Raw genomic sequence first — 138,155 nt, forward strand, 5'->3', positions numbered from 1 at the left:
GATTTACGATATACCCAAGAATGCTTAATTTGGATGTTCAAAAATGGTAGCTAGGAATGAGAAAGAATGGTCCCCTGCGTTTAAATCAACCCTGAGAAATTAATTAGAGTTGAAGCAAAAGTAGAAGATTAATTTGGTTTTACATGTCAATTTTGTCATGCAGAGGTGTAAACCCAGTGATCTTTTGTCCCTTTTATCCTCCTTTTTAGTTCCGTCTCAAATTTTGAAAACAAGGGTAAAAGAGACAAATCACACTAGCAAAAGTTTAATTGTAATTAGGACTCAAAATCATTAATTATAGAATGCTCAGGGTCAGGAATATATATCCCAAACATTTAGAGGTGGTCTAATTCAGAAGGAAGTTAGTGTTTTGGGATTTGAAAACCACCATGGATCGTTTATCGCCAAGCTTTCTTTGATGATCATACAATATTAAAACAGAGAGACAATTAGAAATAAGCTATCACAGATCGACATCGTTAACGTTAGGATTCGGGGGAGTTAATAATGTCGTGTTACCCACTTAATCAAGCAGTTGGCGACCTTCTCATCAAGACCTAATTATTCAGCCATTTTTCCCACTGAAACACACACACACACTCTCTCTCTGTGTTCTGAGGACCACAAGTTAATTTCTACATGGTGGTGGAGTCCATGCATGAAAGACGAAGCTTCAACGACGTCGACCTTATAAGTGGTAAATGAGCTTATAATTCGAATTAACAGCCAATCCAATTCTAGGAACAGATTCAGATTAATTTGACGCCTCGCACTAAGGTATGCAAGGTGACCATATCCTCATAATATTAATTTATTAATTAATTGTTAATTCAAATTCATCAAATGGATGATAAAGAGACTGTTTTAATGGAGACAGCGTCAGGTCATTTCATGAATTAGGTCATGGCACTAGCACTGACCTGCACACGCATACATATGTTAGTATATAGTAGACTAGATTTTGCCAATAAAAAAATTAAATCTACTGTTTTTTAAATAACATTTATTTATTATATTTTATTTTCAATTTTTAAAATAATTTTATTAATTAATTAAATATTTTATATCACAATGTAATTGTGATCAACTAAGGGAATTAATTGAAACTGGAAACAAAACGTAATAATATTATCCTCATCATAAACAAGCTATATTTGAGTTATATATTGATGACTCGGGATGTTTTATTTTTATTTTTATTTTTATTTAGACCAAAATAGTTTAGACTTACCCTGTGTAGTTTACTTTTAATTGAATTTTGGCCTCTATATATGTTTAATATTAAGCTGAAAAAAAACAAAAATTAATGAGCCATCTAATTAATAATAGCTCAACTTTCAAGCATCAATCCATGGATACATTATAAAATGGAGACTTTTAATTTCTGGAGACACAAATCAGTATCCCAGTGGAATGATATTTGACTGATGATATCCAAGTAATGATGTATGCAAATTAGGTCACAACAAGGAGTACTAGCTACTACTATATGTGTATATATGCAACTTTTTTGATATCACAGGATCATTATATATTCAAAGAATCATGATTGGAATGGGCACTAATATTTGGGAATGGCCAAACCCTAGCTGGAGCCAGATTTAAAAAAAAATGAAAAATGTGTTATGGATCCTATTCGTGGTGTGTTTCTAACTTGTGACCGCTTTCCCCGTCTCTCATCTTTTTCCCGGCAATAGCAAGTAGTGCCAGTTCCCAGTTGATCATAAATTGGCACCAAACATGGGAAAGAACTTGAAGTTTTGGCACAATTATTAATTAGGTTGCAGATGGAGTGAAGACACCAATAAGATTAATAAAGAAAGAAAGAAAGAAAATTGCAGTGAAAATCAGTATTCCTTCTCACTTGTCACCCTTATTGTCACAAATAACAAAACTAATATTTCTTAATGCAAAAGCAACCCCAACAAAACAAAAGCAATGAAATTAATGCATTAATTGTTTCTTGTAATTTAGTTAAAATATTTTTCGAAAATTACACATCAAGAATATGTCCCGTTGCCAACATGCCACGCCCACTTGATCTTCCACACAATGCCCCTCCCTGCATTGCACATCACCCTCCTCCATCGCCCGATGACATGCATGTTGATATATATTTTTGTGGGTGCAACTGTTTATTGCTATTTATATACTTATTTGATATGAATTGATTATTACGTATTATTATTCAAGAAGTATGATTGGCTCCTTCTCTTAGATGTCATATGAGAGTCAAATATTAGAGTCATAATAAATACTAATTCTTCTTAACTCACATCTGACGTGGGAATATTTTTCTTTTTCTCTTTCTTGAACTTATAAAAGTGCATAATTTTTAAGAAAATAATTTAATTTCATCAATAATAATATCATAGTAATTAACCGGATGAAAAACATCTTTAAGTTTAATTAGATGGAGTATGTTTTATCGAATATATTATTATGAAACATATATGTCTCAACAGAAAAATTCAATACTTGTCATAAGGGCAACTAGAATTAGCAAAACAATTAAAAGAAGAAACCCAACAATATTAGCCGAAACGATGAATGCTCTTTGTGTGTGTGTGTGTGTGTGTGTGCCCCTACCCAACTCTCCTTTATATATTCTCATCAAGCTGGTAGACATCGCAAGTGTAAGGTAACTGTCTAGCCATGGAACACAAATGTTGGAAGTTGGAACAATTGTATATATATTAGCCAAGTGTTTATTATTAATTGATCATGTTTCAGAGCTACCTTTCGTTATCCAGAAAATTGTTCGGAAAAATTAATGAACATCTCATCAAGACAGACTTTGAGTCACAACACACATACACACGAAAAAAACGTTGTTTTGTCCTTAGATCTGGATAGTTAAACAACTCGATTAAAAATAAAAATAAAAATTAAAAAACGAAACCAAATTACAGTTAAATTAGTCCTAAGTTGACTTTTTTTTAAAAATATTTTATTAAGTACAAAGTTAAGGGGGGGAAAAAAAGATAAATGCTGCTTTTGCGGCTGATTGTTTGCTAAATTTAGCACATTTGATAGATATTTCATGGGGTTAGACAAACATTAGCTCAAATATATGGGGAATTAAAATATGTCATAGATATTAGGCGAGGAGGAAAACCAAACTAAAAATTTAATACAGTTACTTAAAGCTAATTTTATTACTATACTTAAATTTTGTTTAAAATTTGAAAATAATTGCACTTCAACTGTTAAATACATTTTTTTACTTACAAATATATAACATAACATGCGCCACATCTCTACAAGTATATATAAAAAGAGGGATCAAAGATTGTATTATATATATATATATATAAAGAGGTTTTTCTAAATATTATTATTTCTGTGACTTTGTCTTGATTATACTGAAAAATTCCTTCCCAATGTGTGCTCCGCTTTCTTTGATTTGTCTTCTTGTTTCCTCTTCTTATCCTTTCAACTTGCCAATGGCAAGAATATATAATTTTAGGTTAAATCTATATTTTTGTTTATATATTTTTATGTGATTATTTGGATTTTTTATTATCTTGATTATATTTTTAGATCTGAATTTTTTAGTCAATTTAATCTTTATACTTTAACTTTTTTTTCATTATTTTGACTACTCTTGAACCTATATTTTTAAAATTAATTTAATTCTTGTAGTTTGATGGTAAACAAAGTGTGACGTGCATTTAGTAATCTTACGTTATTTTTTTTACATATAAAAGTACTGGATTAAATTGATTCGAAAATATAAGTACATGAGTATAATCGAAACAATAAAAAGTTTAGGTTGTCACACGAAAAAAAAAGTAATAAGAGTTACATTGACTCAAAAATTAAGTTCATAAGTATAATAAAAAAAATAAATAATTTAGATAGCACACAAAAAAGAAAAAAAAAATCAAATTACAGGAGACAAAAATATAGATTTGGCCTATAATTTTAGGTTGCTCAGTAGGGGGGAGGTTATTAGCATATTAGAATGTACCAAGATGTCTTAGCAACTTGAGGCAAAAAATTATTCAAAAGTAATCTGCATTATTTGCTCACAATTCAACATTCAAAATAAAGATAGATCTCTTTGGACAGTTTGTCCACCAATTGCAAAGACCAAACCTTCATAATTATGGAATCTAATGCTTAATTCTATATAATTATGGATGGAACATACCAAAATTCAAGCAAGGTGTGAAATGCAAGGCAAACCCACAGAAAAAATGGTTGAAATTATTATAAATATATTCCAAAAGATGGGTTCAATGTTCATGAATAGAATCACCTTCTTATTCTAAAATGACAATATACTTGGTTGATGCTGAATAAGATGTGTGTATATTTATACAGAATATAAGGAGTGTTACAAATCATATAATAAAGAAGAAAAAAGAAATAATGAAAGCAACTTATAACTGTGAAGTCGACCGCTATAGTGTAATAGGTTGGGATTTATGATATTAGCATAGAATTTTACTCTAAAATAATAGATGATCGGATGTTTAGATTAAGCTCTTATATTGATAAACATATAAATACATCACCATAAATAGTCGATATATCTACCATCTTAAATATACTATTAAAATTTCTTCCTCTTACTAGAATAAAGAAAAAGCTTACAACTGTGAAAGTGCATATTATTTTTTTTTTATAAATTTGTTATTTAGAAGAAACTGAACAAAAATAGGAAGAAATGAATTAAAATGGGGTAGTATTAATTAGATGATATTCACAAGTGTAGGAGGTGTGGTTGCCAAAGTGTCCAGTCGGTTTTGGAATCTATTCCAGAAACAAAAGGACCAAAAAATTCCTGGGAAACAAACAGAAAAAGATTAATTTCACATGTCAAACAAAAAAAAAAAAAACCTGGTGTGAGAGAGAGAGAGAGAGGGAGAGAGAGAGACGGAGACAGCAGTAGAGTGGATAAAATGAAGGGTTCCAAATTGAGCAACAGGCTCTATAAAGCCGCAGCAGTAGAGAGTGCATCTCCGCAGTCTAATTTCAATGGATTGTGGGTTGGTCATCTGTTCTGGGCCCATATCCTTTTCACCAAATTAAATCTCAGCCATCCATCTCGCCTTCTCAACCTCTTTATATGCCCCCCTCTCTTCTCCATTGTTTTATCCAACTTAATTGCAAACTCTCCCTCTCTCTCTCTCTCTCTCTCTCTCTGCGTCATCTTTGGTTTCTGCTTTCACCAGACTTGATCATCATCATCAACAGCAATGGCTTGTCTGGATGCCATTCACAAAGAGGTTAGTGATCATTTCCATTTTCTTCAATCCGTACTCACTCTCGTCACAAGCGCAGTACAGTACTGATCTTCATCACCAACAGTCACCTCTCTCTCTCTCTCGCTCTCTCGTTTCTGCTGCATACCCATAAACCCACGATAGCATTTTCGCAAGACACTTACATATAATTATAAATTTATATCGTGAACCAGTAATATATGAATGATCATACATCACTCTTTAATTTTACTGAAAAGATGACTCCATCTTTCTCTCCTCTCTCCATCTCCCTCAAGACTTTGATATCTTGAACCAGTTATCAAAATTATGATTTAACTATTTAATTCTGACTAATTTTCTCTGATACTTTCCTAATTAACTCCATCATTCACACAACACAGCGATATCTCGATCTGGTTATATATTTATATTTTATACATGTATATAAGAACGATGACAACTAATATTATACTATAATTAAAATCTTCTCTTATTAATAACTTAGTTTTCTGTTTGGGTGTATTTAATTAATTTTCCAGGGAAAGTTGAATGGGGAAGACGTAGGAGAAGAGATGACACTGGATGGAAGTGTGGATATGCATGGCCTCCCTGCAATCCGCAGAAGATCTGGACTTTGGGTCGCTGGAATCGTCATTCTCTGTATGTTAACCCCCCTCTTTTCATCGCCTTTCACTTCAGATTTCCCAATTAATTCCTTTTCCATCTTTGATACTTCCTCTTGCTTATCACTATTATATATGTATATATAAGATGCCATATCTATCCACGACATCACTAATTCCATGATGCATACAGTTTTCTGCTCATACTTTCCATATTAACCACAAAATTTATTTAACACGCCAAGTTCAGTACAGTTTTCTCTGTTCATTTATTCTCTCTCTCTTTCCATTAACCATAAACTTTTAACTGCAAAAATGGAAAAAGAAAGCTACAGAGATGAGTTTGATAATATCCGATTTCAGACCCCATAATTAAACTTGTATAATTATAACACATGACCGTCTACTGAATAATAAACTTGTATACTATTCTTAAAATAAAATTATTTTCAGCCTCGACTCGACTGTATTTGTTTTTTATATTTTAAATACTTTTAACAAAAAATATAAGAACAGTACAAGTAATTAAAATGAAAATATATAGACGTTTTCTTATGCTTATATATATCAATGTGCTTATATATACACACCTTCCCGTACTTATCGTAAAAACCCAGTTTCCGATGCTGCCATCTGATGACAATTCTGAAACAGAGAAACAATGAATTTCAGTGAATAAAAAGAAGAAGGTATCTGTGGGGGGGAGAAAAAAATGTAATTTTTCAGTCGGTCAATATGTACGGAAGCAAGAGCGACCCCAGAAACAACAAAATATATATGTATATACATGCACACGCACACACGCAACAGAGAGAGGGGGGGGGGGGGGGGGGGGGGGGACTTTCCTAGATGACGGGGGCGGAGAGACGTGGAGAAATTGGGAGAAAAGCAAGCATGCAAAGGCTGAGGTGACACATAATCGCTTGCATGACGTGGGTTTACGCCACGTGTCCTTCTCGACCGAACTTTTCGGGCTGGACACATGTTTTTAGGAAACAATTCAATCTTTTATTCAAATTGTCTTTTTGTTAGGATTTTACAATATTTTATTGATTGCCATAACAATGACGCGATGTTATTGACATTTTTCTAATTACAATTACAACCAGTTTAAGGCACGAAAATCCTATAAATAGTAACATTTATTTTTTATAATCTGAATTACAAAAAATAAGTACAATTTAGACTCTTTATATTGTAAGAAGGAAAGTGAATTTGGGGTATCAGACATACATATATATATATATATAAGAGTTTTTGTTGGTGGTGGTGGTGGTAGTAAATTAGTAATAATTTGGGGTGGTTGATGAATAATGGTATGCAACAGTGAATCAAGGTTTGGCAACGCTTGCATTCTTCGGGGTAGGCGTGAACTTGGTGTTGTTCCTAACAAGGGTTCTTCAACAAGACAATGCCGACGCCGCCAACAGCGTCAGCAAATGGACCGGAACCGTTTACATCTTCTCCCTCGTCGGCGCCTTCCTCAGCGATTCCTACTGGGGCCGATACAAAACCTGCGCCATCTTCCAAGCCATCTTTGTCATCGTAAGTTAAAAGGACATTCTTTATCTCGATCGAAACCCTGATTTCGCAAATTCTCCGTCGTAAGCTCACATTACTTTTCGGTGGATATTTGCAGGGCTTGGTACTGTTATCAATAGCGTCACACCTTTTATTGCTTAATCCGAGGGGTTGCGGCGATCAGAACACGAAATGTGGTTCTCATTCGAGCCTGGAAATAGGGATGTTCTATGTGTCGATTTACATGGTTGCCCTAGGGAACGGAGGTTATCAGCCTAATATCGCAACGTTTGGGGCTGATCAATTCGATGAAGAGCATCCCAAGGAGGGGCACTCGAAGGTGGCTTTCTTCAGCTACTTCTACCTGGCTTTGAACCTTGGCTCCCTCTTCTCCAACACCGTATTAGGTTACTATGAAAATGAAGGGATGTGGGCGCTTGGATTCTGGGCCTCTACGGCGTCTGCTTTTGCGGCGCTGGTCTTGTTTCTCGCCGGGACAGCCAGATACCGCCGCTTCAAGCCCACCGGCAACCCCCTTTCCAGGTTCTGCCAGGTGTTGGTTGCTGCAGGGAAGAAATGGAAGGTTGAGATGCCGCCGGGTGAAAAGGATCTGTATGAAGTGAACCAGAAAGAGAAGTGTTCAAGCGGGGCAAGGAAGATACTACATACCGACGGATTCAAGTAAGAAACAAGCGTAAATTAAGCAAGTACTTAGGGAAACCATATGTATATCTGGCGGCACTGATGTGAACTCATGCATGTGATGGTGATGCAGGTTCTTGGACAAAGCAGCATTTGTCACACCCAGGGATCTAGACTCCAAGCAACAGGGCTTGCACAATCCATGGCGGCTCTGCCCCATTGGACAGGTAGAAGAGGTGAAATGCATACTGAGATTACTGCCAATTTGGCTGTGCACAATCATATACTCGGTGGTCTTCACCCAAATGGCTTCCCTCTTCGTCGAGCAAGGTGCAGCCATGAACTGCAAAATTTCAAAGTTCCAAATCCCGCCTGCCAGCATGTCCAGCTTCGACATCGCCAGCGTGGCAGTCTTCATTTTCTTCTATCGTAGAGTGCTCGATCCACTGGTGAGCAGGATCAAGAAGAAAAATTCTGAGGGACTTACCGAGCTTCAGCGGATGGGAATTGGGCTCATCATAGCAATAACGGCAATGGTCTCTGCTGGAATTGTAGAGTGTTACAGGCTCAAGTATGCTAGGAAAGACTGCGCTCATTGTGATGGCTCGAGCTCCCTGAGCATTTTCTGGCAAATCCCTCAATATGCCCTTATTGGGGCCTCTGAAGTCTTCATGTACGTTGGCCAGTTGGAGTTCTTCAATGCACAGACACCGGATGGGCTGAAGAGCTTTGGAAGCGCGCTCTGCATGACATCGATTTCTCTAGGAAACTATGTGAGTAGTTTGCTCGTGACAATAGTTATGAAAGTATCAACCACAGACAACATGCCTGGTTGGATCCCCGGAAATCTCAACCGGGGTCATCTAGATAGGTTCTTCTTCCTCCTGGCGGCTCTGACGGCTGTAGATCTAGTTGTCTATATCGCATGCGCTAAGTGGTACAAGAGTATCAAACTCGAGGCTAAATTTATAGAGGAGGATGACCTTTCCGATGTATAAGATGAATTAGAAGTGTTTCTGTCAACGAATACATGCTGGAACTTGAAATAACTTGAGAAAATTTCAGTGCATCAGGAGGATGTTTGCTGTTGTGGATTGTGTTAGATTTATGGTCCTTTTGACACCTTCCCATATCCTCCTTCCTGTTTGTGGGTTAGCCGAGCCTTGGCCATAAAATAAGTAAAATAGACATTTGATGATACACATTCAGCACAAGGTCTCTCGAGATGATTACCTTAGGATTGACAGCTTTATCTCACCCACTTGGACAAATTAATCAATTTAATTTGAAGCAATTAGTCATGTCCAAAATAACACTATTGAACTGCAAGAGCCTGGCAGGAGATAATCAAAGCAACCAGAAAGAAAACTTAAAAGAGGACACTCCTCTCTGGCTTTTGCTCCCTTTGCAGCACATTTGCAATCGAGTTAACAGATTCCAGTTTGGCCAACCCATGATTGCCATTTTCAAAATGCAAAAGAGAAGAGGTCAAAACATAAAAGGTTACTCAAAATTGAATCACAGACAATCTCTGACGGCTAACATTCACTTCCTGCATATATGTTTCGTAACACCAAGCAAATGACAAAACGGAAAAAAAGAATGCCGCCAGCATACTGCAGGATTGAAATTCCCAACATATATATCCTTCAACTGCCATGGATAAAATTTCACAAGCCCTCAAACATACAGACCTAGCAGTCAGTCAACAGAGAAACATTATTTCCGTATGTGCACACTGTTGAGTCGCCCGGATGGAGATGGTGGTTAATGTTCCAAACAACGAGAGTTGTACGTAACAAGATGGGAGGTATCCCCGCTCATTGTTCCAATTCTCCCCTCTGAACTGAATCGAGGGGCTTACGAAACTTTCTTATAACTGTTGGCGTAATTAGTTAAAAGGCCGAATTTGACCATTTCAATAAATTTCTGCATAGCTGCAGCAATCATAGGGAATCTCTGCTATAATCAATAAGAATTAAAGTTCCCATGCAAAAACGATCTTTCTTTACATATCAACTCTAAAAAAATTTGACAGGAAAAGTTAGGCATGTCTTTGGGCAGTCAACAATGTCAAGTATAGCCAGACTTTAGGAACCATTGATGATTGGGGATGAATCCTTACAGGTGTACCCAAAAATAGAAACAAGACATAGCCAAAAGGAGTAAGAAGTGAAGGCATCCCCAGTGATGGTAATCAGTCCAAGGTAGTAGTATTAGCCATCGTCATATAGAACATTTCGAGCAAGGCAATGGTGTACAAGAATGGATGTGGGTTAGGAAAAAATCCTGAAATTTTCTCTTCTTCTTCCTTTTTGTTGAAAAGGAATGCTAAAGATCCTCAAGTTCAAAGACACACTGAAAGGCATCTCACTAAATGGCATAAACATGTAAAACATGATTCACACAAGAAACCAAAAATTGGGAAAATTCTTGGACAATGGTGTGAAGGCATTTGTAATGAAAAAAGCCAAATTAAAACATTACACATGGAAATATACAAAAAACTGGTTGGCAAAATTTGAGGAACAGCTATTTTGCTATGATATAAATTCTCAATGACGTTTCTCTGCAGACCACATCATTGCTAGAAATAAAATAGGAAATACTCGGCATATAAAAAAGATCAAGATCTCTTCAAAGCATTTCTAATCGGCTTGGACCTTACGAACTTGGATATGGTGAGTAGATTCCTTGCGCCAAATGGGTTGTGCACCACTTTGGACAATAGTGATGTACTCTCCCTCAGCCACCAGATTCTTACTCTAAACCATGAACAAAGTACAAAAATGTTTACCAGCTTAACTAGACAGAGTAATAATTTTAGAGTAATTTGGTGAGAAGACCAAACCTCTAGCAATTTTAGAGCACGAGAAAAGGTCTCCTCTGCATCATCTGAAAACTGCATATATATTGGCATCACACCATGATAAAGTGCTAGCCTCTGCTTAACCCTTTCTCTGCAATGCATAAACATGCACCATCAAAATGGCAAAACTAGAAAAAGTATAGAGCATTCTGGCCTCAATTATACAAGCAACACGAACAAGAAAAAGGAAAGTATAAAATGCATATAATATAAATTCTTTGTACTCATCAAAAGTAAAAATAAATAACAAAACCAAACATACTAATACACACAAGACAACAAAACCATTCAGGCACTAAATGGCAAGTGCATAGTATGAGATTGCAAGTGGACCAATCGTGGGGACAAGGATTCTGGTTTGAGGAGGACCGGTTATATATAATGCCTACCACCCATATGCTGCATCTCCAACAAAACACACCGGTGATATAAAAAAAAGTAATCTCCTTACTTGTACTACCGTCTAGGTCCTACTTGTCTCAATCTTTTTCTTCTTTGTGTTCTCATGGTCTCATTCTCTTCCAGGGATCTTTTATTATAAACAATAATCTAAGATTCAGTGAATTCAGCCTCAAAAGCTAACCTCAAACCTGCAGAAAAAAGACTTCTTTCACTTTTGTATACATATAACAAAGTTGCTCTGCCTGCTAAGCTAGCCAGTGGCTTCTACCACTGCAACCACTGCTGCCTGCCTAAATATGATCAACTCCAAACCATTCTGGGTTGGGATTGGAAAACAAAGCACAAAAGCCCTATTGCTAATACATTATGATAACCAGTGCAGAGAATTTGACAAAGAAAGAGGAATTGCTTCAAACATGACTAATACATGGAAGGAATTTGCATGCATGGACTCATGGTTTGAACCACGAGTTCAATTTGAACCAGTGGTTTGGAACTAAGGGCCCACCATTTGTTTTGGAAATTATTTTCCAAATCCACGGCCTTAGATGAACTTCTCATTGAGACCATGAGTTTGTCAAAGGCACAGGTTTTCAAAATATTTTGTAAACCCACTGCCTTTGATAGGAGTCTCATCCAGACTATTTTTGAGTTAAAAAAAAAAAAATAGATTCATATAAGCACCAGAAACAAATTTTAATATCACATGTCAAACAAATCAAACAGGTTCTCATGAAACGTTGATTTGCCAAGTGATTACAAGGCAGCAAGTAACAAAACCAGAATTAATCGAGTCCAACAGTTATCTTAGTTTTATTTCATGAAAGGTTCATTTGATTATAGACATATTCAGTGTCAGCATGTCACCCATTACAATACTACAGCATATGTCACCATGGCTGTAAAACACTGGCTATGAAAATCAAATAATTATTGATTTACTTAGAAAAAAGAAGAAAGAAAATCAAATAATTTATGAAAACCATTTCATTTCATAGTGCTACGTGGGCTCACCCATTTGTGAAGGCAAAGATTGTTGAGAAAGGCCGATAATGACTTAGAATTATAGCCATGGAACCGGTTCTTGTGAAGACAATGATGGGGGTTGCAAGGGTGTTTGCCATCGTGGTGGCATGAAAAGCAAACATTTCACCCATATGACTCTGTAATTCAAGAAAAAAATTCCATATTTAATCCTATTTGGGAAAGAGAATTGCAATTAATAAACCATAAATAGCACTGAGGACCCTTTGATAAAATTCTTGTTTTCAGTAACTATTTAGCCCAGAGAAATTAACAGCTAACACAACATATTCCATTAAATTTTAGCATGACCAGAATAACATGCAAGTATAATAGGCTAGAATAGACATGCATGCACAATGCACTTGATTGATCATTGCTTGGAAATAGACCTGGAGGAATGACAAAGCAAAAACAAAAATGAAAACACACACACACGGACGCACGCACAAGGACTAGATATAATGTGGAAAAAAGTAAAAGGGCTAAGTGTCAAATTGGTCACTAAACTTTAATATGGGCCAAATAAGCTAACGAACTTTCATAAATGGGGCCATATTAGCCAACCATCAACTTTCCATTTTAACGTTGCTAGACAAAATCAACGATTGGTTAAAATGACCCTGTTTATGAAAGTTCAGTGGCTTATTTGGCCTATTTTAAAGCTCAGCAGCCAATTTAGCCCCCAAGACAAAGTACAATGGCCAATTGGGCACTTCGCCCTTTTTTTCCAAAAAAGAAAAATTATTTTTAAAATCCCAAATCGTAATGATTGATTTGTGGAAACATACATGAAAATTTACAATTCCTTTGTTTTTACCCTTTTTCATACGAGGACATGGAGGATCAAAAGTGTCAATCCATGCCAATAAGAAAGTGGGAAGAAGATTCTTAGAAGGTGTAAAGAGAATCACTTTTATGCTTGAATAAATTCTTGTGTGAACTTATGCATCTTTTTACTCCAAAAGTTACTGTCTTGATGTTTTTCAAGTGCCCATTACTTATGAATTCTTGACTAGGGTTTTTTTTTTGGTCAAGTAAAAGTAACTCTTGACTTCACAAGAAGCTGAAGAAAAAGCAAAGCAAGGCAAGGACCAACCCTATTTATGAAAATTCAGTGGCCTGTTTGGCTCATTTTGAAGTTTAATGATCAATTTTTCCCTTGGCACAAAGTACAATGACTAATTTGGCAATTTTCCCTTTTAGAAATAATTCTTCTTTTTGAAAAAAAAAAAAAAAAAGGATCCAAATTAGCCACAATACTTTGGCCTAGGGTCCAAACTGGCCACTGAACTTTAAAATGTGTCAAATAAGGCACTAACCTTTCATAAATGAGGCCACCTTAGCCAACCATCAATTGTTGACGGCATTACTGTTGTCTAACGGTGTTAAAATGATAAGTTGATGGTTGTCTAACGTGGACCTATTTATGAAAGTTTAGTGGCTTGTGGCTTATTTGCCTATTTTAAAGTTCAGTGGCCAATTGGCATTTCGCCCAAAATAAAAATAGAAGATTTGAATTCACCATTCATATCTTTTATATGAAAATAAATGGCACAAACATACAAGTGATGCCAGAATGATTTGTCCAATAACTATACTGAAAGGAAACAAAAACCCTGATTAGCAATTCTATGTTCTATAGATACACACCTTATATGCAGTAGATGGACCTGGAGGATTTGTACTAATTTTTAGGCTTGTCTCTGTCCTCAATGCCACGGTATGCATTACTTTGACAGCTTTCAATGGATACCTTGAATCATTTCATAATGAGTAATAATTAACAAACAATACTTTAGGTCACTAATGAGGGAAAATCACAAAAAACCATTTCTAACAGAAGCAAAATTCTATCCAATTAGAATCAGAAGACATAGAACCTTAATTTGCTATCACAATTGTAAATATGAGAAATTAGAGAAATTGATGTCAATAGAGATAGCAAAAATTAAAAAGGAGAATACTACAACCCAATATGTGTTATTGCCTTATTCCAAGCATTGAAGACCCATAGAAAAATATAGGGAAAAGGCCAATTTAGCCCTTGGACTTTCCGATTTTGGTCAATTTAACTCTTGAATTTTTTTTGGGTTCAAATTCAACCCTGAACTTTTCAAAATGGTTCACTTTGTCCCTGAAAGGCTAGTTTTTTTTGGGCTCAAAGTCACTCCTGGATTAAACCATTTTGAAAAGTCCAGTAATAAATTTGAACCAAAAAGGTTCGGGAACTAAATTAACCAAAATTGAAAAGTTCAACGGCCAAATTGGCCTACTTTCCAAAAATATATTTTTCTGTGAAAATGTGTATATAAACATGGAAAACCCAGAGCAACAGAAAATTAATCAACCACAAAAAAAAAAAGGGCTGGCTTCTCCGAGGGAATTTGGTCCTACATCCAATTCACTGGAAAAATGGTTGTACTTTCTGATTTCAGGATCAATTAATACCACAGAACTTAAAAATTACAATCAGGTAAATTATATTTCACCAGATTTAAAATTTTCAATCAGATCTAAATCACAGTCCAATGCTTCTGACAAGTGACATTGTTGAAACATAGGCTGCCAACCCAATAATGAAGCTGGATTTTCTGAGAGGCTAATACAAAAGTGCTATTGGTAAAACCGGGGTTGCCTAACTTAATTGTCCCAGATTTGTCCATATAAACACTAAGCAGCCAAACTTACTTCAGAAGAAAGATGGCTCGATGTGTTGGTTTCTCCCTGAGGTTTGGAAAAGTGAGGTGGGAGTTATAAAAAACCTGGACCTACCCATTAACAAAAAGAATTATCATAAATGCATGTCTTTCTGCTCTCTAAACAATCCACGAGAAAAACAACCTGGTTGCAGGTAAAAAAGAAATATTTTTTCCTATGTGCATGTTCTAAAGCCCAAATCAACCTTATAATCAAGAATAAATGATCCAGCATCTCCTCATCATGTTCCCACACCCCCTGTCCCCACCAAACCACCCCCAAAAAAGAAGGAAAACAAATGAAGTATATAGCATATATTGAAACCTTGACATACATTGCCGGGCCCCATTCCAGATGGCCTGACCTTTTGAGAATAATGGTAAGATAAGATGGCATCAAATGTCTTAACTCCACTAAATCTTGAGTTCTAGTCTTGTTACATGCATTTGTTCCCCATTATTCATGTTTGTTTTGCACTCTTGCTCTATGCATGTTGTTTAGTCAGTCCATGTGAAGAAACATAACAAAAAATGATGGCAGATGACAGGAAGTTATTAGCTCCATTCCTATAGTTCAAACTTTTTGCAGTAGTGGTAACTTAACAAAATACATCTATTCTGTTCATGATATACCTAATTGATATCTTTCAGGGCAACTGCATTGAAGGGTTAATAAAAGCTTAGGGCCTGTTTGACAGAGCTTCCAGTTTTCTGTTTTCAGATTTCATTTCCAATTTTGTGTTAAATTTTGGTTTTTATTTAAAAAAAAAAATGAAAACTTAACATGTTTGACAGCATAGTGTTCATTTTCAGTTTTGTATTTTACCTATTGAGACAAAAGGAGAATATAGAAAAAATGCCTCATTTATCAAAATGAATCGAATAGCATGTTTAAATACACTACCCCTATTTATATGTCCTGTTCTAACATACTAGCTGTACACAAAATATAAACAAAATACATCAAAAATACACTCCATTACATTTAATACTCCCCCTCAAGATGGACTATGAATATCCAAAATAGCCATCTTGTCTAATAAAGGGAACAATCTAGCAGCTGGCAGAGGCTTAGTAAATGCATCAGCAAGCTGGTGTTGAGTACGAATAGGGAGAAGCTTGAGTATACCGGCAGTTAGCTTGTCTCGAACAAAATGACAATCTAGTTCAATATGCTTCGTACGCTCATGAAAAACAGGATTATTAGCAATGTGTACAGCAGCCTGGTTATCACAAAATAAAATAGCAGGAGCAGTAGAATCAACATGAAAATCAGACAAAAGTTGAGTTAACCAAACCAATTCATTGGCAATAGAGGCAAGAGCTCTATACTCACCCTCAGCAGATGACCTGGAAACAGTGTTTTGCTTCTTAGCCTTCCATGATATTAATGAATCCCCAAGAAATACACAAAAACCAGTTATAGACTTCCGAGTATCTAAGCAAGATCCCCAATCAGCATCAGAAAAAGCTCGAAGTTGAAGAGAAGAAGATGCTGAAAAGAACAATCCTTGACCTGGAGTAGATTTCAAATATTGGAGAAGATGGTAAACAGCATCAAGATGAGGCTGTCGTGGCTGAGAAACATATTGGCTGAGTTTGTGCATAGCAAAAGTGATATCAGGTCTTGAGACATTAAGATACAATAAGCAGCCAATAAGTCTTCTATATACAGTAGGATCTGGAAGCAAATCTCCCTCAAATGAACAAAGTTTAGAATTAGGAAGCATAGGGACAGAAGCAGGCTTAGATGCTAAAAATCCAGTATCTTAAAGAAGCTGTAGGGTATATTGTCGCTGAGAGAAGAAGATACCCTAATCAGATTTTGCTATTTCCAGCCCAAGAAAGTATCTCAAATGTCCAAGGTCCTAAAGCTTGAACTGAGTATGAAGAAATTCTTTAAGGGAATCAATGACAACAATATTTGAGCCTATTATGATGATATCATCAACATAAACTAGGAGAGCCACAAAAGAAGAACCAAGACCCTTAGTGAATAAAGAATAATCTGATTTGGACTGAGTAAAACCATGCTGAATAAGGACAGTGGAGAACTAGGAAAACCACTGCCTTGAGGCTTGTTTTAAGCCATAAATGGACTTGTGGAGTCGACACACTAATCTCTCCCCCTGAGAATGAACCGAATTCTCAAATTGATAGCCAAGTCGAATATCCATATAGACTTCCTCAAAAAGATCCCCATTCAAAAAAGCATTGTTAACATCTAGTTGTACAAGAGACCACTTGTTAATGGCAGCAAGAGCTAGGAGTACCTTGACAGTGACCAACTTAACTACGGGAGAAAAAGTGTCAAGAAAGTCTAGTCTCTCTTGTTGAGTATACCCTTTTGCAACTAACCGGGCTTTATATCTCTCTATAGTACCATCAGAATTATACTTGATCTTATATACCCAGCGACAACCAATAGAATGTTTGTCACAAGGAAGTGGAACAATAGACCATGTGCGATTTTCTTGCATAGCCTTCAATTCTGCAGCCATGGCATCCCTCCAATGAGGAAATTTTACAACCTGGTTATAATGTTGGGGCTCAAAAGAAGAGGATACGGTAAGAAGAAAAAATCTATGGGAAGGAGAAACACGAGTGTAAGAAAGATGATCTTGCAAAGGATACAAAGGTTGAATACAAGAATGAGGCCTCCTAGTCAAAAGATTACAATGGAAATCACGTAGATAAGAAGGAGGTTTGGAAGGTCTAGTAGACCTTTGAATAACATGATTAGGATCATAATGGGTAGGATGATCAGCATCTAGAACAGGGGAAGAAACCACTGTCCTAGCTGGTAAATCAGCATCTAGAACAGGAGAAGACAAATTAGTAGCTGGTAAAACAATGGCTGGTTTAGGTAAAACAAAATCAGGGAACAAATCCTGTACAGCATTAGAATGAGAGACAAAATGGAAAGGAAAGATGTGTTCATGAAAAACAACATCTCTAGAGACAGATAGTTTTAGTGGTGATGTCATATAGCTTGTAGCCTTTAATTCCAGGAGGATAACCGATGAATACACAGGCTGTAGCTCTAGGATGAAATTTTGTCCTACGAGAAGACAAAGTGGAAGCAAAACACAAGCTTCCAAATATTCTAAAAGATGTATATTCCATAGTGGCATTATACAAGAACTGATAAGGAGAGTTATTTTGCAAAAGAAAGACTGGTAGCCTATTAATCAAGAAAGCTGCAGTAAGGACACAATCTCCCCAAAAATAGATAGGGACCCGAGACTGGAAATATAAGGCCCTAGCCACGTTTAAAAGATGTTGATGTTTACGCTCCACAACTAAATTTTGCTCAGGTCTCTCAACACATGAAAATTGGTGGACTACCCTTTTGAGTCAAAGAAATCACTAAAAGACAGCTCAGGGGCATTATCAGATCTAAAACCCTTAATAACCTTATGGAATTGAGTTTCAATTAACAAAAAGAACTTGGGAATAATATGCTTTGCATTAGACTTGTGTTTCATAAGATATACCCAAGTGAACTGTGTGCAATCATCCACCAAAGTCAAGAAATAACGATGTCCATTATATGTAGGAACATGATAAGGACCCCATATGTCACAATGAATAAGATCAAAGGCACATTTAGACAAATGATTATGAGAAATAAAAGATAGACGTCTTTGCTTGGCCAAGGCACATTTAGACAAATGATCATGGGAAAAATGTAACACATCTTTCAACAGATTCAATCTCTTCATAGAAGGATGTCCTAACCTGCTGTGCCAAACATGGCTACTTATTACATTGACTGAACAAGGAATAAAAGAGGGAGTGCAAGTCTTATCTACATCTTGATTGTCAGGTCGTAGGAAATGTGCATCCAAAACATATAGCCCTTCAAGCAAATTACCCTTGCCAATCATCCTCAGGTGGCGTACATCCTGAATCATACATGCATGATTAAAGAAACTGATAGACACATCATTCTTCCTAGTCAATGCACTCACTGATATCAAATTGAACTTGAAATATGGCACATAAAGCACATCCTCTAGTATTAAGTGAGTGCTAATTTTCATTGTCCCAATAAAATGGACTGAAATCTGACTATGATTAGGGAGAGTGATAAAAGAATCCTTAATTGGTCACATGCATTCAAAAGAAGATCTAATACAACATATACGATTTGTAGCCCCCAAGTCAATTATCCAATTTCTAGGATATCTAAGCCCTGGATTTACCGAGATAGAATAACAAGTACCTGATGCTTGATCAGGAGAAGCATCAGCATTCATGCCAACCTTGGCATCTGAGAGGTGTGAGCTGAGCATTCCCATTAAATGTTGGCACTGAACAGGGCTCAACATCTCCATAAAACTCCGAAAATTCTCATGGCCTTTAGACTGGTTAGGAACCTCAGAAACTTGATTAACCGTGGTTAAATTCGCCTGACCATGTTTTTGTCTAAGCTTGTATCCCGGGGGATATCCATGTAATTTATAACACTTCTCAACTGTATGGCCACTATAACCACAATATGTACAAACTGAACGTTCCTTTTTATGATTCCTACTAGAAACATTTTTATTTCCATCATGCTTCACAGAAAAGGCTACTGAGTCATGTCCAACAGAGGTAACTATATTCCTTTGGTGCTCCTCTTGTGATATAAGAGCAAAAACTTTATTTATCGAGCAAATGGGATCCATGAGAAGCAGTTGACCTCTAACTTGGGCAAAAGACTCATTTAGTCCCATCAAAAAGGACATAACATATTCAATATGATAATGCTCTACCAGAGCCTTAGACCCCCCGCAAGTACACTTTCCACAAGAACACATAGGCCTATAATTGCTAAGTTCATCCCAAATGATTTTGAGTTTGGTAAAATAAGAGCTTACAGAAAGCTAACCTTGATTGAGATTCATTAACTCACGGCATAATTGGAAAATCCGAGGCCCGTTGCTTTGCTGGTAGCGTTCCATGAGGTCAATCCAGATTTCGTGTGTTGATTCTACGTAGATCACACTAGCTGAAATTTCTTTGGAAACAGAATTGAGTATCCAGGAAATGACCATATGATTATTACAAATCCAAGCGTTGAAATTTGGATCTCCAATCATCGATTGCCCAATCGTCCCATCGATAAACCCTAGTTTGTTCTTGACAGAGAGTGCAATTAACTGTCACGAACCTGCTACGACTACTTTTAAATTTTTGCTTTTAGCCTAGTTAATTTTCTGTTTCGTTGTAATTCCTTATTTCCGTTAGAATATTTCTGCTACAGCTAGCATTCGGTTAGATGTCAGGCCACGTCTAAGGCCTAAGGAAAAGACAAAGGAATTGGTTAGGGAATGGATTTGAGGTAATCGGTTGTAACCGCTTGCATGGGCGAGATTCTCCCCACCGAGCGAGTATATTAACTCCTCCACTGATGGAGAGAGGATATGAATGATTAAAAACTTTTTCTCCACTACTCTCTCTCTGTTCTCATATTCTTCTCCCTCATTCGCTCTTCTAATTCTTCTTCCCCTCTCTTACTTCCTCTGTCCATCCTTGTATCACACTGATTCAAGGATTCTCTCTTTGTCTATCGTGACATTAACATAGCATGACTCCAGGAAGGGTAATTATCCCCGGTGAGAGGTTGAGACACCAAGACTAAGCCTGGACTATTAGAGTGATGAAGGAAAAACGGACTCAATCCATCATCGACAGAAGAATTACTCATCGACGGTGAATACAGATCTGGAATCGATGTCGCCATAAGAACAATTTATGGACGAACAACAAGCTTTGAAAGGAAAAAAAGAAAAATGAAATCACAGCCTTCTAACGAAAAAAGGACGCAAGAGAAAAGGATCGATTTGCAGATCTCCAATCAAAAGAGATTGCGATCGCAAAAAATGAGAAACTCCAAACAATGGAGATTCACGACATCAATCGAAGAGAGAAAAGCTTACCTAAGGCTCGTCAGAGATTGTTGGAGACCAACAAAGAAGAAAACGAGATCGACGAAGACGGAATCGCAGAATCGCGAGTCTAGGGTTTTGAACGCGCTCTGATACCATATTGAGACAAAAGGAGAATATAGAAAAAATGCCTCATTTATCAAAATGAATCGAATAGCATATTTAAATACACTACCCCTATTTATATGTCCTGTTCTAACATACTAGTTGTACACAAAATATAAACAAAATACATCAAAAATACACTCTATTACATTTAATATTTTTTATTTTTATTTTTCTCCTACCCCTAACGTCACCAGTGGCTGGAGGAGACATCAGAGGTCACTGGTGACTCCTCCAACCTTCTACTTGGTTGCCAGCAACTCCCAGATCAGATTTGGGAGTCGCAACTCCCATATTTGATCTGGGAATCAAACTCCCGTTGGTGTCATGACTCCTTGATTGATCTAGGAGTCAGTGGATCTTGGAGTCAAACCTCAGCCTGTCTCCTTGAACAGCACAGGCTGGCATTGGTCTTCTCCCTTTCAATCTATTCTGATAGGCAGCAGGCAGCAGAGCTTCCTTATCCCCTTGCATCATCTTCAGCTCCAGCCTGGTTACACTGCTGGAGTTATCACAGCTTCTTATGTGAGAAAATGAACAATATTTATGTATATATATGCATTATAGTGTATACATATATGCATTACAGTATATTATTGCAGAAAATGGATCTTCATGGTCTCTGCAACTGCAGCTGCTGAACCTCGAAGCTCATCCAGGGTACCATGACAAGGTGGAAATTGAATTCCTGGGACAATGTTCAGAAGCTGTACAACTGCAGACGAATGTTTACATCAGAGGAAGCAGATAAGTTTCATCTAGGGTTCGATCCTCATAGGGAGTCTCAAGGATGTCCAGATTGATCTAGCCATGGGAGTAGCAAGACTCCTAGATCTTGCCCTGGAGTCACCAGCAAATGGCATGACAGCAGTAGGTTGCCAGCAGTCAAAAGCTAGCCTCCAATGACTTTCTGGCGGACATTGGGCTGCTGACAGTGAAGGGTGGAGAAGAGAGAAGAAAATGAAAATGTGAAAACTTATCAAAATTTTTGAAAATGAAAACAAGTAACCAAAAGCTATTTTTATGCTTTCATTATCAAAATGGTAAAAATGAAAACTGAAAACAAAAACTCCACCAAACAGGCCCTTAGCAATAACTTCAGAGATCACATAATCTTTTATTGTGAAACCAACTTCATGAATATTAACCAATGCCTCATAGTTGAACTTCATCAAAAATACATGACTTGCATCCCTCTGCAGAAGGAGCAAATCACCTGTCCTCCAACTAAACGTCTAAAAGTTTGTTGGCAGTAAGTGATGAACCACAGCAAGGAAAAGAATAGAGGAAAAGACAGAGCATATAAAAAGAAAATAAGAGGAAGGAGAAGTACAAAAGAAGGAAAGGAAGAACTGGGGAAGGAAAAGGGAGAGAAAAAACAATAACAATCTCTGCTTTCAATAATTAATAACTGAAATCTGAATAATGTCAACATTTGTGAAGTATTATTTATATACTCAACACCAAACTAGAAATTCTTAATCCTTAACAGACTAGGAATCTAAATTAAAGTAGAAAATAAGAACATAAAATTCCTAAGTAATAAAATTCTAAAAAAACTAGGAGTTTAGGACTATGAAATTCGAAAAATTATAAGAACATCTCATCCCCATTGTATAATATGCTGTTTTCCAATTATAAGTGATACATCTCTGGTAATCCATGTCCAAAGCTATCCTAAACTTTTCAAGAATTCCTTAAGTTCACCCCCAACCACTTTGGACTTTACCTCTGCCAAGAAAAGTTAAAGGCCATCCTTCTAGCCTTCCTAAACTTGCTCAAAAGCCTTCTTTGAAGCTTCTGATAGGATACCAGATAGCAAATTCAACAGCAATCAATATCAATGGTTTTCCAATAATTGGCAGCAAGGAAAATAAGAACAATAGGGCATTCGAGAGGCCCCCAACTCTCCAACAATCTTCTACAAAATTCCACACCCCTCTCTCACTCTCTTTCTCTTATTTATACCTCATCCTACTCAGCATAACTGCCTCTGGCAGCACATGGTGGTTTGTTACAACAAACCAGCTATTTCCCCTACTATCCTCCACCCATTTTACCTTCTAGCCCCTGCCCCTTGTGCCGCCTTTGGTAGGTCCAATGGACCGGGGGCCTATCACTTCCTTACCCAAAAACTCCCTTATACAAGGCCACAGTTTCACAGGCAATTTATCATCTCTGCAAAGTCCTTTAAACAATTTTATCATAGCTTGTGCACCATGAAACTAGCTGAGAAAAAAGCTCACTCTGTATTGCAAGGAACACTAACCTACTTTGAGATGGCAGACCATATAAAATTACTGTAACTGGCAAGGGGAATCAAAGAATTAGTTTTATTTAATTACCATTAGCTTTATGAAACAGATGCTTTAACTGCTCCAACAGGAAATGAAAATTATTATGGTGCAATAAGTGCCAACCAAGGTAACCTACTTTCCATGGGCAGTTTCTCCTGATAGCATGATGGCATCAGCACCTTCTCGTACCGAGATTGCAATGTCAGAGACTTCTGCCCTCGTTGGAGTTGGATGATTAATCATGCTCTCCAGCATATTTGTTGCCACAATTACTGGTTTCTGCATGCTGTGACACCTTCTAATGATGTCTTCCTGTTTAATAGAAACATGGCAAATATTTAATTGTCCAGCTAATTCTGTAGCCAGAGAAACTAGAAAATGGACAGCTTACATGATACCAGTAGAAATTTAATTAGTACAGTACAGAAAATTATGGTAACCATATAGATGTTATTAGCAGTTGGGCATGAGTAAAAGGAACTCGAAATCAATCAGTGATACATCCACCTCTAGAGATGGCAATTTCAGCCAACAAATTGAGGAGCCACCACTAGAAGGATATGTTGTGGAACATGAAAACATGGATGAGGCGAGATTGGGGAAACCAAACTAAATCTGCCCTGGGTTCAGGCCCAGGAATATTGATATTTCACCATGCCACCCCAGTTATCTGCTGATTGTATAAGCCCTGTGATTTCAACAAATAAGCAAGCATTGAGAGCTTGACTTCTCAATGTGGGAATGGAATGTCTATCATATAAAAATGGAGCTGAAGCATGCACAGTGTTTGTTTCAGATGGTAACTAGCTCAAAAGCACTTCCTTTTCTTACAGCTCAGAAATGCAAACCAGTCCAAATCATCTACTGATCCCAGAAAGTCTTGAAGCAACCATTAGAAGCTATTTCTTCCCATGCATAAATGGTGGTATTGAGTTAGGTGCTAATTTGGGGACCAGACCACCATATACATTACAACAAAATTTTTATTTTTCTTCATTTAACTTTGAACGTGGTGGGGTTCCAACACAATTATTACCATTGGTAAATATTAGATGAGTTGTTGATCATAAACTTAATTGGCATGAACATGAATAGCATTGAGGTGAGGTCAGGCCACTTGTCTCCCTGACAAGATTGGGGCTGCGCAGGGGCTCGACTGATCCCAAACCTGCCCCAATTAATTCACCCACCTTCATCACCTACAAACCCTTCTCAAGCTAATCATCCTTCTTTTTCTTAAGAAATTCTGACAATTCTTATTTCTAATATTACGTTATTAATGCAAATAATTTCAATTACTAATGTTACATTTTCTAATCATCTCTGATCCTTGGGAGCAGATTTAACATACCTCACTGTCATAAAGAATAAAACCAAAAACATAAAAAGCACAAATAGTATTGATGCAGGACAGCCAATAAAAGGATGTTCAGCAAATTTCTTATTTAAAATCAGCAACCTGAAATTCAGATTACATCTGAAACCTATTTATAGGATAAACTATAAGATACTAAATACTCTAATCATAATCAACCAAATAAATAAATAAAATCTCAAATCTAAATTCCAAAATTTAAAAAAAAAAAAAAAACCTTAAATCATAAGATATTAAAATTTAATAATTCCAACATCAAGTATCAATAAAACTCTCACTGTAAATCTTATGTCAGAGTTGAAAACATAACTCATCATTTAATGATTGGTTCAAATTTTCTTTTCAAAATAACGAATTGAAGTTTTTAGGCTCTCTATTTTGCTATAGAGAAATTCAACATTTTAATTGAGTAATTGGTTCAACAATCAAGTTATGAATCTAAAAGAAAATATAGTGATCTTCATGTCTGAAAGCAAAAATAACATATGCATCCATGTCCAGTGTTGAGTTTTTGCAGCCTAAACCTCCACTATGAGACTGCTAGGAACTACCACTCAAGCTAAGTGCTAATTAATTATTCAATGTAGGATGATTTGGGATGTTTTGGCTGAAGATGGACCCTCCCTGGAGCTTCAGTAGACACAGTTTTTATGTTTTATGTATTAGGGTATTTTGTCAATTCCACATAATGTCTCCTAGGATCTTTTGGTAACTCTACTTATGTGTTTAGGTTTTATTTATTGTCTTTCCTAGACTTATTATTAGCAGTTTCAGTTCCTAATTAGTTTTCTTAATAGGAAAAGGACTTTATTAACCCTAGTAAGGATAGCATTACTAGAGCTCAATAAATAGCATTTTAATCACATTTCTAGTAGTGAATGGAATAGTTAACTGCAGTTTTCTCTACACATGCATGTTATGCTTTCTTTGAGTTGTGGGATGCAACCCTCCCTCTCTTCCCTAAAGCTTCAATTTCAAAATTATTTTCATAACCCTACCTCAGACCTGTTTTCAGCCCCAAAACTCATTGTTTCTGCTTTATTTTGCCTATTGCCCCTGGCCCTAGCCTTTTCAACAATTTCCCCTAGCCCTCTAACCCTAAACAAGCCTCCAATCAGTTGGTATTCTCATAATATCAGATCCGTCCCACATCATATTCCTCTCAGAGCTTTTCTCTTTTCCATGTTAAATGCACTAAAACAACCTTCCCTCTAATATCAGCATGACTGAATGCATTTTACCCTTCTCAAACATCATAATATGTATAGAGCTACACTTCTCATGTTATATGCAAGATATGTTATACAGTTCATTTTCACATTTTCTTTGGGAGGCTCCATGGTGTTTGAAGAGAACTGTAACATTGTTCACTTCCCTCTGAGAGACGGGGAGTATGTTCTCCAAATTATTGATCAGATATGACCCAGTCAGAGGGTTGCTTTCTTGTCAAAGGGATCATTTACTTGGTTTAGTGATCAGGACACCATACACATACAAGATGACTGTTCTTTGAGTGTCAGCAGGTCCAAGAGGAGTATCATCTGAATATGGTTCAGACATGTATCAAACATATCTTTTACTGTCTGGTCATAGATTAAAAAGGTCAACTAGATTAAATGGGAGGTATCAGGGCCTTAAACTCTAGTAATTGAGGATGGAATACATGTTTGATGGTTTGAAATTAAGGCTCATTTTTATTTGAATGGCAGGGAAAAATATTACTGGAAACTGCAGCTAGCTAGAGCTACAATTTCAGGATCAGGTTTAGGGTTCTGAGGATAGACGTCTATTTTTCACCAGGGAACTACTATGGAGGCATTTATAGAAAGGCCAAATTTCAAGTTATTTACTGTGTCATCGGATGACCTGATAATATGTATCCCAATATTGAATGAGGATTGCTTCCAACAAACAACCAACCATCTATAGAAGAAAACACCAACGCACACAGAAAGAAAAATAAAAAAAAGGAAACAAGCAATGAAAAAAACACTGAAAAGAAATGCATTTGTCTTTGTCTCCTCAGTCCAGCAAAAAATTAAATAAAAGACCTGTAGAAATCCAGAAACAAAAACAAAAACAAAGGATAACTTATGAGGGAAAAACATCCTTGCCTCTCAAGAAACCTTTCTTCCTCAAAGTTGGTTTAAGAAAAACCTAATTTTGTTTCTTTGATAAGTAAGAAATGCACATCTACAACAATAGGGAAAAAGTTAACTGTGTTTTCTGCACGATCGGGGAGGTGTTAAAGATGCAAAAAAATTAGCATCAAAACTACCTGCAATAGAGGGACGTCCTCAATTGGAAGTTCAGCTCCAAGATCTCCACGAGCCACCATGGCCTATCAGCAATTACAATTGCAAAGCTTAAGCCGGGGCATTGCAACAATTAAATAATGTTTCACAAACTGAAGAAAATGACCGATTACAATATGAAATTCACGTATACAGAAAATAAACGTTTACACTATGAAGTGTGACCAAAAACCAACACACCAGTATCAGATAATAGCCAAAAGAAACACCATGATGTATGTAAAACTACTTCATTTGACACTAAGAGTAAGGAAAAACATAGCAACCGGTAACAAAGAAAGAAGAATTCCCCATGACAAGCAAGACATGGGTCTACAAGAAGCAACCAAATGATAAAGGGAAAGTGTATGTCTGTTTTTCTTACTACAAGGTCATACATATAGTCACATAAACATGCTACTACAGGTTATAGTTCGGATGAATGAAACGTAGCACTTTAATTAAGACAATGGGAATCTTACAGTCATACTTCCATTGTCATGAGTGTCATCTTCTAAGGTAACTGAGCTGTGGCATCCTATCTTAATCTTCTAGTTTCCTGTCTCCATCTTTCTCCTCTTTCTTATTTAAGGAGATGAAATCAAAGGCTTAATGTTGTAAGGCATAGTGGTCCTGCTACCAATGCTCTTGAATGCGGTGCAATAGATTCCGATAATCGGAAAGAAAATGCCCAACAATTTAAACAGAACACACAGAAGAAGAGCATGAATAGAAAATACTAGATAGCTCTAAGGGCAAAAAAGTAAAACAAGAATTCCTTTGGAAAATATAATCCATGCTTGAGACGATGAAAATGAGCCTCTCAAGGGATAAAATATCCTAAGAAGGATTTGCAGACCCAGAAGCCCACAAAGCAAAAACCTACCTATATCACTTTTCGCTCCACCAGTTTTGATGCATAATCTTTCAAACCAAAACGGTGTCTCTCATGCTAAGCCCTTTACAAGAGAAGTGAACTGTCCTCTTTTTTTTTTTTTGTTAGGTAAAAGCAGAAGTTAACTTTCCTTCTATTCCAGTGTTTGGTAGGAGACTTTGAGATATACCTCTTATTCAAAGAAAATACACCAAATGAATTCATATAGACATGCATAAAGGTGAAAATACAAAAAATTCAATTTTGTAAACTCATAGCCAATGTCTTAAAAACTGGACCGGACATCAAACTGAAAGGGGCAGAGGGTCAAGAATCAAGGGTCAATGGTCAAACCGTGGTTGAACAATGTTGAACTATGATGTATTTTTATCAAATAAATAAATATATAATACTTAAATTATCATATAAAATAAAAATTCATCACATAATTTTACAATAAACTTCAAAATTAAGGTGAACTCACATAAACACAGAAAATTCAAAAAACAAGTTCAAGTTTAAAAGCAAAAAAAATATTTGTCAATCTAAAAATGAGAACACATTATCAAAATACTGTTAGGGAAAATAACCTAAAAATATATAAAAACATATGAATTAAATATATATGTGTGTGTGTGGCAACTTGCATTAAACATAAATGTACAAATATATATAAAACCCTTCTTGGCTGGTGAGCGAAGTGATAAATCACTTCCCAGGAAATCTCTGAGTTGCCCAACACCATCATAGTAGAAGAATACTGTTATCTGGATATTATGTGGAAGATCCAAAGGTCATAGGGCAGAAATTTGAATGTTGGCATCTTCTTATCTTAAAATAAACATTTTAAGAATTTTTCTTGCATAGAACCAACTTTCTTAGTGAAGAAATGCTTAAAGGTCCCAAAAAGACTTTGTAGAACTTCTAATTTTTGCTAATAGAACCAACTTTCTTAGTGAAGAAATGCTTAAAGGTCCCAAAAAGACTTTGTAGAACTTCTAATTTTTGCTAATAGAACCAACTTTCTTAGTGAAGAAATGCTTAAAGGTCCCAAAAAGACTTTGTAGAACTTCTAATTTTTGCTATATAGGAGCTTCTTTCTTTTGGGTCTTGACCAGTCAGGCGTTTATCTCCTTTGTTTATATACAATTTTTTGCATTACAAAATTCCTCCTTTCATGTATTTTTCATTTTCTTATAAACCAATTCATCAGAAAAATACAGAACCTAAAGAATTGCACAAATATATCCAAGATAATAAATGTGAAAAGTTAGAGGTAAAACTTTCTACCTCTAACTTTTCACATGGGTATCAGAGCTAACTCTTGATTGTCGTGGTCATGGACTAGTACCCTGCCTGATCACCTGGGCATGTATCAGTTACTGGAGAAGTTTCGACATGGGGGGGAGTGTTGAGAATCCCACATCGCCTCCACAAGGGAGACCTGGGCTATATATAAGAAGGAGGATCCCTCCACCTGTTAAGCTGGCTTTTCAGGTTGTAGTTCTACCTCTAACTTCTCACATGGTATCAGAGCTAACTCTTGGCTGTCGTGGTCATGGACCAGTACCTTGCCCGATCACCTGGGCATGTATCAGTTATTAGAGAAGCTTCGACGTGGGGGGGAGTGTTGAGAATCCCACATCGCCTCCACAAGGGAGACCTGAGCTATATATAAGGAGGAGGATCCCTCCACCTGTTAAGCTGGCTTTTCAGGTTGGAGTTCTACCTCTAACTTTTCACAATAAACAAGAACTTCATTAATTCTTCTTTATTGTTAATGATGTATAACTAAAAAACGTACAGTACACCCCAGTGGCAACAGAATGAGAAGTTCACTACTGTCAGAAAACTCATATAAATGACAGAAAAAAAAAAAATGCATAAAAATCACAGAATGGCAAGCATAAAATAATTTATAAGAAACAGAGTAGGAATGGCAGATCAAACCCCATCAGATGCAGAAAGTATTGAATGAAGGTTTGGAATAGAGTCTGCACTTTCAATTTTCACAATCACATGAATATCAGCATTGGAGCCTGCAGAAGTTAGTAAAAGTTAAACAAGAGAAAGAAACATCCTCAGGTTGTATCCTGATAGACCTGTAAAAGTGGACCAGAAACTTTACTTCTGAGATAATCTTTCAACTCATGAACCACTTTAGCATCCTTCACAAATGAAACAGCATAAAAATCAACTTCGTTGTCCACCCCAAACTTGATGTCTTCCCAGTCTTTTTCTGTAGGCATGGCATTACAAGAGGCAAAACATTAGATATTGTTGAATTATTAACCACCCTCTCATCTAAAACCTTAAGTTATTAGACATAGGATTAACTTTATCTTTTATATTATGATTTTTACTCGAGCCAGACTTCACTATAACTTGTCCAACTACATGCAACTATTTAAATATTGGGTTAGCACTGAAGTTTGAACTCAAGACCTTTGTCTACTCTAATATCATGTAGAATTGCAACCACCATCTCATCCAAAAACTTAAGATGTTTGATAAAGGGCTAATTTACCTTTTATATTATGATTTTTACTCTCAACAAATACTATATGCTCTTTTACTATTATGATAGAATAAAACCAAAAAGAAACACTTTATATTAACAGTTGTATGATATCTGTCCCAAATTAATAAGAAATCAACAGTGGTATAACATAAAAACTAAATAAACCTGTTATTGAGGGCAGAGTTGCACTTTTGCCACGCACATTTAGATGTCGTCTTGATTTTAGTTCTCCACCATCAATTACTTTACATTTAACCAAGTTCTCTGTCTTTGATTTCACAGCTAATGACATCATCCCACCTGACACAGACAGACTCATTAGCACTTGCTAGCAAGTAAAGAAAACCCCTGAATGCCAGGATGAGCGTAGAGTAATATTTTTTAAGAAATGACAAAATTCTAAGCAGGATTTGCACATGCATAAGGCAACTTCTATCCAAGTTCATATACCATCAACCAGTAGTATGTCCCCGACTTCCACATCATTTACAAAGTCATCATAATTAACACTAACAGTATCTTCTGTGCTGACCCCCCTTTTGGTGGTGAAATTGAAATCTTGCCCCTCCTTCAGTAAAATAGGTTGAGGTACATCTCCACTTCTAACCTCAGGACCCTGCAGCAAGAAAATTACTATGTGATGAAGGCGTTTCCCTCATGGAAGCATATGTTATCAACATAGTATTAGAAGATGGGGAGTCATGGAACAGCATCTGAGAGACTTAATTTAATTTAAGGAAAATATGAAAATTCCCCTCTTTAATTGTATTCAACAATCAACCGAACACTAACTATTTTCAAAAGAAAATATAACAAAGAAAATAGAAAAAATGCGCTCAACACCCCTCAGTTTTTGCCTAAATGCCAGCAGTACCCTAAGGTTCTAAAATTAGCAATGACCTCCTTGATTTTCAGACCTTGTTGCACTAGACCCCATTAACACCAGTTAAATTTTTCAAAATGACTAAAATACCCTCACTCTTCTTTCTCATTTTTCTCTCCTCTCCTCCCTCCTTCGCTTTCCTCCCTCTCTCTCTCTGGTTCAATTAAGTCATGGTCAACCCCCCCCCCCCCCGGCGCTCTGGATGGAGAAATCATGGCGAGAAAATTACACTTTGTCATGTACCTACGGTTGCATGGGACTTGTACACTGTATGGTAATTATAGCTATAAGGGTTGTACCTAAGCAAGAGCTTAAGACAATTGTACTCTTTTGAAATTGGGAGGCCTATGGCACTTTTTCATGCTGTTGACCAGTTCAATTGAGGCATCGACTAATTCATTTGAGAACATTATGTTCTTCACCCCCCCCCCCCTTCTCTTTCTCTGCATTTTTCTCATTCCCCCTACATTTCCTATCCAATTCTCATCAATTTGGTTGAGAATTCCCTTGTCAAATTCGAGGATCTAACAAATTGGTATCAAAGCAAGGTCCTTGGTCGGCGATCTCACTTTTGATGGCAGACAGCACCGGGATGAAACAAATGGAATATCAATTGCAGCAAGTGATGGCAATGATGTCAAAGATGCAAATCCGGATTGGGACCATGATGATAGAGAAGAAGTTGGACAACGGAGTGGATCATTTGCGTGATGAGATGTGAGAACAAAACAATCAAATGCGCAATCAGATGCAGCAATTCATGGTGATGTTAGCGAGACAAAATTCAGTAAGACTCCCCTGAATTCCCTCCTAGAGAGAGGTTGGATACGATCTTACAAGGGAATGGGATGATCCAAAAAGCTGCCAAATCCTCTAAATTTGAGGTAGATTTGGCAGTAATTGGAGAGAATACTCCGAAAAAGAAGCAGGAAGTGCAAGGTACTCAGAATCAGCCCGGCTTCCTGATGCCAAAATTAGAGATACTCTTAGTTGATGGATAGAACCCGAGATGGTGGGTGAAACGGTGTGAAAGGATGTTTAGTCTATACAATGTGCTATATCAACAAGGGGTCACCATGGCCTTTGCTTGTTAGTAATAGTGCTCTAATACTAGATTTAGATGACGTATAGTATGTGCATCGGGCTTAATAATAATCTTGCATGTCATTAAATACTCATATCTTTATTCATAGCTCTCTCTAATTGTAATATGAATAAGTCCCCAGATATCCTAATGATCGTATTCTTAAGTTGTTAAGAATATGTGACAAAGATCTATAACACAGGATTTCTTAAAATGATTCCTAGTCGTAAGATTTCTTAGAAAAAAACTATGATTAATCAATTATAGACTAGCACATGAGCTACTACCTTTGACTAGTATGAGATATAATGATAAATGATGGTGAGTCACATGTCATATTGCATGAGATGCAAATAGTAGACATGTGAGTAGGTGTTGGTTGAACATCTACTGAATGTGACGTATGTCATAGATCATATGGCTGGGAGGATTAATAATCTGTTACTAATTTTTTGTTGTGTATCTAGTTCTCAGACTTAAGGCAACACAGTTGTCTTGTATGCTAGTGTCGGAGATTTGTCGTTAAGCGGAACCATCCAATGTGAGAAGTGAGAATGCTCTTTGTGTGGTCTCTATGCAGTGGTATATGGAGGCAAGTGATTGCTGATAGGATCCATTAACCTCCAGAGTAAAGTGAATATCCCATGTGATCTCAATTGGTTGGTGATTGTAAGAGTCCCTGGCCAACGCACGCACGATTAGAAAGGAGTTTCTAATGTTAGAAGGAGTTTTAATGTGTCATCTCAATCACCCCAAATTGGATCTTGGCATAGTTACCAAGTCCTGTGAGTTTGATCTCCCATCTCAATACGATCACACAAGGGCAAGTCACTAAAGTGAGCCCACGGTATTACGACCCCTTCCCTATCCTGGCCAAGTTTGGAAATGTAGCCTACAAGCTTCAATTACCAACAAATTCCCAAATCCATGTGGTCTTTCATGTATCTCTCTACTCAAGAAGTTGGTTGGGGGACATCAAGTGAGCCCTTCATTGCCCCAACTCACTAAGGAAGTTACCCTTACCATGGGGCTGAGTGTCATGGTGGACAAGAGGGTTATCTACAAGCATGGGGCCCCTACCACCCACGTGCTAGTGAAGTGGTCCAACCTCCACCCGAACAATAATACATGGGAATACCTACCCGACCTACTCAAACAATTCCCTCAAACTGCCAACCTTCTGATCATTTCTTGAGGACAAGAAATTTTTAAGAAAGGGGTATTTGTCATGTACCTATTGATTGTATAGACAGTACACATGAGGGTAGTTATAGCTGTTGGTTCCCGAAGGATTATCAAAATAAAGAATGGCTCATTATCTGTATACTGGTCAGAAGTTATGTTTTTTAGAAGTTTCTAAATCTAGAATATGATACTTTCTTAATTCAAACTTAGGAAACTTTCCTAAGATTGTATATATGTAATCTTTCCTTTTATGCATTGTAGTCTTTCTTATGTTGTATTTCTCTCCTTTATAAGTGGAGATGTACGTGTACATATGACTTAAGGAAGAGCTTATTCAGTTCTTTACATGGTATCAAAGCCTAACAATATCTTCTTGGTGCTTCTAAACCCTAGTGTGACTTCATTACACCCTTTTGTTCTTCCTTCTTGTCTATTTAGCCTTCATTGCTCCTTTCTTGTTCAGCCGATTGTTCCGGTGAACATGTCTGAGATTTCTAAGGTTGCTCCATCCATGACAACTAAATAAACAACTCCAGTTGATCAGCCAACCGGAGTCGAAGAGCTGCCTAGAATGCATCATTCCTACCGTTTGAACAATAGGAACAACTTACAATGGGCCCAGCTAGCGAGGACCTTTCTCAAAGGCCTGGGGAAGATGATCACTTAACTGCACTCACTCCAAAGATCTTTGATCCCACTTTCATAGCGTGGGATATTGAGGATTCCCTAATCATGTCGTGGTTATGAAGCGCTATGCAACTTAAGGTAAGCAAAAGTTATATGTTATTGTCTTCAGCAAAAGAGATTTGGGATATAGTTAAACGAACCTATTCTAAGGTTCAAGATGCCTCAGTAATCTTTGAAATTAAGACCAAGATCAGTAGCACTAGATAAGGATCTTTAACTATAATAGAATACTGTAACAAGATGAATGGATTATGGCTTGAACTTGATCGTTACCAAGACATCAAAATGGTGTGTAGTGAGGATGCTGCCACCCTTAATCATATCCTTGAGTGAGATAGAATTGTGGAGTTTTTAGCAAGCCTCAATGCAAAATATGATCAAGTTAGAGTCCAAATACTTGGCAGAGAGAAACTTCCTTCTCTTAATGAGGTGCTTGCAATAGTTTGAAATGAAGAGAATCGGAGGGTATGCTCAGTGAACCTAGTTCAGAGGGTTTAGCTATGGTGTCTAATAAAGGAGAGGGAGCAAGATTTAGAACAAGGATATTATAAGTGCAATCAAAAAATCAAAATTGTGAAGGGTTGTGGTGCACTTATTGTAAGAAACATAGGCACACTCAGGACACATGCTTTAAACTCCATGGAAAGGAGGCTGTTCTAGGCAAGATAAGAGGTTTCAAGAGTTTAGCCTCAAAGAACCAAGCCTATCTCTCGAACAAGGAGCAAGAGGAAGGAGGCTCCATTGATAAGACAAAATCCTCTACTAAATCTGATCTTAATCAATTGAATACAGATGAGATCAACAAGCTCAAGAATTTCCTAAGAAAAATTCAGGATGGAACTTGCTCTCTTGCTCAATAAGGTACTTGTCTACATTTTCTTTCCTTTTCTACCTCAAAAACTGATAGGAATAACATATGGATCCTAGATTCAAAACCCACTGATCATATGACCCGCGATCTGCATGTTTTTGAACAGTGTTCTAAAAAACGGCCTAGGTGGCCACTAAGGCATTAGGCGGCCCCTGGCCGTTACGAATAATTGCTAATCGGCACCCCTAGATGCTAGGCTGATTAATCGGCTCCTGGATCACCTAAACATGCGTGCGTGTATGCTAATATTGAGTTGTTTGGTATTTCCCCTTTCTCTCTCCTATCACGTGCTGCCTGGGCCATCTCTCGTGGACTCGCCGCTTTCTCTCTCTCGCTGCTTCCTAATTTCTCCATTGGTTTATACTCCACCACTATTTATAGGGACTTGGATGATAGTCTCCCACGTATGCTAGAAGCTCAATTTCGGCTGCACCTGGTGCTGCCATGGAGGTAAGAAGAACCAGTCCAACGGATTAAGCAAACGGACAGGAAAGAGGAAGAAGACAATTGGAGCACTGAGGCAGCGCTGAAGAAGCAGAATGCACACTCACGCATTCTAAAGGGTTTGGGGGACAGAAAAACAAACGCTGGAGAAGGCTCTTGCTGCTGCCTTTTATTCATCCTATTTTAATATCATATATTATACATATATATAGATATATATATTCAAGGGGCAACACATGGGAGAGAGAAAATGGCGGTGGAGGTGGAAGCCCTTTGTGCGTCCACTATGCTGGAAATTTCCACCAGCTGCTCTAATCTTCTCATTCTCCTACTATTATATGATATTAATATATCATGTTAGCAATATATATATTTATATATATATATGTTATTAATATAATAGTTGCTAACATTATATATATATATGAATCATGCTAGATGTACAACCATTTTGTACATCTTGAGATACATAAGGGAGTATTATGACTAAAATACCCTGCGTCTCACATGCGCCTCACGCACCTCTATGCGCCTCATAGGGGGGCTTTTTGTCATTGGTACACCTTTATGTAGCCCAAGGTGTACACAAAGGTGTACCAATAGCATTTTCCTATATATATTACATCTTAATATATATAAAAGTTAGCCACGACAGTCTCACCCAATTCCCAACTGCCTTTCATTTCCCCTTAACATTATTTTCTTTTTAATATAATACATGTTACCCAACACCTAACTGTCTTTCAGTGTTATAGAAAAAGATTTATATATATATAGCCTATATATAATCTGTTTATATATATAAATACTAACGTATACCCGTGCCTAAAGGCACGGTGTAAATAATATTAAGATTAAAATATAGTTATAATTTATACGTATTATGTTGTAATAATTTTGCTTGTATAAAACGCTCTACAAAACTCAAATAAGAAACAAACATATAAGATTTATAAGAGCAAGTAAAAAAAAAATTATAAATACAAAACAAAAAGCAGAAATTAAAGTTATTGTATATTTATTAATGTTTTATAATAAAAAGAAAAAAAATTACTAAATCTATATAATAAAGCACATCAGTAAGTGCTCTACAATCTGAACAAATTAAATTGAAAATTAAATATCAAACAATACATACCAATTGTCGTCAACCGCAGCCATCAACAGGGGGAACCCCGGTTCGGCGTCGGAGAACCTTGGGTTCCTGACCATGCATGGTTGGGAACTCTTTGATTTTTATATTATTTTAATTTAAAAAAGATTTTATTGTGCTTAAAATAGAATTAATAAAATAAAAATAGAATTAAAAAAATAAATAAATTCTTTTTGAATATTTGCATCTTTAAATAATTTAATATGATAGATTAACCAATTTCACATTTCTTTAAGTATTAAAGATTCAACACGTAAAGATAAAAATATTAAATTTCAAATTAAGCTTCCTATTTTGATATCATTATTTGAATAAAGTTTTACACTAAAAACAGCATTTGATCATCAATGATTTAAAAAAGAGATTTTATTTCTTTTAGAATTGAATCATCTATGTCAAATTCTTATACATTAAAACTTACATGATATTTCAAAACATACACTGTTGATATTTAGAATACTTAAAAACCAACTATTAAATGCTTTTAAAAATAGAATATTTAGAATGATACTCTTTAAAAAAATTAAAAAAAAAAAAGGTCTTAGTCTATGATCCTCTTTATTTTACCGTGGTTGAGTAGACACAAATTATAATTGTAATTTTATCTTATTAACAGGCATACGTAAATAGACACAAATTATAAGTGTAATGTTTCTAATTTTAAATATCGATTAAGATAATTTTATCTAAAAATATTTTTACTTTCTATTAATGTTTCTAACTTTAAATATTTTATTTAAAAATATTATTAGTGTAATATTTTTAATTTTACTTTAAACTTTAAATATCGATTAATGTTTCTAACTTTAAATATTTTATCTTAAAATATTTTTCTAGAATATTTTATCTAAAAGGGGATGACCCTCAAAACTCACCCATCAATTTCAAAACAACACCAATCAAGGGTTTAATCCAACAAACCAATACTTATTATACATTATCCCACATAATGTAAATAATTTAAAAATAATTATTTTTACATCAACCAATCTGGAGAAAAAACCCATCAAACGCTCACACCCGTGTCATCTCTTTGGCTACCTCCCTAGCACCAAAAATGCCATTTTGGGCCCCTAACACACTCCTCGAGCTTTAGAAAAATTTCTAAAAAAATTTCTTAATTTTCTGAAATTTTCTACACATTTCCCCCCATTTTCTTCTTTTTTATTCTTCATATTTTTTATTTTCTTTTCTTTCTTTATTTTCTTTTCTCCTTCCCATCTTCTTCTTCCTCCTGCTTCTCTTTCACGCACTACCAAGCCACCCTGCGCCAACTGCCTCCAGCCACCGATCTGGGCCCTCGCCGACCATCATCGCGGCCTTTCCCGCCACCGTCTGTCGCCCCCTAGCCACCATCGCGGCCAACACAGCCACTTACCGTCTCTTGCCGATGCTCGCCTCCGATCACCATCTCTAGCCGCCAAGCATCGCCGCATCTGGCCACCATCAGCTGGCCATCGCGACGTCAAGCCGCTATCGCGCCTCCGGCCACCACACCCAGTTGCTACATCAGCTCTCTACTGTGAGACCAGCTCGTCATCCGCCACCTCTGGCCGCTCCACTGTCGATCGCCGTTGCAATTGGCCCCACCAGCAAGCCCATGGCAGGCCACCATTCGGCCTTCACTGCTTGCTCTCCATATAGAGAGAGAGAGAAGGTCGACCATTATGGGTGGGTGGGTCTGTGAGAGAGAGAGAGGCAGTGAGGGAGGGAGTGGGTGGGTGGGTATGTGAGAGAGAGAAAGAGAGGTAAGACAAAGGGTAGTGAGAGTGGGCGGGAACTTAAAATTGAAATTCATCTCAGCCATTCATGCACACTGAGAATTCATCTCAGCCATAAGATGAAAATATATCAAGAGACATTTTCAAAAATTGTTCTGCTTTATTATATAGATGAATTTTATTTAAATTTTAAATAATTTTTCTAGGCACTGCCTAGGCGGCCTAAGTGTTAGGCCCCATTCTAGCGCCTAGCACACTTTAAAACACTGTTTTTGAAACCTAGAAGCCTCTGGAAACTTCTAAACAAATAACCATAGCCAATGGAACTTCGGTTCCTATCACAGGACAGGGCAGGGTCAATCTTAGGCCCCATTCTTCCTATCATACAAGTGCTTCATGTACCTAATTTATCTACCAACCTTGTTTCTATCCATCAGCTCACTAAAGACTTGAACTGCTGTGTTATTTTTTCTCTTCATATGTGTGAATTTCAGGCAATGGACATGGGGAAGATGATTGGAGTTGCTAAGGAACACAACGAGCTATATTACTTGAAGAAGGAGAGTGATTGTCCTACAGGGGGTCAACTAAGGGTTGCTTGCTCATCTCAATCTACTTCAGACATTGCCAACATTGGCTTCATCATTATCGACTTGGTTATCCACCTTTCACCTTGTTAAATACTATGTTCCCTACCTTATTTAGGACTCTAGATCTAAGTATTTTTCAGTGTGATGTGTGTAATTTCCAACCATCATCAAGTGTCCTATCCAATTAGCAATAAATTATCTTCTAAACCTTTTTCATTTATTCATTTTGATGTTTTGGGACCATCTAGGATACCTAATTGTTCTGGGCTAGATGGTTTATTTCTTTCATAGAGATGATTGTACTCAAATGACTTGGATCTTTCTATTGAAAGACAAGGCCACTATTAGTATTGTTCTACCCTACTTCTATAAAATGATTTCCACTCAATTTGGCTCTCCTATTCAAAAAAAATTGTACTGATAATGTAAGAGATTATTTCAATCATCACTTGCATCAATTTTTCCAACAAGAAGGAATTGTCCATGAGTCTTCCTGCATAGATACTCCATAACAAAATGGAGTACCTAAACAGAAGATGAGGCATCTCCTCAATGTTGCTAGAGCCCTTCTCCACCATCATCATGTTCCTAAACATTTTTGGGGAGAGACAGTCCTAACAGCAACCTACTTGATTAACTGAGTACCCTCTAAAATTTTAAACCATTAGAGTCATTTCCAATGCTTATCCTCCTACTTTCCAGACCTGAGTTAACATACTCCTCTTCCTCTTAAGGTGTTTGGTTGTGTGTCCTTTGTTCATATTCCCAAACATCACTGAGATAAACTTGACCCTAGAGCTCTTAGGTGTGTCTTCCTTGGTTACTCCCCTTCTCAAAAAGGATACAAATATTATCATCCTTCCACTAGAAAGTTCTATGTGTGTGTCAAAGGGTGTAACATTTGTTGAATCTAAACCCTTTTTTAGCTCCTCTAGTCTTGGTCCTCAGGGGCAGAATGTGGAGTATGGTGACCAAAGTGTTGGAGATGTTCTTCCTAACCTAGAATCAATTCCAACAAGTTCTAGTGAGCTGTCAGAGACTGATTAGCCTATCACATCTACTCCCTCACCACACTCACATGCTCACTCACCAAGCCACAATGAGCATGACATACCTAATCAAGCAACTCAGCAATTGTCACACCTAGTCAAGTTTAAAGGCTCTCCTTATGTATTCAAGAGAAAATCTCAGCCCATTCTAGATCCTCAGCCTGCATTAGTATCAGACCTCAGTCCAAGTATCGAATTCACTCAACCCTCAGTTCCAATTCCATCTAATCCTATTCCTAATGATTTGGAACTCCCAATTGCTGTCAAAAAAGGGCTTAGAAGTAGTACTCAATGTGAGATTTATCATTTTAGTTATATTGACATCATGCTTATGTCATGTTTATGTCATGGATAATGTCATCATCCATTTAGGATTAGTATAAATAGGTGTATAATTTCTATGTTAGGTGAGGAATTTATTTCCTCTAACTAGGGTTTCTCTCTACCAATTTCTCTCATTCAACATGGTATCAGAACCACCAAAACCCTAGTGTCAGCCATCTCCATCACCCATATCTGGCCACCACTTCTGTCGCTGCCACCTGCTCCCGTGTCCACCTATGTCACTACCGCCAACTGCTTCAGATCTGCCAGCCACCGTTCACATCCAAATCTGCCCGTCGCCCAACGCCGCCTCCTTCCTCCAGATCGGCCGCCTCCTTGCACATCTGCTACTCCTTCCGCGCTTGTTTATCATTGCTGCTGTATCACCAATCTATCGGCCATCATTGTCAACCACAGATCGGTTGTCACCGTCACAATCAATGACCGATCTCATCTTCGACATCCTCACTGGTTCGTCGCGGCTTCAGATCTCACGGTCGGCCTCAGATCTTGCCTCCATAGCCTCCGCCACTTCTAGATCAGCTGCCTCTGTCGCTATTGCTCACCAGATTTGGCCAGTCTTACTTTAGATCCGACTATCTTCTTCCTGGCTAATCCCAGATCTAGTCGCACCTACCTCAAATCTGGCTGTCGTTGCTACTGTAAGTGATTTTCTTTGACCAAATCCAATCGTCGTTGCTACTGTCAGTGATTTTCTCCAGCCAAATCTACCCAAATCCAGCCAACCAACGTTTCAGATCAGGTCAGATATGTCTCTCCGGTCTCTTTCTGACCGTGTCTTCTTAGATTTGGTCGTGCTTGCCTTAGATCCGGTTGTTCCTCTCCATATCTGTACTAGATCCAGCCATTGTTGGCCCTCATCATTTCTGTCTAGATCTATCCATCCAGCCCTCATTATCCAGATTTGCCTCTCTCCATTCGGATCTGTTAATTTCAATCAAGATCTGCCTCACCAGTCTCTCGTCGGATCTGCCTCATCGGCTGCTATCTCTCCAGCCATCATTTCTCAGATCCGGTCATTCCTCTTCAAATCTAGCCGTTAATCCTTGAGATCTGGCCGTCAATCCCTTAGATCCGGCCACCACTGTTCAGATCCGACCGTCAATCTTCAGATCCTGCTGCTCATCTCAGATCTCGTGGCTGCTTATCATATCTCGTGACTAGGATTTCTCATCTCTTATCTCCTTCCAGCGCGGCTCTCAGAACAATGTGCTTTCAGATCTCGCGCTTCTATCTCCTTTCAGCGCGTCTCTTAGATCTCGCGGTCTCTTCTCTGAATCTTGTGCATCACACAGATCTTGCGTCGTCGATGCATCATCGATCTGCTATCATCGTCGCTACCACCAAGATCTGCCTCCAGTCATCGCCTCAGCAGCCTCCAATCGTCGGTCGGATTTGTTACTCATTTGTGGAGCAACCGTCTTTTACAGCAACACCCTCACGCGCCCTCGGATAAATTATAATTGTAACAAGCTTAGAACATATAATATATATGTTCTAGCTTGAGGGGAGTGAGAGATTTATCATTTTAGTTATATTGACATCATGTTGATGTCATGGCTAATGTCATGTTTATGTCATGGATGATGTCATCATCCATTTAGGATTAGTATAAATAGGTGTATAATTTCTATGTTAGGTGAGGAATTTATTTCCTCTAACTAGGGTTTCTCTCTACAAATTTCTCTCATTCAACACTCAACATCCATTGGCTAATTTTATCTCTTACCACCATGTCTCCCAAAAGCAAAAAAGCTTCCTAACATCCTTGGATACTATTGTTATTCCTAAGTCTGTTGATGAGGCTCTAAAAGATCAGAACCAAAAGCAAGCTATGCTAGAGGAGATGAGAGCATTAAATAAGAATCAAACATGGGAGCTGGTACCTAGACCAAAGGGAGTCATTCCAGTAGGCTGCAGGTGGATTTTTAACTTGAAATATAACGTAGATAGAACATTGGAAAGGTATAAAGCTAGGTTGATGGCTAAGGGTTATACTCAATCCTATGGAATAGACTATCTTGAGACCTTTGCTCCTGTGGCAAAGATGACAACCATGAAAATACTCCTATCACTAGCAGCCTATTTTGGATGGCACTTACAACAGCTATATGTGAAGAATGCCTTTCTACATGGAGATTTAGAGGAGGAAGTATTCATGGAATTACCTCCAGGATTTCAAAAAGAAGATTCAAGGAAGGTATACAGGCTTAAGAAAGCCCTCTATGGCCTCAAGCAGTTCCCACGAGCCTAGTTTAGCAAATTTTCTAAGGCCATGAGATCTATGGGATATTACCAAAGCAGAGGTGATCATACCCTCTTTATTAAGCACTCAAGTGAAGAGAAGGTGACTACCTTGCTAGTGTGTGGATGGCATAATTATTACTGGGAATGATGGTGAAAAACAGAAAGTCCTCAAGGAAAATTCGGCCCGAGAATTCGAGACTAAAGACCCTGGTATCCTCAAATATTTTTTGGGAATAGAGGTTGCTTAAGGAAATAATTTTTCTATCCCAACGCAAGTATATCTTGGATTTGTTAACTACTGAAACAGGTTTGGTAGGAGGAAAATGAGCCAGCATACCAGTAGAACCTAATATCAAATTAAAGGAAAGCCCTAGCAATCAACCAATGGATAGGGGAAGGTACCAGAGGTTGGTTGACCAGTTGATTTATCTCTCACATATTAGACCTGACAGCTACTAGAACTAACATTGCTTTTGTTGTCAGCCTAGTAAGTTAATTCATGCACAACCCAACCGAGGAGCATATGCAGGCAATAAGAAAGATATTGTGCTATCTAAAACCAACACCAAGCAAGGGTATTTTATTCAAAACATATGTTAAATTGGATGTTAAAGGTTACATAGATGTAGATTATACAGAGTCCCTCACTGATAGAAGGTCTACAACCGGGTATTGTGTGTTCTTAGGTGGGAATCTTGTGTCCTAGAGGAGAAAGAAGCAAAGTATTGTGGCAAGATCTAGTGCAGAGGCAGAATTAGTATTGCTCATAATCCTGTTCAGCATAACAGGACAAAACATATAGAAATAAACCGGCATTTTATAAAGGAGAAGTTGGATGCGGGTCTAATTCATATTCCCTACGGCCCATTTAAAGAACAAGTGGCTGATGTTTTAACAAAAGGGTTGGCTGCTAGGAGATTTGAAGACTTAATAGGTAAGCTGGGAATGATAGATATTCATTCACCAACTTGAGGGTGAGTGTTAGTTCCCGAAGGATTATCAAAATAAAGAATGGCTCATTATTCATATGCTAGTCAAAACTTATGTTTTTTAGAAGTTTCTAAATCTAGAATAGGATACTTTCTTAATTCAAACTTAGAAAACTTTCTTAAGATTGTATATATGTAATCATCCCTTTTATGTATTGTAGTCTTTCTTATGTTGTATTTCTCTCCTCTATAAGAGGAGATGTACGTGTACATATGAATCAAGGAAGAGTTTATATATTGATCCCACCCATTAGGAGGCATCCATATATTACAATTGAAGTATTCTAAATTCTCCCTCCAAATTCTCTCTCTCTCTCTATTCTCCCTAAACTCTCTATCGAATTCTCGCTGAACTCAATGAGAATTCATTGTCAGATGCTGGATCTGATATAACTTTGTTTGGAAGCCTAGATACAAGCTCTTGTAAGATGATAATGGAGATGAGGCTGCAGAGACTGGTCAAAACTAAATTGGATCAGGTGGCACAGCTTTTCTCATTGCAGGCCATTGATGATAAGGATGAAATAAAGCAGTATCTAGGATGGTTGATGGTGACCGTTAGTAGCCAAACTCAACCTATTTGGCAGGTACATGAAATTGATTCCTTACATATACTTTTGAATGAGTAAACTGATCTATTCGCAAAACCAACTTCCCTACCTCCTCAATGATTGTATGACTATGCCGTACCACTTAAGCCTAATCCAGAACCAGTCAATATTCAATCCTATAGAAATCCCCCTAAACTAAGGACTGAAATTGAAAACCTAGTAAAAGACATGCTGCAACAATCAATCATTCAACCTAGCCACAGCCCCTCTACTTCTCATATCCTACTTGTCAAAAAAAAAAAAAGATGGTTCATGGCGGTTCCGTTTTGACAATCGTCAACTAAATGCCATAACTATCAAAAACAAATTTCCCATTCCTATAATTGAAGACCTATTTGATGAACTTAAGCATGCTACTATTTTTTCCAAGCTTGACCTAAGAGCCGGTTATCATCAAATCCGAATGAAACCAGAGGATATTCACAAAATAGCCTTCCAAGCATTATGAATTTAAGGTTATGCTCTTTGGCCTAACAAATGCCCCAACCACTTCCAATCCTTGATGAACCAAATCTTTAAACCTTACCTATGGAAATTTATCCTTGTTCTCTTTGATGACATCCTTGTTTACAGCCCTACTTTTGCTAAACACCTCACTCACTTAAAATCTGCATTTGAGGTTCTTAGGCTCAATCAATTGTGTGTGAAGAAATCGAAGCGTACTTTTGCTCAAAGACAGGTTGAGTACTTGGGACACATTATTTCAGCCCAAGGGGTTAGCACCGATCCAATAAATGTGATTGCCAAGCTAGAGCAGCTGAGGCCTGCCAATGCGAAGGCTTTGAGGGGATTTCTAATGCTAACAAGATATTATCGGAGGTTTGTGCAGGGTTATGGAGTCATCAATAAGCCCTTAACGGAGTTGTTAAAGAAAGATAACTTCCAATGGAACCCATAGGCAGAGGAAGCTTTTATAAATTTAAAGAAGGCAATGAGTGAGGCACTTGTATTGGACTTGCCAAATTTCAATCAACCATTTATTTTGGAGATAGATGCGAGTAATGTGGGGGTTGGAGTTGTTCTCATGTAGGAATGCCGCCCAATAGCCTTCCTCAGCCAAGCCTTAGCTCCCAAACATGTGGGACTAAGCATATATGATAAGGAGTTATTGGTTGTGCTTTTTTTTTTTGAAAAATGTGAGCTTAATATATTGATGAAGTATAGAAGATGTACATCAAAGACACGGAACAAGAGAGTTCCAAACAAAACTATACCGACCAAAACACCCCCCCTCCCAACACAAGCCATTAGGGGACAATGGCAACCCAAAACTGACATTAAAGCCAACAAGCCTAGAAGAGGGAGAGGAACCTAGCGGCCAGAGCAGAGGCTAACATGATAACCTGATCCACTGAGTAAGGGAAAGATGGCTCCACAGCCCTCACCCAAGCGACTAACCTAGCAAGCACCAAGTTAAAGATATCAACTGCACCTGACCCTCGATCTTTGAAAATTAGCCTATTCCGCTCCAGCCACATAGTCCATAGCGCTGAATAAAAGAGAGACTTCCATATCTTCCTTTGAACTTTACCCTGAGCAAAGAAATCCCACTACTCAAAAAGGCCCCCAACCAATCTCGGACAAACCCACTCAGCCCCACCAACTAAAGATTTGTTGCCACAAGCACAAAACAACCTCACAATGGACGAAGAGGTGGTCCACAGACTCCGGGGCAGAGCCACAGAGTTATTGGTTGTGCTTATAGCTGTTGATAAATGGAGGCACTACTTGGAGGGTGGTTCCTTTATTATCTGCACGGACCATGAGAGTTTGAAATTCCTTTTACAACAAAGATTGCAAACTCAACTTCAGAGGAAGGGTATGAGTAAGTTAATGGGCTTAGACTACACCATTCAGTATAGGAAAGGAAAGGAGAATGTAGCTGTAGATACTTTGTCCCGATGTTTTGATGAAGGAACACTCACAGCTATCTCCTTAGTTGTCCCTGATTGGCTGTAGGAAGTGACAGCTAGTTATACACTAGCTGATTGGTCTAAAGAGCTGCTGGAGCAGCTGCTTGTCAATCCTTCTAGTAGACTGGGCTACACTGTGACTAATGGATTAATCCATTTCTGTGGCAGGATGGTAATAAGGGACTGAGATCAACTTAAGTCTCAGAATTCTACAAGCCTTACATGGGTAAACAGCGGGAGGTCATTCTGGAATAAGGAGTACTTGTTACAAAGTCAAGCAACTATTCTATTGGCCCAACTTAAAGAAGAGTGTCATGGAGTATGTGTTGTCCTGTGAGGTATGTCAGTGTTGCAAACATGAAACAGTGGCAACACCTGGATTATTGCAGCCTTTGGAGAGACCGGTGCAGGCTTGGGTATGTTTATCTATGAATTTTAGAGGGGTTACCAAAATCAAAGGGAAAGGACTGCATTCTGGTGGTGGCGGACAGATTTACTAAGTTTGTCCATTTTATAGGCCTCTCTCATCCTTTTTCAGCATAGGAAGTGGCAAGGGTATTTCTGGATTGTACAATCAGCCTGCATAGGGTGCCGCAGACCATAGTATCTGACAGAGACACGGTCTTTACTAGTTTGTTGTGGCAGGAGTCGTTTAAATCCTTGGGTGTCAAATTGCACGTCAATTACATACCACCCAAAGACTAATGGCCAAACAGAGCAAGTGAATCAGTGCCTAGAGACATACTTACGTTGCCGCTATTTTATGCAGCCTTGGGTCTGCCACAAGCAGCTGTCCTTAGCCCAGTGGTGGTATAATTCATGTTACCACAGCGCCATCAAAATGTCCCCCTTCCAGGCCTATGGTTATAAACCACTTCTGCTCCCTGCCACCTTGGAGTCTACATCTATAGCTGCTGTAGATGACCATTTACAGCAGCAACAGGAGGTCTTACAAGTGCTACGCAAGGAATTAGACACTGCTCAGCACAGGAAGAAACAATTTGCTGACTGCATGCGTAGTGAATGAGAGTTTTCGGTGGGAGACATGGTTTATTTGAAGTTGACACGCTCCCCGAATGGGCTCTTTCTCACAGGCAGGTTTCTAAACTTAGTCCTAAGTTTTTTGGTCCCTTCCCCATCGTGGCCAAATTAGGGACTGCAGCTTATAAGCTTCAGCTGCCTGCCAATTTTCAAATACATCCTGTTTTTCATGTCTCCTTGCTCGAAGTCAGTGGGTGCCCACATGGTTCATTCTACTTTGCCTGATAGAACTAGCCCTCATATTGGATAGATGAGTGATCCGCAGACAAGGGGCCCCTATCACTCAAGTGTTGGTTCAATGGACTCACCTCCATCCTGACAACAATACCTAGGAATACCTCCCTGATCTGCTCAAGCAATTCCCTCAAGCGGCTCGGCTTCTTTCCATTTCTTGAGGGCAAGAAATTTTAAGAGGGAGGGGGGGAGGGGTAATTGTTAGGACCTTATGCTTGTTCTAGGGATGATTTTGTCTTTTGCTTACAAGATGTAAAGTAGTTAGTAGCTGTTGTACTTAACCAGCTACTTGAGTTGTACTTTGGCAGTTATTTGGCGGCAAGGATTAGCTATAAAAAGCTAATGTAATTGAATGAGAAGCATGAATGCATATTCATAGAATTTGAATTTCCCTCTCACTTGATTTCTCTCCCTCTCGATCCTTCTTTTCTCCTGCCTCCCTCTGTTTTTTCTCACCCTCTCAGCATCCTTCTCTCAATTCTGCCTTAATTACCTTGCCAAGTCCTAAGAATCTGACAACTTCATACTAGGATAGATATTGAAGGCCATCAGAGACATATTAACATAACTGACATATGTGATCAGAACTAAATTTGGGTGTCTTCTTCTAATTCTATGCTAGCTGATAGCTCCATGACAGAACTCAAATTAGTTATTAACAATTGTAGAAAAAAAAATGATTGAATCATATGAATCTCACAGAAACCAACATACCTTTGTGTCCAACATTATGGCCACTACCTTGTCTTCGAATTGAGAATTATACTCCCTAACCAGATCAATTGTCTTTCGATGTGATGCATGGTCCCCATGGGACATATTTAACCGTGCAACATTCATTCCAGCTTCTGCTAGTTTCCATATCATCTCACGTGAACTTGTGGAAGGACCAATTGTGCACACAATCTTTGTTTTCCTCTGGCCATTAGAGCTTGTCCTTGCCTGCAACACAGTACCACTAGAATCAAGCCCAAAAGCAGAGTTCAATTCACCCTAAAAAAGATGAAAATATTGGTTACATTTATTACTGAAGAGAAGAATAATCCCAGACAGGAATGATATAATGCAGAAAGATAGGAAACTAACTTAAATAACCCCACGTATATAAAAAAAATGAAAATTAGGCATTGAGACTATGGGAAAATTATAGGTTGCATCATAGGAGAAGCATTTGTAATAACCCCATTACCCTAATGTAACCTATTGTATTCATTAAGGAAATACAAGGTATGATTATGGCCAATTTTGGAGTATTCTTGTGATTGATCATTATTGAGGCATTAAAGAGAACTACTAATGACATTATTACCTCCAAAATTATGATGTGAGTCAGCTAATACTCATGGAGTTCGTTCTGCTCCAACATTGGTAAGGCATGACCATGAGCCCATATCCAGCTTAGGAGACCAAGATTAAGAAAAAATTTCAATACAAGAATGAGCCAAAAGTGGGCCCAACCAGGATCCAAAGTAAAATGTTGCAATAGCAAGCAATTAGACTAATTTGAAAGAGTAGAAAAAGACACCCTATGTCACGACCCTAGGATATAGGAAGGGTAATTGTGTAAATGGGGGTGCTTATTGTTGTGGGTTGGTTAGAAGCATTTGGTTGTTGCTCTGTTGTTGTGAATTAGTTAGAGACACTGGTTGTTGCCTTGTTTGTTGGGCTTTCAGTTATTATAACTGAAGAACCATTAGAAACACCTATAAAGGGGTTAGCTGTAAGAGGATGGGCATCAAAAGAAATGAAAGATTGAATCTTTTCCCTCACTCTCTATTCTCTCCCTCTTTCTCTGTTCTGCCTGTCATTCTTCCCCAATTCTAATTGTATTTCCCCCTCTTTCAATCTAATTCCCCCTCAATTCCTTCCAAATCCCCATCTAAACCCTAGGTAAACCCTAGGATCGTGACATCCTACCTCTCGACAATCCTCCTATTTATATCATTGGTATTTATAGATTAGGAGTCTAAAAAGGGAAACCATATAAAAGGAAATCATTTTCTAACTACAGCCTATATACAAGATATAACTTTCAATCAATAATTGTTGTCTTCCCTTATTTCCTCCATAGAATTAGTCTTCCATAATCCTGTACCAATAAGTCAATCTTTCCAAAATAAGTATAATTGTTCATTTACAGTTGTAACAGTTGTATGTAGTATATGAGACTTCCAACACTCCCCCTCGTGGTGCATGAATGCCCTTCATGCACATCTTGTAGATTATGGAAAGGAAGTCTTTGTTGTGTAATGCTTTAGTGAAAGTGTCTACCAGTTAAGGCTTAGACTGAACAAATGGGATGCATAACTGGCCATTTGTCAGCTTCTCCTTTATAAAATGTCGATCAATCTCTATATGTTTGGCTCTATCATGTTGAACAGGGTTACTAGCAATACTTGTTGCAACTTTACTATCACTATACAATAATAGTGGCCCTTTTCTCGGAAATCCCAATTTTTCTATGACATTATTTACCAATAACAGCTCACATACACCTAGGGTCATTGCCCTATACTCAGTTTTAGCACTAGACCTAGCCACAACTAACTGTTTTTTACTTCTCCATGTAACTAGGTGTCATGACCCAAGATTTCATAGAAGGGCATTATAGTAATAGATTTAGCAAGTTGTTAGGAGATATTTTGTAATGCTGTTACAGCACATGAATGCTGTTATTTTGTTAGAGGAAGCCTATAAAAGGCTGTTGGTAGGAGAAGGGAAGTCAGATTGTTGAATGAATGAAAATCTTAATTCTATCTCTCTCTCTTAATTCTCCTTCCCCTCTCCCGTCTCTCCCTCTCGTTCTTCTTTCCCCTCTCTTCTGTTTCTTCTCCCTTCTTCTTCTGATTTTTCCCCCTCATTCTTCTCATTTCCTCCCCCAAATCTGTCAATTCTTTGTTCTAAACCTATCAGAATCCTTTCGATTTCCGATCTAATCCTAGAGTAAACCCTAGGATCATGACACTAGGTTACCTCCAACAGAAGTGCAATAGCCTGAGGTTGACCTTCCATCATCTAAGAAACTAGCCCAATGCAACTATATACCCCTGAATGTTCAAATGGTTTTGATTAGAAAACAGTAGACCTTTCCCCGAGAGCTGTTTTTAGATGCTTTAAGATTTTCTTTACAGCTTCCACGTGAATAGATCTAGGATTCAGCATAAATTGACTCACAACCCCTACTATATAAGCAATATCAGGTTTAGTATGAGACAAGTATATTAGTTTTCTATCACGACCCCAAGGATCCGCAAGGATATGGTAGTAATTATGCATTATATGTAATTCTTTTGGTTGTTGTACTTTGTTGTTATAGTAGTTGTACCTTTCATTTGTATTGTAATTGAAAGGACATAACAGTCTATAAATAGGTTAGATTAGATAGAGAATGGAAGATAGTTGAATGATAAACTGGATTCCGTTTCTCTCTCAACTTCTCTTATCTCTCTCTTGATTCCCTCTTTCTTTGTCTTTCTTTGTTTTGTATGCATCCTCCCACATTTATGTCTGTTTCCCCCTACCTTTTTATTCTAATTCTCCCTTGGATTCTTCTCATTTCCTATCAAAACCCTAGCTCAACTCTAGGTACATGACAAATGATATCAAAGTCTCAGTTGTTGCATAGTGAGAAAGGCGAAGCAAATCTAGATGAATTCTCAGTTGATTAACCTAGGTGATCCTCAACAGTAAGCCAGAGAAGCCGATCCTAGGTTGTTGACTTGTGAGACGATCGATTATTAGTCAGATGTAGGTGGATTCAAACTCTGAGACGGATTCAGTTTCTATAGATTTAGGCAGAGTCAATCTTTGAGGCGAATTTAGTTTCTATAAGATCTGGGCGACTTCCTAAAGCAGTGATTGAGGTGGATCCAAGTTTGCGTTTGCTGAATTGAGGTTTAGGCGAGTACTGGAAGCAGTTTAGAGACAAGTCCAGCAATCCTTAATAGTGGTACATAGTGAAATTCGACAAATTAAAACTGGAAGATGGAGGACAGATTCCAAGAGAAAGTCGCTAACCTCAATAAAAAATTGGATGACTTAATAATTCTGATTTCAGAGTTTTTAGATCAATTTACTAGACGAATTTTTTTTTCCCATCCAACCGTGAATGATTCTTACTTTGTATCGAGATTCATCAATGGTCTAAAAGATGAGTTGAGGCCTATTGTGAAAATAATGTATCTTGCCATGGTAAAACAAGCAACTGAGAAGGCTAGGCTACAAGAAGTGGTGCTAGAAGCCATTTTCAGAAATCATAAGCTGCAACCTAAAATTTATACTATGCGCAGCCAGCAGATTATAGGTACTTCTAAGATTGCTGAGGTCTTAAGATTAGGAATGGTAGTCGCAGGAAATGAGGAAAGACCTGAATTGAATCAAACAATTCAGGATGATAAGAAAGGAATGGTAATTACCAGATAAGTTATTGAGGCTCCACTGGAGGAGAAATTTGTTGAAATGAATTCGGTAATAAATCAAGATGTGCCTACCAAGAGGTTGCAGAAGAACGATGAGGAATTATTCGATGGACTGACATAGGAAGCAAAGTCCATTGCATTACCCTTGGTCCCTAGTCCGATGTCGAAAGAAACTGGCTAATGTCCAAAAATGGAACCTTGGGAGGAATGGTTATGAGAAAGAAGGTTCTAAGAATATTGCTTCTTTGCCTTTGGCTTCGAAAAAGGCTAAGGAGTCCATAGCTTTGGTTAAAGCAGGCATCAAACAGGTTCAAATAATTCCAGCAGGAGAATATCTTACTGCTATTTTGAATAATTTTGATCTTGAACAAAATGACAGTCTTGTTTTCATTTCAAATGGTGTACACTAGTTTTGGTGCTGGTTTTGGAAGAAAAGGAACTACTAGAGAATCAATCCCACCGAATTCATCCCAATCAATCCCCTATGATTGTGGGATTGGCTGTGGGAATCTTTCCATAATTATTGGTTGCCTTTTTTTGTACAAATTTGATTAGGTTTCCTTTCCTCATAGTTTCCTTGTTGCAATCTTTCCTATTTTGTAGATTTATACTTGTATATATAGGGTGACTAGCCTTACTATGATGAAATGAAAAACTATTATAGTTTTCTTACATGGTATCAGAGCATTTCATTTCCTAGGAGTTTCGTTCTCCGGCCTTCATTGCTGCCCTTTTTTGAGACCCTCTATTTCGTCGGCCTTCATAGCCATTCTCTAGCCTTTATCGCCAGTGTGTCCTCACCATTCCTAGGGTTCTTCCTTGTCGACCTTCGTTGCCATTGTCGTCAATTCTTCCCTGTCAGCTTCCTCCCCGTCAATTCTTCATCGCCACCGCTTGTTCATCGCTCATCTCCGATTGAGACGATGTTGCTGCTGCTATTCAACCGGGGCTTGACCCAAAAACATTGTTGTCCATTGTCATTGCCTCAATTTCCTCGCATCGCCCGTTCTGTTATCATCGACAACCACAGTGGAAGACGAACCCACAACCCTTTGATCCCGAATTCAAGTGTCTGCCGTTCAAACTTCTTCTTCGACACCACAGTGTCCCTGCTCCAGCAAGTTGATGTTCGTATTTTTTGTGACTATTCAACTTCCAATGACTATTCTTGCTTTCCCTAGTGACTGTTGGTATCTTTCAATGACTGTTCATGTTTTTCTAGTGATTGATATACTTCCAATGACTATTCAGTGATTGTTGCTTTGCCTCGACAAGATATGCCTTCAATCTCTGCAACCAGCAACCCTAGCCACATCTCGGCTGACCCTAACACTAGTCCTATGTTGTTTGGAGCTACTCACAATACTGCAGCGAGTGACTTCCAAAATCTCAACCCATCTTTCCGGGTAGATGGAAGAAACTATCTACAAAGGTCACAAGTGGTCAGAGCATTTTTTTAAGGAAAAAGGAAAATTGAGTCATCTTGATGGAATAGGACCACCACCACAAGACGACCCAAGAATTGCAGCATGGGACGAGGACTCCTCGATAATAATGTCGTGGCTGTGGAACTCTATGCAGTCCAAAATCAGTCGCAACTGCATGCTCCTATCCATTGCCCAAGAGGTATGGGAGACTTTTCAGAAGACCTACTTGAAAATTCAAGATGTAGCCTTGATGTTTGAGATCAAAACCAAAATCACGCCTATGAAACAAGCAAGTCTTTCTCTGACTGAATATTACAATACATTGAACAGTCTATGGTTAGAACTTGATCACCATCAAAATTTGAAGATAAAAGACAGTGGGGATGCCCAAACCTTGAAGGAGTTCACTGAACAAGATCGAGTACTTGAGTTTCTAGCAAGTATAAACCTAGAATTTGACCCTGTTCAAGTTCAAATCCTTGGAAGAGGAAAACTGTGACCATTGGGCATCTTTTGTATTGTTCGGGCCCAAGAAAGCAGATGCGCTTAGTCATGTTGGAGTCTTAACAAACCGAAGGATCTGCCATAGTATCAAGGAAGCCTAATGGAGGAAAGACAACCATAGGACATCAAACTAATCGCCTCAAGCCCTCCAATAAAGATGGTCTTTGGTGCACATTTTGTAAGAAGCCACGTCACATGAGAGAAAATTATTTCAAACTTCATGGAAAGGCCCAAGTTCTAAGTCGAACTAGTGGATTCAAGGGAGAGGCACCACAATCAACAAACACTGCCAAAATAACAGATTCGTCACAAGATACTTCTGTCAGTAGTGATGAACTCGATGGATTGAGTAAGGAAGAAATTGAGAAGCTGTGAGGTTTTCTCTAGGGGTGTTCAAAAAAAACTGCTAAACCATGAAAATCGACCAAATCGCACCGCGCCGCATGGTTTTTTTAGGGGAACGGTTTGAGATGGTTTGAGAAATCCATAAACCATGCGGTTTGCGATTTGATAAAAATACTTTCGATTTTTAATCGAACCACCCGACTAGTCTAACAATATGAAATTTAAAAAAATAAAACCCTAAAGCCTAAACAAATTTTGGATTGTAACTTATTTACTTTAAACTCCATGACATTAATTGGTTATGCTTGGTGTTTGAACTTTAGTAATTAGTAGTAAGTTGATCATGCTTGGTGTTTGGACTTTAATAGTTATGGCATGTTTTGGAAATATGTTTAAATTTGCATTTTGATTTTTGATTAAGTTGTAGTTTGTTTAAACTATTTACTAGTATAGTTTCTCTTCTTTTTTTTTTCCTTGTAAAAAAGTTAATTTTGAAGTGAAAAAGTCAAAATATGTTAAATTGATCAACCAAAAAAACTTTAGACCCAATTTGCTAATTTACCAAGCCCAATAGAAAGTCCACTCGAACAAACTACAGAAATCGCATTGAACCGCACCGTATTTTGCGATACGGTTTATGGAGAGCAAATCAGATAGCGCGGTTTGGAGTAATAAAAAAATCGCACATATGCTTTGATGTATTGAAAAGGGCTTAGACCAACCAAACCACACCGTGAACACCCCTAGTTTTATCCAATCCCTCTTTGGCTCTAGTTCTACATGCTCTCTAGCCACTTCTGGTAAGTGTCTCTCAACTTGTTCCTTTAATGCTCACGAAAGCCCACATCTTACATCATAGATTCTTACCTCAGGAGCAACTGACATATGACACTGTGTCCCACCTTTTTTGAAACCTATAAACCTCTTTCGGGCACTAAAGGGATTGTTGTTGCGAATGGCTCTCATATTCCTATTGCTAGTCTAGACAACATCAATCTCATCCCACATATCCCATTAACCAATGTTCTTCATGCTCCCAAGACATCCACCAACCTTTTGTCCATCAAGCAACTTACTAAATCTTTAAACTACAGTGTTACATTTTTTAACACACATTGTGTTCTTTAGGACCAAACCTTAGGGAGGAGAGGATTGGACTTGCTAAGTTTAAGGACGGACTCTACTATCTTGAGACAGCAAGCACTTCTAATGGATCAGGGCACCAGTTGGCTCTCTCATCATAATGTACCCCCTTATACTATTTCCAAGATCTTACTATAGCATTGTTAGTTTGGTCATCCTCCATTTAGTCTCTTAAAAACTATGTTTTCGGCCTTATTTCACAATGTATCTCTTAACAATCTTAATTGCGAAGTCTGTAAACTTGTTAAACATCACAGAACTTCTTTTCCTTTGGTTAATAAAAGGTTTGCCTTCCCTTTTTCATTAATTCATAGTGATGTATGGGGTCCTTCACGAGTTCATAACTGCAATGGGGCTCAATGGTTTGTTTCCTTTATTGATGATTGCACTAGAGTCACTTGGGTTTACCTCATGAAAGACAAATCTGACATTTCCACTATTCTTCCCAATTTCTGTCAAATGATCGAAACCCAATTTGGGGTGTGTATAAAACAATTTCGCTCAGATAATGCCAAGGATTGTTTCAATCAATGTCTAAGCCAATTCTTTATCAAAGAAGGAATTATTCACAAGTCTTCTTATGTAGACACCCCCCAACAAAATGGTGTGACTGAACAAAAAAATTGTCATCTCTTAAATGTTACTTGTTCTCTATTGTTTTAGTCTTGTGTACCTAAACAATTCTAGGGGGAAGCTGTGTTCACTACCACTCATTTGATTAACCACACCCTCTTGACCCCTTGACAACAAGAATCCCATTTGGCTCCTCATGCATCACTACATGTTTGTCCCCATTTCCTCCACTTTGTCTACGAAAGTTTTCGTGCATGGCCTATGTACACCTTCCTCAACATAGTCGCAACAAGCTGGACCCTCGGGCACTCAAGTGTATCTTCCTTGGCTATTCCAACACTTAGAAAGCGTATAAGTGCTATCATCCTTCCACTCATAAATTCTTTGTCTCTATGGATGTTATCTTTCACGAAAATACCCCTTTTTTCTTTTCTTCTCAACCACAGCTTCAAGGGAGCACTATTGTGAAGATGAGGATCTCACTCTTGACACTCGTCTAACCCTTCCTTTATCCTCTCAACAACCTAGCCAACCTTCTTCAACACAAGTTCAAGATTCCTGCCTAAATAAAGGTAACACCACTATCCCTTTTTCGATTCCTATGGAAGAACCTAAGCCTCATGATCTTGACCTACCCATTACATTAAGAAAAGGTACCCGAAAATGCACAAAATATCCTATCTACCCCATATCTCAATTTGTATCTAACCATAGACTGTCCTCACAATATCAAGCCTTTCTTACCTCACTGGACACTATAGAAATCCCAAGATCAATTCATGATGCATTAAAGAATAAGAATTAGGCACTTGCTATGAAAGAGGAAATGAAAGCACTTGAAAAGAACAGCACTTGAGAGGTTATACCTAGACCAAAGAATAAGAAGGTGAAATACAGATTTAATGGGACACTCAAAAGACACAAAGCAAGACTAGTAGCAAAAGGATACACACAAATCTATAGAAACGGTTATCAAGAAACATTTTCTCCGATAGCTAAGATGAATACAATTAGAATACTCATTTCTCTTGCTGCTTGTTTTAATTAGCCATTGTTGCAATTCGATGTTAAGAATGCCTTCCTCCATGGTGACTTAGAAGAGGAAGTTTATATGGAGCCTCCACTTGGGTTCAAAGGACTACTTGGGGATAATAAGGTGTGTCGTTTGAAAAGGCCTTGGATGGGCTAAAACAATGTCTAAGGGCATGGTTTGGAAGGTTTACAAAGACAATAAGGCAACTGAGATATAAACAGAGTTAAAGGAGATTATAACCTATTCATAAAACATAATGGGGAAGGTAAGATCACAGTCTTGTTGGTTTATGTTGACGATATTATTATCACAGGGAATAATGAGACTAAAAGGCTTACTCTAAGAGAACATCTGGCACGGGAATTTGAGATTAAAGAGCTTGGTAAGTTGAGATACTTTCTTGGAATTGAAGTAACCTACTCCAAAAACAATATATTTCTATCCCAAAGGCAGTATATTTTAAACTTGCTGAAGGAAACAAGGAAACAAGCTCTCCCATTTACCTGAATCACAAAATAAGGTCGAAAAATGAAGGCAGCACAATTAATAAAGGCAATTACCAAAGGTTAGGGCAAGTCAATATATTTGTCTAATACCAGGCCCAATATTGCTTACTCCATTGGAGTAGTCAGCCAATTTATGCATGACCCAAGGGAAGAACACCTACAGGCTCTAAACCGCATCCTGCATTACTTATAATTTCGAAACAATGGTGGTATGACCTTAGAAGCCTATTATGATGCTGACTATGTAGGTTCACCTATAGACAGACAACCCCACATCAGGCTATTGTACGTTTCTAAGAGGAAAACTGGTCACATGGAGTAAAAAATAGAGTGTAGTTGCTAGATCAAGTGCCGAGGCAGAGTTTAGAGCTATGGCTTATGGAGTATGCAAACTTCTATGGCTAAGAATTTTTTTGAATGACCTTAAGATCAAATCGAAAAGAACGATGAAATTATATTGTGATAACAAGTCCGCTATTAGTATTACTCACAATCCAGTCCAGCATGATCGTACCAAACATATAGAGATCGATAGACATTTCATCAAGGAAAAACTGGATGGTGGCTTAATTACTACTCCTTATATGCTAACAAAAAATCAATTAGAAGACATCTTAACCAAAGGCCTTCCACCGGCATGATTTCAGGAGATTGCATGCAAGCTAGGAATGATTAACATATACTTTCCAGCTTGAGGGGGAGTGTTGAAGAATCAATCCCACCGGATTCATCCCAATCAATCCCCGTGGGATTGGTTGTGGGAATCTTTCCATAATCATTGGTTCCTTTTTTGGTACAAGTTTCATTAGGTTTCCTTTCCTCATAGTTTCCTTGTTGTGAACTTTCCTACTTTGTAGATCTATATTTGTATATATAGGGTGATTGGCCCTACTCTAATGATATGAAAAACTATTACAGTTTTCTTACAGGAACAATTGAAGCGGGTTGAATAGAAGAACTTCCATACAATTTGGAAGTTGTTAGGAAGAGAAGGTTGGTATCAGACTACTTATCACTACAACTCACTAGCCTAATTTCTACATCAAGGTCAAGGAAATTACTAGAATTTACAAATGAATGGGAGAAGAGGGCCTTGACATGGAGATCTTTGAGTAATACATTTTATATTTGCCGGAAAAGCAAAAGAAAGAGAATGTAAGAGAAAAAGGAAAAAGGTTTAGAAGATGAAAGAAAGAAAGGCAAAAAAGACAAAGGATGAACTAAATAGTGAAGGCAAAAATTGAATGAAGAAAATAGTGGTTGTTGTTATAATTTTTTGGGGATAAGAAATCTCTCGAGGGGGGAATTGTCATGACCCCAACGATCCCCAAGGATATGGTAGTAATTATGTATTATATGTAATTCTTTCGGTTGTTGTACTTTGCTATTGTAATAGTTGTACCTTTCAGTTGTATTGTAACTGAAAGGATATGACAATCTATAAATAGGTTAGATTAGTTAGAGAATGGGAGTTGAATGATAAATTGGATTATGTTTCTCTCTCAACTTCTCTGATCTCTCTCCCAATTACATCTTATTCTCTCTCTTTCTCTGTTCTGTCTGCATCCTCCCTCATTTTTTTTGTTTCCCCCTACCTTTTTGTTTGAATTCTCCCCCGGATTCTTCTCATTTCCTATCAAAACCCTAGCTCAACCCCAGGTACATGACTTCGATACCTGCCTTTATCCACATTTTCTCCTTCATCAGCCTTGAGCCGGTGGTTGACTTCAATAGGAGAATCAACTAGCTTACACCCTGACATACATGTTTCTTTCAATAACCTAGTACATACTTTCTTTGGGAAATAAAGATGCCTTTGTTTGATCTAGCAACTTCAATTCCCAAGAAGTATCTCAGCTTACCAAGATCTTTAATTTCAAATTCTTCTCCCCAAATATTTTTTGAACTGTTGTATTTCATCAAAGTCATTTCTTATCACCACTATATCATCAACATACACAAGGAGAACAGTTATTCTGTTTCCTTCCCTCTTAAAGAACATAGTATGATCAACATTGCTTTGCTAATATCCGAAATTTGTCAAACCAGGCTTTAAGAGACTGTTTTAGACCGTATAGTGCCTTCTTTAATCTACAAGCCTTCCCCAATTTTTCTAGATTGCACAAACCTAGTGTAACCTCCATATACACTTCCTCTTCCAGTTCTCCATCTATAAAGGCATTTTTTGACATCTGGTTGGTGTAAATCCTAGTCCAATATAGCTGCACAAGATAGTAGGATTTATACTATGTTCATCTTTGCCACTGGTGCAAAGGTCTCCTCATAGTCCACTCCATAGGTTTGAGTGAACCACTTAGCCACCAACCTTGCCTTATATATTTCTCTGTCCCATTAGCTTTATATTTAACTGTAAATACCCACTTACAACCTACTGGTTTCTTGCTAGCTGATAGTAATTGAGTTCCTAAGTTTTAATTTTCACCAAGGCTCTCATTTCCTCCACCATAGAATCTCTCCATTGTGGCTCACTGATAGCTTGTTTCCAATCTATAGGCATTGTTATTAACTCCAAGGAAGACAGGAAATTTTTGTAGGAAACTAACAGAGAATTATAGGTAATAGAATTGGAGATAGGATGTTGAGTACAACTCCTAACTCCTTTTCTGATAGCTATGAAGATCCAAATCAGAGAAACTAAATGTAGAATCAGACTCAATATTAGTTACAGGGATTTGATTATAAAAAGGAGATTTAGTGTTAGTGGGGCACTTACTAGTATCAGTGGAGGTAGGGAATCCTTTTGGCTAGGTAGAGTGTGCTGAGTGGCTTGTTTCCTGCGAAAATAAGTTAGTATCTCTCCTTTGTCAAATATGTTCAAGCCCTGATGATTTGTATTTGTGATCCCTTCATCCAGTTGACTTGATTTCTCACCTGCATCCCCTGCTCCTTCTCCTTTCTTGGCTTCTCAAAACCAGTAGCTTCTTTATCTATTTCCAACAATCCCATATCCAACATATCCTTATCTACCTCCCCCTCAGTTACATCATTATTGCTGGCAGTCTTCATAATCTCCATAGTTCCAGTCCACTGCATGGGATGATATGAAGATCTTAACAGCATCTCTTCCTGATTCCAATCTCTTGGACTCTCCCCCTGAAGAGGTGACAGAGCATTTTGAAAATAGCTCTCATCTTCCCTAAGGGTAACATCCATACATAGAATTTTCAGGTAGGTGGGTGATAGCATTTGTATCCTTTTTGAGTAGCAAAATATCCAATAAATATGCATTTGAGGACTCTAGGATCTAGCTTACTTGTGTAGGAGTGTGATTCCTTACATAGCAAGTGCAGCCAAAAACTAGGGATAGTATAGGATGATGCTCCCAGTAACAACTCCAAGGGAGTTCTAAAATTAAGGTCATCAGGGGCATTCTGTTAATGAGATAGGTAGCTATGAGGACAGTATCTCCCCAATAAGTCTTTAGAACATGCATGGTGAACAGGAGAGACCTAGTCACTTCCAAGAGATGCCTATTCTTCCTTTTTTGCTACCCATTCTGAGCAGGGGTATCTACACAACTAGTTTGATGTATGATACCCTATTCCCTTAGATACTCTTGAAAGCCTGTTTCCCTATACTCTAGCCCATTATCATTTCTCAAGACCTGGATTTTTGCATCAAACTGAGTGGTGACCATTTTGTGGAATGTTTGAAAACAACTACCAGCCTCACTTTTACTTGTCATAAGATAAACTCAAGTGGTTCAACTAAAACAATCAATAATGTTATAAACCATCTACAACCAATAAGGGTGCGTTTGATTGGCCAAGTTTTCCATGGAAAATATCCATTTTCTTCCACCAAAATTCTAACTTTTGGGGTGTTTGGTTGCCTTTTTTTTTCTAGGCAACTTATTTTCTAACTTTTGCTCACGTGATCTGATTTTCCTTCAAATGCTGGAAAACATTTTCTCATGGTGGGGGTGGTTTTTATTTTTCAGGTAATTCGCGTTGTTCACCAAGCAAATAGCCATTGCCATGGCTGAGATCGAAAGCCTCAACCAGATATTCGACCTTTCAGCCATTGGCGTTGTGTATGACTTGCCAAGCCCTTTCTGACCACCCATCATGCTGGAAGAAGGAACGAACGGCCAAGGGGAAACCATAAACCACGGCCATCGCCTATGGACCGTGAAGGAGATCGCTCAAGGACAATGATGTGAACGGCCTCTATCGACCACTGTTATGGTGAGAACAAACCCGTGATGGAGAAGACAGCCACGACGGAGCCACAACGAGAAGAGGGCAGAGGGTCACGACCATAGCGAGCAAATCAAGCCCTAGCCGTCGGCAACGGGTTCGACACCCACAGCCATAGTCGACTTGTAGTCATGTCCAATTTCCAGCCATGGTCAGCGACGCCGCCACTAACACCATCGAGTCCCAACATCAATTTTATAGAAAAACTCAATATTTTCCCCAATCAAAATCGTTATACAACGAGATAGACAACGTAAAAATTGTAACAAATAAGGCACATCATGTGGGCCATGTCAAATTTCAAGTTCAAAAAGGTACAATTTCCATGGAAAAAATTACAATTTCCATGGAAAATAATTGCTATCAAACAACAAAAGCTGGAAAAAATGACTATTTTCATGAAAAATAATGACAATCAAACACCAAAAGATTGAAAAGTATAACAATTTTTAGGTTGACAATTAAGCCAATCAAACACATTTAATTGACAATTTCCATGCAAATAATTTCTAGGCAATTCAATTGCCTAGAACTTATTTTCTTTCCATGCTTGCAATCAAACGACGTTTGGTACGGGAGAAGTATTTAAATTCCTGGAATTCATGATTCTTGGAAATGCTCTTGGAAATCTTTGATTCCCAGGATTTATGCAATTCTATGTTTGGTTAGGTTTAAATATTCTCAGGAATGTTGAGTATTATTTTCTAAGAATCTTATATTCCTATGTTTAGTTTAAATGTAACATTCTTGGAAATTCATGTTCTTTTTTCAAAATTACCCTTATTTAATTTTTTATTTAAAAATGATAAATTCCTTCTACTATATAACATATTAGGACCCACAACATCTTTAGAAAATCAAAAAAATGTCATTTTTTTACACATTATGTATATATATGCATGTGTATATATATATATACACATATGAATAGCTACTTTAATATATATATAATATTTTATAATAAATAATATAAATATATTATAATATATATTTGTATATTTAATATATAATATATAAATATATATACATATATGTATATATAAAATATTTAATATAAATATATTACATATATATAATATGTTTGTATGGGGTTATAAAAGGGTAAGGGGTGTTTTAGTCTTTTTCTTTGTTAAAAACATTTCCAAGTCCATGAGAAACTTGGATTCTCAACCCCCCATGAAAATCTTTTTGTGGGAAAGTTGCTTAAAAATCATTCCCGAGAATGCTATTTCTCAGGATTCGTTTTATAAAAAAATTGTACCAAACATGGGAATACAGATTTCCAACCTAGCATTCCCAGGAATCTTAAAATTTCTCCTATACCAAACATCCCCTAAGAGACTTAGTCCTACTAGGTCCCCAAATGTCTAAATGAACAATCATAAAAGGTTTAGGACTTTTATTATTAGTAGCAGGGTAAACATGTCTTGTGTGTTTAGCAAACTCACAAGCCTCACAAAAAACATTTCTCGGACTGCACTGTTTTGCTAGACCTGGGACAAGTTTCCCTAACACTGAAAAAGAAGGATAACCTAGTCCTTGATGCCACTGCATTAGCTGCTTCTCAGCTGAGGTTATGTGCTTAGCTCTTAGGGCTTGTCAGGCTGAGAGATAGAATCATTATCCAACAGGTACAAGCCATCAACTAGTCTACCAGAGCCAATCATTTTCCCTATGCTCACTTCCTGGAAAATACCATGAGTAGTGAAAAAATAAATTTTACAGTTTAGGTCATTAGTAAAAGAGCTCACAAATAACAGGTTATTAGCAAAGTTAGGGACATGAAGTAGTGAGGAAAGTCTAAGGTTTTGATTGCAGTTAATGAACCCTTTTCCAGAAATGGAAGAAAGAGTGTAATCTGCAATTCTGACTTTGTCTCTGCCAGAGCATGGAATATAGGTCAGATAGGAATTAGAGGAACCTGTCATATGAGCTGAGGCTCCAAAGTCTACAATTCAAGGTGGTCTTTCTAAAGAAGTTGAAGTATGGAGTGCTGTAACAGTACCTTGACTAGGAACGTTGCCAGCTTTACCTGTTTGGGCACAGTGAGATGAAGGAATTGTAGGAGAAGAGAAAGATGGAGCAGTTGATTCCATCTTAAGCTTAGTCATCAACTGCTGCAAAAAAAAAAAAATACCTCTTCTCTTGAAAGGTTGGTAGGTCCATGTCATGTACCTAGGGTTTGGATTGGAAATTGGAAGAATCCAAGGGAATTAGGACCAAGAATAGAAAGGATTGGAGGAAGAATTGGACAGAAAGAGGGAGATGATAGACAAAAAAGAGGGAGGCTTGTGGACAGAATAGAGAAAGGGAGAGATTATAAAGAAATCAAAGGGGAAATGAGAGGGAATTGATGAGAGAGAAATCAGAAATTTTGTTTATCAATTCAAACATGACATCCTCTAAGTGATATAGCTTATTTATAGGCTATTCCAACTGATATGCCCTGCAAAACAAGTGGACAGAGTGGATTAGCGAAAATAAACGAAAGAATCAGAGGAAGGAGACGGCGTCACGTGGCCAAGCAGGGAGCCCCCCTTGCATGGCCACGACCCGCCACGTAGGCGCTGCAGCAACCCCGTGCGCGCCCGCATTACTGCACCACCGCCCAGCCCCGCGCACGCACCTACACAACCAACACCCCTGAGTGACATCACTCAGGGTGCCCCGAGCATGTCCGGCCATGCGCAGCCCTACGTGTTGCTGGCCCCCTCACTCGCGCAGCCCCATGCGTGCTCGCGCCCGCACCCCCGAGTGACCTCACCCAGTGACCCCCATCAAGGGTGCCATGGGCACGCCCATGATCAGCATGCCATCACTCTCGTGAGACTCAGTCAAAACCACCTCCAAGTTACTCGCCAAAGAAATCAGGTCACCCGACACCTGGTTGCCTCTTTCATCGCTATAAATAGGGGAGTCCCTCCCATTCGGTATGCAATCTCTCACACTCACATTTCATTCTTGTATTTGACTACTCTATACTTTCGAGATGCTAACTTAGGCATCGAAAGGCTTGCACAGGGATCCTCACCCGCACCCCTAACCGATCTTCTTTTTGGACAGGTAATCCATCGCTCGGAGGGGTCGTCCATCACTCTCAATCTACCCGAGAGACTAACCCATCGCTATTGCTACCCTTGGGAAAGTCATCCATCACTGCTGCTCCACCCCGAGAGAGTCATCCATCGCTCCCGATAGTCATCCATCGCTCTCGATAGTCACCCATCGCTCAGATAATCCACACACAAGTCATCCTAAGGTGGTTTTCCATCTATAAATTCATCGTTGTAATTAAGCAACAACACCAACCTATCTAACAGAAAGGTACAACTATTCTCAACAACCTAGAGTACAATATAGTAAAAGCATGTAAACTAACTACTATTATAATGACAATTATAGCCATGGCGATCCTTGGAGTCGTGACAATTTCCTTCTCTTTTTAGTTGTACTTGATGTAGAAGTTTGTACATTTCAATTGAATAGGTTGGACCAACCTATAAATATCATGTATCACTTAGAGAATGTCATGTTTTTAAATGATAATTGAATCTCTGAATTTCCTTCTCAATTCTCTGTTCTCTCTCAATCTCTCCTATGTTTTGGTCATCATCCCTCTGTTTTTGTTCTAATCTCCCTCCATTTCCGACTCTAAATCCCTCAATCCCTTCCAATTTCCATTACAAACCCTAGGCTAGCTCTAGGAACCTAACAATTTGGTATCAGAGTATTCAATCCTCGGCTGCAAATTCCGATCAATTCTAGGCTGTGAACTTTGGCAATTCTCATCTGAAACTTGAACACGAAGCAAACTAGGAAATTTTTGACCGTTGACTCCACTGCGATCACAATCAGAGCAGTTCCTTAGCCTTCGATTTCTTCTGCTTGTGCAAATTTCAACTATCCTAGCAGCGGAATTCAAAGACAGATCCGAACAAATCCCTAGCAACGGTCCTCAGCTACTGCGTTGTAATTTCCCACGTTGATCCACGGTCACTATTGGGTGATAATGGCGAATTAGTGAAGCGAATCTTGAGCAATCGCCAAACCAAGTGCGATCGTTAGGGGAGAGCAAAATTTTAGTCTAAATAAACTAACTGAACAGACTAAAATTGTCAGTTCAGTTCGGGTTTGTTTTTTATTCGATTCAGTTCGATTAATTTTTTCAAGAAGTTGGATTTTCGGTTTCGATTTTTTTTTTTTTTTTTTTTTTTTTGGTTTGGAGTAATTGAACTAACAGAACTTGAAACGACGTCGTTTTTATGGTTATAAAACAACGTTATTTTGGCTCGTGCGCACACAATGAAGAAGAAAAGAAAAGAAGAAGAAAGGAAAGAGGATACCGAGAAGTGAAGTCTGAGAGAGTGAGAGAGAGAGAGAGCCCGAAACCCTAACCATTTGCCTTCGACCTTCCGCCTTCCACTGCCTTCCCCTTCGTCGTGAGCCATCAACCAACGACTGTCACCCAACTCATCCCATCTCACGTCGCCTTCAACTACTCCCACTCAACCTTCACCTTTGCCTTTGGTTCTACCTTCCCCTCTGTCGTCGGCCTCCGACGACTGACTGTCATCCACGTCTCACCCTTCGACCAATCGACCTTCCTTCTATTCCACCTTCCCCTTCGCCATCGACCGATGACCGCGGTCCTCATCTCATGTCACCTTCGGCCACTCCCACTAGACCTTCGCCTTTGCCTTTTGCTTTGCCTTCCACTTTGCCATCAGCCTTTGACGACCAACCATCGTCCCCATCTCACCCTTCAACCAATTGACCTTCCTTCTAATTCACGTTCCCCTTTTTCATCGACTAATCGACCTTCCTTCCATTTTGTCTTCCCCTTCTCTGACCTACAACTCGCAACCAACCCACTGATGACCCACAAAGGTGAGTTTCAGTTAGGGTTTTAATTTTTCAATTGTTTTGACTTTTGGTATGGTTTTTTCTATTCTACTTGTCTACTTGCTTGAGACTAATTTTTTCAATATTCTACTAATAGGTTGATACAGTGATACCTACTTGATACCAAACAGCCTCAACGTCGTCATCTTGCAATGTAAGTATAGTATTTTTTGAATTAAAAGTGGATTTAATTGAAAGTTTCACATTTAACTACATGAAAATATTCTATTTGTCTCTAATTCAAGCATGATAGAAATGCTCCTATTAATTTTAAACTACAATAGGATGTGGAAGTTTGTTCACTTTCATAATACGAGAGACTTGAATTTGGTTTCAGCTGCTAGGTATTACTTTTGTGTCTGCGAGACTCTACATTAGGATGTGGGAAACACTATGCTTACATGTGTACAATTATCCTCTATCATAGGGGTCCACCTCAACATTGTCAAAAATTCAAAATTAACCTATATTATTATTTGGTTTTTGATAGGAATGTTGAACTTGGAAGTTGCTAGGGTGTAGTTGATTCTGTTGTTTCCTAGGTAGCATGTAGGATCACCCGTGAAGCTTTGTGATCTGCTGATGTTGATGATTTGAGTTAAGCATGAATAATGTAAATGAGGCCAGTTTTCAAGCATCCCAGAATATTTATTGATGTATTATATAGACACAACATTTATGTCATGACCCTAGGGTTATAATTGTAATTGATTAGCATTTATCTTGTATGCGCCATTGGAGGCTAACTAAAAAGGGTTAAGCGGTTAGGTATGTTAGTTAGGTGGTTGAATTAGCTGAGAAAGTGTACTAGAGGCTCTATATAAAGACCTACACAGCAGTAAGGAAGGATCATAAGAGAATAATGACAAGTCCTTTTCCTTCAATCCCCTCTCTCTCTCTCTCTCTCTCTCGTTCTCTCTCTTTCCCTTAATCTGCTATATCTCTCCCTCTAATTATGTTCTTCTTCTTCTTCTAAACTCCAATTCAAACCCTAGGACACCCTAGGGTCTTGACAAGTGGTATCAGAGCCAATGTTCTTAGTTGTGGATCCAACTAATTCCAATAGTGATTTTGACGATCCGGCAACAAAGAATCCAGTAATGGACCCAGATTTTAGCGGGTTCAGTTGGGGTGCGACATTGGAATTTATGAGTAAGTCCGACCCAATTACAGGAGGCAAAACAGACATACGAAAGCAGGTGATCTAAGTTGATAGACGCAAGCAAGGTGTGACCCTAGACGAGGCAGTACGATGGACGCGAAGCTAGTGCAGGTGCAAGAGGCGATCTTGATTAAAGCTTACGAACGGACGCGAAGCGGGTGAAGCAATCTGAGTTTGGGGTGGAATTGACCAAGTCGCTAGAGATAATTCAAGAAGCGGCAAGTTCAGTGACTCTGGAACAATTAATTCCATCAGAGTCAGAGGCTTGTGGCCTTTAGACGATGATTGGGTGAGTGAAGGTGTATGGCGTGGAAGCAGGCCGGGCGATCTTGAATTCCTTGGTGCAATTCTTGGCGATGATTCCAACAAATTCTGACTTCTAACCACTAGTCGACTATTGGGTAAGAAGTGGACGCAGGCTTGGAGTGATCTTGAATTCGCAATATAGAACGGAAGGCTGTGACTACGAAAATTTTCGGTCGGAATTGAAAGACGAAGCTAGTTTTGGAGATGACGGCTCGGATTTTAAGTCGCAACAGAGCAGGTGACAAGGGAAGTCGGTCGTTCTTGGGTGCAAACTTGAAGTGATCAGGCTGCCATTAATTTATGTCAAAGGGTTGAAGACGTGGATGGGACTTGAGGCTGCTAAGGAGGCGAACTAGGTTACATGAACCAATTCTGGTTTTTGAGGGGACCTTTAGAAGCTATGATTTAATTTGATTATCGGTGAAATTAATCTAGCAGTGACTCAGCGAATTCAGTTTCATTTCCCGACACTATTAAGATCCAACGCGAAGCCACATTCCTTGGTTGTGATTACTGGAAGTTCTCCAACGATCTCGGTAGCAAGGTAAGCTAGCGAAGTACTGACGACTAAAAGGTTGGTTGGTGAATTGCGGTGATTTCAACAAACTCGAGCGAGCAAGCAATTCTTGGTTCGAGTCTTGAAGACGGAGCAGAGCAGCCGACCAGAACTTCCTATTCGACTTTGGAAAACGACTTGGCCAGGTGTTCCGACAGTGCTTCCAACAACTATTAAGAGCAAGTTTGAAGCTATCATAACCCAGCCCAAATTCCGCAGGACTCTAGTTAGAATTGTGGAGGGCGATTCTTACCGTAGTGAGAAAACAAGGCAAACCTAGGGAATTCCAGCTGGATTTCGTTGACCCAAGAACTGGGCGATCGCAATTGGGTCCAGCACAGTGAGACGAGCAAGCCTAGCAGTGTTCTTGGCATTAGACAAGGTCCAAAAACAAATCTTGGAGGTGAACAAGAGGGCGCAGGCGACTCGATGCAGTAGGCGAGCCAGAACAACGGTGATATTGGTGCGAATTCAGAGCCAAGCTATCCTCGGCCACTAACTTGAATCTGGACAATTCAGGAATGGGGTTATCGAAGTGGAATTCTTGGCTATCTATCCTGGGTGATTGTTGTGAGGCAATTTCAGACGAAATTTCGATGAAGCTCATAATATGTCAACTTGAAGGCAATACAAACTCAATCAAATTTGGGAAGGGAAGTTACACACCGAAAGTAGTTTCAGAAGCAAGCCATGGACACAAGATTTGAAGAAACATGCGCTAAAATCAACAGACAGTTGAATAAGATTATGATCATGGTGGCCAAATGATTTCAGACTTGCCTTCCGGCTAAGTTACTTTCTAAGGAGTATTGGGATCCGATTATTCAGAGGAAGAGGTTAGAACCGGCGACAGGTGGAGATCTTGACATTACTCATCCATCAAGTCAGTTTCAGAGATAAAGGAAAGCTCTAGATCCACGATAGGGCCAGTTTGAGCAAGCAATGGAAGCATACCTAATGCTTCCAATTGGCAGACAACTAGTGGAGTAAAATTAAAACAAGTTAGAGATGAGAGATACAGTGAAGAACTCAATAACCTAAAACAAGAAAGCCCTGTAACATATTACAAGGTCAGGTTTGAGGAATGGAGAGTGCTGATGCTCAACTCCCATCCAACCTTGAATGAGTCTTACTTTGTGTCGAAATTCACTAATGGTCTTGACGATGCGCTAAGGCTTAATGTACAAATATGTTATCCTACTACAGTGGAACAAGCGGCGGAAAAGACGAGGCTACATGAATTAACGCTAGAAGCCATTTACAGAAAACATGGACTGCAACCGGAAAATTATCATAAGAGCAGCTCGCAAGTTTGTAACGGACCACATGTAGCTAAAGGAGTTTTGACGGAACAATCCGGATCGGAACAACTTTACATTAGCTCCAAGGAAGCCGATATTGAAGTTGTTGAGGGTGGACAGGCAACCGATGAGGATTCAAACCAAAGACAAAAACTGGAGGCTAAGGCATGAATGGTTCTAAGGAAGCAGATTCTAAGAGTATGGTTTCTTTGCCTTTGGTTTTGGAAAAGACTGATGAGTAATAGGTTAAGATAATTCCAATGGAAGAAAATCTCCATGTTGTTTTGAGTAATTTTGATCTTGGGCAATATGACAATATTGTTGTCATGTCACCTAATGTAGATTAGATTCGAAAGATGAATGAAAAGAAGGGCGCAACCATTTGGTTCATGAGTTTTGATATTGTGGAAGAGGAGGTTGTTGCTATTTGGTTTGGGAAATGGGACATTGGAGAAGGGAGCCTTGACATGGCGATCCTTGGAGTCTATATTTTATTTTTACAAGAAAAATAAAAGCAACAAAGCGTAAGAGAAAAAGGGCCAAAGCTTCAAAGGAGAAAGAAAGAAAGGAGAAAGAGGAGAAGAATAAACCAGATTGTTAAGACTGGAATAGGTTGAAGAACAAGGTCGGCAATTGTCAATTCTTGGGGACAAGAATTGTTTGAAGGGGAAGGGATTGTCACAACCCTAGGGTTATAATTGTAATTGATTGGAATTTATCTTGTATGAGCCACTGGGGGCAAACTAAAAAGGATTAGGCAGTTAGGTATGTTAGTTAGGTGGTTAAATTAGCTAAGGAAGTGTACTAGAGGCTCTATATAAAGACCTACACAGCAATAAGGAAGGATCATCAAAGAATAATGACAAATCCTTTTCTTTCAATCCTCTCTCTCTCGTTCTCTCTTTTTCCCTTAATCTGTTCTATCTCTCCCTCTAATTTTGTTCTTCTTCTTCTTCTAAATTCCAATTCAAACCCTAGGACACCCTAGGGTCTTGACAATTTATGAACGTATTGACAATTTATGTAAGGGAAGAACAGTATCTATTGTCTTCCTCTTTCGAAACTCTCACGATTTTTATGAAGTTTTGACCTTTTAATATTCTTTATACCTTTGTAACACTTATATTAATAATATTTAGTTAGTTAAAGATAGGGGTGTGCATATATAGTTGTAATAGTTTTGTGTATTCTATGATGGTTTCTTATGTGCTTGATCCATGCAACATGTAGGTTGTGGTAGTTTCTTCGGTTTTTTAGTTTCCGATTTTTCTATCGGTTAGTTCGGTTTTTCATCTTGTTCAATCTATCAGTTAGTTTGGTTTTGCTCAATTTTTTTTGTGTTTGTTTGGTTTATTTGGTCGGTTTTATTTATACGGTTTATGTTCGGTTTTTTCGGGTTATTGGTTAGTTTGGTTTATTGGGTTTAATCGGTTGGTTCGGTTCGGTTCAGTTTTGTCCCCTGGTTTAGTTTGTTTTTGTTAGAATTTGTATTAGTCTAGCTATTAAGTCTCAGTGAAGGGTTGTGTAGTCAATTGGGAAATGATTGTATATTTATATTTTATGTGTTTAGAATATAACGGAAATAACTAGCTTAAAAGTTATTTCCAGATAGGCTTGTATTTCCTAATATTTCAGTTTAGTCCTTAAGTTGTAACCGCCTCTATATCTTATAAATAGAGGCGGATAGGTTCTCGGGAAAAGAGAGATCTCTGCATTCATTCATTTGTTTTTTGTCTTGCATGAGTTCTAGAGAATTGAGAGAGAGCAAAGGCTTGGTCCTTGTATTCTCGAGAGGTGAGGCTATTGATTCATAGCTAGGTGTGAGAGAGAGAGAGTGTTGTAATCTTGAACGCTTCCTAGTGGATTTTCTGAAGGCTTCAATGGTCTGAATGTAGGGCATTTTCATGCCTGAACCAGGATAAGTTCTTAACTCTTTTATCTTATGTTATTGCTTTGTTATTTGTTCTGTTTACATTTCTTTGTTTCTATTACTATCAGGTGAGGGTTGGGTGTGAGAGAGTGAGCATTATTGTGAGTAAACTGATCCAAGATTCAACAATTTGGTATCAAAGCTTAGGATTTCACATAATTACTTTCAAGATTCATCCAAGAACCTTTAGAATAGTCTTAGAAATCTTAAGAAATGGTTATGTCCGATTCTACATCAAGATACAATATTGAAAATTTTAATGGCTCAAATGATTTTTCTCTATGAAAAATAAAGATGCAGGCCCTCCTCAAAAATATGGGTTTAAAGGAGGCACAAAGAGAGGAACCAAGGGATAAAGAGAAGGTAGGGGATGGGACTAAAACCCTCTCGGCAGAGCAGAGAGGAGACATAGAAGAGAAGGCATTTAATACCCTAATTCTTAGTTTAGGAGATAAGGTATTAAGGGAAGTGTCTAAGATGACCACAACCTTAGAAATCTGGAAGAGATTGGACAATCTTTACTTAACAAAAACCTTGTCAAGTCGGTTATATCTAAAGACAAAATTCTTTACATTTAAGATGAAAGAAAAGCAAAAGTTGCAAGAACATATAGACGAATTTAATAAACTTTGCCTAGACCTAGAAAACATCAATGTTAAATATGATGATGAAGATAGGGCATCAGTTTTATTACATTCTTTGCCTCGGTCATATGAGCACTTTGTTGATATTCTACAACATGGCAAAGACAAGCTGTCTTTAGAAGATGCAATAGGAGCCCTAAATTCAAAAGACTTGAAGCATAACCAAGAAGAAAAATCCTCTAGTGGTGATGTTCTGACTGCAAGATCTAGGGGTACAAAAAAGGATTTCAAAGGGAAAAACAAATTTAGGTCTAAGTCAAGAAATGGGAGGGGTCCGATTAAGTGTTATCACTGCTAAGAAGAATGGCACTTTAAGAGAGATTGTCCAAAGAGGAAGAAAGGTTCCAAGGAGAAAAATGTCTCGGATGGTGGAGTTTCAGTGTGTGAGTTTGAGTATGACAGTTCTAATGCATTAACAGTACGTCAGAACTCGGTGAAGGAAATGTGGATCTTGGACTCAAGTTGTTCCTTCCACATGACACCCAATAGACACTGGTTTGCAAATTACCAAGAATCTGATGGGGGTAAGGTTCTTCTAGGAAATGATCATAAGTGTAAGGTCCTAGGAGTAGGAGATGTAAGGCTTAAAATGCCTGACAATACCTACAAGACCCTTCAAAGGGTAAGGCACATCCCGAAACTAAAAAGGAATTTAATCTCTCTAGGAGCATTAACTAAAACTGGCTATAGTTTTAAGGGAGAGGGAGATATTCTTAAGGTATCCAAAGGATCTCTAGTGTGTATGAAGGCCAGCCAGCAGAATGGAATATATGTTCTGCAAGCTATTGCATTAGATGGCGAAGCAGCAATTGTTGATAATAAGGTAGCCACAAACTCTAGATTATGGCACCTTAGGATGGCTCACATTAGTGAGCTTAGCCTAAAAGAATTAGCAAATCAAGGGATGTTAAAAGGAAACCAAGTGGCAGACCTAGATAAGTGTGAATCCTGCATATACGAGAAGTCCACTAAGGTAAAATTTAATAAAACCGCTATACACTCATCTAAGGGACCCTTGGATTACATCCATAGCGATTTATGGGGGCCTGCCCAGATTGTCACTTATGGTGGAGCTAGGTATTTTTTATCCATAATAGATGATTTCGCTAGAATGGTATGGATTTATGTTTTGAAAACAAAAGAACATACTTTTGAGGCATTCAAAACATGGAAAACCATGATAGAAAATCAAAAAGGGAGGAAGATTAAGACCATAAGGACTGACAATGGTCTTGAATTCTGCAACAAGGAGTTCACAGACCTATGTAAAGAAAATGGGATGGTAAGGCATTTGACTGCCCCAGGAAATCCTAGACAAAATGGCCTTGCTGAGAGGATGAATAGGAATCTCTTAGAGAGAGTTAGGTGTATGCTATTCCATGCAAATCTCTCAAAGGCATTTTAGGGAGAAGCAGTGAATACTGCAACCTATGTGCTAAACAGATCTCCTTCAGCTGCCATAGAATTTAAAACCCCCTATTAGAAATGGACAGGTCATAAACCTAGCCTAAAACACCTAAGGGTATTTGGGTGTATTGCATATGCCCATGTAAAATAAGGAAAGCTAGAACCTAGAGCTCAAAAATGCATTTTTATAGAATATCCAACTGGGGGTAAAAGGGTATAAACTATGGAACCTAGAACCTAAAAACCAAAGGATTTTAGTTACTAGAGATGTCATCTTTGATGAGAAATCTGTAGCTAAGGGTCTGCATGATAATGGTGGAAATGAGCCATCATCTACAATAGAAAATGTAGAGATAGGATGGTAGGAAGACTCTCCTAGTGCAGAAACATCTGGCTCTCAAAGCCAGGACTTGGATCATCAAGTAGATTTAGAGGAACCCATAGCTGACCAAGACTTTGACCCTCATGAAGAAAGAAAAGAGGGATCGGATGCAGAAGATGAGCCTGACTAGCATAGGTATAACGTTGCTAGGGATAGGTAGAAAAGGTAATCCAAGCCCCCTAAGAGATATGATTTTGCAGACCTGGTTTCCTATGCACTCACAAGTGCATCAGAGGTTGTGGGTGATGAACCTCAAACGTATGAGTAAGCTATAACCTCAAAGGACTCAAGTAAGTGGAATGAGGCTATGAAATTAGAGATAAACTCTCTAAGGAAAAATGAAACATAGACCTTAGTTGACAGACCTAAGGGGCAAAGAATAGTGGGCTGTAAATGACTCTATAAAATTAAGGAAAGAGCTAGGAGTGATTCTAAGCCTAGATATAAAGCTAGGCTAGTCGCAAGAGGATTTACCCAGGTTGAGGGAGTTGATTATAATGAGATTTTTTCCCCTATTGTAAGACACACCTCAATAAGAGTGCTTCTTCCAATGACAGCCCACATGGATTTGTGTTTAGAACAAATGGATGTCACAACTGCTTTCTTACATGGAGAAGAATGATGAGAAGATTCTCATGGAGTAGCCAAAGGGGTTCAAATCTAAAGGAAAAATAGAGCAAGTATGCCTTCTTAGGAAATCCCTATATGAGCTTAAACAATCCCCACGCCAATGGTATAAAAGATTTGACACTTTTATGATTGAACATTGGTTTGTAAGGAGTTCATATGATTGCTATGTATACTTTAAACAAGTATCAAATAGCATATTCTTGTATCTCCCATTGTATGTTGACGATCTATTGATTGCAGAGTCAATCAAGGGAGGAAATCCAGCAATTAAAACTGGACTTAAAGTTAGCATTTGAAATGAAAGATTTAGGAGAAGCAAGGAAGATATTGGGAATTGAAATTAAGAGGGATAGAAAGATAAGAACCCTAGGACTATCCCAAGAAAATTACTTAATGAAATTAATTCAAAGGTTTGGTATGCCTGAAACAAAGGCTGTCAGCACTCCGTTTGCTCAGCCCTTTAAACTATCAGCAAGTCAATCTCCAATAAATGAGGATGATAAGGCAGAAATGAGGAATGTTCCATACTCTAGTGCAGTAGGGAGCTTGATGTACAGCATAGCCTGTACTCGACCAGATCTTGCCCATGCCATGAGTGTGGTTAGCCGATTTATGGCAAAGCCAGGGAAGGCTCATTGGGGCGCAGTCAAGTGGATGTTTAAATACCTAAGAGGATCATTAGATACTGGTTTAGTTTATGGTGGAGCAGGGAAAGAAATAGAAGCTAAGATCCTAGGATACTCCGATGAAGACTATGCAGCAGATCAGGATGGGAGAAGGTCAACCACAGGTTATGTCTTCAAGGTTTGGGATGCCACAGTGAGTTGGAAGGCAAGTTTACAACATGTTGTAGCTTTATCCACTACTGAGGCAGAATATATTGCCTTAGCAAAGGCAATAAAGGAGGCCATATGGTTGAAAGGCCTCTAGGAGAATTGCTAGGTAGGGAGATAGATACAACCCTAAGATGTGATAGCCAAAGTACCATTCACCTAGCTAAAAACCAGGCACACCATGAATGCACAAAACATATTAATGTTCGGTTGCATTTTATCAGGGAAATTCTTGACAGGAAAGTTTTGAAGCTAGAAAAGGTGGCAAGAGAACAAAATGCAGCATATATGTTCACCAAAGCCATCCCAACAACCAAGATGAAGCCATGCATGAAGCTACTTAATGTAGCTTAAGGGAGTTTACGCAATTAAGCTTAGAAGGAAGCCTGAAGAAGGAATAGAAGCAAGCTGTAGCAGAACCTAAAAGGTTGAAGACTGAAAGCTAATTCAATCAAATTGGTGGAGAAATTGTTAGAATTTGTATTAGTCTAGCTGTTAAGTCTCTGTGAAAGGTTGTGTAGTCAATTGGGAAATGATTGTATATTTATATTTTATGTGTTTAGAATATAATGGAAATAACTAGCTTAAAGTTATTTCCAAATAGGCTTGTATTTCCTAATATTTCAGTTTAGTCATTAAGTTATAACTGCCTCTATATCTTATAAATAGAGGCGGATAGGTTCTCGGGAGACGAGAGATCTCAACATTCATTCATTTGTTTTTTGTCTTGCACGAGTTCCAGAGAATTGAGAGAGAGCAAATCCTCGGTCTTTGTATTCTCGAGAGATGAGGCTATTGATTCATAGCTAGGTGTGAGAGAGAGAGAGTGTTGTAATCTTGAACGCTTCCTAGTGGATTTTTTGAAGGCTTCAGCAGTCTGGATGTAGGGCATTTTCATGCCTGAACCAGGATAAGTTCTTGACTCTTTTATCTTCTGTTATTGCTTTGTTATTTGTTATGTTTACATTTCTTTGTTTCTATTACTATCGAGTGAGGGTTGGGTGTGAGAGAGTGAATATTATTGTGAGTAAACCGATCCAAGATTCAACAGTTTTGTTAGTGGATTTTACCGAACCGACCGTTTGCACACCCTTAGAAATCGTCGACAAACAAGCTGGGCAATTCCGATTGTGAATTCTAACAACTCCTGAAGCAGTGTCAGAGACAACTTTAAAGGCCTGTAACAGAACCGATTGAATCATAGGAAGCTAATTATCAGCTGATCGATTTCTGGGAGTTGCTATAGCGTGCGATTCAAGAAGGCGATCACAGCGGTCCTCGGCTACTACAGTGTGCAATTCAAGAAGGCGATCTCAGAAGGGAAGTCAAGCAATTGTTAATCTCCGATGATTGGTGTTTCAGAGGCAGAATAGATTTGTTGAACATGAAGCAGCAATTGAGATGGACTAGGTTGATTCTCCGCTGTTGATTTCCGATGATTTCTGGCTGGATTCTGGCGAAACTCTATTGGCTGCGCAGAGTTAATCAATTTCAGGAGACTGTTTAAAGCCAATCGGTTCTTAAGAGCTAGGTGCTAGATGACTCTTGGAGATAAATTCAGAGGTAGATTCAGTTCCAAGAACTTTAACTCAAGAAATGTCATTGGATTGGAAGTTGGAGAACTCTATGGACAGACTTAACATAATGGAGAACTCTGCAAACTGCCAGACAGAATTAACAGAAAATTGGAGGGCCTATTAAGGAAGTTTGATGTATTTTTGTAAAAAATATCAGGTCAATATACCAGTGAACTTTATTCAAGATCTACTACAAAACCTCCTAATGGAATCCTTTCTGCTACCTCCGATTAGAAGGAAGCAAATACTGTATCAGATCAGGTAACTACGACCTAAGGATCATTCAAATGTATGGATGCTAGTGCTTTAGTGCATGAGGCTACCAAATGTGTTCAACCCTACAAGAAATAAAATATTGAGGAGCTTTCAGGGATAATGGAAATTTCTAGATCCGTTGAAGATCCAATCTTATCAACTGGGATCCACCCTCAGATTTCTGACTTACAGGAAACTGAGGAAGAAACTGAAGTGGAAAAAATTATTGATTCATTAGGAAGAGTAACTATGACACCATTGGAGAAGAAAATTGTTGAAAAAAAACTGTTGGTGTACATTAGCAAGCAGGAAGCAACAGTTGCCTTTAAAGCACTGTTGGATTCCGAAAATGATGAATCCAGCTGGACCTGGGAGCAGGAAACAGCTCAGGAGGAACAGAGGACACAATTGAAGTAAGATGAGCAGACGAAAAGTGATGAGCCTCGGAAGATGGCGGAAGAGTTTTTTGCTATTTTAATTGTTCAAATTCCAATTGGTAAGCAAATCAAATTTTGGCTGGCAGAGAAGCTTGAGTTCCTTCCTATGATTGGAAATGTATTGGCAATTGACCTGGCCTTAGCAAAGGTTAAGAAACTTACTGGAATTAACATCTTTGGCATGGAAATTGTTGAGGTCTACTGTTTATATTTGTAGGACAAACAAAAGAAGAGGAAGGTAAGAGAAAAGAGGACAAGGTTGAAAAAGAGAAGGAAAGAAAGGAAAAAGAGATGAAGGATAAACCAGATAGAGAAAACAGGGATTGGCTGAAGCAATGGGCCAGTTGCTGCAAGTTCTTGGGGACAAGAACTCTCTCAAGAAGGGGGAAATTGTCATAACCCAAGGGTATAGTAGTAATAGATATTAGATGTATTTATTTTTAGTTGTACTTGTTGTAGCAATTTGTACCTTTCAATTGAATAGGATGGACCAGACTATAAATAGGTTGTATCACTTAAAGAATGTCATGTTTTTGAATGATGATTGAATCTCAGAATTTCCTTCTCAATTCTCTGCTCTCTCTCGATCTCTCTTGTTCTCCCTCAGTTTTGCTCATCATCCCTCCTTTTCTGTTCTAATCTCCCTCCATTTCTAACTCTAAATCCCTCGATCCCTTCCAATTTCCATTGCAAACCCTAGGCTAACCCTGGGAACCTAACAGCCCAGTCTAAACATGTGGCTCAGCCTCTGCTTGGGCAGTCTCTGATAGATGTGCTTGTGGACACCCTTCATGTCTTTTTCCCTTTCCTCTATTGAGCCTGCCACATAGAGCGGCAAATTTCTTTTGTATGCCTAGGCTTCCCACAAAAATCACATCTCAGTAGATCTTTGTTAAGGGGTCCTTGGCTGGCAGAAGTCCTGTCGAATGAAGGTTTTACCACCATGGCCGATCTACTGTTTGTGGCAAGTAAGAGCATAACACTTCTCCTGCTTTCTTCTTATTGCACGTATGAATAAGCCTGTAGTAGGGTAGGAAAGGGGTCTCTTCCTAGAATCTGAATTCTCACTTGATCAAATTCTACATTCAAACCAACAAGGAAATCAAAGACTCTTTCCTTGTCTATCATTTTCTACACCTTACATGCATTAGTTGGGCACTAAGCCTAGAAATCCTAATAATAATCTAGCTCTTGTCATAAACTATTTAATTCTATATAATATTGGGATACCGACCACTCACATTGCTTTGTTTCATACACCTTTTTCAGTATCTCATAGATTTGTGCATCGTTCCCAACTTGAGAGTAAGTCTGGCATGAAGCAATCCAGATTTTCCAGGCTCTGTCCAGCAGCAAATAACCCTTTGCAATGCTTGGCTGCATTGAGTTGATCAGTCAAGACATTACTAAGGAGTTCTCTATTTCCCATTGGCCAGCATTTATGTCCCCTGTAGCAGGTTTCTGACTCTTTACTCCAATAATATAGTCTTCCAATCCACGAGTCTTGATGAATAGTTTACAGGAGCATGACCATGCTATGTAATTACTCCCATCAAGCTTCACCGGGCTAATCAAAAGGGATGGGTTTTCAACGGGTACTGCAACCTTAGTTCCTTCACTCCATGTTGTTGCAATCCCTAAAACACCGGAAAATTGAACCTCCTCTTGTGATATTTTTCTTGCTCGTATATGTCTTTCTGAATCTAGCCTAATTGTGGCTCCGATACCATGTTGCAATATCAGGCAATTAGGCTAATTTGAAAGGGTAGAAAAAGACACCCAACTTCTCAGCAATCCTCTTATTTATATCATAGGTTTTTACAGATTAGGAGTCTAGAAAAGGAAACTATATACAAGGAAATAATCTTCTAATTACAACCTATATACGAGATATAACTTCCAATCAAAATTGCTGTCTTCCCTGATTTCCTCCCTAGAATCGGTCTTCGATAATCCTCACTGTTTGTTGCTCTTTCAGCTGGTATAATTGTCAAATTTTTATGTGGAAATTTGCAAGCACAAAACAGACTCAATAAGCTGAAAATGACATAAAAATCAGTTCTGATGGCCATTGTTAAGACAAGCTGCTTAATGCCCAAAATGGACTGAACTTGAATGAAATCCTGTTCGGACAACAACCTGGATAGCAAACTTTGAACTAAAACTGGCATTGATCTACAAGTACAAATTTGGTGAATCTTATACAGTTAGAAAGCTTGATAAATCTGGTTTTCAGAGCTACAAACAGTTCATAATTTAAACTTAGAGGAAGATATGGTCAATTAACCAAAACCAGTTTGCTGTGGTCCAAAGATGAACAGTCCATTCGCAGCTATTTTAAGCAAGGTTTCAAAAAATTTGACATGTAGATGACTTGAATGAATAACTGTGAACATAAAATGGGTCAATTTAATGTCAAATAAAAAAATATTGAGAAGCTAACACGTGCATGAGAACTAGGTTAAGGTTGTTTTTGAATTTCGAGCACTTAAGGAATGTTGGCATACCAGGCATAAAACCAATTTGGTTTTCAAGAAACCTCGATCTCTCTCCTTAAGATTGAGTAAAGGTTAAGGAGATAATCCAGGGAGATCCTTGTAAATGTCATCAATCACTTGCTAAGTTAAAACAAATATTACAAACCAGGTGATCCTTACACATATTGAACATGAAACAATTCTACAGTGCACAAAACATTATCTTCATGCTTCCAAATTATGCATTGAATTACGAAGATGCATGTTCTATCTAGCAACCACACAGTCTTGGTATCTAGCAACCACACAATCGTGGAATTTTTTCAAAGCTCATAAATCCTCAAAAATTCCTGATTCTCGCTTGTATTAAAGCTAAACGTAATTAATTCATGCCAGAAATCAAACTAGGATCTGAAAAAATCACAAATGCTTATGGTCACCAAGCCACAATCACAAATACATATATATCCGAGCACGTATGTGTACACTGATATTATCTGATATTATATACACACACATATAAAGTGAAGATTTGTTCAGCGACTGTAAGTAAAGGTAAACGAAATTATTTTACGTTTTTTTTCGTTTTCAATGAAACACATAATTTCTTTTTCCTATTTTAATATATAGCATATGTTTTCTTCCGACTTGTACAACCCAATCATAATAACTTCGCCGTCTTCCATTTCCTCCTGCCTTTCCACTCATTTTCATTCCACTCCATTCCATTACTAAATCTGTATAGCTAGAGCTAACTATACGAACAACTCCACATGCCTCTGTATAAAAGTGGAATAAGAGAGAGGGAGAGAGAGAGAGAGAGTCTCACAGCAGTATTGAGAGGACCGTTCTGAGATGGAAGATCGGCTGTGGGACTGTGCTCGGCGATCTTAATCGACCTAATGGCAAAGATTTCCTTGGGAGCGCATCTTTTGATGGTCGGCCACTCAGGGAATAGCTCGCTCAACCTCAAGTGCCTCGTCGAGGATAGGCGATCGGAGAGCTTGCCGGAGTCGAAAATCAAGGACGACATGCCCGTTGAAAGATTGATCGTCGCCATTTTTTGAGAGAGATGAGAGGAAGCCCCGGGAAGAGAACGAAAACCGAATTTCTCAGAGAAACAGAGAGAAAATAGACACGCGGAGCGGAGGAAGTTTTTGTGGTTAATTGCGAGTGGCAATGCCACTTAGAGAGAGAGAGAGAGAGATGGGTTGGCAACACCACAGTCTTTCGAGTTTTATTATTTTTTTCTTCTCGTCTTTTAAGTAAAATCTAAGGGAAATCCTATTTATAATTTAACTCTCCGCAAGTCACTTTTAATATTTCTATAACATGAAAATTCATATTTGTTCTTTATTTAAATATTTGACATTCAATCACCCATCACTACTTTTCAAGCACGTGTACTCACTTTCTCAACCACCATCACCACAATCATTTTACTCACCCATAATTGAACATCGTGCAACCATTATTATTCAATATCGAGTATTACGCAGTCACTATTATTCAACACTAAACATTGCTCAACCCAATCTCCTTACATAGCCAATTATCAATTACTATCAGCAGTTATTATCAGCGATGGAAGATTATTATCTCAAATATTTACATAAAATTTGACGAAGACAACCCAATCTCCTTACATAGCCAATTATCAATTACTATTAGCAGTTATTATCAGCGATGAAAGATTATTATCCTCAAATATTTATATAAAATTTGACGAAGAAGATAATGAGTATTCCTATTTCGACCAAAAACAACACAATTTATAACATCTATTACTAGTCAAAATCACATAATTTACATATACATACATTGAGAAATGAATTAAAAAAATATATTAATTAAAAAATAAAAAATACCCCTTTGGTGCCTTGAAACCCCAAACCCCAGGGTTCGGGGCATAGCCCCTAAATCCCAAAGTTCGGGGCATGGGAGACTCCCCGAATCCCGGGGTTCGGGGAACCCCTAGAACCTCAAGATTCGATAAGCACCTCAAATCCATGAATTCAAGAAAAATCAATTCTCTCGAACTCATAAGTTCGGGAAAAATTATTTTTCCCGAATCAATTAATTCGGGAGAATTGCAATTCTCCCGAACCAATTCAATTATGTAACATATTATATAATAGTAGGGCTTTGCTATGTTGCCCACTGCCGAGCAATATATCATTTGCCCCGTAGTAAGAGGACACGGGCCCCATGCACGTGGAGTCCATGTGTAGAAGCAGACCCCACGTGCATGCAGCTCACGTCCCCTTTCTTATTGCCAAGCAAATATTATGTTACCCGACAGTGAACAATATAACATTACCCATAATAGTATTATAACATATTATATAATTGTATATAACATATATTCTCCGGAACCCTGAGGTTGGGGAGAATGGATGCTATTATATACTATTATATATTATATGTATATTATACTATTATATATATAATAATTTTGTATATAAATTATTTCAAATGTATATAAATTATTTGTCCTAAATCTTTGGATTTATATTATATTTATTTTTTCTTGAATTAATGTTGTTTTAATTTTAATTTTTTTGAGTTAAATGCAAATCGTAATAAAATTATGTTTATTTTTATTTCTTTAAATTTTATATTAAATTTATGATATTTTGTCATAAATTAAATAAAATTAAGTTAAATTAAATCTAATAGCAAATACTAAAATAAAATATTATTACAAATAATTTAATGCACGTTCAAAAGTTATAATTATAATAATATAGCAAATAACAACAAATAATTCTATTGGTATGAAGAAGAAGAAAAAGAAGAAGAAGAGAGTTTGATGCGCATGGGGTGTCTTTTTTCAGAAATGATGTTTAGAGGGTATGTTTGAAATATAAATGGTTGTAGAAAGTAATAAATGTGATTGTAAATAGTAAAATCTAACATTTTACTTATACTGGTTACAAAGAGCAAAAAGTATGGTTACAAATAGAATTTTCCAAAATCTAAAAGCCAATTTATTGTAAAGAATCTAATTTTTTTTAATTTTAATTTTATAATTAAAAAATTTTAATATTATATGTTTCAAATATTAGTTTAGTGGTACATATTTTTAATTATTTTTTAAATTCATAATATAAAACTAATAAAATTAGAAAATATAACTTTTCCCTTTAACTAGATAAAATAAAACCAAAAATTTTATTAAAAAAATATTCTCATGACACAGGTCAAGCGATCAGACTACGATAAGTTGGGATTCACACCAATAAGTTGTGAGTTCAATTTTTTATCCTGCACAATGAGACAAAGTCTCCACTTACAATCTACCTTTTATATTGAAATCGATAACACAAACAATAAGGGACTAGGCAATGATGATAATCCCAAAATTTTATTAAAAATTTACAAAATAAGAAACTATAAAACATTTTCCAAAACTAAACAACTCCTCAAATTTTAAAAACACTTAGACTTTAGTTTCATAAAAACACTTCTTAGAATATAAAAATATGCTTCGATTATATCTTGAAATTAATTTTTAAGGTTAATTATAAAATTATGATTCATGCTAAATTATGATTCATGCTTCGATTGCAATGGTGGAATTTGGATGGAAAAAATTGAATTCCAAGGAATTGAATTGCAAAGAAAATGAATTCCTAAAAATTAGAAGTTTAAGATGTTTGATTTGGTATAATTTTCTATTTAGAAAATGATGTTATTTTCTATCTTTTGATGTTTGATTGGTAATATTTTCTATAGAATTTAGTCATTTTCTTGGTATTTATTTTTCATAGAAAATGTATTACATTTTTCATGAAATTCAATGGTAAAAATAAAATACATTATTATTTTGATTTTTTTATAGAGGATTCTAAATCATTTTCTCCAAAAAAAGAAGGCATAAAATTATTTTTTTTATTTTCCAAATTTATTAATTTATACATGATTTATAATTTTTTATTTCTATATATTTGTATTTATCACAAAAAATTAAAAATAACAATAAAATTCTCTGTTTATTAATTTGTGATGGAAAATAGCAAGTAAAATAAAAATAAACCCACTCCCAAACCCAAACCCAAACCCACTCTCTCTCCCTCTCTATCTCTCTCCCGCCACCACCGTTGCTTCGCGTTTCTGAAGGTATAGAAGATCGGCCATGTCCAGCTCTATGACACTAACGACAAGTTGTTGTCAGCGTGCCCAACAACCAAATCCTCACCATTGGCTACTCCAACCCCATCGTCGCCATCTGGGTCAATCGCAACATTGTCGTCTACTACCTTGACACGCTCATCTCTACAGTTGCCATCGACGACGAGGTCCTCACCACCGCCAATGTTGTCGCACCACTGTCACTGTGAGTCTCTATCTCTCTCTCTTGCTCCCTCACTGTGAATACGCCACTCTGAAGTTGGAGATGGCAACGAAACCCAAGTCAGGGCTCGACTTCGGCGGTAGATGGCAATGAAAAGGAAGGGGACGAAGCCAGCTCGAATGGGAGAGGAAAATCCTAGAGAAATCGAGGTGGACAAGCAATGAATTTGAGTGTTGGTGCTATGTCGCAGTGAATGAATTTCTTGGAAATGAAAAACTAGCCCCCCTTAGGAAAATCATTTCCAGCAAAAGTGAGAAATTCGCATTACATGACCAAAACTATAACTTAGTTTCCCTGAAAAATTTAGCTAATCAAATACTACAAAAGTGAGAATTTAGATGAAAATTCATCATTTTCTATGAAAAATATAGGCAATCAAATGCGCCCTAAGCGTTAATTCTTTGTTTTATCCTTAAATAAAGGCATCGGATTGGGAAAAGAGAAATAAAAATAAAATAAATTAAAATTTATTATGAACTCATATTTTTATTGTTTTTCTTTTGTGAATATAAATAAAAAACAAATAATCAAGTTAAAATTGTGAATATAAACATACATAAATATAAATTCCGATCAAACATAAGCTCGGAAAATTATCTTTGTTCAATTGTCACTCTATGTACTAGACTAGAGGGCCTTCCAACTCCAGGAGCTTTTGTGCCCTTGGAAGGCCGATGTCCTTAGAAATAAGAACTAAGAATTTGAAGTAATTAGATGTAGGGCCTCTTAAAGTTATTAAATTAACGTTAATGCTTTATACAAATTGTAGACATTGCGGACATTTAGTGTAATTAAGGGTTTGTTTAATAAAAATTTTAAATTTAACTTTCTTGTGTTCAATTTTCATTTAAAATTTAAATAATCAAAATCTTGATTTAGTTTCAGTTTTATTTTGTTTCTCTTCATACATTAAATTCAACACTTATAGTTGATATAGAAAGTTCGGCAATGCTATGTTATCCACTTGCCGACAACATAACATTTGTCCGTCAATGAGAGGGCGCAGGCCCCATACATGTGGGGCCATGTGCAGAGGCGGCCCCACATGCATGAGGCTCGCGCCCCTCTCACTAGCGGGCAAATGCTATGTTACTCGTCAATGGACAACATAACATTACTGATAGAAAATTATACTCATAATGAATTATAGATACCCCTCAAAAACTTGATACCTAGTGGGATCAGCAACAACTCATGATAAAAAAGACTAAAAAAGTTAAAAGAATTAATAATATATACTATTTATATTTTTTAACCAAGGTTTTAATTGGTTAATGTTGTGGAATAATTTTTAGGGAATGTGTAGTTCTCTCCGAGAAGGCATGCTATGTATCATTCTTATGGAATAAAACTCTCTCACTTCAAATGAGGTATCATCCTTCCTGTAAAGTCATTCTTCTGGGGAACTTGCTCTGCAACAAGACAATAAAATGTCTTACTAGACAACTCACACTTAGTAACACAAAGACGTTATCTCGGACAACTCACTAAACTTGTTATTGTACCGTGCAATGCCAAGCAGGCTTAGAGAGCGTTTGGTACGGAATAAATTTTTAAATTTCTGTAATTCATAATTCTTGAGAATGTTCTTGAAAATCTTTAATTCCCAGAATTTGTGTAATTCTATATTTGATTATATTTAAATATTTTCAAAAATATTAAGTATTCTTTTCTAGAAATCTTATATTTCTATATTTGGTTTAAATACAATATTTTTGAAAATTCATGTTCTTTTTTCAAAATTACCCTTATTTAATTTTTTGTTTAAAAATGATAAATTCCTTCTACTATATAAAATATTAAGATACACAACATCTTTAGAAAGTTGAAAAAAATATTATTTTTTATATTATATATATATGTTTGTATGAATATCTATTTTAATATATATATAATATTTTATAATAAATAATATAAATATATTATAATGTATATATATTTATATATAATATATATAAATATATTACATATATATAATATGTTTGTATGAAGTTATAAAAGGGTAAGGGTATTTTTGTCTTTTTCTTTATTAAAAACATTCTCAAGTCCATAGGAAATTTGGATTCCCAACCCCCATAGAAATCTTTTTGTGGGAAAGTTGTTTAAAAATCATTCATGTGAATATATTTTTTATAATTCTTTTTATAAAAAAATTGTACTAAATATGAGAATATAGATTTCTAACCAAACATTATCAGAAATTTTAAAAATTCTCCTATACCAAACGCCTCCTCAAGGCATTCATTTTCCTAGGGAATCCCTAGATTCATACTCCTCGAGGGGAAAGGTTCCTTCTAAGCCTAATCTATGTTTAATTCGGGATAATTCCGTGCATGTCTCATGCATATGTGTCACGTGTCCCATTACCGACATTTTAGATGTTACAAATACCATATGCCTTTCATTTACAATGGATTTTTGGCTTCTTCTTCTTCAATCTCCAATGGAATAATCACGACTAAAATACACCAATCTCATATACTTAAGTTTAATCACATCATTAAGCTCATTACCTATTCGAATGAGCAATCATTCATAATATCAGCCTATTTTGAACATATTTTTGCATGATTATCATTACTTATATTTCCTTAAGCATTGGAAGACCCCGCGCAAAAGGAATCCTTACATGCCTTTTGACTATATTCTATCTTACAAGTGAGTTTTTTCTTGTGCATTCATCCATTTCTCCCATACTTAAACAATACTGATGTTTGTTTAAGCCCACAACTACTTCTTTAATAGACCTAAGTTTGTCAAAACTCTCTCCTAGACAACAGTGCAACCTCTTTCCCAAATAAGTTGTCACATTACATTTTGTGCCTTACTCCATCTTTACTTGATTTTCTAGCGCTATTAATTTTAATTATTGTATTTTTAACAACAGTAGTTAAAATTAAGGTGCGTTTGATTGCAAGTATGGAATTTGCATGGAAAGAAAATATTTTTTAGGTTATTCAATTGTCTAGAATTATATTCTAGGAAAAATATCAATTGAAGGTGTTTGATTGGCTTAATTTTTTACCTATAAATTGTTATAATTTTTTAACTTTTGATGTTTGATTGCGATTAAAAAAAATAAAAATAATCACATATACATTAATCAATAATATACAAATTAATAATTAATTATAAAAATAAATTAAATATACATATACAAAATATTCAAAAAAAAAAAAAAATCAAACACAAATATACATCCCCCAATTCATCCATCATTAAGAGACCTATATTTGTTGCTGAGCAGCGAGGAAGGAAATGTAGAAAGAGAGAGAGAAAGACCCATATTTGTTGTTGAGCAAAGAGGAAGGCAATGTATATATATATACATTGTAGTAGAGACCCATCTTCCTTGTTGTAATGTATATATATATACACACACATTACAGTAGGGTCTATTGTTGCAATGTGTATATATATATATATATATACATTACAACAGAGACCTATCTTTCTCGCTGCAATATATATATATATATATTTTTGCATGTAATCTGCTTTTCACCTCCTTCTGCCCCCACTCAATGTAGCGCCTCTTCCGCTTTTACAAGAAGGCCATCGCCCCACCTCCACCTCCTAGTCTCTTTCACTCTTACAAGAAGGTCGTCGCCCCATCTTCGCCTCCTATTGTCGACCAGCCCCTCAAAGCCAAGGGAAAGACCAAGTTTGGTCCATTCTCTCTCCAAGACACTTTGAAACTTGCCTAGAAAATAATTTCTTTGCTTTCTCATGAGAATTCATTTTTCAGCTAAAGTGGGAAAAGAGGATCACGTGACCCTAAGTGAGAAAATATTTTTCATGAAAAATTTGGCCAATCAAACACTCAAAAAACTAGAATTTAGGTAGAAAATTGCCATTTTCCATGAAAAAAATGGTCAATCAAACAGGCCCTTAGAATAAATTATCCAAATATATATATGTATATATTGAGTATCAAGGTTTGTTTTAGTTTTAGACCAAACATTAAATTCTTATAATTTATTAATCTACATTTTTATAATAATTTTGAAAATTTTGACAATTTATTAATTAAACTTAAAAATTTATTATAATAGTAGAACATCATTAGAAACTATTAATATTTACCGTCAAATGATGCCTTGGTAGATAAGATAGATAAAGAAAAACATATGGCATAAATACTGGTTTTTTTCCGTTTTATTTGTTTTTCTTCAATTTTGTTTGTTTTTTTCTTTTTAATATCAAAATTATATTACATAAATAACATAACATTTAAAAGCCATATTACCATCCACCTCATCTGTCAAGTCATTATTTAATGACTAATAGTTTCTAATAATATCATGTGATTATAACAGTTGATAAAGGAGTTGTAAAAATTAAAAACTCATTATAAAATTATAATAAATCTAAAAGTTTGGTTAGTGGATAGCAAAAATTAAATTTCCTCCTAAAATTGTAACAAGACTAAAAGTTTAGGATTTTATTATATAATTTATTCTAAAATATAAGTTTTTTTTTTTTTTTGAATTACGTCCTATTATTGGTATCCTCAGCCACCCTACCCTTAGAGCTACATTGAGGAGATAAATCGAGGGATGTGCTCAAATAATTAGGGTGGTAGACTTTAGCACCACTAATAACACTCCTAAGGTCCTCCCCTAGAAGAAGGCATTCTGTTTTCCCCAAGAATCGAACCCACACTAGGAACCTCAATACAAGCTTTCAGCCTACCCCTTTATCACTTGATTATATCCTTGCGGGCTAAAATATAAGTTATTTTACTCTTGACACATGGAGACTAAAATGGATACTCTATTTTAAAAATAAACAAATAAGATATCATGCTTTAAACACAAGTCAAATTGGCCATTGTATATTAATAATAGGCAAATAAATTATTATATTTTTAGATTCGAACTTATGTTACCTATTATAGTAGATGTAAACAAGATCTTAATTTAACTAAATTTAGTAGGAAACAAACCCACCTCAGTCGCAATTGGAGTTCGAAAATTAGCCACAAATACTCAAATCAAACCTTAAATCTATTTTTGAAAAAGCTCAACACAGTCACAAACACTCAAATCAAACTCCCAAAATCCTAATTCGCAGAGCCCTACATAGTTGAAAACACCTGAATGGAGCACCATTTTTTAATTAAAAATCATACAGAGTCACAAAAATACCTCACAATGGAAGAAGCCTATACTCAATCACAAATGCTCTCGTGTTTAATCCATTTGAAATCTCATTTTAAGTCTAGTTTTTTAATTAGGGTTTGATTTGGAATTGAAATGATATTGTTAATAAAATTAAAACTCTATTAAAAATATTTATTACAATAACTAATATGACATTGAGTTTAAAAATGTATTAATTTATTCGGCAAATTTTAAAATAAATTAACCAAAATAACTTTTAAAATAAATAGTGATAAAAATATCACTAATGATTTAAAGGGGAATTATCCTCTCGGATAACCTGTTGGGGCATAGAAAAAAAAAAAAAACAATTGAGTTAGTCATTTGCATGCGAACTAGCACGAATGGGAAACTGAAATAATTAGAATGCTTCCATCAACAAATGTTGCCTTTTCTTTTCCGCTAAATAATAAGAAAAAAACTACATTTCTCGAGTGCATGATTGAGAGAATGATCGAATATAATATTTTGATAATCAAATTATGAAAATACTCCTCAACTTTTTCCTTGGTCGTCTCTTTTTGCTCTTTTTTATCCCTTATCAATAACTGCCACTCATCGCCTTTCTCGTCACTGATTCGCCTCATGCTGCCTTGTTTTAGGTCGATTGTCGTTGTATTCTCTCTGTGTGCCACAAACAGAGAGGATGCAACGACGATTGATGCAAGACAAAGCGGCCAACAACGACCATGGGAATGGGAGAAAAGAGAGTATAGAGGATGCAACCAAAAGAAAAAGGATATTTTCGTTGTTGCGCGTGTGTATATGAAACTGAATGTGAAGGTTTGGAGCAATGTAGTAAGGTCTAAATAATAAAGAGATAATGCTTATGTTGTTTGATCCGGCCAAACCATGTGTTATACAAAGTAGCAATTGACGGGTAAATCATACCAAAGATCATTAAGTTTTAGTTTTTTTTTTTTTATTTTGATCACTAAATTTTAATTCTTTTTAATGTGATCATAGAAGTTTAAAAAATTTTACAATGTGGTCACATATAAGATTTTTTTGACTAATATAACAAATAATAAATTCTAAAAATTGCCTACAGGCTACAAGGCTACAACTTCCCATCTGCCTTACTTCTTAGGATTTTATTTTAATTTTTTTAATTTTATTATTTACTAAAAATTGATTGTTTATTTTATTTTTAAAATGTCTAAAAAATAAAACATAAAAAAGTACATTTACAGCCATTTAGATGTCCCGCCAGTGAGGGAGAGGATACGAAAATAGAAGAATAAATTAAAAAAGAAAAGAAAAGGAAACCAACTCAATTGGTTTCAACTATTAAAAGAAATATCCAGGGGTCCTTTTGCATATTTATTTTACCATTTCCTTTGTAATTCGATATTTGAAAAATTCTAAATTTATTATTTAGATACATATTTAGTCATGGTACTGAGGTGGTAGTCTAGCGAGGGGTGAAAGGGATTAATAACAGTGAAGTTAAAGCTTGAAAGGGATTAATGACAATACACCTCAAGCTTAACTGAGAATATTGTTGATGTTGTAGATATCATTGATTTTAGTTAAGAATCATATTAGATTTAGATCATATTTGTACATTTTGAATTATATAAGGAGGTATTATGACTAAAATACTCCTCACTTCACATGCGTCTCATGAGCGACTTTTTTGTCATTGGTATACCTTTATATAACCTAAAATATACACAAAGATATATTAATAATATTTTTTTTAATTAAATTATTATATAATTATGCACCTAAGACTTAGTGGCACATGCAGTGACATTTAATATCGATATTTGTAAAATTAATAATACTATTTTTTAGTGAATTAACAACATTTTGTCTTATATTAATAATTATTTTTTAAAATTAAAAATTATTTTAAAAATTAAAAATAATTTTAATTTATAAAAATACATTATTAATTCCTATAAATATTAAAACTGAGTTTCAACAGAATATAATTTACAAATAGCATTTTCCTTGATTATTACGATGACGAGAGAGATCGATTACAGTCGAGCTGCTGCTTGTGCCATATCGTTGTGTTTGTGCGAGTCGAAGTGAAAAACAGATGGCGACAGCTTCGTCTTCGATGGCGGCGTCAAGAGGCGGAGGAAGAGCCGCAAGCAGCAGAGAAGGCTCAGCCAAAGCGATGGTGGCCGATCAAATCTCTCAGGCCGTTCAATCCACCTCCAATCTCCTCCACCTCATGCAACAATCTTCTTCTTCTCAGGCAATTTCATCGATTCCCATGATTCACTCGTTTCCTGATCAATTATCTTACTTTGCGATTAGGGTTTTCCCTAGAGTCATTCCATGTCGCCAATGCCATGAAATTGAAAGCACGACTTATTTGAGTGCGTGTGAGCGCAAAAATTGGAGGTTTATGTAACGAAACAAAGATCTGTATGTAGATCATAGCATGGTTCCTCGATCTTGTTGTGAATTTCTTGTTCTGTTGATTCATGAACAAGTGTAATTGAGGGACTCTAGTCCTTACGAGACTATGAAATCTTAATGAGAAAATAATTTTATGACTTTATTGTTAGATTCCTCCGTGCGGCTTTTATTACATCATTTATTTCTATTTCCTCACAGGCCCAGTTAATGAAACTTCCAAAGAACCTTTTGGCTAAAATCCCTACTATCAAGAACACTGAGCAGGTAATCCTACATGGTTTTCCTGAAGGGCAATGGGTTTGAACGAGGGATGGTACTTGCAATTGGTTCCTCCGAGATTCTTTATTTCTTTCTCGTTTTATGCAGATTTTACAGCAGATGCCTCAGGTAATATCATCATTGGATGCACATATGGACAATGCATCGCAAAGGTTTTTTTCCTTCTCCCTGTTGTCATGTTAAGTTCTATAACTTAGACTAGTACTTGCTGAGAGCCACTATCATATTTCTCTCGTAAATCCAAACCATCTTATGCATCTTGTGCATTTTACTTCAATAGCTGTACTCTAATTATAGTAGATATAACTTTATTTCTAATTTATCTTTCTTCATATGGCAACATATTTACTATAAAGAAAAAAAGACGACTAAAAAGTGTGAAAATCCGAAAGAATGAAATTTTAAGTCTCCCCCATTGTTTTAAAAATCGGACTGGGGTATGAACCGAGAATGGGAGAGGGTCAAGGTTAATAGTAGGACCAGCTGATCCAAGTCGAAGCAGGATTTATTTTTATTAAATAAATACATACATAATAATTAGAAGTTAGATATAAAATAATAAAATTTGTTATTATTTAAACTTTGATGCCAAGAAACAAAGCCTAAGAGGAACTAGGTAACATTGGTCCAAATAGCACCTTTTAGCACCTTTCAATATTCAGTTCATTACCCAACTTTCAATGCTTAATGTTGGTGATTTGTGCAATTGAACCGGACAACCCCATTTCAGTTAAATTTCTCTTATTGAATCTCAACCACTCTTGAGAGAGAGAAAGAGAGAGCTCCAAAGTAGGGAGGAGAGATTGATTGAGATTGGGAGAGTGGTCTATTGGGAGAGGTAGGTCGCCTACAACCTAAGGTGAAATTTCCTTTTCTTTTCCATTTCTTTTTATGCACCCCCCTTCTTTCCCCTTTCTATATCTAGGCAGAGAAAAGACATTTCTTTTTTTTCACTCCCTTCTTTAGTTCTTTCTACTTACTGTGTCAATGCATCCTTCCTTCTTCTACCTCCATTTCTCTTTTCTTTTCTGCTCCTTCTACTTCCTCTTTGCTGGAACTTGGTTGAAGAGGGTTTTCCCACTGCGAATCCCACATTTTGAAGAATCAACAAAGAGGTTTTTTGCCCAACCCCCTTAGTCTTGTGATTTGGTTGAATAAATTTATCACTGCAAAGAATGGAGATTTGAAAATTGAATGGGGGAGCCTGGTATTGAAACAGTTGAACCAGGATGGTTCAGCTGGAACCATAGTTGAACCACCGCAGTTCAACAAAAACAGGCAGGCTTTTCGCCGGCCTATTTTTAGGACAAACTGGACCTGGACCAGCAGACAATGTCACACAATCTTCTTCCTCATTTTACTGTATTGTGTTTGAATGGACATCCTATGAAGAGAGAGGATAAAAAGACTAGGAAATGTGAAAAATGAAAAAAAAAAAAAAAAACTATTATGGACTAATAATTATAAAAATCTGCCTCTTCACTAACGCTGTGGTGTTGTGATAAGAGTGCACATCACTGTGCAGGGGGTGGGGACGAGTAAGTTATGAAAAAGACTAGAAATGTGCAAACTGAGCAAAAATCTGTACTTATAAATTTATATGCAATTGTAATCTGTTGTAGGACTACATCTATGAAAGTTTTATGCATTGCGATCTTTTATGATATACTGGACATCCCTTTGGACTATTTATATGTTGTTGTACCTTAAAAATTGAGATGCATGAACAATTAGATGAGAGATGAGAGTATTCTTTTACTTTGTTTCTCTAGGTCTTCTATTATGTCTCTATATGGATGAGAAAGGTTAGATTTGAACCTTTCTCATCAATATAGAGACAATATCTGATGAGAGGATGTGATTTTTAGGATTGAAAGAAAGACAATAATCGTGTTAAAAGATTGCATAAATAGTTATGGTTTCTAAGAAATATGATGAAATTAGCATTTGTATTGTGTTCACATTGTACACTGTTCATAATGTGTGTGTGTGTATGTATTTGCTCAGCCTCATAATGTATATTCATATTGTATGCTTTATTTGTGCAATAGTCTTAGTAAACAAAGATCAGTTATTTCATTAAAACACCACTTGGATTCTTGTATCACTGCCTCTTGGATAATTTGGATTCTTTTATCAATTAACTATGTTAAATGTTCTATTGATATTTATTTAATATGGTGGAAATGTGGAATAGAACTGGCTAACATGGCTTTGGCTTTTGGCTATTTGGTCATTGGCTCATCGCCTATTTTCAGTAAGTTTTTGTTGCACCAGTGTTAATTTGCATTATTGAATCCCTTTGACAAGTTTCTTGTCAATTGCCTGTCAACATGGCAGGTGTACTGATAGGCACTGACAAAATATTTAGGGCTGAGGCCACCTTTTATCTAGGCCTGGTACATGCAGAACATCAGGTCAAGGGGACCAACCTTTTAGGATTCCAAGCATATTATTCTCATGTCAAGCTTTTACCTGCCAAGTGGCCCAAGCCCTTATGTCTGTTTATGTAAAGATGTATGCTTTTCTATAATCAAACTGTACAATTGAAAGATTTTTGGGAGTAAAATTTGTGTGTGGTTTATTGTTTCATCTTATTTTAATTCATTTCTTGCAGTGTCCCTCATCTGGAAACTGTAATCCAGCTACTTGAATATATTGAAAGCTGCCAGCTTAAATCTTTGTCTAAAGGTTCATTGTCTCAAGAGGTATTAATAACTTCTTTATATCTCTTGCTTCATCTTCTTTTTCCTCTATTTGCATAGTCGTTTATTGAGAGCATCTGGTAAGCACTCTAAAACATGTGACAAGTTTAGACAGAAAATACAGGCTTTTCACGACAGAGAGAGAAGAGACAAAATTGTAAAATGCCTCATTGATCCTTTTCATTATTGATCTCGGCTTAAATACCTAAAACTAATACAATGTTGAATTACAGAATTGCCACTGAAGGCAAAACCAAAAAAACAGAAAATACAAAGTAAACAAAACAATACAACAAAAATACAAAATACACAATGAAATCTATTACTCCCCCGCAAGATAGACCATGAGGATTAACAACAACCATCTTGGACAATAAGGAAAATAATTGAGGAGCTGGGAGAGCTTTAGTAAACAAATATGCTAATTGACGATGAGATTGGATAGGAAGAAGCTTGATGTGACCAGCAACCACTTTGTCCCAAATAAAATGGCAATCAAACTCGATGTGTTTGGTACGGTCATGAAATACGGGATTGTTGGCAATGTGCATGGTAGCTTGATTGTCACAAAACAACAAAGCTGGAGATGAGAGAGAAACCTGAAAATCCACCAAAATCTGAGTAAGCCAAGTAATCTCGCTAGCAGTAGAAGTTAAAGCACGATACTCAGTCTCAGTTGAGGACCGAGACACTGTGGTTTGCTTCTTAGATTTCCATGAGATCAAAGAATCATCGAGGAATACACAGTAACCAGTAACTGACGGCGTGTATCCAAACATGACCCCCAATTTGCATCCGAAAATGCCCGAAGTTATAAAGAAGAGGAAGCTGAAAAAGATAAGCCTTGACCCATAGTGGATTTGAGATATTGTAAAAAGTGATGGACAACATCTAAATGGGGGCTTGCGAGGATGAGATACAAATTAACTAAGTTTATGGATCGTGAACGTGATATTAGGTCGAGAAATGGTGAGATAGAGTAACCGGCCAATAAGACGTCGATAGATTGATGAATCCTCAAGTAGCTCACCCTTATGCATACTCAGTTTAAGATTATGAACCATAGGCAAATTAACAAGTTTACAACCGAGAAAACCAATATCTTTTAAGAGCTGTAAGGCGTAATGTCTTTGAGAAAGAAATATCCCACTCTTAGATTGAGCAATTTCAAGCCCAAAAAAATACCTTAATCGGCCAAGATCCTTTAGCTTAAATTGACTATGGAGAAAAGACTTGAGAGAGAGTCTATAACAGTCAAATCCGGACCAGTGATGATGATATCATCCACATAAACGAGAAGAGCCACAAAGGAAGAACCATTGCCTTGGTAAACAAGGAATAATCGGATTTAGACTGCTGAAAACCGAACTTAATAAGGGCATAAGAAAATTTGGCAAACCATTGCCGTGAAGCTTGTTTCAAACCATAGATGGATTTATCCAAACGACACACTAACTTCTCCCCCTGAATAACAAAAACAGAAGGCTTATACCCAAGAGGTAAATCCATATATACTTCCTCAAATAAATCTCCATTTAAAAAAGCATTATTGACATCTAATTGAACAAGGGCCCATTGCTTCATAGTAGTTAGAGCAAGCAAGATTTTCACCGTAACAAGCTTTGCAATAGGAGAATAGGTGTCTAAGAAATCCAACCCGTCTTGTTGAGTATACCCCTTTGTGACTCATCCTCAAGCTGTGAGTGTCCTAAATAATATAGGAATGAGAAGAGAATTTAAGATTGATGCTATTCTTCCCAACCAATTCACTTACAGAGACTAGGTTAAACTTGAATTGAGGAACATATAGAACATTTTTCAGAGTAATGTGTGGGCTAAGCTTTACAATACCAATGAACTCTACTGATATCCGAGTATGATAAGGAAGAATGATACGAGCATTTCGAATAGGCCTTAACTCAACAAAGGATGATTTATTAACACAAATATGGCTAGTGGCTCCAGAGTCCAAAATCCAACACTTAGGACTAAATAACACATTAGTAGATATAGAGTGACAAATACCTGAAACCTGACCAATAGAGTTATCAAGTTCTGTTGTCTTAGCCATTGTTAGATGGGAATTCAGCATGTTCAGCAAGTGCTGATACTTCCTTGGATTTAAAGACTACATAAATCCTGAATTTCCTAAGGATTACCATGACTTGCATTAGAAACTTGGCTAACAACAGTAGGCTTAGCATTAAAATTAGTTTGGCTAGGATTAAACCGTTGTTTAGGCTTGTACCCTGGGGGATACCCATGAAGCTTATAACATTTATCTACCGTATGATGATATCCACAATGGGTGCATATAGCTCTTTCCTTTTTCTGAAATTTATTTTGATCAGGCCTATCCATGCCATGCTTAACAGCCAATGCAATAGGATTAGACACCTTAGAATTAAGAATTGTCCTTTGATTTTCTTCTTGTACAACTAGGGCAAACACCTTGTTAATTGGAGGAATGGGATCCATCAATAGTAATTGTCCCCTAACTTGTGCAAAAGAATCATTTAGTCCCATCAAAAAGGACATCACATACTCAACTTGATAATGTTTAGATAAAGCCTTATTACCACCACATGAGCACCTCCCACACGAACACATAGGCCTATAATTGCTAAGTTCTTCCCACAGTCTTAAGTTTTGTGAAATATGCATTTACTGACAACTGTCCTTGACTCAAGTTCATCAATTCTCTCCTAAGTTGAAAAATTCGTGGACCACTACTTTGTTGAAATCTTTCCTTTAAATCAATCCATATATCATAAGCAGAATTAGAGAAAATTAAACTTGTAGATATCTTTTTTGAAATAGAATTTAGTATCCATGATATCACCATATTATTATTCCGGATCCAAGCATTGAGTAGAGGAGTATCACTTGATGGTCGAGTAATCGAACCATTAACAAATCCAAGTTTATTCTTTACTGATAACACAATCCACATCGCTCTACTCCAGGATGTATAGTTATCCCCTGTCAGTGGCTGAGACACCAAGACCAAGCTGGGGTTGTCCAAATGATGTAGGAAGAAAGGACTCGTTTCGTCGTCAATAGTAAGATTAGAGGACGAGAGATTTGGAGACAATGTTGCCATAAGGAGAGAAAGATCAAAGAACAAAGAATACAAGCAATGGCGGAAGAGATCTAGAAATCGCAAGGTTCACGATCGAAGAAAACATAATCAACAGATCTGGAAATCGCGAGGTCCGAAATCGCAAAAATGAAACAAAGACACAAATCTCTGAACAAAAGAGATCGGCAAAAAAAAAAAACGATTGCAGATTGTTGGAAGATAAAGCTTCAAGGAGATAGAGAAGCTAGGAGATAATTATTCTAGCTATTCAAACACTTATAAATAAGGATAATTCACCCGAGTTATCCCAAGTTATTCTAGCTGTAAATTAGTTAAGTTCTGTTGTAATCTAGTGCTGTAAATTAGGAGATATCTTAGGAGAAGAATGAATAATAGAAGTCTCATGTACATAGGAGACTTGTATATTTATATTTTTAGAGGTAATGGAGAAAAGGTATAGTAGTTCTTATCTACTCTACCGAATTTCTACATGGTATCAGAGCCACATGATCTAGGTTTCTACATCAACCCCTCTTCCATCAAAAGGTAGCCAAGTTCCAGTGGTTGCAATGGGGTTTGATGGACCTTCTCTACAAATCACTCTGCATAAGTTGAATGGGACCAACTTTCGAGAGTTGTCCCAATCAGTTATGCTCGTGATCAAGGGAAAAGGTAAGGTAGGCTATTTAACTGGAGATACAGCGGGGCCTAGTCCTGAATCAACAAGCTATGGAGTTTGGGAAGCTGAGAATTCCATTGTCATGGCATGGCTAGTAAATTCAATGCAGCCGAAGGTTGAAAGGAGTTATCTTTTTTATGAGACGACTAGTGAAATATGGAAGGCGATCCAAGAGATCTATTCAGATCTTGAGAATACGGCTCAAAGCTCCCAAGTTCGGTCCATGATTCGATCTACAAAGCAAGGTAATAGTTATGTAACCAAGTATTACAATACATTGATTGAGTTATGGCAAGAGATGGATCTCTTCCATGAGATCCAAGTGGGAATGCTCGGCTGATGGAGTGAAGTTTGAAAAAATGGTGGAAAAAGAGCGAATATTTGACTTCTTATATGGTTTAAATTCGGATTTAGATTAAGTAAAAGGAAGATTACTTGGAACCAAGCCATTTCCCACTATGAGAGAGGTGTTTGTTGAGGAAAGAAGAGAGGAGAGCAAAAAAAAGGTAATGCTGCCTGGCCATTCAACAAATGAAGGACTACTTCTGAATTCTGCCTTGAATATAACTCGTGAAGGTTTCCTATTATAGCTAAGGGAGAGAACCAGAAAGATAAACAATGGTGTGACCACGGACGGCTCAAGGGCTAGGCTGGTGAGGCGTGTGCCTAGGGCTCCCAACCCCTTGAGCCTAATAAATAATTATTTTAATTTTATTATTAAAATAAAATTAATAATTTTTAATTTTTAATTAAGGGGTTGGGGGCCCTTAAATTAATAATAGCCTAGGGCCCCCCAACCCCTTGAGCCTGTCCTGGGTGTGACTATTGTAACAAGCCCTACCATACTAGAGAAACCTACTGGAAGCTGCATGGGAAACCAACCAATTGGAAACCTAGGAGCCAAAGAAAGGTGGGACAGTCTGCTTACATGGTGGAATCTGAAAAGGGACCTCAGCTTCATTCTCTCTAACACCAGAACAATTAGAAGTCCTCCAGCAGTTGCTGAATCAAAACAAGGTCCAAAAGATGGCTGAAAATCCAGACAATAACAACAACTCAAGAGTTCTCTTGGCTAAGCAAGGTAAAATCAGTCATTCTCTATTCTCTAAGAGGTTATCTACTGGGGTTTGGATCATAGATACTGGTGCTTCAAATCATATGACCTGTGATCTTGGAGTTTTATTAGATTATGAACCTTGTGATCGGAGTATTACTATATTTATGGCTGACAGGACTAAGGTCCAAGGTAGAGGGACAACATATGTAGCAGGGCTGAGTCTAAAATAGTACTTTATGTGCCTAACTCCAGATATAATCTTCTGTCAGTCAGTATGATTACTCAAGATAAAAATTGCTCAATGATTTTTTCTCCCCTTCATTGTGTTTTTTAGGACATATCTTCGGGGAAAAGGATTGGCAAAGCTAAAGAAAAAAGAGGTCTATATCAAATATCAAGGCATGATCACCAAGAGGAATTTAGGTCACTTATTCAATCCTCTTTAGCTACCGTTTCTAAAACTGATTTAATGTTATGGCATCAAAGATTAGGACACCCTAGCCTCGAGTACCTTAGAGTCTTGTACCCGTCGTTTTTTATCAATATAATTCAAAATTTCTCTTGTGAAAATGGTATCCTTGCAAAACAAACTCAAATTACTCACACCAAGCAAGCCTATAAACCCTCACAACCGTTTCACTAGATACATAGTAACATTTGGGGACCGAAAAAAATCTCAAACCTAACAAATACTCGTTGGTTCATCACTTTCATTGATGATCACACACGGGTATGTTGGGTTTTCTTAATGAAGGACTGTCACGCTCGATCCTTGTAGAAGAGGTTCCTTCCGGAATTCTGGAAGGGACGAATAGGCGGGAAGAGTTTGGGAGGGAAAGAGAAGAGCAGAATGTAGAGAGAACGAGAGACGTGTGAATGAGAATGAGAGGGAAAGGAAGTCAGTGGAATAATCCTCACATGAGTTCCCCATCCTCAGCTTATCTCTATTTATAGGACTTACAAGTGGGGCGCGGCAGTTAGGCAACTGCCCCAGAAAGTATTATAATTCTGCCACTATACTACCCCTTACAATTATACCCATCTACCCTTATACCTCCCATTACAATTATACCCTTGGGCTATGACAATTCCCGCCCCGTAAAATATTTCTTGACCCCAAGAAATTACAATAGGCTGGTGGTTCGAGGGAAACGTTGCAGGAGATCAGGGAGGTATTCCCATGAGGTATGATCCGGATGGAGGTGGGACCATTGCACTAAAACCTGCGTCAGGGGAGCTTGGTTCTGGTAGATCACCCGTTTATCCAAGACTGCTACTGGCTCGGCGGTGGACTCAACATTTTCCAGTGGAGTCGGTAGTGTGGTGCTGGAGCTGTCAGACGGGCTTATAGATTTTTTTAATAAGGAAACGTGAAAGACGGGGTGGAGGCCTACTCCTTCTGGTAACTGAAGACGATAGGCAACCGGCCCTACCCTTGCCACAATTTTGAAAGGCCCATAGAATTTAGGACTGAGTTTAGAGATGGGTCCTTTGTGAAAAAGGTGTTGTTGGAATCGCTTCACCTTTAAGTATACCTCGGTGCCTTCCTCAAACTGTCTCTCGGTGCGGTGCTTGTCTGCTAGCTGCTTCATCTGTTGGTTGGCTAGGACCAACTCCTGCTTAATAGTGAGCAAAGCGTCCTGTCTGTCCTTTAGGTACTGGTCTGCAGATGTCTCTTGAGGAGAATAATGCATTATCGCTGGGATGATGGGTGGCAAGTACCCAAACAAGGCTTCGAAAGGGGTTCGCTTATGTGCCTTGTGGTAGTTGGTGTTATACCACCATTGGGCTAAGGCTACCCAACGACTCCAGCTCCTGGGTTTGGACACGCATAAGCATCGAAGATAGGTCTCTAGGCACTGATTGACTCTTTCAGTCTGCCCATCGGTTTCTGGATGGTAGGCAGACGAGAGATGAAGCTTAGTACCTAATCCCTGAAATAGGGACTTCCAGAACTGACTTGTAAAAACTTTATCTCGATTAGAAATTATTGCCCTAGGCAGCCCATGGACTTTGAACACTGAATCCATTAGTTTCCGTGCAACTTCCGTGGCTGTGAATGGATGGGCCAAGGTGAGGAAGTAGTTGAATTTCGTTAACTTGTCCACCACCACCAAAAGAGTGTCCGCCCCTTCCGATTTTGGTAATCCCTCAATGAAGTCCATGGAGATGAGTTCCCAGGCCTGTGAGGGTATTTCCAAGGGCTGAAGGAGGCCAGGATAAGGAACTTGCTCATGTTTGCACCTTTGGCAAATAGTACATTCTGTAACAAATTTGGTGACATCTTTCTTTAGGCCCTTCCAATAAAAGAGTTGCCTCACCCGCTGGTAGGTTACATTGAGCCCAGAATGTCCCCCTATAGGGGAGTCATGCAGGCTTTGTAATATTTTGGTCTTCAACAATTCATCTTCCCCAATCACCACTCTATTCTAGAACCTCAATAGTCCCCCTTTTAATTGGTAGGGTGAATCCTTAGTGGCTTGTGCGGAGAGCCGGATAAGTAATTCTTTAATCCAGGGGGTCTGGTCATAACTATGGGCAATGTCTTGCACCCAATCTGCCACTACAGCCGAAATGGCCTGACAAGCAGCTGGAACATCTCTCCTGGACAAAGCATCGACTGCCTTGTTCTCTTTTCCCCTGTGATATAAGATGGTAAAATCAAAACCCATCAGTTTGGTTATGCCCTTCCTCTGTAACTGGTTGTGTACCCGTTGCTGTGCTAAAAATTTGAGGCTCTCATGATCCGTCTTGATGGTGAATTTCCTGCCCTCCAAGTAGTATCTCCACCTTTCGACTGCCATGAGGACTACCAACAACTCCTTGTCATATATACTGAGGCCTTGATGTCGAGGAGCTAATGCATGACTTAGGTAGGCCATTGGACGCCCTCCCTGGCTCAGCACGGCCCCTATGCCGGAGTCACATGCATCTGTTTCTAAAATAAATTCCTTGGAGAAGTCAGGCAGAGGCAGTGTGGGAGCTTGCGACATGGCTGCTTTTAGGGATTCAAAAGCATTCTCAGCTTTCGGTCCTCACCCAAAGTTATTCTTCTTAAGTAGAGTGGTCAAGGGGTTTACTGATTATTCCATAGCCTTGTATGAAGCGCCGGTAATAACCAGTTAGGCCTAGGAAACCCCTTAGTTCCTTCAGGGTCTTTGGCCGGGGCCAGGCCTTCATAGCTTCAATTTTGTGAGGATCAGTACTAACCCCTCGGCCAGAAATAATGTGACCCAAATATTCAACCTGTCCTTCTGCAAAAGAGCATTTAGACCTCTTCACATATAGCTGATGGAATCGGAGGATCTGAAATGCTAGTTTAAGGTGGGTTAAATGCTGGTCCAAGGTGGTGCTGTAAATGAGGATGTCATAAAAAAAAACCAGTACAAATTTTCGTAAATAGGGAGCAAAAATATGGTTCATCAACGCTTGGAAGGTTGCGGGCGCGTTGGTGAGGCCGAAAGGCATTACCAAGAATTCATAATGCCCTTGGTGGGTTCTAAAAGCTGTCTTAGGACAATCGGCTGATCTCATGCAGATTTGGTGGTAGCCGGAGGTTAAATCAAGCTTAGAAAAGATGGAAGCGCCTGTTAACTCCTCTAGCAGATCTTCGATAATGGGTATAGGAAATTGGTTCTTGATGGTTAGTGAATTGAGTTGCCTATAATCTACACAAAATCTCCAAGTTCCATCTTTCTTTTTCACTAGGAGGACAGGAGATGCATATGGACTTTGGCTTGGTTGGATCAAGTTTCGGGACAACATCTCTCTTATGAGTTTTTCGATTTCAGCTTTTTGTATGGGAGAATACCGGTAGGCCTTTAGATTGACTGGTTCACTGTTAGGTTTAAGGTGAATGGAATGGTCAAGGATTCTATGGGGTGGTAAGGTTTGGGGAGTAGCAAACAGATCCTCAAATTCCATCAGCAGATTATGGATGGGTAAAGGAAGGTGTACCTTACTGTCCACCAATGCTGAAGTAGTGTTCCTGGGTACAGCAAGCTCCTGCTCTTCCTCTGATGATGTCCCCATGTCCATTGTATAAATGGAGTGCAACTGCCCCACGGTAGTACTCCCCTGTTCTAGCAATTTTTGGATCCGTTTCCCTGAAGCCACCTTACAATCCCTTGTTTCTTGACTCCCATGTAAGGTAACCTGATGGCCCTCCAAATTAAAGGTTACTTCCAGCGTGTTGAAATCAAATATCAAGGGGCTCACTGTCTTCATCCAATCTACCCCCAATACCACATGGCATCCTCCCAACTTGAGGATTCTCAGATCAGCTGGGAATTCCCTTCCACTCATCAGCCATTTGAAGCCCCTACATCGGAATTGGCTAACCATTCTGGTTCCATCAGCTATTAATACTGACAGTGGTGGAGTCTCCTGGAGATTACACTGTAAGTTATGGGATGTGGTCTCATCTAGGAAGCTATGTGTGCTGCCACTATCTATCAATACGACTATCTTCCTCTTCCGGGCCACCCCAGTCACCTTCACCACTCTACCAGCTGCTTGGCCCTGCAAAGCGTGCATTGATATCTCACCTCCCTCTTTCTCCATCGACATTCCTTCATTTTCATCCATATCTGCTTCCTCCTCCTCGTTTTCCTCCTGACCTTCCATGGTAAGTAGTAGCTTCTTACATTGGTGGCCTTGCCCATACTTTTCACCGCAACGGAAGCATAGGCCTAGTTGCCTCTTTTGGTCCAGTGTGAGACTTCTCGGTTGAGTCGCTGGCTGGAGAACCTTACTGATAGGTCCTCCCCGCGGACTCTGTAAGCTACTACCCCTGTGATATCCCCCATAGGTGTGATCTTCCCTGCTGTTTTTGGTCGACAGCTTATGTCTCTTCGCAAACGTTTCCATTGCAAGCTCTTGCAATCTAGCTTGCTCAGCTGCTTGTGCCACAGTTGTGGGATATAGCATCTTAACAGTCGGTCAAATTAACTCATCCAAACCACTGATAAAGCTCGAAACGAAATATTCCTCGTCTAAGTAAGGCTGCGATAGGGATAGCAGGGATCTTAGTTCTTCAAACCTAGTTTGGTACTCCTCCACTGTTCCATTCTGTTTTAATTTGTTAAACTCCTCAATTACATCCGATCTGGTCTTCTCTCCGAACCTTTTGCACAATTGGTTAACAAACTCTGGCCAACTCAAGTCCAGCCTGCCTCGACTCCAATTTTGGAACCAGGCATCCGCTACATCATCAAGATAGGAGGCAGCCATACATACCTTATCAGCTTCTGAGATTCGATGTTGATAGAACACTCGTTCGCATCTGCGTATCCACCACCTCGGTCTATCTCGATCAAAGGTCGGAATCTCCATCCTCAGCCCCGTCTGAACGGAATTGTTACCCCCTAGACCCCTATGTTGGGCCCCCTCCCCTGCCTCCGTGGGTTCCTGTGGTCGCTGCCTACTCAGCGGTGCAGTAAGTATTGGTGCCGTTGTCGTCCTTGGGGGAAAATCTGTCGGTAAGCTGACATTCGGCTGCCTAGCAAACATGCTCAACGCCGCCGACAGTTGTTGGCTGAGACCTGAGAATTCCTCTCGTAATCCAGTCACAGCTCGATCCAATGTAGCCGTGTATTCTGATCGACTCCTGTGGATCTCCTCTTGTGTATTCCGGATTCCTAACTCCAGCGTCTCCAAACGATCATCCACTAGTTCCTGGTGTTGTCGCAATCCTAATTCGATCGCGTCCAGTCTTACCTCCATCTGCTTTGCTCGCGTTCCATCGGCCATCCTCTCTGCCAGGTCGCGGGCTCTGATACCAAATGTCACGCTCGATCCTTGTAGAAGAGGTTCCTTCCGGAATTTTGGAAGGGACGATTAGGCGGGAAGAGTTTGGGAGGGAAAGAGAAGAGCAGAATGTAGAGAAAACGAGAGACGTGTGAATGAGAATGAGAGGGAAAGGAAGTCGGTGGAATAATCCTCACATGAGTTCCCCATCCTCAGCTTATCTTTATTTATAGGACTTACAAGTGGGGCGCGGCAGTTAGGCAACTGCCCCAGAAAGTATTACAATTCTGCCACTATACTACCCCTTACAATTATACCCATCTACCCTTATACCTCCCATTACAATTATACCCTTGGGCTATGACAAGGACAAGTCTGAAACTTATCTAGTGTTCAGAAAGTTTCATCAAATGGTCAAAAATATTTTTCAATCCTCTATTCATCTTTTAAGAACCGACAATGGTCAAGAATACTTTTCAAACAACTTTGATTATTACCTAAATGAACATGGTATTGTCCACCAAAGTTCTTGTCCCTATAATCCCCAACAAAATTGGATAGCTGAAAGGAAGAACCGACTCTTGCTTGAAATAGTAAGAGCACTTATGTTCACTCAATCGATTCCAAACTTCTATTGGGGAGAAGCAATTCTTACAGCAACTTATCTAATCAATCGACTTCCCTCAAAAGTCCTTCAATTCAAAACTCCCTTGAATTCTTTCCTCACTATACAGGGGCCTTAAACACTCTCTCTCCTAAGGCATTTGGATGTTCTTCTTTCGTGCATCAAAATCAGCTCAACCAATCCAAACTTGACCCAAAGGCACTGAAATGTGTATTTGTTGGATATTCCCCTACTCAGCAAGGATATAAGTGCTATCATCTAGTTACTAGAAAATTTATTGTCTCATGTGATGTTTCCTTCCTTGAGAATAAGCCTTTTTTCTGTAACACTAAATCCAACAGTACGAGATTCAACAAGGTGATCAGGGCCTACATAAACCTCCTCTTAAGGTTTACTCAAGGCGACCTCTAGCTCTTTAGCCAACCAATCACTCCAACTCGGAGGTAAGTCCAGAAAGATGATCATGAGTGATGATGAAACTCACCAACAACAGCATGAAGATGATCTGAGTATTCCCATTGCCCTAAGAAAAGGAAGAAGGACATGAACTGAACATCCAATCACAGAATTCCTCGGGTACTTGAAACTATCTCCCTCATATAAGGCATTTACTATCAGTCTCGATAACATCTCTATTCCAAAGAATATCCATCAAGCCATGCAGGATGAAAGATGGGGAGTGGCTGTTATGGAAGAGATGGCAGCCTTGGAAAAGAATGGCACATGGAAAATCATGGATCTTCTAGAAGGAAAAAAGGCAGTTGGTAGCAAATGGGTGTTCACATTGAAGTATAAATCAAACGAGAGCCTTGAGAGATATAAGGTCAGGCTGGTTGCACAAAGGTTCATTCAAACTCAAGGCTTGGATTACGAAGAAATTTTTGCCCTTCTAGCAAAACTAAACTCAATCTGAGTTTTGTTATCCCTAGCAGTAAATTTTGATTGGAAGCTACATCAATTGGACATTAAAAATGCCTTCCTAAATGGGGAATTGGAGGAGAAGATTTACATGAGGATACCACCAGGATTTGAGATGGATCACACCAGAAACAAGGTATGTAAATTGGAAAAATCTCTATACGGGCTAAAGCAATCACCTCGTGCTTGGTTTAAGAGGTTTAGTGATACATTATACCAACTTGGATACAAACAAGGCTTAGCAGACCATACCCTATTTACCAAGATTGCAGAAGATGGGAAGAGAACAATACTTATTGTCTATGTAGACGATATCATCATTACAGGAGACAACCACCTAGAAATTGAAAGGCTAAAGAAGCAGCTTAGAAGGACTTTTGAGGTGAAGGAACTCAGGGAACTATGGTACTTTCTAGGATTGGAAGTAGCAAGAATCAAGGAGGGCATCTTTGTATCTTAGAGGAAATACACTCTAGATTTGCTATAAGAAATTGACAAGCTAGGATGTAAACTTGCAAGCACGCCTTTAGAGCCTAACTGGAAGAATAGGGAAGAAAAGGAAGATTATCAAGTTGACAAAGGGAGGTACCAATGTTTGGTAGGCAAGCTTATTTATCTATGTCATATAAGGCCAGACATTACCTATGTTGTAAGTATTGTTAGTTAATTCATGCATCTCCCCACTAAGAGACATTTGGAAATAGCCTATCACATTCTTAGATATCCAAAGGGGACTCTGGGAAAAGGGTTGCTATTCCATAAGAACCAAGAAAAATGAATAATTAGTTATGCTGATTCTGACTGGGCAGGGGTAATGGAAGATAGTAAATCTACTTCCGGATATTGTACAAGATTGTGGGGGTAATTTAGTAACTTGGAGGAGTAAGAAACAGCATGTTGTAGCTCGCAGCAGTTCTGAAGCCAAGTATAGAGCTATTGCCCAAGCAATTTGTGAGATGGTATGGGTAGAAAGGTTGATGGAAGATCTCTCTATGCCAGTGTCCTCTCCTAAGCTACTATACAGTGATAGCAAATCAGCTATCAACATTGTCAACAATCCGGCATAACATGACCGGATGAAGCATGTCCAAATTAACCGACATTTTGTAAAGTAGCAGATAGAAGAAGGAGATATCAGATTAACATATGTTCTAACTGCAAGACTAGCATGCAGATATTCTTACCAAATCAATGCAAAAGCAAGACTTTGAATCAATTTGCGACAAGCTGGGAATATTTGATATATATTCCTCAGCTTGAAGGGGGGTGTGGGAAGATAAGGCTTACGATGATAAGGCTTCAAGGAGATAGAGAAGCTATTAGATAATTATTCCAGCTATTCAAACACGTATAAATAAGGATAATTCACCCAAGTTACCCCAAGTTATTCTAGCTGTAAATTAGTTAAGTTCTGTTGTAATCTAGTGCTGTAAATTAGGAGATATCTTAGGAGAAGAATGAGTAATAGAAGTCTTATGTACATAGGAGACTTGTATAATTATATTTTCAGAGGTAATGGAGAAAAAGGTACGGTAGTTCTTATCTTCTCTACTGAATTTCTACACAGATATTTGAAAAATAGAGAACCGCAAGACTCACTTAGCCAGAGAAGATCAATAACACAGCTTTGGAGGAGAAGAAGAAAAAGAGGGATTGAACCTAGGGTTTCACTTTTGGCTTTGATACCCTTTCACGATAGAGAGAGAGAGAGAAGAGACAATTTTAAAATGCCTCATTGATCCTTCTCATTATTGATCTCGGCTTAATACCTAAAACTAATACAATGTTGAATTACAAAATTGGCACTGAAGGCAAAACTGAAAATACAAAAAATACAAAATAAACAAAACAATACAACAACAATACAAAATACACAATGAAATCTATTATGTTTCTGCAGACTCAGGACAATTGTGTAGGGGTTGTTTGGTAATTGATTTTCCTTTTTTTTTTGGTTTGGTTTGTGAATAAGTAGATGGAAACAAGAAAACAGAGGTTGATAATCGCCAATTGTGTTACATAAATACTTTGTTTTTTTGTTGGATCTATATATTTTAGGTAAATTACATATAGATCCATTATGGTTTGGGTCATTTTCAAGGACACCCCCTTTAGTTTCAGTTTGACATTATAAATCCCCATAATTTGTTGTTTCTCTAATCAGCACTTTCTACTAAAGTTGGAAGTTGACACTGTTAGTGAACTTATTCCATATTTGCATTCGCATTCACATCCATTTGCTATATGGATGCCAAAAAAAATTTAATATGGAAAGTCCACTAATTGTGTTAAAAGAAGGTAGTGTTGTGAAAAACACAAACAATAAAGACCTGTAATTTCAAATTAAAATATACAGGGTGGCCTTGAAAATTACCTTAACCATATCAGGTTTTACATAAACTATTATGATATGATTATAATATCATTAATATTATCTCAGAAAGTAGTATTGTTTGTATTATTATAATGATTTAAACAGTTATGTTATTACAACAATACTGTAATGGTGTTATTAGAATATATTATTATTAAACTTAAATTTTAAAGGGTGAAATGCCAAATAAGCCACTGTACATTAGCTGTTGTACTCTAAGAAGGGCCAAATAAGCCATTTTATTTTAAGAAGGGCCATTGTACTTTCAATCCTAGGCCCAAATGGTCACTGTACTTCAAAAAGGGCCAAATAAGCTATTGTATTTTCAAACTTTGGGTTACGATAGCCATTATGATAGATGTCATCTTAACCTTTTCCAAAGGCATTAACTCTAACCCCAATCAAAAGACCCCACAGTTGCAAATGTCCAACTCGAACCTCAAATCTAGATTCAAAGAACCACACATAGTGACAATTTTTGATTGTTTTTAAACTACAATGTCCAATTTGGCTTGGGGTCTAAAAGTACAATTGCTTATTTGATCTTTTTTAAAGTATAATGACGAATTTAGCCCCTAAGCCAAAAGTATAGTGGCTTATTTGGCACTTCTTCCAATTTTGGTAGTGTTTGTTAAAATGAGCAAAATAATGATACATTAAGATAAGGTTTGAATGTTTTTCGGACCAAGATAAGGTTAGAATAGTCAAGATAAGATTGAGAAGCATTTTAAGATTTTTATCAGATTGTTAAATTTTTTGGAATGTATTGAGAGACATATGAGTCATTTTTTTTTATCTATAAGGTACAAGATAAATTTATTTAGAGGAGGGAGAGGGAGATAAATTTATCTAGACAATTTCAAATAAGAAATCACGTTACTTTTTTTCAAGGGCAAATTTAACAAATACAATGGAAAGTACTTTTGTTTGGAATGCTTTTTATATCTCACTCTTTTCAATCCATATCTTGGTTAACAAACACTAGCTTAAAATAATAATAATAGTGGGAATCTTGAAAACATTTTTGATAAATGGCAATGTTGTTTTATAAACAAGTGATCATACCATATTTTGTGTTTTTTCTTCCAAACTTTGTTTCCTAGTTAAACTTTTCTTTTAAAAAAAGGGGTCCTAATAATGTTTCATGTTTTGTTTATGAAAGTTAATTACAAAAAAGAAAGAAGGTTACCTAACTGCCAGTATGATTCCTCTAGAAAGCGGAAACAAGGGTGAGTTTATTTATATATATATTTTTATCATAAAGCTTTCTGATTTCGTTTACATGTTTTGTTAAATATTTTTTTTTATTTTTCTAGATGCTGCCTTGTTTATAAACCATAACGTAGCCCTTTTTGTTTCTCTTATCTTTTTCTTGAACAAATCAAGGAGCCTAAGGGATCAAACTTTCTTGGTTGCAAGGAAGTAGGATAGAGTTCTCTGAGTAGTTTGATTGATAAGTATTATGACATTTGCTTTGTGCATTCCCATTTAGACACATATGCCCAATACCAACGTATTTCACAAAATTTGGAAGAGCCCATTTTAACTGTATTTTCCATTTCAATATGTTTTCCAGGAGCCAAAACGGGCTGATCAGCTGTCGGAGGCAGTGTAAAGGAAACAACCAACGCAGTCACTGTAAACCAGTATAGGCAGAGTCTGGAAATAGCTGGTTGAGAGTATGTATATCGAGGGGCTTGAGGTTGGTCTTACATCATGTAATGCATAGATGGAAAGGATAGGCATCAAGTCGTATGGTGTTGCTGGCTGGTGAGTTACATCTATTTATTAGAATCTAACAAGAAAAACTGTCCAGTCTTGGTTGTTTAAAGATTTTTCAGACACATTCAATTGTTAGGTCTTGATGGTACTCCCAACTGTTCTATTGAATTAGAAGGATGTCCTTATCAGCTTTAGGCCTTAGCATCTATTTTCGCTTACGGAATACAGATAATTGGAGTCTTCAAAATGCAGATGCACTGCTGCCGGAATGCCTAGATTTCTCTAAAGACGTGACTTCTGCCAAAACCATGCCGTGCATGAGGCCGCAACCTTCCTTGATCTTCTTTGCTTGCTTTGAATTTTGATGGTTGGCTAATGTAACTGGACTTCATTCATTCATGTATTCTTGCTGTTTTGCTTGTTAGATAGATAGTGGATTCCAATAATTAGCTTAGCAATGGCCACACATGACACAACTGGAAGACTTGTCTCATTCGAGTAGGATTTTTTTTTTCATTTTTTTTTTTTCATGTGCAAGCTAAGAAAAATTTGGGAAGAGGCACTTATATGATATTACAAAAGGTCGCAATGGATAAAAATAACTATTGAACTATAATTTATGTACCAGATCGCATGTCACGTAATAATGCAATAAAGGTGGATATGTCTCGATAATTATGGGAGTGTTACGCGCTTGAGGATAGCCACATAAAACAGTGTAATGGTTTTGTCTTGAAGCAGAAGGCCTAGCTGTGTGTTTTGATACACAAAATAGGAGAGAAGAGCAAGACTTTAATGAGAGATGGGAATCACCGCAAGCTGCTGTTGTTGCAGTATTTTTAATTGAAATAACCTTTATATATAAGGTTATAGAGAAATAGAAGACGAAGAGGTGGGCGTAAGGGACTCACATATCATAAAATAAGAAACCATTCCACTAGCTCGCATGGGCAGCTCAGTTGGTCAAGAAGGGGGCACAAAATGCCTTCCGTGGTGAATCTTGAACCAAGATCGAGGATCAAATCTCGCAAGTGGCAGTATGGGGATATCTCTCTCCAAAGTGAGGGGGGTTCCTTGTGTGGTGTGAGTTCGGGTCTAGCCACTGCGTCCGGCTGGGTCACTATGATTAACCTCCCCCACGTCCTGTCGGGCCGGGTGTGGAAGGCGCCCGGGATGAGCGATTTCACCTTTTGGACCAAGAAAACATCCCACTAACTCACTAACTCCACTAAACCCAAAAACAAACCCATGTGACCATCTTTCTAAAGAATAAGAATAATAAAACAATTCAAATAAATCAAATAAAACTAAACTCTTGATAAAGTGTGTGCAGAACAAATATCCAACAATCCCTTCCCTTAAACTGAAAACTTTCCAGAAAACTTTCCAGCTTCAGTTTATGCAGCTCCAACTTCAATTAGATTTTTCCATAGTGCAAACACTCATCAACCTTCTCAGATTTTGGAAGGGAAGCAATCTGAGGGGTTTAGTAAATATGTCAGCCAGCTGATCTTCACTTCTGCAATACTTCAACTCAATTATTCCATCATTGCTGAGATCCCTCAGAAAATAATACTTCACGTCAATGTGTTTGCTTCTTCCATGTAGCACAAGATTTTTGATAGCTTGATGGCTGAGTTGTTGTCACAAAAGACTGTAGTAGCTCCTTCTTGCTTGAACTGAAGCTCCTCAAGAATTCTTCTCAGCCAAATAGCTTGACAAGCACAAGCTATAGCAGCAACAAATTCAGCTTCTGTACTTTACAAAGTGACAATTGGCTGCTTCGATTTTTCCTCTCCGATACACCGTTTTGCTGTGGCGTATAAGCAAGTTGTGAGCTCTCTTCGAATGCCATGAGCTTCACAAAAATCTTCAAATGCTGTAGAGCGATATTCACCACCACGATCAGTTCGGAGAGTCTTAATAGTTTTTCTTGTCTCATTTTCAACACGAGCCTTAAAGCTTTTAAATGCACTAAAAGCTTATGATTTTATCTGTAAAAAATAAACCCAAGTTTTTCGAGAATAATCATCAATAAAGGTAACTAAGTATCTTTTACCTCCATTAGAAGTTGGTCTTATCGGCCCACAAATGTTAGAGTGAACCAACTCCAAAATCTCTTTTGCTCTCCATGACTTTCTTTTTGGGAATTGAGAACGATGTTGTTTGCCAACAACACATTCTTCACAAACTTGGGAAGGAGTTGAAATTTGAGGAAGACCAGTCACCATATTCTTCTGTTGGAGGATCTTCAATCCACCAAAACTCAAGTGGCCATATCGAAAATGCCACAACCATGAAAGATCTTTCACTTCAACCATCAAGCAAGATTGAACATTTTCAATCTTCAAGGGAAACACCTGTTTGAACTCATTTGCACAATAGCAACAACTCCTTTAATAGGATCATAAATTTCACAAGCACCTTTCTGAATAGTGATAATGTAACCATTTTCTTGCAATTGACCAGCACTTAACAAATTGCTTTTTAAGTCAGGAACATACAGCACATTGGAAATTGTTTCCACAAAACCATTCTTGGTTCGTATCTTAATGTCACATTTTCCCATCATATTCACAGTAGAACAATCACCAAAACTAACTGTAAAACGAAAGCCTTCATTTAAATAAGAAAAAGAAGACTTACTGCCACTCATGTGGTTATTGAAGCCAGTATCTATATACCAGATATTTGTCTCTGGTTCCTTGTCAGCTTGAACGGCCATCAACAAAGTTTCTCCTTCATTGTTTTTAGCAAAATTTGACTTCTCTCCCTTGTCATTAGGTAGCCTAGTATAACATTCAGAACGATAATGACCAAATTTATGACATCTAAAGCACTCTACCTTGGATTTGTCAAAATCCCGTCCTTTGCCTTTGCCTTGAAATTGGTCATCATTGGCTTTGAAATTCCTGTTGCCATCTCTATTGCCTCGATCTCCTCTTCCTCTTCCTCTACCTCTACTCCTTCCTCTAAATCTTGAGGTATGGGTATTAGTAGAAGCCTTCAAAGCTTGCTCCTCCACCACTAAACTTATGTTCATCTTTTGCTCATGGACCAGTAAAGAACTCTGCAATTCATTGAGAGAGAGTGCATCAATATCCTTCGATTCTTCAATTGAGCAGACAACATTATCAAACTTTGGTGTGGGGGAACGCAATATCTTCTCCACGATGGTGACATCTTCTATTTTCTTGCCATGAAATCGCATCTTGTTGCTTATGTCCATAGTTCTGGCACAATAGCTAGTGACAGATTCTCCGTCCTTCATCTGTAGAGTCTCAAAATCCCTTCTCAAGGCTTGAAGTTGTGCACGCTTCACTCTGGTAGAGCCTTGATATTTCATCTTCATGGAATCCCAAATATCTTTGGAAGTATCTTTGCAAAGAATAGTTTCCAAGATGGGACGATCAATTGCTTTAAAGAAATAATTTTTTGCCTTCAAATCTTTCAGCTTTCTCACTTCCAACTTTGCTTTCTGGGCATCCGTCAAAATTTCGCCTTCTACTGGCACTCCAAGTCTAGATTTCAGCTTTCTCGCTTCCAACTCTGCTTTCTGGGTATCTGTCAAAATTTTGCCTTTTGTTGGCACTCCAACTCCAAATTTGACGATTGGCTAATACTCCTTGGACCGTAGGAAATTCTCCATCAGCATGCTCCGATGGTCATAGTGACCATCAAAGCGTGGAATGGCTGCTTGCACAAAATTGCTCTCTGCGGCCATGGGTGATAAAAGAAGAAATAGGGCAAAGCTACAGCTTTTCTGGATAAATTGGTAAACTTTCCCTCATGGGTTTCTCTCCTTTTATTGGAAGTATTTATGCTCTGATACCACTGATACACAAAATAGGAGAGAAGAGCAAGACTTTAATGAGAGATGGAAATCACTGCAAATTGCTGTTGCTACAGTATCTTTAATTGAAATAGCCTTTATATATAAGGTTACAGAGAAATAGAAGACGAAGACGTGGGTGTAAGAGACTCACATACCATAAAATAAGAAAACATCCCACTAACTCACTAACTCCATTAAACTCAAAAACAAATCCACGTGACCATCTTTCTAAAAAATAGAAATAATAAAATAATTCAAATAAATCAAATAAAACTAGACACTTGATAAAGTGTGTGCAGAACAAATATCTAACAATTATGATGGGGACTTGTTTCTCTATTACTTCTTGTTCAAGCTGTGTGCTTATGATGGGGACCAACAGGCATCATCGGACAATTGTCCTACTACGGCGAGCTTTGACTGAATGTGGGTTTTGTGTGATTGGTCGGTAGCGTAGACGTAGAGTTTGGGAGATTAGTCAGTCCGTTCACTGTTGAAAAGACTCCCTCCATTGGTCACTTCGATGGGTGGTACCATGCCACCGCCATTGTTGAAAATTTGAAACGTTCTCCCGGTCGGCTTCCTTCACTTAACACGATTCTTGAAAAACTTGCGTGTTGCCGTAGCATGACCATGTGAATTTCGTGGGTGCTTTTTTAGGATCAATTACATGCCCTCTCAACGACATCTCTACATCAATACTAACCCTCTAAATTCTTGTGGTTTTATTTTTTTCTGCATGTGCCCTAATTGCTTGTTTTAACAATTAACGCCCTCAATTTTAATTTAAAACGATTAAATCGTTTTAAATTAAAATTGACTATAGTTGTTAAAACTAATAGGAGGGGTGTATTTAAAAAAATTGAAAGCACAAAGACTTGCAGACTAATTTTGAAGTATAAGTAGTGTTCAATCACATGAAGTGTTTGTGTAATTTATCTTTTTTTCTTACTATTAATAAAACTTTTAACTGTTCCATTTTTAGGTGTCTAATGTGTAAATTTATCAAACATTTGTCTATAAACTATGATTCTATGAATATTAGATGAACACATTAAAATTCAAGTTTTGTGTAAACTCTCAAGATTATTATTATAGTTGTAAATATTGTGTTCTATAAGGTATTTGGTACAATATGACATAAGTACTAGATTATACTAAGTATCATTTTAGATTTTTATTCTATTAATAATATAAATTATAAAAAATAAACATAATAATTTCACTGAAAATTTAAAATTTCAAGTAACATATATAAGCTCTTATAAAAAAGATATAAATAAACTTAAACAACTATTTTAATACAACCTAATAAAATCACATATTCACAATCTTTTAAATCCCTATAATCAACATGAGCGAGTAAACATCCAATTTTTTTTTAAAAAATAACATAAAATTTTCCATGTTTGAAAAAATACATACATATAAATAATATTCAAAATTTTATACATTTTATATTTTTTATTCTTTTTTAATTTTAAAATTAACTTTCAAAAGTGGTATCACTATTTTAACAAATATTGTGGGTCATAAAAAAGAGGGAGATTTGAATTTAGAGTGTGTTTGATTGTACATGTTTATTATAGAAATTATGTAATTATTACACATATTTTTTATGAAAATAATCAAATACTTTTAATTTTTCTATGAAAAATATGTATATGGTACAAACATTTAAAACTTCTTTTTATGGAATTCATTTTCACGAATGTGGGGTGTTTTTTGTTTTCTATGCAATCATAGAATTAAATTATAAGGAATGCAATCAAACAATAATATGGAAATTTCATGAAAAATATCTCATTCAAAGAATTGAATTTCATTTTTGTTGTTTGACATACTACATTTTTTATAGAATTGAATTCCATAGTATAATCATTAAAACATCATTTGGTCTTTTTTTCATGAAAAATTCCATCTAAGGGGGGTGGTTTTTGTTTTCCATGTAAGTTGAAAAATATTTTTTTTTTAACTAAATGCTAGTTTGATAATATTAAAAATTCAATAAAAAATATCACATCAAAAGAATTAAATTCTATTTTTATTATTTAACACATTACATTTTTCATGAAATTAAATTTCATGATACAACTATTAAAGCATGTTTTGGCCTATTTTTTATAAAAATTTCAGAACTAATTTTTATTATGAAAAATTCTAAAAGTAATTTTTATTTTTTATGCAAATTAAAAAATATTTTTTTAACAAAATATTATTAAACACACCGCGTGTTAACAGTTTGTTATTTGTATAGATGCATTTGGAGTCTTGAAATAGCTAGGGCACATATATACCCAATAATTAAACTTTCTTAAAAAATTTAAAAATGCTGTCTTAATTGTTTTTGATTTTATTTTTCCTATTTGAATTCGGCTTCCAATTGTCAAAAGTCTTAAAGGAAACACATACATTAATCCCCCCAAATGGACATGGGGGGTTGAATTGGAAGTCAACTTGTGCGTGGAAGAAAAGAACGGAAGAAAAAGATTTGACTATAATATTGAAGTATTTTTTTACGTAAAATATTTTATGTATAAAAAGAGGAACACGGAAATTCTCCGTGACTCGAAACGGCGTCGTTGCAGGGCTGCCACCTGTGCACAGCTCTTCGCCTCACGAAACGAAATCCTTGTTAAATGACGCAGAAGCGAAGCGCCATTCATACAAAAGGAGAAACCGAAGCTCCCAAAACAAAACAATCACACTTTCTCTGGTTCTCTCTCTCTCTCTCTCTGATACAAAGGACCCGAACTTCAAACCCTAGCCCCTAATCTCGCTTCCAAATCTATAATCTCCAGGCATGGCTTCTCTGGCTCTGGCATCGCCTTCGTCTTCGTCCTCGTCGTCGTCTTCTTCGACTTCGTCATCTTCCTCTTCTCTGTTCTCGCGCTGTCCCCTCGGCCACCGGAGTCTCCTCTCCGACAAGTCCCGTTCCCGTATTTGCTTTTCGAACGTCGTCGTAAGTTCTCCGCTATATTCTTACGGTTATCTCTGTGTGAAATGAAGAAATAACTAAATTGCCGTAACGCTCGTTTGCCTTCTGAGAAATCGAACGAAAATGATCAGTCAGGCTTTGGTTGTTTTCAGGTTCGTTCAGGTGCTTTGAGTTACCAGTGCAACGAGCGTTTGAAAAACTACAAAAAAAATAAAAAAATAAAAAATTCGAAGTATTCTATTTCCTTTTCTATTTTCTTGGATACCAAACACCGGTTTCGTTTTCGTTTTTAGTTTCATTGTAGGGTTCAAAATTTGTCGGCATCTTTACTTCTTCTCCCACATTTTACCATTTTCTGTGAATGGATAGGAAAAAGCGTAGTAAAATGTCGTAGCATTCGTTTGGCTTCTGAGAAATCGAACCAAAACGAGCAATCAGACTTTCGTTGCTTTCTGGTTTTTGCAAGTTTTTCAGTTACCCATGCAAACAGCGAGCTTTAGAAAACCTGAAAAGCTACAAAATTATTATTATGATTTATTTCCTTTTTCACTCGGCAACCGAATACGGAATACAGATTATATGCATGTTTGGCCGTCGTTTATAAATGTTGATTTGGGTATTTTTGGTTTGGCCTTCAGAAATGTGATCTGGGTGAAACACTGAATGGAAAGCCATGTCTCCCGGTTCTTAGTAATGGAGCACTGCCTAGTTTTTTTTCATCCAAGCGGCTGGAGAGTGCAACTAATAGAAACAACACAAGGTTGAAGATATTCTCTGGCACTGCAAATCCTTCTCTTTCCAAGGTGAAAATCCGCGCCCCCCCCCACACACACACCAAAGATCGTTTAATGTCGTTGCAACATTAGAGGTTCTGAATTCCAAAACTAATGCATCATAACTGTCTTGCGGATGAGGTGTTAACAAAGCAGTTTCTGTCATATATGGGTCACAGGTTGGGAGTTCCCAACTGAGACCAATGTCTTAGTTGCAGTAGGCTTACTAACTCAGAAAGCCTCCTGAAATTAACTCCAGGAATTTGTGAGTGTTAAATTGGTGGAAACTCTGGTTGGGATTGTTGTCTGAAAAACTGTTTCTTCTAATTCACTTGTTCTATTTTGTGTGTGTTTATTTGGTGTCACCGTATCACTTGTATGGTTAAAAGTTTGATTTTAAAGGAGGAACCTTTCCATTCTACTTTCATATTTGTTGTGTTTTTAGCGAACTCAATCAAATTGTTTGGTGGTTCACGAATGTGTTATTGAAATTTATGTTGGCCAATGAATTTTTTGAAACTGTGATACGTTCATTTTTCTCAGTTGATGAAATACATTTTTTCCCCATTTTGGTTTACTGTTTCAGTCTACTTTTGCTTACAATTAAAGAAACTGGTGTCATGTCTCTTTGTATGACATTTTATTTATGCCAATTATTCATTCATTCAAAGTTTATTGGGGACCTTCCAGTCAAAGGTAACAAAGAAAATAATACAGAGAAGGTATAAGAGAATATGTTCAAAGGTGCTAATTGTTATGAAGTGTGATGCAGTATGGGTTTGTTATTTTAAACTATAGAATCTTATTCAATTGTTTTGAACCTGCAAATATAATTTTGACAAGTTTGTGAATTTACTATGCAGGAAATTGCTTGGTACATGGGCCTTGAACTGGCAAAAGCCAATATAAAACGGTTTGCTGATGGTGAGATATATGTTCAGTTGCAAGAAAGTGTTAGAGGATGTGATGTGTACTTAGTGCAGCCCACCTGCCCGCCAGCAAACGAAAATCTGATGGAGCTTTTAGTGATGATAGATGCTTGTCGAAGGGCGTCAGCTAAAAATATCACTGCTGTGATTCCATATTTTGGATATGCCAGAGCTGATAGAAAGGTAAGTTAAATCAAGAGCAGATTAGGTGATCTTTTCTTTTGATAGATTTTGGCCTGAGTGTAGCTGAAGATCACAAATTACAAGCTTAGGACATCTGACAGACATGTATGCCATAAGGATTTATGTTTTGATGGTCCTATTTAGGTGATCTCTAAGGGCAAAGCATGACACTCTGAATGATGAAAGCATTCCTTCATTCACCTTCTATTCCAAAAACAACCACAAGGGAAAAGACAATGTTTACGGGGTGGTCAAAACTGTCATTGGGCTTGGGCAGCCAATGTTCACACGTTTTGTGTAGGCAGTTAAGTGTCTGTGAACTAACCTTTCCCATTTCTACTTGTCTTCAGACGCAAGGGCGTGAGTCCATTGCTGCCAAACTTGTAGCGAACCTACTCACTGAAGCAGGTGCAGATCGTGTTCTTGCTTGTGATCTTCACTCTGGGCAGTCCATGGGTTACTTTGATATTCCAGTGGATCATGTGTACGGCCAGGTAATCAGACTGTTTAGCTTTGTTATATTCATTTCTTGCCACATTATTTCTAATTTATTTACTAACTCATTCATTGTTTTACATGCACAAGCCTGTTATTCTTGATTATCTTGCTAGCAAGAGGATTTGCTGTAATGATTTGGTGGTAGTTTCACCTGATGTTGGAGGAGTTGCCAGGGCACGTGCATTTGCAAAAAAATTATCTGATGCACCTCTAGCAATTGTGGATAAAAGACGTCATGGTCACAATCATGCTGAGGTAATTTCTGGTGGGATTTGCTTTCACTTTTCATTCCCATTTATTGCTTTCTCCAGCATCATTATCTGCTCTTTATATTTTTATTTTTAATTGTCCTGACTTACACTTCATGAAAAAAGTTTTGATCTGGTATGTGTTTCAAGGAACCATTATCAGTTTCTTTTAGATGGATCAGTCTTCTAATGCAACCTGATTAGCATGTGTGGCATATTATGGACACAACATTAAACAGTTCTTTTCAATTCATGTGGTTTACTCTTGCTGCTCTACCTTCAAGGTGGATTTTATCTTCAATAAAAGTAACTATTGTTCAAATAATTGGCCTGCACACTGTTGGCTTGAAACTAGTTACGTGGGATTTGCCCATCAGGAACCATAGTCAGAATCTAAATTTCCTTTTATGATGGACCTATGTCAGTTGAGTTTTGACGTCAAAGGTTCAGACTAGCAAACATGAAGTAGGATTTTGTAGAAATTGTATAGTTCAGGGTATTTGTTCTAGTTGTTACACATGAAGAAGTGGATAAATTTTTGGTCTCCTGAAGTCTTGCAAAGTTGTCTCTCTTGCAATTTAGGCACTGGTACTAGAATGCTAGCCTCATTTGTTCTTGTATTTGCATTATTAGTTGGATGATACTTGTATTGAAAATTATGACATTAAGTTGGCTTTTTAGCTGTGATTTAGCTCAAGGAGATGTTGAAGTCATCCATTAGCTGGTCAACTGGTGTGCCTTTTCTTTTTGGTGAATGCATGGGTTTGAGATACCTATGAAAGGAATTGTTGTAGCTAATCATTTGTTATTTTATATCGTGATATTGTCTTATGTGCATTATTTATTTTAAATGTATGATGCAGGTAATGAATCTCATTGGTGAAGTTAAAGGAAAAGTTGCAGTTATGGTGGATGACATGATTGACACTGCTGGTTAGTTAATGCCATTTAGTTGAAATCTATCGTGTAGTCTGTTAATTAGGAATTGAATTTGAAATTTAAAAAAAGGACTAAAAAAATAAGAAAAAAAACCTTATTTATCATGCTGTATTTGTTGAGAGTTGCTAATACCTCCTTTGATGAGGAAATCTCCAATCACTTTATGCTTCAAAAATTCAGGTCTGTATCTGCATTTTGTTTGTTCTAATTTTCAATCTGAACTCTTCCCTCTTTAATTTTCTTATTGATTTTTTTCTTTTCTTTTTTTTTTTGGGGTAATAATTTTTTCTTATTTTATGATAGAACAAGTTAACCTAGGCTATAAGTGGTTTATGTACATACTTATATAATTATATATACAGAAATATATCCTGCAGATGTCATGTATAAGATAAAATATTTTTGTGAAAGGATGATTGCTGTTGTCATGCCTTGTTGATGCTCATCTTGTTCTCCACTTAGATTTAGGTTATGTATCCTGAATGTAGTTTTGACGTTTATATTGGACTAAGGCTGATACCATTGTGGGCCATTTGAAGTACTTTTCTACATTTTGCAGTTTTCGCATAAACAGATGATGAATGATTATCAGTGTTATTTTGTTACCTCCAGAATTTTTGAAAGAAAGGAAAGGTGTTTGGTTTTCAGACACTACGGTGTGTTTGATAGCATTTAGTTGGAAAGGAAAACATTTTACAACTTGCATAGAAAACAAAAACCACCTCCCCCCCTAGATGGAATTTTCCATGGAAAAGAGGCCAAATGATGCTTTAATGGTTGTATCATGGAATTCAATTCCATGGAAAATGTAGTGTGTCAAATAACAAAGATGGAATCCAATTCCTTGGATGTGACATTTTCCATGTATTTTCTATGCTATCAAACACATGTGACATTTTCCATGGAATTGAATTCCATGGTACAACCATTAAAGCATCATTTGGCCTCTTTTCCATGAAAAAATCCATCTAGGGGGAGGCGGTTTTTGTTTTCCATGCAAGTTGGAAAATGTTTTCCTTTCTAACTAAATGCTATCAAACACATCCTGATTAAATACTTTTCTGTGTTATTATGGTTAACCAGTAAATTGCTGCTGATTGTAGGTACTATTGCAAAAGGTGCTGCACTTTTACATGAAGAGGGAGCCAGAGAAGTCTATGCTTGCAGCACTCATGCTGTTTTTAGGTAATGGCTCCACCCATGCTGCTTGATGCTTGCTTTACTCTCGTTAAATGCCTGCAGAAAACAATGTTAGGAAGTTTGTGGTTACCAAGGTTGGATTTTATGATAGTTCATAACAAGAGGGGGCTGGGGCACTAGGGACCCACTTCTTTCTTATGAGATAATGATAGCTAGATGAAGAACTATCTGAAGATTATTCTTGCTTTCTGGCTTTTATCAGAAAGGAATAGGCTAGTATTTTGTCTTGGATCATAATTTGTCCCTGATCTTAATGACGTGTTTTTATGGTCTAGAAGAAACATAATCATCAATGTTTCTTTGAAAAGAGAGAAGGTACCAAGGGATGATGCATTTTATGTTACCCTGTTAAATGACTGATCTTCTTTGGTGCCTTTTTCTTGACAGTCCACCTGCAATTGAAAGGTTGTCCAGTGGTCTATTTCAAGAGGTCATCGTTACAAACACAATACCAGTGATGGAGAAGAACTACTTCCCCCAGTTGACAGTTCTCTCAGTTGCAAACCTTCTGGGTGAAACCATTTGGCGCGTTCATGATGATTGTTCGGTTAGTAGCATTTTTCAGTAATGTCAGTCAATTCTCATGTAGACACACAGCAGCATCGCCGGCCACATTACATGGAAAGGCTCTTCTCTCATCACACATTTCACATGCCGTGAGATTTATTTCCTTGCATCATGGCCCAACCTCACCCCACACAGCCCCAATTCAACCAATTCTTTGCCTTGCCTCGAGGATCAAAACACATTGCCTAATTGCCTTTTTGGTTCACCAGCGGTTCACTAAAGAAACTGTAGGCAGGGCTGGTCTTCTCACTTATCTTTCGTAGTCTCTTTTGTTGTGATATCTTCTGATCACAGATTAGGCATTATGACTGAAAGCTCATGATCAGATAAAGCAGTTTTAGCAACTCTTTTGTGATAGGATTTATACTTGAGAAGAAGTATGATTTCTGTAAAACCATTAAATGCATTCTAAGGTATGCAAATTCGCTTTTTGTATAGAGATATGAGGTGTCCCTTCCCAGTTTTGATGGTTTAGTAGGGTGTTCAAGAACTCGATATATTTGAGAAGGAAACCTCCTCCTAATGCTCTGCAACTGAGAATTTGATTACGAATTTTATACCGTTCAAGATTGGTTGCCAATTTCAAATTTTAAGTCTTTGTAAGACAGTTGTTGGCTACGGGAAATGACCTTAGAATTTGTTTCGTTCCCAAACATGGTGATGGGTTTTTTGGTTCAGTACCGCTTAAAGTTTTCAGAAGTGCAAATAATTTTTACAAATTGAGGTGTAACACATGAATTTATAATAGTTTTATTTAAAATTAATAATATATTTATTCATATGATAAAATTTATATTGTTAATTTTACGTATAATTATTATGAATTTGTCATATTAATTTGTGTCACGATGTCAAATTTCTTTGTGGGAATATAATATTTGAGACTGCACTGGTGTTGATTGGACGATGTAAGAAATTTTTTTCATATAGATTTGGTTTAAGATTTTTTTTTTTTTTATTTCTCAACATATTTTATATATATTATTTTACTTAAAAATACAATAATTAAAAGAGTTGGAACTTACAATTTTTAAGCATGGTAAAATAAAAATGGCCCTGTTGTGTAAAAATTTGTTTTTATACAAAATTTGTAAAATATTAAAATATAAACTACTGTTACAACAAAGTGCTATTTCTTTGAATATGAGATTTCATCTTTAAATTAAACCCTCATCATCTTTATCTTAAGAAATTTTAGTTTTCTGTTAGCTGATCGGCACATGTCAAGCGTACAATGACCATTTTCTCGCTCAAGTACAGTACCTTACCTTCTGATATAATGTTAACAGTACCTTACCTATATTCATGTCTTAAAAAAGGCCTAATAATGGTTGGTTATGTGTGGACTGTTATCAAGTTTAGTCTCTTCATATTCTGTTCTGTTGCCCATTAAAACTATGCAAATTAATTAATTAATTAAAGCCAAAAGTCGAACGTGTCTTTTCGGCTTCTTGAACCTAAAACCCATTTTCAACACACTTTATTTTTCCCTTCCCAATGAACTCTTCGTTACTCTCTCTCCATAAACGACTTCACTAGATGCAACAGATCCATGAAGCTCTTTGAGAACACAACTGAAACAGTTATTTTAGTTTACTAATCTTGCATTGAAAAATCCAATAATTTTGAAATATATGGATAGGTCTTGTTATTTAAAATTTTGAAGAAATATAGATGCTATGTAAACATCCTTTTTAATATGTAAACTAACGTTTTTAATCAATAATATCTAGTAAATAATTGAATAATAAAATAAAAATATTTAAAATATCAATACAAAACGGGATAGTTTTAATTTCAAATCAGTTTTCGTTTGTATTTTAAGTTTATTCTAATACGTAATTATCCTAAATAATTGTATAATAAAATATCAAAAAATTAGTTAAATGTATAGAACAGGCATTCCCTGCTGCACTCACCCACTCCTCCACGATTGTCAATGAGTGGGGAATGTTTAAATTTAAACAAAAATGTTAATTTTGAACATGCGGTGATTTTAATTGTAGATTAGTTTTTTATTTGTATTTTAAATTAATTTAATATCTTATAATACCAAAAAATTGTATAGTGAAATGGAAAAAAAAAAAGTTTGATATATGAAATTTAAACATGGGATAATTTTAATTTTTTTGTGATTTAAGTTTATTCTAATATATAATAATATTATTAAGTAAGTGCGTAATAAAATGATAAAAAAGTTGGATATAGAGAGAGTAGAAAAAAACAAGTCTCTCCTACCCGCTATGGGGTTGTTTGGAAAAAAAAAAAAAAAAATCAAAGATAATGCTTTATTAGTTCTCATGAGTAGTTTCTGCAACCTATTATTGCAAATAATTGAGAAAATGGTCATCAATTCCAATCAATCAATGATTTGTCATTTCCTCTACCATGTTTGTTGTAGTTGGCTTGCAAAAAGACAATGTTGTTCGTCTATTAATACAAACGAAACCTAAATAACAAAAAATAAAAATAAAAATAAAAATAAAATTTAATTTGGTGCATTAAACTTAGTTTTGAAAGTATATGATTGACCACATATTTTGTTGATTTTAAAAAAATATTGTCATTGCCCAAAAATTGAATTTCAAAATATTTCAAGTTTGGGGTGTTAAATTTACTTTCTAAAATATACAATGACGATACGTTTTATCGATCTCGAAAAATATTGTTATTGTTCAAAAACTCAACCTTAAAACCTTCTTAGTTTGGAATATTAAACTTATTTGTAAAAATACATAATTATCGACATAGTTTATCGATCTTGAAAAAGCTATGTTCAAAAAGTCAACTTCAAAACCTTTTTAGTTTGGGGTATTAAATTTATTTTATTTTATTTTGAAAATATACAATTAATTACATAGTTTATATATCAATCTCAAAAAGTAATGTCATTGCCCAAAAACTCAACTTTAAAATCTTCTTAGCTTGGGGTATTAAACTTTGAAAACATTGTTATTGCTCAAAACTCAACATCAAAACCTTCATAATGTAAAGTGGAAAGTGTGTGCGCCCCTTTAAAATTGAAGTAGTTAGAAAATAGGTTGAGGAATGGAAGAGTTACTTGAGTAAAAGATGAAGTTTACTCGAGCAAGCATGACAAATCACTCAAGTAATGATACTTGAATATATTAACAAGTTTAATTAAGTAAATAGTAAATTTAAGCAAGTAATTTTGGAAAGTTGGAAAGTTGTGAATTAAGAATATTACGAATAGTTTACTAATGTATAGATAAAGATTTAACGTACAGATTTGGCAATTTTAGATAGTAATTTAGGGATTCTCTCCATTATAGGAATTCCCTAATTAAAGGTTTTCTTTTTATAGATTTGTCTATTCATTATATACATTGGATTGCAAAGAATGAATGAAATCAATCGATTATATTTTCTCTCAAATTCTGTCATGGTACTAGAGCCTTATGAATACTTTTCATGAGCAATATTGTTTCTAGCCTTCATTGCCATTGCTATTTCGTCAATTTTTCATGAGTAATTTTCCTTTCTAGTTTTCATTGCCATTGTTGTTCCATCGGCTTTCATTGCCATCAAAATCATTCTTTCTCTAAGTGCCTTCATATTCCTAAGGACGACAACTACCTCTATCTCTACTGAACTCAACTTTAAAACCTTCTTAGTTTGGGGTATTACACTTACTTTTTAAAATATACAATTGTCGACATAGTTTATCGATATTGAAAAAGCATTGTCATTGCCCAAAAAGTCAACTTCAAAACCTATTTAGTTTGGGCTATTAAATTTATTTTTGAAAATATACAATTGATGACATAGTTTATCGATGGTGAAAAAAATTTGTCATTGCCAAAAGACTCAACTTTAAAACCTTCTTATTGTTATTGCTCAAAAACTTCAAAAGCATTGTTATTGCTCAAAAACTCAGCATCAGAACCTTCTTAATGTAAAGTGAAAGTGTTTGTGTGCCTTTAAAATTGAAGTGATAGAGGAGTAGAGTGGCAACCATGGTCGATTGGTTAAAGAAGTTTTCAACAATTGGAGGCTTATTGAGAGAGAAAGAAAGAGAGAGATAGAGGGAGTTATATTCAATTTCCATGTTGTGATACTTTTGATTTTACCACTTTAGATTTTATTCCTTTATTAGGTTTACAATGTCACACCTCATGTGATCTAACCTATTCTCATAATATGTTTTTCTAGGCAAATCAGTAAAGGGCATTTTGGAGATAATAAAAACCTAATGATACCAATTGTCACAATTGTGGAACTCACGCCTTTGTCGTGCAATCTTATATTGCAGTCATCCATTTGGTGATGACTAAATCAACGTAGAGTTGCACACTAAAAGAAACAACAAAAGAACAAATTAGAACACATGAGAATATTATAGAGGAAAACTCAGAACCTTTATATTAAGAAAACCTAGAATGTATGGAATGAATTACAATTAAGGGGATCATGTCTATTTATAGATAATGGCCTCTTTATCCCCCTATCTTTAAGGGTCTAACCTTATCTACAAGTTACAGCTTACAAATTAAACTGGATCTACTTTTCCTATCTCCAAGCAATAGAATAATAATCATTCTGGACATCTCTAAATCATTCAAGACAAATGCTCCATCTTTTCACGTAGTGCCTACCAATCATGTCTCTTCGTGTGACCTTATCTTGAAGGATCTAATCAAATTGTGTCATGCCATCTACCCAGTCACTTTTGTAACACCCCGCTTTTCAGGACGTATTATAAATTGGGACAATTCCAAGATAATAATTTTTTTTTTCAAACTTAATTCGAAATCACATCATATCTCGAATTTGTCCCAGAATTCCCATACATTGATCTCGAAAGAGAATCATTATATACATCAAATGCAGAAGTAAAGATCGAAACCTGTTATTTTAATATTAATCACAAATAAATTCTTACATCTTCAACATTCCTCAAAACGTTCAGAATCTAAAATAGCAGAACTTAAATATAGGGGTTACGTTACATACATTTTATTTCTCATGTACTCTGCTAAGTGTCATTTCATGCCTCATTCATCCTCGTTATCTACTATAATCTCTATCTAGAACATTTGAATATTTCAGGGATAAAACTCAAGTTAGATGATGAATCATCTAAGTAAGGGTACAGAAAACATATTTTGTGTATAAATGCAATGTCTTACCTCGTAGGTGTCAACTGCACCCCTCATGCTACCTACTATTTTTGCGGCCCCCTCTTTCGAAGCCGAGGTGTATGGGTGCACCCTTGATAAAGTAACGGTTCCAGTTCGTACTCCCTACGGGGTCAAATGCGAATGATCAATGATATCAATGTGTATTCATGCATTTCATAGTCATGTCATGTATGCAATCTAAGTGATGGATACATATCAGGGCATACCAATATGATGAAAACATTTGCGAGGAACATAAACCAAACATTTTTCATCAAACTAACTTTAATTGAGAAATACCACTTACCTTCTCAAGCTTATCGAGCTATCTCGATATTGGTGCCTTGCCTCGATTTGCGTGCCAACCTCAAAATTTGCACGAGTCTCTTCAACTTCAGCCTCAAAGCATCCTATTCATCATAATTATTTAAATAAACATTAAAACCTATTTTTGTTTTATAATTTCTAGCATTTTCCTTAATTTTCTCTCTATTTCTTCATATTTTTCCTCAATAAATCCAAACTAAATATTTCTAAAATATTTTCTCAAATATTTCACTACGAAAATTCATAAAATAATATTCTTGAATTTTTAAAATTTTTAAAGAAATTTTACTTACTTTGACTTAGCCTCTCCGACTTTCTCGATATGCGTGCCCTGATCTCGAAACGCGTGCCCGAACCGTTTTCTTGACCAAAATATCTGAAATATTAATAATTATTCATTTCCTATATTTCGGGATTTTTCGAGAATTTTTCCCTTTTTTTCCCCTTCATTTTTCTTTTTTTTCTTTCCTTTTTTCTTTTTTTTTTCTTTTTCTTTTTTCTTTTTTTTTTCTCCTCCTTCCTCCTCCATCCTGTGCGCAGCACCCTCATTTCTCTTCTTTTTCTTTTTTTCTTCTTTTCTTCTTCTCATTCCTTCCTTCATTCTTCTTCTTCTTCTTTTCTTCCTCCCTCCACTGCTCCTGTAAACTGCCATGGCCAGCCCTCTACGTGCGCACCAGCTTCCTCGACCCTCCTTTGCGCGTCCACCGGCCACCATCGCGGTCGTCCTCAACCACACCAATCGCCCTCGCGCTGCTGCCCCTGCTGTTGGTTGCCACCGCGGCCCCTGCCTCGCGGCCATGGCTGCCGCAAGCTGATGCCGCCATTTCGGTTGCCTCCGGCGACCCATATCGCTCTTCTCTCACTCGCACAACCTCTCCCACTCTTTCCTCATGCTCGGCCAAGCTCTCTCTCCCTTGCATCTCTCGGACAAAGCCTGCCTCTTCCCTCTCATTCTTCCTCCTTTTATAGCCATCCGAGCGCCCCAACCTTGCCATATCCATCACCTATTGCGTGCGAAGCTTTCCAAACTGGCATGGCTACAATCTTGTAGAGGCGTGGAGATTTAATTTTGCAGGGAATGGGTTTAAATTTGTAGAGGCGCCTGCTACACGTACGTACATATATATAATTATATATTATATTAATATATATAAAAAATTGTATAATTAATTTAAAAATTATACATTAAACCCTAAATTTCATCCCTATTATACTAGTGAAATTCCCTAATGGTAACTATAGTCTTAAACCTCAAATTAATTTGCATTACAATACCGAAAATCCACAATTAATAATCCAAATCTTAGTTAAAAAGGACGATTTTGCCCCAGCATCCTCACCGGGCTATCGTTTTATCCCGAAACCATTGAAGGGTTGCTCATTATGCAAAATCGGAGCCCCTCTAGGGTTCCGTTGATTTTTTGGGAGTCTTGTACAACGATTCGGTTTTACAGCCTAAATGTCAGCTGTATTTTAGCTGTACCAAAAACTATTCCGGATTCGATTTCTTTTGATACCATAAATCTTATCTCAATACGCTCGTCGAGACCATATAATTTTCTTTAGACAATTTCACTTCGAGACATTCCCTGCAGTCGATTTGGTACTTATAACTACTATCAAGCCAATTTTTCGGTATTCTAAACTTATTAAAATTACGTGGCAACTTTATACAAACATGGGGTATTACATTCTCCCCTCCTTACAAAAATTTCGTCCTCGAAATTTGCCACATGTCCCAAATCTCAAAATTTTATCATTGAATTTAACACCAATCTGATCAAATAACTAGAGAAGATCCTACTCGAAACTTATGAATACCGATGCACATATTAAAATTCGAACCCTTGGACTGACCATGCTCATCAATCCATAAACAAATACACTTGACAATTATCATAACTACATAACTTGGTCCTTGGGCCATGAGTCTTAATTTGAACTCTCATTTAAGTCGGTACCCACATTATTATAATGAGCCCACGGTTCTCATATCCATATCCTCAATTTTCAATTTGCTTTTCACTAAGTTATCCAATCGATATTCTTAATCACGACACTTCTCTAATTCCGATTTCCTACGATGTCATTTATCTTGAACTAATCAATCATGCTTTGATAACCTCCCAACCTTAGCACAAAAGTCCTTGATCTCGATACATCTTAACTTTTATCGATCCTCAAAGAAATATTTTTATGTCATCATGCATCCTTAAATCCTCAAACATCACATATCTTGTCATCACGAGGTTGTTTCATAGACTTCCAGACTGCCATAACAAGTCAGTGGTCCTACCATATCATCTCGTTTATCACATGTCCTCGAAACTAGCTGTGTCTCACCTTAAGTCATCACAAACTTAATCATTGCTTAATCTTTACTTGTGCTAATCTATTTGATATATTCGAGATTTATGTTGTTTCCTCATTCTTGTAGGTATTCATCTCCCGATATAACCTCAAGTTTTTGACAATAGACCATAATCATCTTCTAATCACGTCATATAACTATCTCATCAAGAAATTTTTACAATTAATAGATTCTATCTGTCTCCAAATCTTCCTTTCGTAATCTAACTTTTAATATCAACCGAAATTTAACGTTGTCTTCCAAGTCTAATAATACTAATATCCTTGCACCGCTTGCTCCTTTGTTACTTGGTCGCCAAACTAATAACTCTTCGCACTTTTCGAAGTGATCATTTTTATATCATCAGATTAATCATTTGATCCTCAAATTTGTTTGAATTAATCCTCAAGTAATAACATTTCATGTCAACTAACTTTAATCATGCTCGATCCTTAAGGCACCATCTCATGCCAATCATACGGAAATCATCTGATCACTTTCTTCGCATCTAACCATCGGCTCTCTTGACTTCTAGTCAACCGTAGCACAAGTTCACTTACCAACTCGCAACCTCTAGACTTGCTCATCGACTCTATTGTCTACTTGTCTTGGTAATAGTGCTATTAACTTTATTCGTACTATTTTAGTCTCTTAGTCCACACAATCTATGACATCATTATCATCCAACCAAAATCTCGAGACCATTTACCCTCAAGCATCACAATGAAGAGCGTCACACGTAACCTTAACATTACAAGGGTCTACTTTACTTCTCGATCGTTCATCAATCCTGGAAAATATCATAGCCTCTTGCACCTATTTATCAAGTTCGAGGTAAAGATATCAACTCTCATTTATCATCTCTTTCAAAACCCGATAATTTACGTCCTCAGTCAAACCATTCATAGCTAAGTATCTAATAACCTCAATCTATTATTGGCAATTTCATCATTAAAAATAAATCCTAAAAGCCTTTTGAGAATATCTCCTGGTATTTTCTATTTTTTTTTTCTTATGGCTTTTTACTGACCGCAAATGCCGGTACCACAAATCAACAGGCTCCTTATAACCATAATTTGCTAACATCACTCAGCTATATATCTCCCAATTTTCCTACCAGGGCTACCTAGACTAACCGTTTAATCATACGAGGGTTTCATTCTCCAAAATCGAAATCTTGGATTTCAAACTGATCTAGGCCTGCAGCATTTCCTATTGTGACCCGTTATCCTGGCACATCTGTCATCACTTGATTTTCTCTATCACATCTAAGATTCACATAATCTTCTAGATAACAATCCATAATTATACTGCCGACTAGAGTAGGCAGGTACTTACATTACCTACGATACTCCAATTCTCTTTGGATTTCTTTCTGCAAACTTTAAAGTTTCTTTAGATCCTCAATCATTTTTTTTTTTCAAAAATTCCTCAAGAATCATAAACTAATTATCTCCCAAAAATCTAAAATCATATCACGATATCTAATTCTAATCATCTTCCAAGAACTCTATTTCCTTGCAACGATTGCTCTCAACCCACCATTCTTCATGGTGCTTCCGAGTTCTTCTCGTCGAGTTAACCACCGACAATTTTACCTGATTCCGCAGGTTTATTTGGCACACCGAACCGTAGTCACAATCTCTGTTTATTCATTTAGGGTCGATACGACCTATTAAGCAACTATTTCATTTTTTTGGTACCCGGACTCTACTTGAACCGAAGCTATCATCTCATGATCCCATTACCTTACTAAATATCGCGGTATTCTGTTCCTCGAGCTTCGCACTGTTCGTCGTGTCACCCACTCCCTAAGATGATCGCGAACCCTGATACAATTCTTTAAATAGGACACTCAGTCCTTACTCAATCCATTTCATTTTGGGTTGATTCTCCGGCCTCGATCAATCACAGCTAGTGGTACACCTCGCTCCTAAACCATTGGGACTTAGACCCATACAAGGTACAGATCCTACTGGGCTGTCCCAGATCTTCATCATCTGATCGTCTCCCAGGCAGTCTACTATGATGCTTCGATCGACGGGCTTCCCGTACCTTATCGCAAGCCATCCATCAACCGTCTGCACGTGAGTCCCTAGATCCAGATCTGTCACTGCGAACACCGAACCAGGAGTGCCGTCACTCTGCTAGGGTTCCTTGTCCCATCTCTGTGAGTCCCATTGGTTGCACTACTGCCACCTCATCAATTGACGCAACTCACTTGCCATCACTTGACCACTTTCGGTCTCTTGCTTGACTCAATCTGTTGGATCCCTAATCTTACACATCTTACTTCTAAGACACTAAATGGTCTTCGAAATACTTATCATTCGATCCTAACTTAACAGCTACGCTTGTTACATTAGACTAGTCAATCATTTTTGATAACTACCAGCTATTCTATCATTTCTCGCAATGATTTCGACTAATGACCTCAAATCGACAGTCTCTAAATCTCTCGGATCCATAATCATGGTTACCGAGTCAACCTTACACCCGAATCAAACTTCAATAGCTAGATCATTGTACTAGCTTCCATCAGGCTTTTATTATTCACCGAGAATAGTGATCGTACACTAGAATAGTGTCTATACGTGAATAGTACACCAGGTAAGTTCCCAAGAGAGAGAGATGGGTCACAAATGGACACACTTAAATACCAAGTCTTTCCTTAGCCAGAACTTGCCTAGACACGCACTTCCACTACTCAACACTGAAATCTAGTAACCTCTAAGCCTTCAACCGACAATCCTTGAATCTCCTAAATAGGGATTTCGTCTTACGAACCCTTGTCTCTTTCTCCTGAGCCTCCATTTGGGGTTCCTACTAACTGGTTCCATCAATACCGGATACCCTTAAGTCTCCAAATTGTTATTCCCTAATCTTCAAATAGATTTTAACTCCGATATCAACTACATCCGGGTCACTTAGGGCTTTCAATAATCTTAAGCTCTGATACCAACTGTAACGCCCCGCTTTCCCGGGCGCGTTATAAATTGGGACAATTCCGGGACAATAAATTTTTTTCTTTCAAACTTAATTCTAAATCACATCATATCTCGAATTTGTCCCGGAATTCCCATACATTGATATCGAAAGAGAATCATTATATATATCAAATGCGGAAGCAAAGATCGAAACCTGTTATCTTAATATTAATCATAAATAAATTCTTACATCTTTAACATTCCTCAAAACGTTTAGAATCTAAAGTAGCAGAACTTAAATATAGGGGCTACGTTACATACATTTTATTTCTCATGCACTCTGCTAAGTGCCATTTCATGCCTCATTCATCCTCGTTATCTGCTACAATCTCCATCTGGAACATTTGAATATTCCAGGGGCAAAACTCAAGTTAGATGATGAATCATCTAAGTAAGGGTACAAAAAACATATTTCGTGTATGAATGCAATGTCTTACCTCGTATGTGTCAACTGCACCCCTCATGCTACCTACCATTTTTGCGGCCCCCTCTTTCGAAGCCGAGGTGTATGGGTGCACCCTTGATAAAGTAACGGTACCAGTTCGTACTCCCTATGGCCTCAAATGCGAGTGATCAATAATATCAATGTGTATTCATGCATTTTATAGTCATGTCATGTATGCAGTCTAAGTGATGGATACATATCAGGGCATGTCAATATGATGAAAACATTTGCGAGGAACATAAACCAAGCATTTTCCATAAAACTAATTTTAATTGAGAAATACCACTTACCTTCTCAAATTTATCGGGCTACCTCGATATCTGTGCCTTACCTCGATTTGCGTGTCAACCTCAAAATTTGCACGAGTCTCTTCAACTTCAGCCTCGAAGCATCCTATTCACCATAATTATTTAAATAAACATTAAATTTTTTTTTTTAATTCCTGGCATTTTCCTTAATTTTCTCTCTATTTCTTCCTATTTTTCCTCAATAAATCGAAACTAAATATTTCTAAAATATTTTCTCAAATATTTCACTACGAAAATTCATAAAATAATATTCTGGAATTTCTGGAATTTTTTAAGAAATTTTACTTACCTTGACTTAGCCTCTCTGACTTTCTTCGTATGCGTGCCCTGATCTCGAAACGCGTGCTCGAATCGTTTTCTTAACCAAAATATTTGAAATATTAATAATTATTCATTTCCTATATTTCAGAATTTTTCGAGAATTTTTCCCTTTTATTTTTTCCTTCCTTTTTCTTTCTTTTCTTTTTTTTTTCTCCTCATTCTTCCTCCTCCTTTCTACGCACAGCACCCTCATTTCTCTTATTTTTCTTTTCTTCTTTCCTTCTTTTTTTCTTTTCTTTTCTTTTTTTCTTCTTTTCTTCTTCTCCTTCCTTCCTTCCTTCCTTATTCTTCTTCTTCTTTTCTTCCTCCCTCTCCTGCTCCTGCAAATTGCCATGGCCAGCCCTCTGCGCGCCATCTGCTTACGCACCAGCTCCCTCGGCCATCCTTTGCGCGTTCGCTGGCCATCATCGCGGTCATCCTCAACCTCGTCGATCGCCCTCGCGCTGCTACCCCTGCCTTGCGGCCATGGCTGCTCAAGTTTGCTAGAAGCTTGCGGCCATGGCTGCCGCAAGCTGATGCCGCCACTTCGGTTGCCTCCGGCGACCACATCGCTCTTCTCTCACTCGCACAACCTCTCCCACTCTCTCCTCATGCTCGACCAAGCTCTCTCTCCCATGCATCTCTCGGCCAAAGCCTGCTTCTTCCCTCTCATTCTTCCTTCTTTTATAGCCATCCGAGCGCCCCAACCCTGCCATATCCATCACCTATTGCGTGTGAAGCTTTCCAAACTGGTGTGGCCACAATCTTGCAGAGGCGTGGAGATTTAGTTTTGCAGGGAATGGGTTTAAATTCGCAGAGGCGCCTGTTACACGTACCTACATATATATAATTATATATTATATTAATATATATAAAAAATGTATGATTAATTTAAAAATTATACATTAAACCCTAAATTTCATCCCTATTATACTAGAGCAATTCCCTAATGGTAACTATAGCCTTAAACCTCAAATTAATTTACATTACAATACCGAAAATCCACAATTAATAATCCAAATCTTAGTTGAAAATGATGATTTTGCCCTAGCATCCTCACCGGGCTATCGTTTTATCCCAAAACCACCGAAGGGTTGCTCATTATGAAAAACTGGAGCCCCCCTAGGGTTCCGTTGATTTTTCGGGAGTCTCGTACAACGATTCGATTTTACAGCCTAAATGTCAGCTGTATTTTTGCTGTACCAAAAACTGTTCCGGATTCGATTTCTTTCGATACCATAAATCTTATCTCAATACGTTCGTCGAGACCATATAATTTTCTTTAGACAATTTCACTTCGAGACATTCCCTGCAGTCGATTCGGTACTTATAACTACTATCAAGCCAATTTTTCGGTATTCTAAACTTATTAAAATTACGTGACAACTTTATACGAACATTGGGTATTACAACTTTCACATGTCTTATAGTCTGCATCCATGCAACATGTCCAATCATACCCTTGGTGGGTCCCAATCATGACTTAGTAGTGTCCATGTCAGTTGGATCATTTAGAAATCCCTGTCGTTGCCACATAATGCTTGTGTGGCGGAGCTTTCATTAATTGGTGAAAATGGCAATCTTTGTTGCATCAGTCTCTGTTGAGATGGAGCAAAACACCCTTCCCCACTAATGGAACAATGGTCCTGTTGGTTGTTAGTACCCTTAGATTAATTAGGTTTGTGAACTGCCACAAGTCCTTTTTAACTTCTTAGCTAGCCTTTGTCTCAGAGAATCCCTTTCACCAGATCAAGAATTGTGTTCGTCGGGGCACTCCACTTCATCGAACCACCTAGTCTTCCATAATTGCCTTTACTTGTCAATAAAATTACGTGGCCACCATCAGAGGGGCTCGTTGTGAGATGGACTTCCCAGTGTTTCCTTAGTCCACGAGATAGGGCTTGAGTAAGCTGACATGAAACACTAGATGAATCTTTTCCCCAGTCCACATGATAGGGCTTGAGTAAGTTGACATGGAACACTAGATGAATCTTCAGAGAATGGGGCAAGGCTAATTGGTAGGAAACCTTGCCACCCTTTGCTAGCTCTGGGTACGTTCCCAGTTGTCGATCTGAAATGCCCCATCATGTTATCTTCAATCTATGAACTTTTTCATTTTCTTATTTGCCTTGATAAGGTAGGCTTTTGTCTCATCTACCTTTTCCTATCAAGAAATTGTCAATCTATGTGTGCCTAGACTCCCCCCCCTCCCCGGTACTTTGCCTTCAATGTGGTCGGAGTCAAGGAGTTAGGTGTTGTTGACCCATGATAATCTCAAAAGGACTCATCCTTGTAGTTCTACTACACTGCAAGTTATAGGAAAATTGTGCCACATACAATAATCGTACTCAATTCTGTTAGATGGCATTGACAAAATGTTATAGGGAACACTCTAGTAAAACATTTGTTAGAAAATTGACACCAAATTAGCATTGTGGAATGTTATATTAAGGCTTAAATTTAAGTGAGACCCATTAAATATTTTAATTGGGTCAAAGTGAATTCTTATTCTTCGTCGTAAGGAGTTTGATTTGGTATATTTATATACCCAAAATGATAAATGGATGAATGAGAAATTGATACTCAAAGTATACTCGTTGAGTTGGAAAAATAAAAGGAAATACTCTTGTCCCACATGAAAAAAAAAAAAACATAGCCTCTTGATGTTTATATACGCGTACA

The 138,155-nt window shown here is 37.3% G+C and overlaps 4 protein-coding genes across 7 annotated transcripts; 3 read left to right on the forward strand and 1 right to left on the reverse strand.

The window, feature by feature from the left end:
• Positions 1–5,028: 5,028 nt before the first annotated feature.
• On the forward strand, positions 5,029–9,071 carry LOC127786665 (protein NRT1/ PTR FAMILY 7.3). Its single transcript, XM_052314210.1, has 5 exons — positions 5,029–5,237; positions 5,756–5,876; positions 7,167–7,384; positions 7,479–8,041; positions 8,136–9,071. Exons 1-5 carry the CDS (start codon positions 5,208–5,210, stop codon positions 8,998–9,000), a joined length of 1,797 nt encoding a protein of 598 aa, XP_052170170.1. The 5' UTR covers positions 5,029–5,207; the 3' UTR covers positions 9,001–9,071.
• Positions 9,072–10,423: 1,352 nt separating this feature from the next.
• Positions 10,424–81,618, reverse strand: LOC127786666 (pyruvate kinase isozyme G, chloroplastic). 2 transcript variants are annotated; one of them, XM_052314211.1, is made up of 12 exons: positions 81,245–81,618; positions 48,162–48,440; positions 30,851–31,016; positions 30,566–30,700; positions 30,008–30,118; positions 29,830–29,918; positions 26,990–27,052; positions 23,473–23,648; positions 13,950–14,052; positions 12,288–12,436; positions 10,854–10,962; positions 10,424–10,767 (listed from the first exon to the last, which is right to left on the reverse strand). In XM_052314211.1, the coding sequence occupies exons 1-12, from the start codon at positions 81,473–81,475 to the stop codon at positions 10,651–10,653; spliced, it is 1,728 nt and encodes a 575-aa protein (XP_052170171.1). In that variant the 5' UTR covers positions 81,476–81,618; the 3' UTR covers positions 10,424–10,650. The 2 variants fall into 2 exon arrangements, with proteins under 2 accessions (XP_052170171.1, XP_052170172.1); XM_052314212.1 differs by having other exon boundaries at positions 48,162–48,389; positions 81,245–81,617.
• A 10,275-nt stretch (positions 81,619–91,893) lies between these two features.
• On the forward strand, positions 91,894–112,030 carry LOC127787352 (tobamovirus multiplication protein 2B). Of its 3 annotated transcripts, none has more exons than XR_008020145.1 (6): positions 91,894–92,149; positions 92,515–92,580; positions 92,683–92,747; positions 95,213–95,303; positions 111,360–111,553; positions 111,734–112,030. XR_008020145.1 is itself a non-coding variant. In XM_052315348.1 (5 exons), exons 1-5 carry the CDS (start codon positions 91,988–91,990, stop codon positions 111,396–111,398), a joined length of 423 nt encoding a protein of 140 aa, XP_052171308.1. In that variant the 5' UTR covers positions 91,894–91,987; the 3' UTR covers positions 111,399–111,933. The 3 variants fall into 3 exon arrangements, 1 of the variants encoding a protein (XP_052171308.1); XR_008020144.1 differs by having other exon boundaries at positions 111,758–112,030; XM_052315348.1 differs by having other exon boundaries at positions 111,360–111,933.
• Positions 112,031–117,993: 5,963 nt separating this feature from the next.
• Positions 117,994–124,056, forward strand: LOC127787370 (ribose-phosphate pyrophosphokinase 1-like). The gene is made up of 8 exons (XM_052315376.1): positions 117,994–118,302; positions 118,917–119,081; positions 119,915–120,163; positions 120,514–120,657; positions 120,749–120,916; positions 121,773–121,842; positions 122,952–123,033; positions 123,436–124,056. Exons 1-8 carry the CDS (start codon positions 118,144–118,146, stop codon positions 123,614–123,616), a joined length of 1,218 nt encoding a protein of 405 aa, XP_052171336.1. The 5' UTR covers positions 117,994–118,143; the 3' UTR covers positions 123,617–124,056.
• The last annotated feature ends 14,099 nt before the right edge of the window (positions 124,057–138,155 follow it).

Source organism: Diospyros lotus, chromosome 12, assembly GCF_014633365.1.
Source record: "Diospyros lotus cultivar Yz01 chromosome 12, ASM1463336v1, whole genome shotgun sequence".
NCBI lineage: Eukaryota > Viridiplantae > Streptophyta > Magnoliopsida > Ericales > Ebenaceae > Diospyros > Diospyros lotus.

Bases quoted from the DNA above. Each gene is read 5' to 3' on its own strand.
- LOC127786665 (XM_052314210.1), top strand. From the start codon at position 5,208: ATGGCTTGTCTGGATGCCATTCACAAAGAG. The intron at 5,238-5,755 runs GTTAGTGATCAT...TTAATTTTCCAG, and splicing joins TGGATGCCATTCACAAAGAG to GGAAAGTTGAATGGGGAAGA. The intron at 5,877-7,166 runs GTATGTTAACCC...GGTATGCAACAG, and splicing joins CGCTGGAATCGTCATTCTCT to TGAATCAAGGTTTGGCAACG.
- LOC127786666 (XM_052314211.1), bottom strand. From the start codon at position 81,475: ATGGCGACGATCAATCTTTCAACGGGCATGTCGTCCTTGATTTTCGAC. The intron at 27,053-29,829 runs GTTTGATCTGCC...AATTGCTGATAG, and splicing joins TACTTTCTGCATCTGATGGG to GCCATGGTGGCTCGTGGAGA. The intron at 14,053-23,472 runs GTAGGTTACCTT...AAATGATTCAAG, and splicing joins GGAGAAACTGCCCATGGAAA to GTATCCATTGAAAGCTGTCA.
- LOC127787352 (XM_052315348.1), top strand. From the start codon at position 91,988: ATGGCGACAGCTTCGTCTTCGATGGCGGCGTCAAGAGGCGGAGGAAGA. The intron at 92,581-92,682 runs GTAATCCTACAT...CGTTTTATGCAG, and splicing joins CTATCAAGAACACTGAGCAG to ATTTTACAGCAGATGCCTCA. The intron at 95,304-111,359 runs GTATTAATAACT...TATGTTTTCCAG, and splicing joins AAGGTTCATTGTCTCAAGAG to GAGCCAAAACGGGCTGATCA.
- LOC127787370 (XM_052315376.1), top strand. From the start codon at position 118,144: ATGGCTTCTCTGGCTCTGGCATCGCCTTCGTCTTCGTCCTCGTCGTCG. The intron at 120,658-120,748 runs GTAATCAGACTG...TACATGCACAAG, and splicing joins TGGATCATGTGTACGGCCAG to CCTGTTATTCTTGATTATCT. The intron at 121,843-122,951 runs GTTAGTTAATGC...TGCTGATTGTAG, and splicing joins TGACATGATTGACACTGCTG to GTACTATTGCAAAAGGTGCT.